Here is a 144179-nt window from a genome sequence, read left to right as displayed (position 1 = left end):
GAGAGAGAGAGAGAGAGAGAGTGTGTGTGTTTGCTCTTGTCGTGACTGCGAGGCCGTTGCTAAGGAATCGGCTTATCTCCAAACCGTATCCATTTCTTCCCCTCCCTCCCGTCTGCCCTCTTTCCGTTTTGTCTTCCGAATTCCTTCGTTTCTTGCCGGCCAAGTCCCATACGAGACACACACACACACACACACACACACCCACACACACACACACCTGCCCCAGCCAAACAGCTGTGGAGAACATAACATCGTTAGGCTGACTGATGGAGAACGAGTGGCCTGTTTTATGGGGAATAACATCACAGCTGTGATCCAGTGGCTGTAGATTATCACACCCATGATGTTATTAGTGATAACACACAACTTTGAGCGTTCTATTGCTTTAATACGCAAATTTTACAATGGAAATGCAAAAGTAAAGCAAAGAAAACCTTCAAACATCAGTTGAAATGATCTACTCAGGGGTTTAAATATAGACAACACTATCATCTGTTTAGCTAGCATGACAATTACTCTGATAACATAAATAAAGTAACAGGAAATGAGACACAACAATCAGTATTTATCAACATTTTCCTCTGATGGCTTGGTATATTACTAAGCTTAAGAACAAGAAGTATTAGCACGACTTGTACTTGTACATGTACTTTTACTTTTAGCATTACTTTTTCATCACTTTTAGCTTAATTTTGGATTGTAATGTAATGTTTTTGTTCCACAGTTGGGCTCTTGTTCACCCTCAAGAGTCTGCTAATTATGCTAATTATATCTTTGATACTAGATTAAAAAGGGCAACAACAGGTTAAGAATTTGGCCAATAAGGCCCCCTATCTTTCAAAGATAAAAAGACCTCACTATAAAGTTTCACTTCTGGCATCCATATCAGATTATTAGGTGTTAGCAAATAGATTATTTTCAACTTTTGCTAAACCAGCACCAATGGACCTAGAAAGAATGTAGAAAATTGTATAAAGAAATGAGGCTTAAAGTGTGTGTGTTTGCCTCACATTATTCTTACTATGCCATCAAGACCTCATTGTAAAGCTTGATACAGATGACAGCTAAGGCCAAAAGTTTACATACACCTAGGCTAAAAACATTCAAACTTTTTCAATTCAAATCAAATCAAAGTTTTAACAACTCCACACATTTCATGTTATTATACCTATACTTTATCTCCTGTGTTATGTCAGTTAAGGCATCTACTTCATTTAGATGATAATGATGATTTATTCCATGGCTGATGTCTTGAGGTTTTGCTTCAGCATTTCTACATAATCCTCCTTCCTCAGGATGCCATCTATTTTCTGAAGTGCACCAGTCCATTTTCCAGCAAAACCCCCCCACAACATGATGCTGCCATCCTCATGCTTCGCCATTTCGAATATATAGATCATTATGGCCAAACACTTCGATTTTTGTTTCATCTGGCCACAGAACACTCAGCATTTTGTATGCTGTTTTTGGAGTAGGTGGTTGGACTCTCTTAATGGTGGATATATATATTTGGTATCTGAAGCCTCCAACTCATTTACCAGGTCCTTCATTATTGTTTGGAGTTCAGTTGATCTTTTTGGACCAAAGTTTGTTCATCCCCGGGTGTTCATTTGTGTCACCTTCCTGACCCATGCAGGTGTGTGGTCTGTGGGGTCCCAAGATGTTTTTTTTGTTTTTATTTATTTATTATTTTTTAAAATTTATTTTTATTTTTATTATTATTTTTTTAAATTTGCATTAAATTGCTTGTACAGATGCTTGTGGTACCTTCAGTTGTTTGGAAATTGCTGCCAAATTGGAAATTGTTTGGTATCAAGGGCAAAAAGGCACTGTCTCTAAAGTTAGGCCTTTTTACAGCCGTATAAGCACTCCCATTTAACTCCTAATTATGTCATTAGTCAATCCGAAGCTTCTAAAATTCATTCTATCAATTTCTGGAATCTTTCCTAAGATAAGAGACAGTAATCAGTTTACAGTGTATGCAAACTTTTAACCCACTGGAATTCCAATGTAGTGAATCAAAGCTGAAATAAAGCTGTCTTTAATCGAGTGTTTTAAAATGTCTTCTTATGTGAACAACTGACTCGCCAAAAGAAATGTATGTATGGTAACAGGAAATGTGTGGAGTTGTGAAAAAGTGAAATTGAATATCCTTAGCCTGGGTGAATGTAAACTTTTGACCTCAACTGCATACATTTGATGTTCTTGTACCGGTCAAACTAAAAGTATCAGTTAGCTAGTAGCAGCAGCAAAGAATACATAGTGTCTGTTGCTGTTACTGTACTGTCTGCTGATTGAGGTATAACTGTTCTAAAAAGGACATGCTGTTACACAAGGGTCAGAAATGTCAATCACAATCAATGAGTAAAACCTTTGTTGTTGTTGTTGTTTTTTTTACATTTCAACCAGTAAGACTTTGTGTACTGGATCTGCTCTGTAGCTCAATCACTCATTCACACATCCAGTATTGCGGAATTCATCTGTTGAAGAATTTCATCCTTGTCACCAAGGGCCGACAGCTCATTTCCTAATAGCTCCAGTTTCCAGAAATTTCTCCCATACTACTTTTTCATTGACTTCAGGCTTTTCCTTCTATTGTCAGCTATGCTAAAATGTGTCAGCACATTAGAGGATCAGTGCCTGTTTCCTGGCGAAGTACTGCTTTATGTTTACACGTCTGGTCTCTATACGTCAGCCTCGGTGGGATTTGAGTGAACCCCCTCCTGATTAATTACCACTGAGACTTCCGTCTTAAACAGCATAATAATGTAAAAACAATTAAAACTCTCGTTGGAGAAAGCCAGCCTGGTGATAGTATGTCACAAACTCTTATGTCAAACAGCACAAGAATAATTTTCAGCGTGTTGAGCAGTAAAGACAAACTTCGGAAAAAATGTCAACGTGGCCTAAAGTTGTAAAACGAAAAATAACGAGGAGTGTTGACTGATGATGAGCTGGAACTATGGCTTAAGGTTACACTTGAATACAAAGTGTAAGTAAAATAAAAAATTTTGCAATCACAAATACGTGATTCACTTATATTTGTAAACATACTCATCCGTCTGCCATATTTGTGTTATAGAAGCCTGGCCTGGTGAATAGAATTAAAGAATTGTCTACATTGCAAGGGATGCTTGGCATATATTTGGCCCTCGAATGTGCTCGAAATAATCAACTCAATTACTTTTGAATGTAAAGGAAGCCCATAAATGCTGCCTACACAGCCTTTAGATTTGAACACAGCCGGTGTTCTACTGCCCCTGAAGTGTTCTGTGGTATTAATATTGTCCTGATTGGTAATTGGAAGCTATAGTGCAGTATGAGATGTGTATGAACACGACTGGACACATCTGAGCTATAGCACTCTCTATATCTGTCTGTCTCTCTGTCACTCCATCTTTCTCCAACTTCAGCTATCCGTCTCGCTCTCTCATGATCTGTCGCTCCAGTCCAACTCTTTCATTCTTCACGTCTCTCCTCAACTTGACTCTTACTCTATTTCTCACTTTCTCCATCTGCTTTCCAATCTCTCTCTCTCTCTCTCTCTCTCTCTCTCTCTCTCTCTCTCTCTCTCCCTCTCTCTCAGGATTAGTAGTAACTGGATCTGTTTGGCACAGCTGGAGGAATTTTCATTACAATGATCCTGGGTGTGGTACAGCAGGAATGTGGCCCGAAACACACACCGGGAGCATGGACACACGCACACACACACACACACACACACACACACACACACACACAATCTTCCCAAATGCCTTGACTATACGTACTGTACACTTACTTACACACATGCTTGACATTAACACACACACACACACACACACACACACACACACACACACACACACTATTGCACACAGTGTGGTGTCATGTTCCTCTACTTCTTTCTTTCTTTCTTTCTTTCTCAATGCCTCATCCCATGTTCCTGCTCTTGTCATGTGCTTGGGTATGAATCTGTGTGCAGGTGGAAGAAGAATAGGGTGTGGCGTGTCCATCTTTCCCGTGCTCAGGTTGCCATGGTTACGGTCATGGGGTGGAGTTAAAAGAAGAAACAAGTTTCACTGGAGCAGCTCTTCTGTTGTTTAGTCTGTAACTTGCACTGTAGTGCAACACAGAAGAGTAACACATGCACACACCAACACACACACACACACACACACACACACACACACACACACACACACACACAGGCATTTTATCCCCTTTCGTTAATGTGTTGATGGCAACAGCTGGATGTGAAAGGTTTGATCTTTGGCAACAACTGGACAGACAAAGTTTAGACTACAGCTTGTGTGTGTGTGTGTGTGTGTGTGTGTGTGTGTGTGTGTGTGCAGCAAAGAGTGTTTCACCAATCATAATGCACACTATTATACTAATATTATATTATACTAACACATTTCTTTGTAGAAAGTTTAGACAGAAATGTCTGAGATATGTTGCATGTGTCACTGTCAGCCATGTTGGATTGAGAGGAGAAAGAAGTAAATATAACACTGGATTGGTTTGGAAGTGATTAACAAATTTGTCAAAACAACCTTAAAATACCAGTATATGAGTGTGAACACCATTCAGGAAAGGGTTAGATTATATGTTGAATTTCATGAAAACTGCAGAATATTTATTGTGCGTCATTTTCTTTTTCTTCGTAGTAAACATTTGTGCACTTATCTCTCTACTAAAGTTTCTCGACCATGACCTCTTCTCTGCTTTAGAAAGACTGTACTTCATATAGTCATTAATCAAGGCTCAAACCGAGAGACAGAGAGAGAAAAGAAAGAGAGAAACAGAGAGGATGCAACCTTGAGCTTTATTCTTTCACTATGCCAATAGTAAAGCGTAACCCCTCCAGCACTCTCTCATCCCTGCTAATATCTCTGGCTCCCTCTTGCTCATTATTCTGTCTTTAATCTGTAGATTAGGAGTGTACGGATCCCATCAGTCACGGGCATGAACTTCAAGGCCGAGCTGACGGCTGGAATGTGGGAAACGAGGGAATCACACTTCCGAGTCAGCGTAGCAAAAAGATAAAGCTTGCTCTAATAACACACACTTTAGAGAGAGCGCGAGAGAGATGAAATAACTCAAATCAAGCAAATCAAACTACTACCAGTTCTTATGTAACCGTTAAACACATTCAGGTTAGAAAGATTTGAATAAATTTTAGAAGAAGCTTCACTTTGGAGATAAATATATAAGGATAGTAAGGAAGTATAGAAAAATAAAGATGGTCTGCACTTATATAGCACTTTTTTAACCTTAGCGGTTCTACAAAGTACTTCACACTGTTTCTCATTCAGCCATTCACACACACACACACTCACACCAACAGCAGAAGAGTTGCCATGTAAGGTGCTAACCTGCCATCGGGAGCAACTTTGGGTTCAGTGTCTTGCCCAAGGACACGTCGGCATGTGGGCCAGGAATCAAACTGCCAATCCTGCGATTGGTGGACAACCTGCTCTACCACCTGAGCCACAGCTGCCCCAAAGAGAGAAGGTATACACTGTATGTCCAAAAGTCATATTGACTATATAATGCAGTATAGACGTTGGTCAACAGGTTACTGCTGTTGGTTGGTGTCCCAATGATGTATCCTTGCAGGATGTAGGGAATAGGGCACAGGGACTCTGGGAGAAGTATGGAAGGAAGGAGAATGAGCTCTCTCTCTCTCCATGTTGGATTTATTGAAATTGTCAAAATTGAACAAATTCAGTTCTGGAAGTCTATTAATATGAAAAGATAATATAATCAGCACAATATTAGAAGCAGAAGTTTCTGTCTGTCTGTCTTGTGTCTGTCTCTCTCTGTCTCTCTCTCTCTCCAGCTGTCCCAGATTTTCTGCAGATTCCTCTCGGCTTCAGCAGACATTCCTATGCCATTACACAGAATTATATTACTGCATTGACTACCCCCTCACAGCTTCAACTACCCCTTCCCTGCCTCTACTACCTCCTTACTGCCCTGGTACCTCAGTACTTTTACCCAGACCTTCACTTCCTCTACTAGTTCCTCCCTACCTTGACTACCTCAATACTGCAAATTGTACTACCCCATCACTGCCCCTCAGGACCATAACCAGACATTCACTACCTCTATTACTGCCTCATTGCCCCTACTACCGCAGTACTTCCACTTGTACTAACACATCACTGCCCCTCAGTACCATTACCAGACCTTCACTGCCTCTACTACCCCTTTGCTGTTTCTATTACCCCAGCACTGCCCCCTCAGTGCCATAACCAGACATTCATTGCCTCTACTAGTACCTCTATTGCCCCTTCAGAACACAGTCAATGCCTTTACTATAGCTTCACTGCTTCTTCTACCCCATCACTGCCCGTCAGCACCTTCACCAGACCCTCATTGCCTCTCCTACCCCCTCAGTGCACACTGTACCTTCAAACCCTCTCTGCCTCTACTATGAGACTGCCTCTTCCCTGGCTCTACTACGCTATTATTCTCCCCAATCCCTTTTCCAAACCTTGTTGGAAGGTTGTGAGGTCAAATCCCAGCACTGCCAAGCTGCAACTGTTGGGCCCTTGAACAAGGCCCTTAACCCTCATCTGTTAAGTTGTATAAATGAGTTAAATGTAGGTGGCTCTGGATAAAGGTGTCTGTCAAATGCTGCAAATGTAAATGTTGTCAACTATGAGAAAGCCTTTACCTAAGGCCTCATCACTCCATTTTCACCCCTTTACCATTTCTATTACCATATTACTGCCTGTACTACCCCATTACAGCCTCTATTGCCCTCCCATTTAGCATCTCTACTATCACATCTCTACATCAATTGTCCTGTTCAATCTATGCCATACAGTCACTGCTTTAACTGCCCTGTCATCTTCTTTACTGACTCTATTGCCTCATTGCTTGCTATATTGTGCCCTTACTGCTGTTACTACCCCTTTACTGACACTAATTCTCCAATTGCACCATTGCTGCTTGTACTAACCCCTCACACTTCATTACTGCATCTATTGCTCCATTACCACCCCTACTACAATATCACAAAGCTCTTGATTTCTACATGGAACCCTAGAGGGACAAGCCAAAGAATCCTTAATGGTTCTTTTCCCGAACACACACACACACACACACACACACACACACACACACACACACATAGATACACACAAGTTTTCTATTGATTAAATGCACACAACTAATCTGCAGACACATGTGGTGTGTGTGTGTGTGTGTGTGTGTGTGTGTGTGTGTGTGAATACTGAGTGAGGCAGTGTGTCAGAGGAACGGCATGTCTACTCAAGGTCACACACAGCTGTTGAGAGAGAAAGGGAAAGAGCACAAGGACACATAAACAGGATGCCTCAAGTGTGTGATTACACAAGTGTGCGAAAATGAGCTGCAGTGGGGAAAATATGCACACACACACACACACACACACTTAAAACCTTCTCAAGTTTCTAGTGTCTATTCCATGCCTTAATTCAATTTCATACTTTAAACATTTGATACTTCATGTACTAAATTGTTGTTAGCTTAACAAATGGCTAATTCTCTTTTGCTACTCATTTTAAACTGAGATCGCAATGAAAGTCTCAAAGTTTCTATGGTTGATGTGTGTGTATATATATATATATATATATATATATATATATATATATATATATATATATATATATATATATATATGTGTGTGTGTGTGTGTGTGTGTGTGTGTGTGTGTGTGTGTGTAGGAATCATAATTATAACAACCGTGTGCCAAACCATACACCCAATTCACTGTATAAGGGTCCCAAATCACATTACACTGGCCACATACACTTCAAGCAAAGAGAACTTACTTCCGGATGAATAAATGTCATTCGAAACTTGTTTTATATTGTATATAATGATTTAATGAAAAGTTCGTTTAGCAAGGCATACAATTTTATTTACCAAATCTATGCCATAAGAGACACACGGTACTCATTTGCGCGTTATCCCAAGCTGGAACCAATTCCCTGTTCCACAGGCCGTAGTCATGCAAAAACGTTCACAGAAATCAGCACACGCACACACTGCAAAAAGAACCTTGAGCTTAATGTTCTGTCCCAGTGTTAGAATTCATTTCAATTTAGTGTTCATAACGTAACATCAGCCATTTCTAGCTCCATTCCAAATGCCTACCTTCTAAGTGTTATTTTATTTAATAGTGTTTATACAATGCACTTCTCCGTGACCAACTGTCTATTAGCCATCATGTCTCAAATACTAACTATTACACTGCAGAAAAAAATGTCTTAGCAAGTCAAAATATCTTGAATATAGTCACATTCATCTAGTACTTCCTTTTATAAGATCACAATATACAGTCAAATTTACAGTCCCTTCTGAACACATTAGAACAGCAAGGCCAATTCTTTTGTTTTTGCTATACACTGAAGATATTTGGGTTTGTGATCAAAAGATTAATATGAAACAATAGCTCAGCATTTCATCTTCCATTCCCTAATATTTACATCTAGATGTGTTAAACAACTTAAAACAACTTAGTCACCTTTGTTTGAACCTTCCCACTTTTTTAAGTGATACAAATATTGGAACAGGTGACTGATAGGTATTTCTTGTTGCCCAGGTGTGCCCTGTTAGATTGATTGTTTAAAGAATTAATAGCTCTGAATGTCTACTCTTGGTTTGAGACCTGATTTCACCTGTGAAGACTGCGTTTGTTGTTAAAAAAGATAAACCAACATGAAGACTATAGAGCTATCTATGGGAGAAAAGCAAGCCCATTTGAAGCTGAGAAAAGAGGGAAAATCGATTAGAGCTATTGCACAAGCATTGGCCATAGCCAATACAACAATTTGGAATGTCCTGAAAAATAAAGAAACCTCTGGTGTAGGAACAACCAGACAATGAACTAGTCGGTCATTGAAAACAACAGCAGTTGATGACAGAAACATTGTGAGAGCTGTGAAGAAAAACCCAAAAAACAACAGTCAGTGACATCACCAACAACCTCCATAGGGCAAGCTGGAAGGTATCGCAATCCAGTAACAAAAATAAACTTTGTTACAATACAGCACTGTTGAATACTCCATTCTGATTGGTCAGAAGGAGGTTGATTGATTTTCTATACCATCAGCTCTGACAGTAGTGCTTGCTGAAAGTTTTATTTTAATGTTCTGATTCTAATATATTATGTTTCTATATTAACAACTTACAGTTACAACTTTGGGTCTCATATAAAGTAAATGACATAATATGATATTGTTAGTGTTGAAAAATTGCTGTGATATAAAAACACTTCCCGGTGTAAAGTTAAGGGAAAATAATGAACTATTCCTTACATTTCTTTTCTCCAAATGTATTTGATTGGCCAAGATATGTTTATTAGTCCCCCTTATTTGTTAGCAACGTTTGTGTTGTAGATCCAGTACAAAAGTAAAAAAAAATTGGTCTGACTGATTTGAACTGAATTGAAATAGGGTTAAAATTTGGGTTGGTTGATATAGATAGTCAGGGTAAAAGGGGGTTTGACGGAGTCTCTCTCTCTAAATGAGTGAGTTCATTGTCATTCCTCTCCTTCACTCTTTCCATGAGAGTTTGAGCCGGAATGGCAGTGTGTGTATCGCCCAGTTTCCTGCTTTAAAATGACTCGAGTGCCCGGGAAATGCCCGCATCACTGTGCTGGTCTGTCTTTCTCCATCTGACTCAGCTATGCTAGTGCGAAACACCCTGTGAGAAAAAACAAAACAAACAGAGTAGCACATTTTTTAGTGGGTTCCCCTCCAAACGAGTGCACTGTGATTCATTGGCTCTGAGTAAGCTAGCTCATTGGACTCAAAATAACACAGCAAAAGAAAAGAGCAGAAATATGCCAGCTCACCATTAAACATTTCCAGTTGCGGTCTGTTTGGAATGGCTCACTTCAATGACTTCAGCTGCCTGAATAGCACACTAATCTGGGGAACAGGATGAGTGATGTTCATGAGCACACATTTTGGGATTTTGGTCATGATGCGGTTTATTCATCATTCCATCACATAAACACCATCACACACGTCTCAACATCATCAGTCATGCATGGACGTGTCCTGAAATTACAGGCCACCAATGCAAATATCGCTCCAGTCCACTTTGGACATGTCCCAATTTTAGTTAGGCCACCATGACTAATATCTTACTGCATTACTAATATCAAGTCATTTTGGAAGTGGCCCAAATCGAACATCATCTTACAGTATATGTAGTCCAAATGCTGTCATCAGATAACATATAGGTTATCTGTACTCACTCTGATGAATTGCACTGTGGGATTGGATGGACTTTGGGACCTTGAAAATTTGTCTTGGACAGTCTTCTAAAATACTGCAGTATGTATTGAATAGAGAATGTGCACGATAATTATAATTATAATGATCTGTTTTCCCTCAAGAATGATCATATATATGGCCTCCTCAATACAACGGCTACACCGTACACAACAAAACCAGGGAAGGACTGTGCATGGTGTAGGGTCCTAAATGATGGACATTTGGAACACACCCAAACAAACTGCTATTCTACTATCACACAAGTCTGTTGGCTGGTGACATGGCCACACAGTAAGACGGTAACTAAGTAAACACACATACATACATCCTTCTCTTTTGTTTGTTTACACGTTATTCTGGTTGTCTTTTAGTGTTTCATGATTAAGCATGTGTTGCAGATCAAGCCACATATTTCATAATAATGAGAGATACAGATTTGGTTAGTTTTCACAGTTTTATTTCCAATTTGTATTTTCATACCACATTTGACTAGTTTTGGTGCATACTTCCTAGTTATTAGTTGTATGTTTTGTTAATATTTATTTCTTTTGAGTTTAAGTTACCCACGGGAGGAGAGTGGAGGTTCGGCGCTGTCTGGGGCACAGTGCTGTGTTTCGGTGGAGGTCCATTCCAATAAAGGACCAGCTGGCTTCCGTTGCCGTCATTTGGTTCCGCTGGATTAATCCAGAAAGCTGGGGCGAGTAGGATTGTTTGTTTATTCATTTACTTTTGCTTACCATAATTATTTTATGTGTATATTATTCATTTTTTTAGTAATTTAATTGATAACTGTAATTGGTTTGCATTTAATAAATTATTTTTGTTTGGATTTCCTTGGCCTTGACTGCTTGGTACTTCACACGCAGACACATAAGTACAAAGGTAATATTTTTACCCAATATTCTTATGTTGCTCAAAGGTCATGCAGTAAAAATATTTATACTACTTCACTGTTGAATTCTCAATTCTAATTGTTATAAAATGTTGATGCTAATGTTAGAGTTAGAGAAGAATAAAGCACGTTGGGACATGCTATTACTGGAAAATAATAAACTTTGGGTGGGTAACAATAACTCCACTTCATGCCAGGCCACGTCACACCACACTGTTGTGTTTTATTTCTTACATACTATACTATAACATTAAATATTTGGTAATCCTTTGCTAAAGTAAACCATCTTTACAATGACTGCCATTACTATGCATTGGCTAAACATACGTTTCAGGATGTTCGTTCCAGTACTCGGATCACTCAAGCATCCAGGCTGACTACAGGTCAAGCATCTGGGCTAGTCAAGTATGTTAAAAAAATATTTTTCTAAACACAAACCTACAAGTACATTACAAAATAACACAAAACAGCAGTAATTATAATCTGAGAATCCTAAAATGGCTGCATGATCAGGCTGGTCAGCTGGGCACACGATTTGGTGAATGAATCATTTTATTGAACTCACTCAAATGACTCATCACTGAAATGACTCATAAATTTGAACTCTAATAGCCAACCGACTCAAGAATTTGCTTTGTATTAGGTTCTCAAGAACCCTTTTAAGAATTATATTGATACTCCTGACAGTGTAACTTAGGCACATTCGATTGAAATCATTATTTAAATTGCATACACTGATCAGCCCCGATGATCAGCACAGATCAGTGTGCTGCCAAATCAACTCTGACCCGTTGAGACATGGACTCCACAAGACCTCTGAAGATGTGCTGTGGTATCTGGCACAAAGATGTTAACAGCAGGTCCTTTAAGTCCTGTATGTTGTGAGGTGGGGCCTCCATGGACCGGACTTTTTTGTCCAGCTTATCCCACAGATGCTCGATGGGATTGAGATCTGAGGAATTTGGAGGCCAAGTCCATCCACACCTTCAACTCTTTGTCATGTTCCTCAAACCATTCCTGAACAATTTTTTGCAGTGTGGCAGGGCGCATGGGCACTCTGACCGGTCTGTGGCTATGCAGCCCCATATGCAACAAACTGTGTGTTCTGACAGCTTTCTATCATAGCCAGCATTAACTTTTTCAGCAATTTGTGCTACAGTAGCTTTTCTGTGGCATCGACCCAATGTGCTAGCCTTCGCTCCCCACGTGCATCAATGAGCCTTGGGTGCCCATGATCCTATCACCCGTTGTCCTTCCTTGGACCACTTTTGGTAGATACTAACAACTGCATACCGAGAACACCCCACAAAACCTACGTTTTGGAGATGCTCTGACGCAGTCGTCTAGCCATCACAATGTGGCTCTCGTCAAAGTCGCTCAGATCCTCACACTTGCCAATTTTTCCTGCTTCCAACAAATCAATTTTGAGAACTGACTGTTCTCTTGCTGCCTAATATATCCCACCCCTTAACAGGTGCCACTGTAACGAAATAATCAATGTTTTAATTCATTGGTTTTAATGTTATGCCTGATTGGGGTAAATCGAGATACAACGGTTTAAAAAAAAAGAAATAATGGTAAGTGAGCAGGATATTCAGATAGATTTCTTGTCCATGCAAGTCCAACCAGATCCAGCTGAATAAGCTCAAAAATGAAAGGAAAAATTCACAATCAGGTGAGATTTGTTTAAAATGGAGCAGGGCCGACAGCCCAATGATACAGCTGTTGCTCTTTTTTTTATTAACATTATGACGTGTGTGTCCTCAATGTTTGATGAAAATACTCACACACCTGCTGGGAAGGTGTGATCGTTTATGTTAGCGGTTCAGATTTCGGGAATTTTGGGACAGCAGGTCAACCACTCGGCTAAATATTTGAAAAACACACGCTACAGATTTATTCTTAGCCAGGTAGGTAAGCTCACACACACACACACACACACACACACACACACACACACACACCCACCAAGTAAGTGTAGAAGAGTGTTTTAGTCTTTCTTTCCTGCTGCTGGTGTGTACTAATCTAATCTGTAGAGCTGATTAGCACAATTCATGCAGTGTGTATTAGCTAAGTTCATGTAGGTGTGTTATAGCTTGCTTCATGTGGTGTGTGTTAGCATTAGCTTATTTTATACACTGTCTTAGCTTGCTTTTTTGTGGCATGTATTAGCATGCTTCCTGTGGTGTATGTTGTTGCATGTTAGCTTGCTTTGTTTCACATGTGTAGTGTATGTTGTCTCACATTATGTTTCATTTCATATCAGCTTGCTTTATTTAATAACAGTGTATGTGTGTTCTGAGTGTGTTTATCTGCCTTGTGATGTATATTAGCACCAGTTTGAAAAGATGCCTTGGCTTCACATATTAGCCTTCACTAATAACATCACTGAACATTAACAGCAAACAGAACTTATCTGCTCTGTCTCTCTGTCTGGCTGGTTCTCCTTGTCTTGCTCTGTTTCTTTTTCTCTTGCTATCGGATTTAAGCATTTGCTTTATTAGCAGTGCAAACAAAATGACTGGCTTCTATACAAATATGCCATTATATGTTAAATAACAGTAATAATTCATGTACAATAAATAGGAACACTATATATTACGGGTCATCAACTGGTGGAGATCAACAGTCCAGATGTGAACCCAGCATAGTTTTTCAGAAGACCGTACTGAATACTGGAAAAAATACTGACGACGAGATGATGTACATATGAAAGGTTTTCTAAACATGAACCATTGCGGCTTCTGTGTTTTGTATGCTGGCGTGAGAGAAGAAATGTGTATGTGTGTGTGTTGATATAACTCACTGTAATTGGTTGAAATGTGTTCGTTTTTGCTGTTCTCCTTTTTTGGCTAACAGAGATTGTTGGTTTATATTAGCGCAAGCAAGCAAGGAAGGAATGCACTTCCGTTGAGGTGATTTAAAGGCCCTCAGTGACGCATGTCCATGTCTGGAATTCCTGGGCATTCCTTAAGCGCGATGACGCAGCACACACAGTTACACACATATTGTCAGTAATCCCTCAAATCCTGTAAGCTAACTGATGGGCAGAAATATATACACAAAATTCATATAACTCCATCATTCTTCACAAATTTTACACCAACACTGTCACTGTGTAAGAAGCAGAAGCCAGTTCCCTACATAGGGCACATTATAGGCCTGATTTGTGCACTCCCGAAATATAACGGCTGAACCATTTTGGAAGGCAGCTGCCCTCTGAAGTTCCTGTTTTGGAGCAAATTTCAGGGCAGAATCTTATGTATTTTCCTAACTTTCTATTCACAAATTTCCATGAAAGTTCTGAAAAACATTTTATGATGGCCACCACTGTGGTAATTGCTGCCCAATTAAGAGTATTTTTACAAATGTTGATGAATTGCCTTTCCAGTCAAATTTGTGTTCATAGATTGCTTTAACATGGCATGGAGGACAGAATAAGAGAGAAGCATGGCAAACGATGGAGGAAAGATAGATGAAATGTAGAGTGGAGGTAAGGATGGAAGAGCAAAGCATCAAGGTAGGTAAACTGTCAGATTGAAGATGACATGGAAGGGATGAAGAGACCCTTACTAAAGAGAAAGGAAACAATAGACCCTACGTAGAAGTGTGGATGCTCTGTCTGTTTCCTCTTCGAAAGGAATTAAGTTTGGCTCATCTGCTGCCCCGTCCACTACCTTGCTGTGCCACCTGACCCAGATAAACAGTTTCTGGAAAGTTTGCTGCCTAGCATGAAGATGATGGATGATGAGCTTGTGGATTTTCCTGTTGAAACAACACTATAGACTGATCCTTCTGGATATAACAACAACTTAATTCATTCTTAAAGGTAACCTTCCATTGGATGATCTCTCCAATTGGAATACCAGACCGCTTTCTCAGATACATTCAGTTCTTTATACACATCTAAAAAGAAGGTTATATCTAGCAACCTTCGGCTTGCCATTCAGGGATGTTTTAAAGAGTCTATGTAGAACCCTACAATAGAGGGTTTTCTCCATCAGAAAGGGTTCCAAATGGCAAAGAACCCTTGAGGAACCCTTTTTAAGCCTCCCTGGCAGCATTGTCGGGCCAGGTGATGCTGTGCAGGTTGCTGCCACTGGTACTAAGATGTTTGTATTTGCACTTCTCTAAAAAACTCTATCATAAACATAGGTACAACCTTTTCTTGTCGCTGGAGTGGTAGCCTCTAGGGCACACTTTTTTGTACCATTAGTATGTATCTTTACTTGGTGCATGTACTGTACCTTTAAAGCATTACTCAAAAAATTTATTACGGTCCATTTATGCTCATTAAAGGTACACAATATCCAAAGAAATAAAAGATACAAATTAAAGGTACAAAAGATGTACCATTGAGGGTAACACCCCAGCAACATGGAAAATTACAGTTTAGGTCTTATTTTTCTGAGAATGAAGATTCTTGAGGACACAAGTTGGCTTTAAAAAGACTTCCACATCCTGAGGCTGCCATACATCTTGAACCATAAAGCCAGAATGCATAAGGGATTATTTTGACCACCAACCTAACCCCGAATAGACGGTAGTTGGAAATGAATTATCTTGGCATTTTTTTCGCATAAGGTGAGAGCACAGAGGCATAGGTTTCACTCCCTAGAAATGTGCAAGGAAGACATTCTGAGTTCTGATTCTGAATATCCTGGCATCAAGAGATTGGCCTCAGAATTCCACCACTGCTTCCTCGGCAAGACACAGTGCCATCAATCACCCTGAAGCATTAGTTGGGATAAATGACTGCAAACAGAAAGATGGATAATGTTCACTTGTAATTGTGGGATAGTGCTACACATCAGTGGGCCTCAAACAATTATGGAAGTTCCACCACACTCAGAATTGCTTGGGAATAGTCTCCCAGTGTTCCTGTTTTTGTATTGGCATGTACTATTGAACCAAGCGCTCCCAGAAAGCTTTCACCACCTCAGGGACAACAGTGGAAATGGTATGTTGTATGAGTCTGAAAAGATATACTGGATGTATTTTATTCAGATTAAATGTAAATTAGACATCAAACCATAATAAAAACATGCCAGTAAAAAGATATTCTACATAAATAGCTGCTTTTGGTTTTAATGTTTAAATAGACAGAGCCTTTTCTTGGTCTAACTGGTCTAGGTAGTCGCTTAGGGCCCCTGAGCCACCAGGGGGCCCCATAAGAATGCAACAGGGGGCCCTCTGTGTCTGCAACTTGGGATGGGAAGGCATAAGTAGGATGTCGTTTGGGGCCCCCAAAGGTGAATAGATAGTCCTACACTCCTAGAAATAGGGTTCCTCAAAGGATATTTGCACTGAGTGCCAGTCCCAAGCCCAGATAAAATGGGAGGGTTGTGACAGGAAGGACAGCTGGTGTAAAACCTGTGCCAAATAAAATATGCAGACCAATGAACCTCTGTGGCAACCCCGAACGGGAGCATCCGAAAGAACAACAAACAAACTCTTTGGACCCTTTCATGTTCACACAGAGGGTCAAAATATAGAGAACTTCAGTATGCTAGATGAAACCTTTTTTCTAAGAGTGTAGTTGACATTCGCTTCAGTTTCTTAGTATCTGATTTCCACTGTTCAAGAATCTTTGCATGTCATTTTACCTAAGACAAAGACACGCCCTCAGCCAGGTTGATGGATTCTTCATATGTAGAGTCCTTCCGGTCAATTTATGGGCCGATGATGTGGACAGTTATTTAAAACTGGGCCCCTGTGAGGCCACAACATATCCATGGTTCATCATCCAGCTGGTGATACACTTCAAGATGCTTCCACAGCTGGGGTAAGAATCTCTTCACACAAGAGAACATTTTACACACTTGTTTTTTGCAGCTCTAGTACAGGAACACTATAGTAACACATTTGCTATTTGCCATATCACCATGATGAATGAATTAAAGAATAGCAATCCCTGAAAACATTAGCTTTAGCATTGCTGCCTTATAGTTCTAGGGTCCCTGGTTTGATCTGGAGCTTGGGTGGTTTACTGCCTATGTGAACTTTCACATGGTCTTTCCTCCCAACTCCTGAAAACATGGTGGTATATGGACTAGCTATGTTAAACTGCCACTAGGTGTGAATGCATATATGTATGGTGCCCTGTGCCCCACTTCCAGGGTGTATTCCCACCTTGTGTCCACTGTTCCTAGGATAAGCTCCAGATCCATTCTTACTGAAGATGAATGAATGAATAAATGTAGGCTACATACCTATAGGATTGGGAAAAAATACAAAAGAGTCTTTCAGCTCATATTTTCTTACTGTAAATATTTCTTATATGTAAATGTAATTAGATAGCTACCTATGGAAAACCTAGGCTACATGAGTTTCTAGCTCACTAACAACAGTGGAGTTGTATCTTAGCTTCTCAACACCAAATCCATTGGAATTAATGTTGCAAAAACATTCTACTAATACTACTTGACTAATAATATCTGTTACTACAATATAAATATGAGGATTTCAAATACAAAAGGATTGTTGATAACTCCTACTCATATTACGCATCTTGTCAAGTGCATAAATCTCATTTTGAATTTTGCTTAGATAGATAGCTGATTTAATAATAGCAGTTCATGCCCTTAGATTTTCAGACACTACAACACACTCTATACTTTCGTCTCTTCTCTCCTCTAACTGTGTGATTTAATTATCTTCCAGTGTTGTGTAGCTCTAGTTCACAGACGTTCTGTGGATTAGCCATGCTGGAAATTCGATGCTGGATAAATAACACACTCCCAACACCCACACCCTCACACTGGCTAATCGATTCTTCATAGATTGACTCCTTGTTTCAGTTTTAAAAAATAGGTATGTAGTCATGCTAACTTAATAAATGTATATACACATTTAATACAGTACTCTTATTGGATATATAATTTTTGAGAGCCAAATGCAAAACTGTTCCCCTTTATATATTATGTGGTGCACTATTTAGGGTCTAGGATACATCTTGTACTACATATGCAGTGCTATTACAGAGGGTAGCATAGAGTCTATTAATCTATAGCCTGTATATTGTGTTTATACAGTATATGAAGTGAAAAACTGAATCCTTGATGCTCCGTCTCAGACAAAGTGCACCAAATAGCTCCATACAGGATAATGGGTGCACTAGACAGGGTGTAGTAGCATTTTATACTCTATACAGAGCAAATAGTTAAATGTATAGTAAATGTATAGTACCATATATTGAGTCTAGAATCCATTATTTGCTTATACAGCATATGAACTACAAATCTGAATCCCAAATGATTCCAGTTTTTGGACATGTAGTGCACTCTATGTAGGGTGCTTGCATTCAGAGGCAAGATATTAATCCCAGATGGTTCCCTATTGGGTATGTAGTCCACTGTATAGGGTCTAAAATCCACTGTGTCTGTGTTTGCGTCTAAACAATGAGAGTATATACTCTAAGTACATACTAGTGCACTTCATGTGCGCTCTGACCCTTGTTCAAGGGTTAGTGGACTAAAGTTGGAGCACGGTCAATTGAGAAAGGGCGGCTTTCTTTGACCTCCACTCAAACGGTCCGTGTGTGTGAAATGTTCTAGCTTTAAATCAAAAGCTTCTGTAGGCTTGAACTACAAAGTGATGTAAGATTTACAGGCTTTGTAAGTGTCAAAAGTGTGTGTGTGTGTGTGTGTTTATAAGTGTCGCAAGCGTTAATAGCTGCTTTTGGTGTGGTTTACATCTAACACTTAAATGAAACACGCTTCAAGAGATGAATTCATCGTTAAGGCTGCAAAGACAAAGCATAGCGCGACACTTTTGCATTTGCAGTCAAGATGTTAGTAGTTTAGCAGTAGATCACACACACTCATGCACACATCAAAAAGATTGTTTGCAGGTTTTATTAATACAAACCTGTACCAAATCACATTCGATTTTCCTGATATAGGCCAAATGAACGTTTATTCAATTTCTATGATCAATCCATTCTGGACGTGTCCTAAACCACCCAACCTATTCATTATATACTGTAGGTCACATGACAATTAGAACATTATCACAAACGTCTTATTATCATCAGCCCACTGTGGTGTTATCCCAAACCCAGTCCCATTCCACTACATACTGTAGGTTGCAAATGTTTTACCATAATTAGTCCACTGTGGACATGTCCTACACTACATCGCATGCCCTATTCATTATAAATTAGATGATCAGACTGTGGATGTGTTCCAAACTACACACCCTGTTCACTATAAAGGCCACATATACACCAGCATGAATGCAATGTGGACGTGTCCCAAACCACACACTATTCGCTGTATAGTTCACATAAACATTGGACATATATTTCAAATATTCACATCCAAAACATAATTTTTTCCCCCTCTATATGCTACAATGTCACAAATACCATTATGGGTCCACTGTGGACATATCCCAAACCACATTCCCTGTTCACTATATATGTACTATAAATGCACAAACACCATCACAAATACTTGAAATCATCAGTCCGCAGTAGTCATGTCCCAAATCTAGACCCTATTCACTACATAGGTCACATGAGCATCAGTTCACTGTGGATGTGTCCCAAACTACATGGTTTACTATATATGTCACATAAACAGCGAACATATTCCAAAGCATTTTTCCCTCTATATGTCACAAGTGCTTGTCACAAATGCTTCAGCATTAAGGGTCCACTGTGGTCGTGTCCCAAATCACATACCCTATTCATTATATAGGCCACCATCACAAACTTCTTACTATCATCAGCCCACTGTGGTCGTATCCCAAACCTAGACCCATTCCACTACATAGGTCACATACAGACCAGCACAAACGTTTCACATTATTAGTCCACTGTGGACATATCCTAAACCACATATCCTAATCCTTATATAGACCACACATTCACCATGACAAATGTTTTACTGCAGTCAGTCCAGCATGGTTGTGTCCCAAACAACACCATATTCACCATATAGGCTAATAATAGACCCTAACCAATCGCAATGCATTGTGGGATTGCATGTGGGTACAAGCTATTTTCTAGTTGAAAAACAAAATGGCAGACTGCCAAAATAGTTCACTGTGTAGTGTACAGGATTTTAGCACGGAAAAAAACACAATGTACAATTTGTCTAATTATATATCTCCACACCGATAAAACCGAATGGTGCATTCCAGCAGGGCTAAAGAATGCATGCAGGGAAGTGTGTCTGTATGTGTGTGTGTGTGTGTGTGTGTGTGTGTGTGTGGCCTGTGATCAAACATGCTTTGATTGCGCTTACTGAAACCTTAACGAGCGTGCCATATGCTTTTAAAAGGGGCATTTACAGGAAGAATGCCAAACTTTCAGCAGTTAGATGGTAAAGCTGCATCCGTGATGAAGTTATATGCTCGCGGGTGACACACACACACAGACACACGTATGGAATGGGATCAAAAGAAGTGCCGAAATGTGTGTATGTGTTTGTGTGTGTGTGTGTGAAAAAGAGAGAGAGACAGAGAGAGATGATGCAGGGCTTGGATTTTCCCCGTGTCTATGTGTCGATGTCTGGTAAAGATGAGAGGTTGTTTCAGCTCTGTGATGATCAAAGACGTGCTGCCCCTCTGATATAAAAATGTGGCTTCTGGCGGTACATATAGCTAATATAGCTAACAAGTAATGGACCAGAAGCAAGCATCAGACATTAAACATTTTAAGTTTGAGGAACTGGGGGGGTGGGTCGGGTATGGCATGCTGGCTTAGTGGTTAGCACATTTGAATCTCACCTCTGGGGTTGTGGGTTCGATTCCTCCCACTGCCCTGTGCTTTGCATGTTCTCCCTGTGCTTCAGGGGTCTTCTCTGGGTACTCTGGTTTCCTCCTCCAGTCCAAAGACATGCGTTGTAGGCTGATTGGCAGCTCTAAATTGTCTGTAGTGTGTGTAAGTGTGTGTGATTGTGCCCTGCGATGGATTGGCACCCTGTCCACGGTGTCCCCTACCTTGTGCCCCGAGTCCCCTGGGATAGGCTCCAGGCTCTCCCATGATCCTGTGTAGAAGATGGATGGAACATTGTGGTCATATTGGGCCGAGCTATTGCTTTAAAATTGTAAGCACCAGTGAGCAGGTTTACAAATGTGGATAAATATACTGTCCACTACACAGTTACAATTATAATTTGTTACAAAAGTAAGTGTACTTACAACCAATTGCCCAGATGAAGAGTAAAGTACCACACGGAACCAGAGAGTGAGGAAAAGCAAAGGTCAAAGTTTATTGTTCCACCACACGAGATCCACACAGTTTGAGACGTCCCAAAAAATGATCTAAAAAACCAGAGCTGAAGCTCTCCTAAACTCAGTTTTTCAAATATGTCAATTAATATAAAATGCTGTAGAAAAGACCATAGCTAGAGAACAGTAAGCCCATGGCTTCAAGCAGTCGTCTATTTGCATATACAGCCTGACAAATAATTAACTGCACTTGAAGCATTCGTAAAAATAAAAAATAAAAACACCCAAAACTGTATACGGTACCATAACGAAGACGGACTGTATGTTGATACATGAAATTCTGGAGGGACGTCGGATGGCGTGGCGCGGTGATGTAATGATGTGTGCCGTTAATTGCTCTATGTTCTATAGCATGTAAAATGGGAACAGGAATATTCTAAAAGCAACTCATGTAAACACCTTAATCACAATATTGTCTTATTCAGAATAAGGTCAATAATTAGATTACTGCTGTCCATGTAAACGTAGTCAGTGACATACTTCACCATCACCAGCCAATCAGAAACACGATCTGACATAAACAAGAAATACTACATCCACAATTGAGAAGTAAGGAAGTGGTTAGTGTCAATCGTATTTTCAGTGAAATATATTTACTTCAAGTTAGTTTATACAAGACACACCACCTTATTAGGAACAGCTGTACACCCGCTCAAACCATGGCAGCAAGGCAATATATACATTAACACCATGCAGATACAGGTCAAGAGCTTTTATTAATGTTCACATCATGCATCAGAATGGGAAGAAAAGACTTTAACCATGACATGGTTGTTGGTATGCTCTCAGGCAGGCTGCTTTGAGTATTTAAGAATAAGAGAGGTCACAGGAGAGTGGCCAGAGTGGTTCAAGCTGACAGGAAGGCTATGGTAAGTCAAATAACCACTCTTTACAGCCGTGGTGATCAGAAAAGCATCTCAGAACAACAACACGTCAAACCTTGAGAAGAGCACAACAGGGTCCATTCCTGTCAGCCAGCCAAAGCTGGAAAGTTGAAGATTTAAGACTTTTTCCATTTCAGAAAATTCACTAAATTATATTATAAACCGCTGACACTGGAGACTCCTTCCCAAAATGCAAAATAAACAACTGACAGGAAATTGTCAACAAAATAACAATTACACTCAGTTTAAAATAAAAAATCTGTTTATGTGGATCGTTTGCCATACAATTTCCTGTGCTACTTGTTACTATAGAAATGACATATTTGAATGAGCGCATTAATATAAAGCTGTGAGAGTCAGAGCTTCTGTTATAGAACATTCTTGAACAACTCCTTAGAAGTTGTTCTGAATCGAGAATTCAACAGCACTGTGGTCTGACACAGCTCACACTGTGTGCTAAATGTCTACGTTCGTTCCGAAACAAAGATAAATCGATTGCTTAGCACTGATCAGTGTTGGGTTAGTTACTCAAAAAAAAAAAAAAAAAAATCCACAACAGATTACTAATTACTACTTTAAAATTGTAATCTGATTACATTACTGATTACTGCATGTAAAAAGTAATCAGATTACTAATTACTTTACTTTTAAAACCTACAAAAATACACTACAAAGTGGAACTCATAGTTCTTTCAGTATTTTTAGCATGCGTCAATGTATGACATGATGAGAAAAAGTTGGATTTATCATAAAACCTGCCTTGGGTGTTGTCACTGTTTGTAGGACTACCAGACCGATAAAAATATAAAACTTTTCTAACTAGGCTAGTTTGGTGTGACTAGTCAAGGGGAGGTACAACTAAGCAATCACTGTATGGGTTTAGCTGCTACAGTGCCACGCAAAGTACATTATCTTTCCTTATGCTCTGCTCAGCATCAGAGGATGTTACTGTTTCAGTTTCAACCCTTGTACTGGTTTTAAAATAAATAAATAAATAAAATTTTCCCCACACTGACTATGTGAGCTAGTGTTTGGCAGAATTGAGAGCTGTCAGCCAATAAGACACGGGTATTTCCAGGTATTTTCCTGTGAACCCTGTCTGATTGGTCTCACATTCGTTCACTGAAGATATAAAATTACAACACCGACGTTCAGTTACGTAGTGACAAAGCGCTCCAAGTGGAGAATTATTCGGGGCTAAAGAAAAAATCTTCGAGGCAAAACGTGATTTATTTAAAAAAATTAATTTCACTTAATGTTTTCTTAACAATACATTTGTAACACAAGTAACAATTTTATTCACATCAGTAAGTGTAATCAAATTACATACATTTAAAATGTGATGCGTTACATTACTGCGTTATCAGAAAAATTCATTAGATTACAGTAATGCGTTACTTTACAACTTTGTAATGCATCAGTTATAAATCTTGTATGGTAGCACTACTTGTATTGTTCTCCGCTTGATATATCACTTATTTCCTCATTTGTAAATCGCTTTGGATAAAACCGTCCGCTAAATGAATAAATGTCAAATGTAAATGTAAATGTTATACCCAGCTCTGTTAATGACCAGTACAGAAATGGCAATGGAGGGGAGTTTCTCTTGTTTCTCCAGATTCATTTGACACCAAACATATTTTACACACCCTATACACCACCTGTGTTTCTGTGTGTGTGTGTGTGTGTCAGTCATTAACCCCTCGCACAGGTGTTGGATTACATCACCCTAATCAAGCTGAGTTATGCGTTTTCCCTCAGAGGTTAAAGGTCTGAGGTCGTTGCCAGGGGAGGCAAATGCAAGGAGGTCAAAGGTCACAATGGTGTAATGATGGTTCTAGGAAGAGCAGGTTTTAAAAGATGAAAAAAGTCACATTCATTTTTAAGGGTTTATTAATATTATATCATACACACTACCATCACACTACTTTTAGCCCTTGTTGTTGCTATTTTGCACATGCAGATCAGTTCAAGACCGGAGACTGGTCAGAGTGCCCATGCTGACCCCTGTCCATCCCCGAAAGCACCTACAAAGGGCACATGAGCATCAGAACTGGACCATGGAGCAATGGAAGAAGGTGGCCTGGTCTGATGAATCATGTTTTCTTTTACATGATGTGGACAGCTGGGTGCGTTTGTGTCGCTTAACTGAGGAAGAGATGGCACCAAGATGCCCCATGGGAAGAAGGCAAGCCGGCGGTAGCAGTGTGATGTTCTGCTGGGAAACATTGGGTCCTGACATTCATGTGGATGTTACTTTGACACGTATCACCTACCTAAACATTGCTCCATACCAAGTACACGCCTTCATGGTAACAGTATTCCCTAATGGCAGTGGCCACTTTCAACAGGATAATGCTCCCTGCCACACAAAAAAAATTTCAGGAATAATTTGAGGAATATGGTGTTGATTTGGCCTCCAAATTCCTCTGATCTTAATCTGATCGAGCATCTGTGGGACATGCTGGACAAATGCGTCCGATCCATGAAGGCCCCATCTCGCAATTAACAGGACTTTAAGGATCTGCTGCTAATGTCTTGGTGCCAAATACCACAGCACACCTTCAGAGGTCTTGTGGAGTCCATGTCTTGATGGGTAATGAGCTGTTTTGGCGGCAAAAGGGAGACCTACACAATATTATAAGGTGGTTTTAATGTTATAGCTGATTGTTAAAATGTGATTAGACAGACTGTATAGTGCTATCTAATGCTAAAATGCATCCAGCTTACTTCACATTTACAAATATTAAAGATAAAAACTTGTTTTAAAAGAACACATTAGCTGTGTCTATATCTGGATATGAGAGAAAAAAAAGAAAATGTCTTTGTGACCGCCATTCCTGTCCCTCTTCTCCTTAATTAGGAGATCAACTTGTCTCCGTAACCTGTGTTAACTTGCTCTGCATTATAACATTCATCTCAGTGTGTGTGCGATTTAAGATGGAACCCGAGTTGCATTATTCAGGGCGTTATAAACACACTGGGTTTGTGTTTATTTATGTCTTCTGGGTGCTTTATTGGGAGGTGCAGGCAGTTGTGTCCTTGACAGCCGCTCCGTGTTGTATTCTGATCTTATTTTTAGCGTGCCTTAGCGTGACAGCAGCTCGGCGTTGACTTACAGTCACAGAAAAGGATAAATAAACTGCAGGAAATCCTCACATTTAATCCTCCTCGGCTATTGTTCACGTTGAAAAACACACACCCTTTGGGGAGGCTTCAGAATGCACGAAACGTCTCTTTGTCCCAGCTTTAAATGCTCAGAAGTGTGTGTGTGTGTGGACAGAGTATTAACAGAGGTCTTATACAACACAGTAACTGATTAACCATACTGTGAGAACAGACCTTTACTCTCCCTCTCTCTATGAGAAAGAAAGAAAGAGAAAAAAAAAAAAGAATTAGAGCAAGGAGACAACATATTAGTCTGTAATGCCTTTACATTGGTGTGTGTGTGTAGGTGTGGGTACATTTTGCATTGTTTGTGCAAGTGTGTGTGTGGTGTGGTGTGGTGTGTTAAATTCAGGGCCTTTCTTGCTGATTTGATTATTTCCTCTATCGCACCTGTAATGTTTAACTACCTAAAGCAAAAACACTGTGTGTGTGTGTGCACACTAGGAGGAGATAACGCCGAGTTGTACATTAAAAGCAGTTGAATAGGCGACTTCCTTCCTCATGTTGACCTGTCGCTCACACTCACATTTACTTCCGATCCCGCCACCTTTGATCCCGCCAGCCCGGAAAAAGCGTGCGAGCTGATTGGCTGCTTTGCCGAGCGCCCATGGATGTTTGCTCTGGCTTTGTAGAATCTGGCAAGCATTTCTCTCTTTCAGTGGAATGGATTGACAGGTTTGACAAAATTACATTTGAACATGCTGAGAAAGAGAGAGAGAGAGAGAGAGAGAGAAGGGGGGTATTCATAAAATAACAGAAATAACAAATTTAGTCTGTTATGTAGTATCATGTAAGCTAATGAAAATTTTTTTTTAAATGAATAAAAGTAGTTGAGATTGTTTCTCTTGGCAACTTTTCAGTGCTCAAATATTAATTATGACTGCAAAAACCTGCCTCCTGAGCAGTGATGGCTGGCCATGATATTAGATTGGATGCAAAATCTATTTCTTATCTATGTATCATCGATGGCATAAGTATCTGTAAAAAACATTTTATTTATTTATTTATTTATTTATTTATTTATTTATTTATTATTATTATTTTTTTATTATTATTTATTTTTATTTTTTTACATTTTTTTTTACAATTCACTGGTGTATTTATTGCACAGAGTTACCTGATATATTATTAGCATTAGCAGTTTCTTTGCAGAGGTTAGCTAGCAACATTAGTTTGCTAAATTGTGCTAGTTAAAAGGAAAAAAAAAAAGTGCAAAAGCTCTGTGAATGTTCAAGAAATGAAATTAGTCTTTTTATGTAATTGCTTTTTAGTATCACTTTTGCTGAACAAGTGGCTCATTTGACCTGATCCTTGATTACATTATCACTTAAAACAGCGGAAGGACATATTTTGATCACTTGTTTTTTTTTTTTTTTTGACAAAAAACAATTTGACAGTCATGCATCATGGACTGTATTCAGAAATGTTGACTTAAGTGCAAAGTTACGTCAATATGTGCACAGGGAAAGTTGTGCATATTCAGAGTCGGGTTCCGCACCTGCTTAATTTGAATTACCTCTGTGTAGGTTGCCAGATTTTTTTTCTTGAGTAGAGGTGTCTGGGACAAGGTTTTTCAGCAGTGTCTAGACTACACACACTTACTTTTTAGCAGAATCAGGGTTATGAGGACTGAAAAAGGAAATTATGTGATGAAATGAATGAAAAGGTGATAAGCATTGAAATAAACATCTCATAGCAGTCAAGTATATTGTCAATGTACTGTAGTGCTGCATGAATAGTCCTTGTTGTAATTATCACATTAATTACAGCAAAATTCTTTTTTTTTGCAACAAAATGGCTGACACCCTCGTTATTCGGAAGTAAAGAATAAAATAGCACTTGATCCAGCGCATTGTATTATTTTTCCTTTTGCTTTTTATATTGTGTGCAGACACTCACTTGTGTGAGTGAAGCTCTTTGACAGATTTGACAAAAAGTGGCCCAATTTACCTGACTCCGCCCAATCCGTCATCTGTAGCAAATCCAATCCCATCCAAGGTTCAGCTACATACAGTGTTCTAATAATGTGACTGGCTTCAAGATCTTGCCTTCCTACAGTGACACGCATACTTCTTGCATATTTGCAATTACTTTCTTAAATAATTGACAGACAAATTACTTGTTACTACAGAAACAAAAACACATTCAAATGAGATATATATAATTATAGAGCGAAATGTGGAGGGAATTAAAACTTTCTTCACGTTCTTGGTGTCTGTGTTCTCGTTCCCTCTCTCTCTTTCTCTCGCTTGCTTGCTCGCTCTCTCTGAGTGGCAGGTCAGTGTGAGGCTTGTCAGTGCTTGTATTATCGGTGTGAGAGATCCTGCGGTACATGCTAATAGAGTTATTCAGCACAGCGGAAACACACACTGAGCGAGGCATAGAGATGCAAATCAGCCATTAAATGCTGGCACAGAGAGGAGGAAGTGAAGGGGGGGTGGTGACCCCAAATGAATTATCAGACACGTTTACCCATGGGGCATTGGATATTCTGAATTCGTGGGACAACGGCAAGTTTTTTGTCACCCACATGCAAATGGTCCTCCAGAAGCAGATGGAACTGGTGACCCCAGATTTGACCGAACTTTCAAAACTGCTAAGATGGAGTTAGCAATTAGGAACAGTTACATTTTGTTCCGCTTCAGTGGTTAAGTCTTGAGATGCTACAAGGTCATGCTAATGTTTAGCTTTAGCAAATGGGTTCCAGCATTTGGTTAGGTTAGGTTATAATACATATTAGTGCTCTAACAAGGCACCTTAGCAAGTGGTTCGAGTCAAATACACAGTAAACTGATGATGATCTTTGTGTGGCATACAGTAGATATAAAAAGTCTACACACCCCAGTCAAAATTGCAGGTTTTTGCTGTAACCCTTTTATAATGGGGCATGTGACTGTGCTCAGAATTAACCAATCACATTCAAACTCATGTTCAAAAGTAATAATCATACGCCTGTCATCAGCGAAATGATTCTGACTGACCCCTGATAAAGATCAGATGTTTCTGTAGGATTCTGTTGACATCCTCTGCTGAAGTCCTGGTTGGTAAAGAGCTTACAAATCATGTACGGGATCTCATTGTCGAAAGAAATTGATCAGGAGAGGGGTAGAAAAGAATTTTCAAAACATTAGATGTACCATGGAACACCGTGAAGGCCATCATCGATAAGTGGAGAGAATGGGGGCACTACAGTGACATCACCAAGAACAGGAAGTCCCTCAAAACCTGATAAAAGTACAAGACAAAAACTGACCAGGGAGGCTGCAAAGAGACCTACAGCAACATTAAAGGAGCTACAGGAACATCTGGAAAGTACTGGTCACTCTCTGCATTTGACAAGAATCTCATATTCTTCACACATTTGGGCTATGGAGTAGATGGAAGCACTTTCTCATGAAAAAAACAAACAAACAAAAAAAAACAATACAAATGCCTAAATCACCCCAAACCATGTGGAAACATGTGTTATGGTCTAATGAAACCAAGATCTCATTTTGGGCATAATGTTTTTGTTTGACTCAAAAACAAGACAGCTTATCACCAAAAGAACACCATACCCACGGTAAAGCATGGTGATGTGAGCATAATGATATGTTGATGCTTCTCTTTAGCTAGGACTGGGGCTCTAGTCAAGATAGAGGAAATCGTGGATAAATTATTGTCGAACAAATCTACAAGCTTGAGGCTTGTCAGTGCTTGTATTATTGGTGTGAGAGATGCTACAGTACATGCTAATAAAGTTATTCAGACCTGCACAAGACACGGTGAAGCATGGTTGTGGGAGCACCATGCTATGTTGTTGCTTCTCTTCAGCTGGGACTGGGGCTCTAGTCAAGATAGAAAGAATCATGGATTACTTATTGTCTAACAAACCTTCTGTTAGACAGCTGAAGATGAAGAAAACAAATAATCTTCCAGCAAAATAACAATTGAAAATCAACAAAGGAATTATTCAACTAGGTCTTTTTTTCTTCTTAACGTTTTCCTCTGCAATTTTAACAGGGATGTGGCCTTTTAATATCCACTGTACATAATAAACATATGTGGTTTGAGACACATCTACAGTGAATTGATGATGGCAGGACTCTTGGGTTGATAATACATTGAATAAGGTATGTCCACAGTGGATTGACGATATACTGGATAGGGTGTGTTGTTTGGGACATATCCACAATTGACTGACTATGTTGAGGTTCTCGCAAGGATGACCTAGTATGCAGTGAATACTGTGTGTGGTTTGAGACACATTCTCAGTGGACTCCTGATATAGTGAATAGGATGTGTGGCTTGGGACACATCCATGGAGGACTGATGATGGTGAAGCTCTCACGAATATGACCTATATAGTGAATAGTGTGTGTGGTTTGGGGCACGTCCACAATGGAAACAGAATATAAGGCTAGTCATGTATTTAAGAAAGAATTCGGTGTTTGAGCCTGTTGTGTGTGTGTGTGTCTTAAAAGACAGCTGTGTGTGTTTTTTCATACCTTTCTCTTCCTCTCTGCAGGTAACATGTTACCTTGCTCCAGGTTCAATCTGTCATCAAGCGGGGTGTGTGTGTGTGTGTGTGTGTGTGTGTGTGTGTGTATGCGCGCTCCAATAAAAGGGTTCAAGTAGAGATCTGTCATGCACACGCACACACGTGCACAATCACACACACACACACACACACACACTCACACACACACAGACAGAAGGCTGCCAGCTGTCAGGTTTGTTAAAGCACATTCCGTTTAACGTCCTGCAGCTCTCTTTCTCTCTCACTTTCTCACTTTCTCTCTCTCTCTCTCTCTCTCTCTCTCTCTCTTCCTCTCCCTTGGCGTCTCTTGCCCTCTCTATAGAATCAGCGTGTTATTGAAATGCATCCAAATGCAGCATGTTGGGCCTTGCACAGAGGAAAGGCGTTGCTGTTGTGTTTTCAAACTGCAGGTTACATTTAAAAGGGTGCTAAAAAGCAGCCACACAACACAGACACACACACACACACACACACACACACACGTGCACACACACACCCACACACACACACACACACACACACACACACACACTCTCTCTCTCTCACACACACACATCCCGCAGGCTGATTGATCATCTGTCATGGTAATGAAACGTTATACACAGTAGATTGCTCAACCAACAGTGACGTTGGAGCGCGATCGGGCATCAGAGTCATTCAGAGGCCAAACATACACAAACACACATTTCTCTCTCTTTCTCACACACACACACACACACACACACACACACACACACACAACTAGTGTGCCTCTAATACAAGTTTCAATAAGGTGAGTACACACAATTCACATTTTCAGTCCACTATAGACATGTCCCAAACCATACACCCTTTTCAGTATACTGTATATAGCCCATCTCATGACTATCATTGAGAGTGGACACGTCCCAAACCACATACCCTATTCACTAGTGCATTATGGGTACTCTGTCATACAGAACTTGATGATTTGGCTATTTCATTGTAGATTCCATATGTCCATCCATGTTTTTCTAATATTGTAGTGGCCAAGTGAGAAGAAAATTAAATATTGAGGTTGGAACACACACTATGGATATGACAAGAAAGTGCCTTCCAAAATAGTGCACTTTGTAGTGAACCAAATGAGGTCGGGACGGGGTGAGAGTAGTTGGTAGCATCAGTCAGCATCTGATCATTAGGACTGGAATGAGAGAACTTCAAAAGTCAAACGTTCTCCAATGGCTCAGACTTTATGAGTTGTGACTCAATGTTGACATTTCTCAAAATGGCGGAATCCACTGCAAATGGGTTTGTGGTTGATGCTAGGTATAATTAGAGTGTAATTTTAGTCGTATCAAGTTTTTCTTGGTAGTTTACCAAAACATCTCTGGAAGATGTTTATTTTACCAACATTTTTTTTTGTTTCTTTTCCACTGTCAAATTTCCTTTACACATTTATAAAGGCTATCTGCTAGCTAACTAAAATGTTACTCTCATTTCAAGAAAAACTGAGGAGTTTTTCAACATTCATATTCCCTAGCAAAATGTTCTTGCAGCTTCAATCACGTGAGCAGCCAGCCTCTTGTGTGTTGCAGACGTTAAAGAAAGTTACTGACTGCTGGATGCTTTCAGACATGATAACAAAATAGCCGACGTGTAAATTAGTGCACTCCTAAATAAAACTCCATAAACTGCAAAGCTGACAGAGCTGAAAATGATGACTAAAGGGCACTTCCTAAGCATTTTAAGTGTTAAATCTTCCAATAATGAAGATCCCCCATTTTTCCTCCTTTCATTTTTCGCCATTGTTTTTTTTGTAATTACATAGCTAATCTTATTTTTCTTCATTCATTGGTTTGCTTTGGATTGCTTTCTTTCTTTAATATGAAATGACAACATTTTCATTACGAATAAGCTACTATAACATGACATCATTACCTGTGTATAAAATTCATCAGCTACACGATCTGAAGCTGATCAATCAAGGTTCACGTTAGTGAGTTTCCTCAGCAGCTTTGGATTTCTTGTGTAAATGCTCCTGCAAACAATTTACAGATAAATTTATTCATTATTCATGTCCAGCTTAATAAATGTTTCCATATAAGGCAAAAACGATGGAAACATTTGCGTTAATACCAAAATATAGAGTAAAAATATATGAAAATTGCAACAGTGTTGTATAAAAACACAATTAGAACACGTGAATAACTTTTTAAACATTTTTTAAACTAACTTTTTTTAGTTTTTAACACATAAACAACTTGAAGTACTTTATAAAGTAAATGTTAAAACAGTTACTAGTAACCTTAAATTCTTCGCTAAGTCTTATTTATTGGTTCTTTCTCATCTGATTTTGGGTCATCTTTCCATTTTTTCCTTATGTTTATTAAAAAAATAAAGAGGACAGAAGCAATAATTTTCCTCTAGAATTGAGCCAAAACATTAAAGTAGTGGTTTTACATCCTATATTAGTACCCATTCCCTGCCCTTCACATTTTGTCACAGACTGAGCGACAGAGACAAGGAATGTGTTTTGTTTTGCTTGAAGCTTCTTGCTTGATCGGTGATGATGACGTTTCATCAGTTAATTGCGGTTTCGGATTTCCTGTAGCTGAACTTGTTTTAACCCTGGTTGCGGTTATTCAACATGTTAAAACTTAAAAGGGCAGAATTTCGCAACATGATAAACACAACCAAATTTGAATAAAAAAAAGTGTAAAGAGATTTGTGTTTTCAAGGCCAAACCACACATGTTATCCACTAAATATCTCAGTTAATGATTTAGTCTTCCAACAAAATGGCATGAAATGGATAAATAGAGTCCAGATAACCTGAATATGAAATAGTGATAAGACAGGGGAAGAACTGATTATAGATGATCTACTTAACATCAAGAGCCATTAACCAGACCATCTGAATAAGGTCACAACATATACAGTAGATTATCCAGTAGATATCAATAACCATAAACCATATTGTTTAGAATTCACAGGTGACCATCACCTGACAGGTTGTTGAGCAGCTAAAGTGTAAAAGTGAGATGCTACTTCCTTGGATAGCCTTAGGATAGGCATTTCCTAGTTTTGTACTCAAGTCTCCATCATTGCGCAGTTGATAACTTCAACAAAATAGACTTTAAAGTCTATAAGCTAGTGTGCTCCAAAGCAATGACAAAATTTGCATTTAGAAGATATATGCATTCAAAATTCAAAAAGTCTCTTTCTACCACCAATACGGATCAACAATTTTGATGACATCATTCTGCACTTCAGCTTCTCATCAGATTTTCTGTCCAATCAAGTGCTCTCTAGAATCTGAAGTGTCCCGCCCCCAACATTATAAAAATCCACGGTATCTGTCAAGTACGGCTTTGCCCAGGCTGTGAAGTAAGCGAACCGCTATTGGCTATTTAAAAAGGGGCAGGAGCCATTCGATATGTCCCGCCCTGACTTCCTATTTCAGTGGAAATTACGTCAACACATCGAACAGAGCCGTGTGCTTCAAGGCACTTCATGAGGACTTTACGTTAAAACTATAATGAATTCAGAAATGACTCGAATGCTCATACTGCTAAGTTGCTCATAAGCTCATAAGTTCCTGTTTACACAATTGCACTTCTTGACTATATAGTATACAGTTATAAAAGGGAAATACAAGGGAAATGCAACAAATACATATTTAAAGCTAAATCCTTAAACTTCTAATTTTAAACAGCATGCTCTTTTTAAGTAAGTAATGATTTTAATTAATTCAAAGTCGCAGCAATAGTATTCACAGACTAATGAGAAGACCAGATTTAAAAAATTTGGGAGGGGGTGGGTACAAGGCCATTATTGTTGTGCCCAAAAATGTTAATGTTCCTGCAAATTGATGAAGTAATGAATATGAATAGTCTTTTTTGTGGTCAATATGAAAATATGACGACTTAATAATGGGACACTTAGCTATTTGAATAAGAGGTCAAGAATACTACCAGGTGCAAAATAAATACAATTGACTATCAATCAGCAGATTATCATTTGCATATTTGCAGGGAAGAAACAAAGAAACCATCAATGCTATTTAGTGTAAAAAGCAACACTGAAATAATTAAATGGATCACTTAGAATCACTCATCAACATTCTTGTAGTTGCTATGGTGTTTATCATAAAGCTCTCGGTGTTCAGACACCAAAGACAGCAGCCCAACATTCATCTTGCTACTTACTTGCATCTTCTTCTTTGTTTTTTTTTTTGTTTTTGTTGGTTTCTTCTTCAGTTTTGTACTTAAAGTCGTACTTTTATGTAACTTCAGTGGCTCCAGGCATGTGAACAAAAGCGCAAATCTCATTGGTCGGCCAGTTTTTGAAAAAAACTGACAAAATTAAAAACCCTCAACGTTAAACAAATTTGATGCTTTGACGCCATGCATTTGTGTGAACACTCCCGTTAACAGCCATCGGGGCATTAAACGGACCAGGTGTGAACAGACCTGGACTTTCAGGGAGTTTTTCCTTGCTACTATCACCTCTGGCTTGCTCATTAGGGATATATTTATAAATTTATAATTCATATCTGGAATTGATATATTTCTATAAAGCTGCTTTGTGACAATATCCTTTGTTAAAAACACTGTACAAATAAAACTAAATTGAATTGAGTTAGCAAGCAACCAAATCATTGCCAATTTGCTTGATGTGACCTATGTCAACTTTTGTTCGTTAATTGTTTCATTCTTGAATTGGATTGGTCAAAAGTTGATGATTAATTTTCTTTAACATCTGCTCTGACAGTTGTTCAAGTCACATGTTTATGTTAACGAACTTCTCAGGGAGCACTCTATGTAATCTAAGCCTAGTAGTAAATTAATTAATACTTGTTACTTAACAAATAAAAAGTGTCTAATGATCGATATGGTAAGGGTTTCTGTAAGGAGATGTTTATTTACCATTTTTGGAAGGAGTCTCCGGTGTCAGTGCTTTGTAATAGTGGTAGTGGTAAATAGTGGTAAAGCTGCTCCTTTATGTATTCAGAGGAAGGAAAAACCTTCAGGAGGACTTTTTGCGAGCTGGTTAGCTGGTTAGTTAGATACCTAGCTACCTTTGCAAAGCATCAGCAGTAACCAGCTAGTTTTTGTATCAGCTAAATATTGTAGCAGAAATCAGCTACACATTCTGGGTGAGTGCTCTTGAAGTTTACAGTGAGTTGGCTTGATCAAACACATCAAACACACTTCACTCCAGCTGATGAAGTACAATGGTGGCAGGGATTCAACCTAGGATGAATAAGGAAGTCTAGGAACGGTACTGGAACGGGATCGTGGAAAGACTGGAACACATGCTTATAATTTTATTTCCATCCACCTTTTTTTTCTCTCCACATTTTCTATTTATCCAAACCAGCTTTTACACTTTAGACACTTAAAAAAAAAAAAAAAATAAAAAAAAAAAAATGGCAAACATAACATTCATGCAAAAACAGGTGGATGGAAACCACACCTCTGTTGTTCCACTTAGCTGGAACAAGAACAAAGAAGAAAGGATAAGAAACATTTGTGTCTGTTCAGCGTAAAGACTTTCCGAAGCGACTACACAAGCAAAGAAAAGAAAAATATGCTTTAAATGATGCCATGAGTAACACTCCTGCTATCCGGTGCTATCTCAGAACAGTAAGAGCTCCACCAACACCATATCTGGTTATTAACCTCCACAACTGGTTAGCGTTATTGTAGCATTTTGTTTTTGACGACGAGGCACTCTTTTTCTCCTTCCGTCAAAGGTTTTAGTCCCTTAAATGCGTCGTGACTTTGGCAATGAATGTTGTCCATCCTATAAGCTAAGTCTAGCAAGACTATGCAGTAAATGTGCATTATCATTTTTGGCAGGTTGGAAAGATATACAGTAGTTTTCTCAGGTATCTATGAGTAAAGATAGATATTTATTAACCATGCAACTATTTCTGATTGCTTTATCACAATGCACCGTCATTTTAACACATCATCACTCCCCTGAAGGAACTTTTCCTGTCCCACAAGCTTGTGAGTAAAATATTTCCCAGGTGTGTGATGATGTCTCTTCCTGTCTCTCCACCGGAGACACACACTCTGGAAAACCCCGGTGGTTAAACTCACACCTGATTTTTAATGACAGAGTGTGGGTTCCTCCTCCTCATGAGGTTTAGACATTTCATGAGTTGTGTGTAAGTGTGTGTATGTGCGCGCACAAAATCACCAGCTATTTGGATTTTGCCAGGACATGGCACTGAACTTACTGAGTATTACCACTTAACATCCTACAAGGGTGCAAACTTAAGCCTAAAGTTTCATTTTTACACAAACAGTTTCAACTCACAATGGAAATAGGTGTCACATTATCAGAGGGGAGACAGAGAAGAAAGAAGAGAGGGAAGAAAATGAACACAAAGTGTTTTTTTTAAAATATAGTTTTACAGCTAAACAATATTTTCTAATGGAATAATCAAACTACTGCCATCACCCTGCAGTGTTATGTACGTTAATTTTGTCCTGTTTGATCATGGAAAGCTATAGTATAGGACGTTTAAAATTCAGCCACTGAAACAGACTTGATTTACATCATTGATCTGTGCTATATGTTAATGTGTTTTGAGTATTCTGGTCTCCATTGTTTTGTTTTTTTTTTAACTTAATTTTTTAAAAAGTTATATTAGTGTATGTTCATAAACAGTTCTGCAATTCGGAATCTAGTCACTGTTTGTTGTTGGCAGCCTGCTACTACTGTCACGATCTCGCCGGCAGATGGCGCTGCGGCGATGATGTGCACGATCAGCTGGAGAGCGCGTGCACGAGCTTGAAGTGTGCATGGACGATAAGACTTTGTTTACAATGGACATGTGCATTTGTTTTGGTTCCTGTTCTGTCCTCACCCGGTTCAGTTACTGGCGGAGGTGCGAGGGTGTGTTGTGAAGTGTTGCCAGCTGTCAGCAATTAAGATAATGGTGACTGGTTATTTAAACCCCTTGCGTTGCTGCGCACAGCGTGCGGTATTAGAGTAGAGACTAATAGAGAAAAGACAGTAATGTTACCATGCTCTGTCTATTTTCCTGTTCCTTAGTTAAATGAGTGTTCATGCCAAGGTTTAATGAGTGTTCATGCCATAGTTAAAGGAGTGTTCATGCCATAGTTAAAGGAGTGTTTCATGCCATAGTTAAAGGAGTGTTTCATGCCATAGTTAAAGGAGTGTTCATGCCTTAGTTAAACGAGTGTTTCATGCCTTAGTTAAACGAGTGTTTCATGCCTTAGTTAAATGAGTGTTTCATGCCTTAGTTAAACGAGTGTTTCATGCCTGAGTTAAATGAGTGTTTCAAGTCATAGTCTTATTCTAAGTTTTGTGCTTCATGCCTCATTTCTAGTTAAAGGATAAATGTTTAAGTTAGTTAAATGTGGTAGAGTGTCCGCACCCTGTTTAAGTTCATGTTCTTTGCTTCAGTTCTAGTTTTATGTTTAGACCTTGTTTCCCGCCTCCTTGTGCGTTGACTTAAGTGGTAAATAAAGACTATACTCCTGCGCTTACTTCCTGTCCAAGTCTCGTTTCGTAATAGAATACCGCGCCCAACACCATGGAAGTAGCAGGAGAGTGCCTTATTGGGAGACGCTCGGATTACTCGCCGCATTTCCAGTCCGTGCAGTTCCCACAAAGGTTCACCGAACTCCCACCGGCGACAGCGGGATTGGGGAGCTACCCTCTGGAATTCCTCTGCAGCTGCCAGGTTTATTTCTGCAGCCTGGCACATCCCAAGCCTACTAAGAGCCAGTGGATTGGGTTTTTGGTGGCCCAGTTTTGCAGCCCGGCCAGGGACTGGGCAGAGCAACTGGTGAGTACTGGGTCCCCCGCTCTCCATGATGTCACCCAGTTCGCGGAACTTTTTGTTGAGGAGTTCTACCAAACAGGACATCTTCGTGGTCTGGATCTATTGGGGTGGCGGGTCAATGGAAAGCCCCAGCCTGACCCGCCCTTCCACCTTTTCTACAAGTGGATGGACATGCTAGACTCCGCAGCTCCTAAGTGGGTGAACATCCTCGAATCCTCAGCTTCGCTTCAGGTCCCAGTTGATGTGGTGGAGAGGACATCGAGATGCATGTCTGAGGGCTGCAGGAGGGAGACTCAGCTACTGCCCCGCCGAGGAAGCTGTTCCGCTGTCCAGTCCCGTCGAGGAAGCTGTCCCGCTGTCCTGTCCCGCCGAGGAAGCTGTTCCGAGCTCCAGCCCCGCAGAGTATGTCCCTCCGAGCTCCAGCCCCACAGAGGATGTCCCTCCGAGCTCCAGTCTCACTGAGGATGTCCCTCTGAGCTCCAGTCCCGCTGAGGACGTCGCCCAGCGTTCCAGTCCCGCTGAGGATGTTGCCCAATGCCCCAGCCCCGCTGGGGGCGGTGCTCCGCCTGTCTGCTGCCCGGCGGAGGCCATCCTGTTTCCTGATACATCAAAGGACAGACTACACAGGGGCCCAGGACAGCCGTTGGAGGGGGGTGCTTTTTGGCAGTCCGGGAGTGGCGCCTTTGGAGGGGGGTTCTGTCACTATCTCGCTGGCAGATGGCGCTGCGGTGACGATGCGCACGATCAGCTGGAGAGCACATGCACATGCTTCAATTGCACATGGACGATAAGACTTTGTTTACAATGGACATGTGCACTTGTTTTGGGTCCTGTTCTGTCCTCGCCCGATTCAGTTATCAGCTGTCAGCAATTAAGATAATGGTGACTGGTTATTTAAACCCCTCGCATTGCTGCGTGCAGTATTAGAGTAGAGACTAATAGAGAAAAGACGGAATGAATAATGGTGTCAGGCGGTAATGTTACCATGCTCTGTCTATTTTCCTGTTCCTTAGTTAAATGAGTGTTCATGCCATAGTTAAATGAGTGTTCATGCCATAGTTAAAGGAGTGTTTCATGCCTTAGTTAAAGGAGTGTTTCATGCCTTAGTTAAAGGATTGTTTCAGGCTAGAGTTAAACAAGTGTTTCCTGCCATAATTAAATGAGTGTTTCATGCCTTAGTTAAACGAGTGTTTCATGCCATAGTAAAACGAGTGTTTCATGCCTGAGGTAAACGAGTGTTTCAAGTCATAGTCTTGGTCTAAGTTTTGTGCTTCATGCCTCATTTCTAGTTAAAGGATAAATGTTTAAGTTAGTTAAATGTGGTAGAGTGTCCACACCCTGTTTAAGTTCATGTTCTTTGCTTCAGTTCTAGTTTTATATTTAGACCTTGTTTCCCGCCTCCTTGTGCGTTGACTTAAGTGGTAAATAAAGACTTTACTCCTGCGCTTACTTCCTGTCCAAGTCTCGTTTCGTAACAACTACAGTACATTTTACAGATTACATATCAAGTAAAGTTAAAATTAAATTTATATGTAAAATATGAACAAAACCTCTACAGTAAAAATGGAGAACAACATTTTTGCCTGCCCCAGCCCACTATAACTCCACTTTGCCTTGAAATATCATCATTAAAGTCATATTATTTTTGCATTAATGTCTGAATCCATTAAACATCTCATGCTTGAAACATGAGTCGTCTATTACAGATGATAAATGTACATTTTAGTGGCTCACTACATTCACTCAGCCCTGTTTACTTGAACACATTCACCGGAAGTCGCATTGTTCAAATTTCCTTAATATTGCAAAGGGAAGAAAAGTAAGTTTATTTATTCTTTATTTTCAACTACAACATGAGATGACTGAAGATGTCTGTTTCAAAGTACAAATTATAGATTTGTAAATTGTTCATTTAACAAAGAATATTTGAAGTAGATCAATCAGATGTCCTTAAAGTTCTCATAATATTCGTATGAATGACTGTTAATCACATTTTGTGTATTTATTTGTATAATTCTCTGCTACAAAAAAAGATTCAACTTTGTCACTCATTTAAGGGCAAAATACAGCCATTTTCTGGAAATACAGTAATTTTCTGATATTTTTGCCTGAGATAGATTATAATGTCAAATGGCTAAATGCATAGTTTCTAGATTCAATGTTGAATAATGATTTTTTTTTATTTTATTTTTTTTAAAGGTTAATAATGTATAAAACACTATCACTCTCTCAGACCACTGCTGATTAATGAAGTTAAGCTTGGACTTTATGGGCTCCCATAGTCCTACTATGTACAGTTGTTAGTTAATATACTGTGTACAATTGTTATTATTTTGTTTAAATATCTTTTTTTTTCCATTTTGTACTGCGCTTCACAAGCTACATAAGATATTTACATGTTTCCCAGCAGACAAATTAATAACAATTTACACTGATTAGCCTGTTCAAAAGTTTACACCCCCTGGCTCTTAGTGTATCGTGTTGCCTTCTTGAGCATCAGTGAATGTTTGCACCTTTTGTAATAGTTGTGTATGAGTCCCTCAGTTGTCCTCAGTGTGAAATGATGGATCTTGAAATCATATAGCCGCTGTTGGAAAGGGGTCAAATATGCAGAAAATGTTGGAAAAGCGAAGAATGTGCAGGTCCTGAAGGATTTTTCTGAAGAACAGTGGGCAGTTTAACTGCTCAGGACAAACAAGGGACTCATGAAGAACTATCACATTTAGAATCAAGCGTATGTAAACTTTTGAACTGGTTCATTTGTGTAAATTCAGTTATTATTGTGCCTTGTGGACTATATATAAACATATGTTATGTAAAATACCTTATTCAGGGCAGCTCTAAATAAAAAACAAAATGCAATTTTTATTATCCTCATTATTATTATTATTAATTTTTTTAATTATAAAAATTCTTTGTAAACTGTAAATTGGCACCCTGTCCAGGGTGTACCCCGCCTTGTGCCCGATGCTCCCTGGGATAGGCTCCATGTTCCCCGTGACCCTGAAAAGGATAAGCAGTATAGAAGATGGATGGATGGATGGATGGATGTAAACTGTAATTCTTTGGTGTGAACTAGTAGCTAAAACTAAAGTTAATCGAAAAACATATTTAGGGCAAATTTGAAAATGTGAAAATGTCTTTTATTTTGGTGACAAATCCTGTGTCACCAAATAGTGATATTGTGGTCTTTATTTGCAGATTTTCATTCTGGGCTTCAAATAATAACAAAATTTACTTAAAGTATGAAAGTAAAACTGAGAAAGATCCCGATTAAAAAAAATGAAGTTATTGATGGTAAATTAGAGCCTCTTTCACCAAGGAATGTGGGAAATCACTAGCGAAGGCTATCTAACAACAGCTTTATTCCTAATATCTCAAATGATGTCGGAAACAATCTGAATGCTAATAACTAGCCATCATAATACAAATACAAAGTGTACGTAATAGCAGATAGATTATAGTGATAGGTATTTAGCTCTCATGCTCCCTGTCACCAGTTTAGTTGCCTTATGACTTTGCAAAGATATGACTATAGAGATGTGTATAGAATGGTGTTTGAAAAACATGGTGAGTAGAAAGTAGAGATTCTTCTTTTTAGATGATAAAAAGATGATGCATAGTGCAAGTAGCTGATTCTCCATGTGCCACAATTTTTTGTTGCAATTTTTTATTTTTTAATTGAAAGCGTGGGGTTTGTGACAATGGGGGAGAGGATATTTGGGGGGTGGGGGGTGGGGGGAGGGGGGTGTTGAGTTAGGGGTATAATTAGTATTTTCATCAAAGTGAGGACTTGGAGGATGACTACATGGTTTGGGGTGGCGTTTGGGAAATCAGAGGTTAACTTTGGGTTGTGATGATTCTCATAGTCGTGAACATATCCCAGAACCCCTTTTGTCTCTTTGTGATCATTAGCTGGATAAACACGTAAATATTTGTCAATGCAGGGTGTGCGATGGCGCCATTTAAAGAGAAAGATGAGAATCTATTCTTTGGCCTGTCAGCGTGGCCGTATGCTACCGAGTGTGTTTGCTCAGTTTTAGAGGACGCATACACAATAGTTGCGGAGAGTGCTGCGTGTCATCGCGCCGTTTATTAAAGCCGGGCTGCGTGCTCAGTGGCGCGGCGTTGACGTCCCTATACTGAGTGGGTGCTGAAAGACCAGATGGACAAACATCACCATGATGATATTTCTGTTTATTTAATTTTTTTTTTTTGCTTTATGCAGAGCAGTGTGTTTGGCTGATCAGTGTGACATTGCTGTAGGTTCATCGAGGTCAAGACCTACAAAATATTTGGTTATTATAGTTTTAAGTTAGTGGTATTAATTACTACAGTCAAATTGATCATTGTTTAAAGTTAAAGTATGTCATTTTAGTATTAGTTGAGGTGTTGTGTTTTTTCTTCTCAGTGTGTTAAATGGTTATTGTTCATAACGTTGGGCTTTTATGTTATAAAAGTGTGATGAGTCTCTGCAATTAGAGTGTAAGAAACTTCCTAGTTATATGTAGCAATTTTTAAAGTTTTTTTTTTTTTTAAAGTATGATGCTAGTATTATTAGTGTATAATGTGTTTATCAATTTGTATGTACACTTGTAATATTTTACATATAATCTTATGTATCCAAAATACAGTATATGCAAAAAAATTGGATGTCACACTAAAACACTACCATACAGTTATCAAAGAATAAAAGCGAAAATTAACCACATTATTAACATTAGCAACATTAATAATAACATATACGATCATTTAATCAGTAATACTCAAAAACACAAATGTAACACATTCAGTCGCAATAGCTATCATCAAGTATAAATGCTAATGTACCATACCATACTATACTGTACCACAGCACAAACATTCAAAAAGGTTACACACAGACCTAAACACTAATTTAGTTTTAAATAACAAATAACTGTAATGTAACACTGTTAAAAAAAAATCAACCACACTGATAATCATAGGTTATCATAAGTGTTAAAGTGTAAAAGCTAATATACTAATGTAATTATGTAATTAAAATTGTTTTATATATGTTTTATGTACAACAAACTTGAAATTTCAATTATATTTGTTGTTGTTTGGAATTGTTACTAGTACCATTTGTTAGTATAGTTAGAGCTGCTAGTTTTTCAGTAAGTAAGTGTGTTTAGTTTGTCATTTGTAGTGTTGTTAGTCAGTCTGGCTTTTAAATTCTATCTTAAATTATTCAGTCCTAAATGAAAGTGTTTTAATAGTAAAAAAATAAAAATAGAAATTTGTGTTATGCTAGGGCATAGTGATTTAACGCAGTAACTAAAGAACTATTAGTTATTAAAATAAGTGTTTGTGTTACTTTAGTACTTGGAGTGTGTACGCTCTTGTGTTATTGTTTGCCAGTGGGTATAGATATCATGATAAATGACAGATGATAGATTAATGAGTTCTTGTGCTCATTCATTCAGTGTTGTAGTGATATGACCATGGTGTGACGTGGTGTGTGTAGTCAGTGTGGCATGTTTATTGTGTTGAGTTAATCTCACTGTTGACTACTGCTGTGTTAATGTGTGTAAGCATGGTTAGCATGGCCTTGAATACGCCCCCCCAACGTGCACACACACACACACACACACACACACACACACACCCATCCCTAGCCTAGGCCATAGTTTGGTTTGGGCCAACAGAAAAGCACTGAGGTGGAAATTATGGAACATTCCGGAAAAGCCCAGCTGTCCCGCACTAACACACACAGCTGTAGGAGCTCAGCAATCTCTCTCGCTCTCTTTCCACACACACATACACACACACACACACACACACACACACACACACATATATATATATATATATATATATATATATATATATATATATATATATATGTATGGTTGCTAAGGTGAGAAATACACACAATTTACACTGCTTTATAATTCACAATGGAAACTGACTACTGCTCATCACAGGTGAGTCTCCCATGGTGGCTTCCCCTGTGTGTGTGCGTGTGTGTGTGGAATCTGTACATTATGGAGAGCCATGAGCCTGTGACTGCCTATGTTCCACTTTTAACATCAGACCCCGCCCCCCCCCCCAACACACACACACACACACACAGGCTGATTGATTGAACTGTGTGTGTGTGTGTGTGTGTGTGAGTGAGTGACTGTGTTCGTGAGTGTGTGTGTGTGTTCATGAGTATGTGTGCGTGCGTGCGTGCGTGTGTTTGTGTGTGTGTGTGTGTGTGTGTGTGTGTGTGTGTGTGTGAAAAACTCAGTGCTGATCAAAAGCAGCATTAGCAGTGACTTCTTCCTCTATAAGCCGAACACACAATGAGGATTTTTTTCTTTCTAATTAAAGAGTCTCCCCTCCATCCTCCTTCGCCTTCATCTTCCTCCTCCTCCTTTCATCCCCTTCATCCCTTCATTCTTTCAGAAGTTTGCGTGAAGTGTGTACGGAAGATATTATGCCTCTGACATCAAACAGCCGACACACACACTCTCATAATAACCATAACAGCCGACTGAGGGGGGAGAGGGGAACCCTATGGAGGGACACACACACACACATACACACACACACACACACACACACAATACATTGAGACACGCATGAAAAAACATATGATATGCAGTGAGACACACATGCATACACACAGATATACTGAAACACACAGTAAAGCAGAAGCATAAAAATATAGACAAACACCTTAAACACACAAATACACACACGTGTGTGTGTTCTTTTGTAGATCTTTGTTTAAAGTTCGGCTTGGTTCGTTTCTTTGAACTCCTGCTATAAGACTCGAACCTCCCTCTATAAAGAGGCTTATCCCTCATCCTGGTGTGTGTGTGTGTGTGTGCGTGTGTGTGTGTGTGTATGTGTGTGTTGTGTTTTGTCCTTATACCAGCAAGGCCCACAGCTGTTCCCCTCAGTCACTGTGATCTGAAAACACACATACACACACACACACACACACACACACACACATACACACAACAGTGTGTCTCAAGATCAAAGATGATGAGGAACTTCGTTTTAATTAAACTTCTTTAATTATATTACTAACTTTCTCTGATTGTATGTGTTAGCTATAATTAATTAATCAATTATTTAATTCATTAATTGTTTAATTAATGTCCCTGCATATTGGTTGGCTGGCTTTCTATCCATTTGTGTATTTCAGTTCAACAAGTACAACTAAGATAAAAAAAAAATTAATCATAATAATGTGTAATTGTTTCTATATGTGTCTCGAATGTCTTTTTTCAACAACAAATTCATTATTTAGTAAATAAAGTCAAAATTTTGTATATATTGTTTTATATAAACTTTTATAACTTTTTATTTACATACATAAAAGTAAGTATATTTAAGTAAGTTTTTTGTTTTCATATACATTTTTAATGTACATATATTAGTTTACCATTTGTAAAGAGTATAAAATATTAGCAAATACTAATTAGTAAAGCAATAACATAATACTACTAAGATTTATTGACCACTTACGTAATGATAGTAGATAATTCAAGGTTGAATATACAGTTTGAATAGCATTAACCTTAAAATATACTCAATACTAATTATTTGTATATTACACTAAAGAATTTCATTACTATTAACTTTAAATATACTTAATACTCATTGTTAATATGTGGTAGTCATTTCATTAGTATTAATCTTAAATGTAGTTAATACTTAATCACTTATTAGTACTTTATAGTAAAGTAATAACTAAGTAATGTTATAAAGTTGTATGTTGAACAGTTGAACAGTAAAGAAATTAATCCAAAATATTACGAAAGGCAGGAGGATTAGAATTAAGAACCAGGAACCCAAGTTTTTTTTATGAATATAGTAAAATATACAGCTCTTTTTTTGTCTGATTAGGTGATTACTGCACACTACATGATTTTAGCCCTGAGACTAATGCTGCAAACTTGCAAATCTCCGCCTGCTACCACAAGAAAACACTAAAAACATGCTCTCAGCTTGAAATCTCAACTCATCAACTTGGGGTAGTACAGTACCAGTTCCTTCCCTGTTTAGAGAGTGACATCAGATCAACATGGCCGCTTACACTGTGAACAAAGTCCCCCTTCTATACTTTTAGATTAGTTTATAGCAGTATTGGCTTTAAATACAGATACAGTAGTTGGATACATCTGTAATTGACCATACTAATCACTGTTTGGAGAAAGATATCACTAATGTTGATGCAATTTTAGTCCTGCAATATTGCATGAATGTTTGAAGTTCACTATAGTAGAACAGTACCAGTAGCCACTCAGGCCTGTAACTGTAAAAGTACAGTTAAATAAGCTTTTTATGAGCTCTGACAGAGCAAAGAAAAGAAAAATCCCACATTCTGCATGTCGAACATCTCTAGGTGGGAAACTACCGGTTACAAGACATCATGAACGCAGCATAATTTGGGGCTCGGTGACCAATTCCACCTGCCACCCCCACCCCATCAGTTTGGTGACTATTCACATAGTTTCAGCAGCTTGATTTTCTCAGTCTACAAGTGATCACTGCAACATTTTCAAGCATGTTTGCAATTCAAGCAGCGATTAATTGTGTATTGTGAACCCCTCTGTGTCATGCGGATCACATCTCTGAATCCAGTTTATCGTCCATCTATTTGTGTGGGAGGGCAAGTGTAAATCGATCCATCCATCTTCTGTACTGCACACAGGTGGGAATTAATCTTTCAACTCTGGAGGTGCGAGGCAAACGTGCCAACCACTACACCACCATGCCCCCCACAAATGTAAATGTAATAATAATAATAATAATAATAATGCTTCTAAAAAAATTACTTGGGATGTCATACCCAAATGTTTGTTAAGAACAGAAGAAATAAAAACAAACACAACATTATTTGTGATGCCACACAATATGAAATTAGCTACTTGTTTCTCTGTACCTCCATTTCTCTTTGCAGAACAGTGAATTCCCACTGCTTGCATCTCCCCAAGCAATATTTTCTCTTATTTTTCTTTCTTCTTCTTCTTAAACAAAATAGAATTTGAAAGTCATATAGTGTGCAGGTGGCTGAGGGTAGTATACCTGTATCTCATGTACTACACACAAATAATAACTGTTAATACTAGTCATTTACTTAATACTAATCATTAGTATTGTATACTAAAGTTATTTATTAAGTACATAGTGTTATAGAAGTTGACTTGATAAGTATACATAACTGTTGTATTAGCATACTAATTTCATTTATTCATTATTTTAATAAAATAGGTGTAATACGTGTGAGTGTATGTGTGTAATGAGAAATCCAGACACTTGCTGCTGGCTAAAATATGCTTTGCTTTAGTCACACTAAGTGTGTGTTATCTTCAACACACCTGAATCAGCGCAGCTAAGGCCCAGATAAACACTTCATAAGTCAAAGCAAGTAGTTAAAGCACACAAATGTGTCTGGACGCAAGATCTGCGGCTCAACATAATTGCATCACGGGGTGTGAATTGAGGTCACATGTATCTGTGCTTGAATCCATTGAGGTTCATGGCGTCCACCTGTGGAACTCAGACACACACGGATTTCAGAGGCCAAGACTTCACACACGATTACACAGATAGCAGATAAAGTACCTGTATGACAGGTCAGGAACACCTGCAAAGCTGCCTTCACACACATGTTATCAAAGGGACAGATCTTCATACAGGGTGGACACACACACACTCATGCACACACTATCAGAGAGGCAAATCAGCAGTACCTGCTGGTAGGCAACATCACAGGTTCAGCACAGATGTTCTGCAATTCAAGTTCAACCTGAAGCTGGAGTGTCACGCACCCCGGCACGCTACAAAGATAATGGCTAATTATTGACTAGCATGGCCTCCAAAAACTGTAGCACAAAGATTTTTTTAAACAAATTTTTATTACAAATCTACACACTTTTGTGATAGTTAAAATTGGCACTTGTAGTATTTAATCTAACATTAGCTAGCATTGACATATAACTATGTATATTCACATTAAACTAGAAGTTGGACTTTGAGGCACATTTCTTTTCTTCATATAGACAAATGCTTCACTTCTGCAGTTCTTTAGCTAAATTATGTTTCTGTCAAAAAGCTCCCACAATTCTGTTTCAGAGGTTGAACTGAATGTTGACATTGAATAGCAAAAATAATTACAGTTACCACACTGAAGTTGATAATTTTCCAATAACAACATGTCCAGAAGTGTTTTATTTCTCTTAAATCACAGCAATTTGCCAACAATCAATTGTTTTATTAATTAATAAAACAATTAAAAAGATAAAGTATTAGAAACAGCACAGGAGAAACAACACCACAGCTCTGTTCATAACACTGTTAATTTGTGAAACACCCAACTGAACAATGTACTTCCATATTTGGATAAAATCTACAGTATTCACACATTCCAACTGTACACCTGTACCAACATGATAGATCAGGTTGGTTCTTCAGATCTGACCCTCGAGGTCCACTGTCCTGCAGAGTTTACCTCCAAGCTCAAGCTGAATATTTTTACAGCAGAATGCTACTATAGAGGACTTATTTCTGTGAAAATTTCAGGTTTGTATCTGGTCCCCAACCAGAGATATTCAACCTGAAAGTGAGGGAATTTTTAATTGTACTTTCTCACCCCAATAAAAAAAGAAAAGTTTCAAAACCTGAAATGTTCTGCATGCACACTGTACTTACCTAGGTACCCCCTAAAAAATTAAGACTTAGACTCGAACCCTCACTAATCACTCAAAACAAAATGAGAAAAATTTAAAATAGTCAAGCAACCAACTTTACAATTATTAGACCCCTTAAGCTGGAATGACCCTATATTTATTATTCAATTGTAATATAAGCTAGTGTACAGTACTACTCATCCTACTTGTGCTTTTGTGTGCTTTTGAGTGTGTATAAATTTACACATGAGAAGATTAACTAATGTAAATCTCAACTTGATCGACTTCAAGTAATCAAATTTGTATGGATTACTGCACTTATATATGTGGAATATACTGTCAAGTTTAAATAGCTTATTATTATTATTACATTGACATCATTTAGCAGAAGCCTTATTCAGAGCTACTTAAAGAAGTGCTTTGGAGTCTCTATCAAAAGCACATCCTCATGCTGGTTCCCTAGGTCATGGACTAAGAATATAATTGAGAACATTTTGTGAAATCTAGTCAATGTATATTATTGGCATAAATGAAATAATATAAAAAATAAAGTAAGCAGTTCAACACAAACCCAGAAATTAAGAACTCTAACACAAATAAAACTAATAATTCAATTATGACAAAAGAAATAGCACCGTATAAACGGAGGACGGGCCTGTCAGTCTGCGCTTATCCATAAGCCATAAACAAATGCCTCAGCTGATGGAAGATTTAGTGCTCATTTATTATTAATAATACAGTGAGGGAAAAAAGTATTTGATCCCCTGCTGATTTTGTACGTTTGCCCACTGACAAAGAAATGATCATTCTATAATTTTAATGGTAGATTTATTTGAACAGTGAGAGACAGAATAACAACAACAAAAAAATCAAAAACGCATGTCAAAAATGTTATAAATTGATTTGCATTTTAATGAGGGAAATATGTGTTTGACCCCTCTGCAAAACATGACTTAGTACTTGGTGGCAAAACCCTTGTTGGCAATCACAGAGGTCAGACGTTTCTTGTAGTTGGCCACCAGGTTTGCACACATCTCAGGAGGGATTTTGTCCCACTCCTCTTTGCAGATCTTCTCCAAGTCATTAAGGTTTCGAGGCTGACGTTTGGCAACGCGAACCTTCAGCTCTCTCCACAGATTTTCTATGGGATTAAGGTCTGGAGACTGGCTAGGCCACTCCAGGACCTTAATGTGCTTCTTCTTGAGCCACTCCTTTGTTGCCTTGGCCGTGTGTTTTGGGTCATTGTCATGCTGGAATACCCATCCACGACCCATTTTCAATGCCCTGGCTGAGGGAAGGAGGTTCTCACCCAAGATTTGACAGTACATGGCCCCGTCCATCGTCCCTTTGATGCGGTGAAGTTGTCCTGTCCCCTTAGCAGAAAAACACCCCCAAAGCATAATGTTTCCACCTCCATGTTTGACGGTGGGGATGGTGTTCTTGGGGTCATAGGCAGCATTCCTCCTCCTCCAAACACGGCGAGTTGAGTTGATGCCAAAGAGCTCCATTTTGGTCTCATCTGACCACAACACTTTCACCCAGTTGTCCTCTGAATCATTCAAATGTTCATTGGCAAACTTCAGACGGGCATGTATATGTGCTTTCTTGAGCAGGGGGACCTTGTGGGTGCTGCAAGATTTCAGTCCTTCACGGCGTAGTGTGTTACCAATTGTTTTCTTGGTGACTATGGTCCCAGCTGCCTTGAGATCATTGACAAGATCCTCCCGTGTAGTTCTGGGTTGATTCCTCACTGTTCTCATGATCATTGCAACTCCACAAGGTGAGATCTTGCATGGAGCCCCAGGCCGAGGGAGACTGACAGTTCTTTTGTGTTTCTTCCATTTGCGAATAATCACACCAACTATTGTCACCTTCTCACCAAGCTGCTTGGCAATGGTCTTGTAGCCCATTCCAGACTTGTGTAGGTCTACAATCTTGTCCCTGACATCCTTGGAGAGCTCTTTGGTCTTGCCCATGGTGGAGAGTTTGGAATCTGATTGATTGATTGCTTCTGTGGACAGGTGTCTTTTATACAGGTAACAAGCTGAGATTAGGAGCACTCCCTTTAAGAGTGTGTTCCTAATCTCAGCTCGTTACCTGTATAAAAGACACCTGGGAGCCAGAAATCTTTCTGATTGAGAGGGGGTCAAATACTTATTTCCCTCATTAAAATGCAAATCAATTTATAACATTTTTGACTTGAGTTTTTCTGGATTTTCTTGTTGTTATTCTGTCTCTCACTGTTCACATAAATCTACCATTAAAATTATAGACTGATCATTTCTTTGTCAGAGGGCAAACGTACAAAATCAGCAGGGGATCAAATACTTTTTTCCCTCACTGTATATACATTATTAAATAGTTTTTATTGGCAGAAAAGTGAGTCAAAATAATTGGCACTTTTGTTTTTTAGGCCTTACCCTGATTATTCATTTCGTGCTCACAGCTGTCTGTGGATCGTTGACCCTCATTATACCCTCATGCCATTACATCCTTCTTCTACAACTTCCCTCTTTCTCTCTCTCGCTCTTTCTCTCTCTTTCAATAACAGGTGTGTCCCTTCATCAGAGCTGGTTGTTCATACTGTACATGACTGGCTGTGTTCCAAAACAAAACTTTTACCTTAATTTACCAGGGTTTTGGATGTATTCATCTTCGTGTGTGTGTGTAAGAGTGTGTGTATATAAAGGTACATAGCTGTTAAGGAATTGTGGGTGTTAAGGAATTGTAGGTGTTAATTGTGGGAGGTGTTACTTGAGGCTATTAGTGTGTAAGTTCACAAAATTAATTTGGAAAAAAAAAAGCAAAAAGAAAAATTCAGACAGTTTGACAGTTGATATTAAAGGTCATTCAAGGCCATTCTTTCAGTCTGGGATTCATTCAACTATTCTTCATTAATAATACCAATATCTACAATATACCTTATACAGTACATACAGTACTCTGTATAAACATGTAAATCCACTGTTATAATATTAAATGAATAATAAAATAAATAAATAAATAAATAAAATGAAGCATTGAAATCCACCGCTACTAAATACAAACCACACATTAATAAGTCAATCCACTGCTACAAAAATAAACATACATTTAAATAAATGTTAATAAATAACTGAGTAAATTCTACCACAAATGAACATAAAACTAAATACATTGGAATAATATGTGCTATAATGTATACTGGAGTAAATGTATGCACTACATTATATATTGTAAGTAAAATGTGTGTGTGTGTGTGTGTGTGTGTGTGTGTGTGTGTGTATGTGTGTGGGTGAGTTTTGTAAAAATCATAGCAAGCTTTGGTAATATTTGTAAAAGTATGCATGACAGAGTTCCTGGTAAATGATATGAAGATAGAAGCACATCTGGATGTTCAATTGATTAGTCAATGGTGTGTGTGTGTGTGTGTGTGTGTGTGTGTGTGTGTGTGTATGTTATGTGTGTGGGTATTATGCGAATTTCCTGCCAGCTAAAGCTCTGCAGTTCCAGGAATGCACTGAAATCTCTCTGTGAGAATCATTTCCTGCCTGGAGGAAACACACAGATAAGACTGGCAAAGACTCAAACAAACACACACTCTCTCTCTCTCTCTCTCTCTCTCTCTCTCTCTCTCTCTCTCTCACACACACACACACACACACACACAGTTCTGTTCTTTTTCAAAACAATGCACAATCATCCAGTATAAGAAGAGCTTATGCATAGCCACACCCATCTGTATATACTGTATAGCAGTGGTTCTCAAACTGGGCCCCCTTGGGGGGCCACCAGATGGCACCAGGGGGGTCTCATAGAAATTCTAGAACATTATTTAAAAAAAAAAATATTTTACCTCTATGTAAGTTGGGATTGTCAACTTTTGAACTATGATGTACATAAAAATGAGAATTATTAATAAATGAAATCAATTATACACAGCACACTAAGACACACATACTACTGAGACATCAGTTGATATACTAGTGTACAGTACTGTTAGCCACATGCTGATTAAACCTAAGATCTCCATTAACATGGATAAGTTTTTAGATGGAGGACATAGTCTCTTAGCTGAGACGGTTAATACAGAAGAGTGTAGTGTGAAAAAAAACTAAATTGCGAAAATTTTAGGACTCTAGGGGGCCACAAAGGGATGCACCCTACACAAGGGGGGGGCTCACACTGAAAAAGTTTGAGAACCACTACTGTATACTAACAGAGTCACATACACACACACACACACACACACACACACACACACACACACACAGATGAACATATATAAGCAGTGTATGCATAAAACTTAAGTGCAAATAAGTGTTTGTGTGTATTGGGGTGCACATGTCTTTACACATCTGTCATTTGAATTTCTATTTGAATGTGTGTGTATATATATATATATATATATATATATATATATATATATATATATATATATATATATATATATATATATACACACACACATATATGTGTATGTATTTGTGTGTGTGTCTGTCTACCTGTCTGTCTCAGATATTTCATCCATGATTAGTTGTGTGTATATATGATTAGTGTGCAAGTGTATCTACTGCACCTGTGTGTGCATGTGTGTGTGTAGTGTGGTGTTGTGCATTTCTCCCTCCTGTATATGTAGGAATGTGTATAAGTGCAGGTGTGTGTATGTGTGTGTGTGTGTGTGTGTGTGTGTGTGTGTGTGTGGTGCATTTCTCCCTCCTGTATGTGTAGGTATGTGTATAAGTGCAGGTGTGTGTCTATGTGTGTGCATCTCAGATATTTCATCCATGATTAATCGTGTGTATGAGTGCTTTGTATGTAAGTCTATCTAATGCATCTGTGACTGTCTGTCTGTCTGTGTGTGTGTGTGTGTGTGTATGTGTGTGTGGTGTGTGGTGCATTTGTCTCTCCTGTATATGTAGGTATGTGTGTAAGTGCAGGTGTGTGTGTGTGTGTGTGTGTGTGTAAGAATGTGTGGAATTTGGTTGTTCCTCCTGGACAGCCAGGCACAGATAATACACACTCACACACCCATTCATTCACTCTCACCCTCTTAGCAGAATCTCTATCTCCTATACTTAATATCCTGTATCTGAATTTGATCGAGGCATGGAGAGTTTAAAAAAAAAATCCTATTAATACCACAGGACAGAGGTTTTTTACATTATGTCAATATTTATCCATTGAAATGTGTGCTCATTTAGGGGGTTTACCACCTTAAAACACAAGCACCTGTCTTTAAACCTGAAAATAGGATCGAAGGGAAAATGCAGACTGAAGAAGGAAATTGTGTTTTTTTGTTGTTGTTGCTGTCAGATAATGTAACTATATATATATATATATATATATATATATATATATATATATATATATATATATATATATAATATGATGTAACAAGAAAAATAAATAAGACTACTAGCATGATACTGTATATGACTGCGAAGTTGACATTAATTGAAATAAATCTAATGGGATTCTAGTATATTGCTGATTGTCACATCAGTCTTGGGCAATTCTCCACCACACCACCAGAGGGCAATGTCCCACAGGTCCTAGAGATGCTTACTCCTTTCCATTTCCTGTCTGTATGGTATATAAAATGCATGGACATGTAGTGAGAACGTGAAGTCTTGCCAACAGTTGGATCCTTGCCTTTTGGATTACCCTTGTCTAGTTTGGGAGTTTATATTCTGTGAACTGATCTCTGCCTGTGACCTTGACCTTGCCTATAATAATAATAATAATAATAATAATAACAACAACAACAACAACAAACAGTCCTAATTGTCACATTAATCACTGCATTTAACCATTTTTTAACTTACACTCTCATTAATTGGCAGCTTATACAGTAAAATAGCACTTGATCCAGTGCATCCTATTATTTGACTTTTTTTTTGTCACATTTTCACAATCGATACAATATACTAAATTGAGGTCATGAGATCATAATGTGTGAATGGGATTATAGGTTATTTATCACACTGTTTTGCTTTGTCCAATTAATTAAAAATAATGTGTGAATGATGTGAATATTCTGCACTCTCTTTAAGAGTGGTTTGAAGGATAAGCTGACCAAGGACATATCAGCATACAGGACTTAGAGCTCACTTTAAGTTAGTTCATAACTTTATCCATTAAAAATTGGTAAGCAACATGACACTGTTAATTAATACTATAAATCAATGAATAGTGATTTATTTAAGTTCTGTGTTTTCCCTCCTTAGTGGTGGAGCATTGGGTTTGCGCATAGTTGGTATGTTCTGCAATATTTGCACTGTGAGTGTTTTTTGTTTTCATTTTGAGTTTTCTATATCCAATACTTAATATCCTGTATCTAAATTTGATCGAGGCATGGAGAGTTTAAAAAATATTTTTTTAGACTTTGCCTTGCCTAGCCTAGTTAAACACAATTACTCTAAACTACTTTTCATTTTTATTAATTGTTTTGCTTAAATTACATCTTTTCAAATAGGTTTTTCCCCAGATTTCTACTAGCCCTAGCTTTGTAACAAGTGGAATTTCAAACTCAACATTTGTACAGCAGAATGCTACTATAGAGGACTTATTTCTGTGAAACTTTCAGGGTTGTATCTGGTCCCTCACCAGAGATATTCAACCTGAAAATGAGGGGATTTTTTAAAAATTGTACTTTCTCATCCCCATAAAAAAGTAAGAGAAGTCTCAAACCTGAAATGTTCTGCATGCACATTATACTTACCCAGATACCCCCTAAAAAATTAAGACTGAGACTCAAACCCTTCCCATTATAAATTGACCCTAAACGTGGAACTGTGAGCAATCTTGAGCAGTACATTTGGACTTAAGTTCACTTAAGTTGGACTGAATGTTTATATTTGCTCATGCACCTTGTAATGTGCTCTAGAGATCAAGGAGCTAGGACCATCCTTAGCAGAGATATTGAGGTTTCCATACATAGCTGTAAAATTTGTTGTGTGCCATGACACAAAGATGGCCATCAAAGTTAAACCAAGTAAAATAAATAAATAGATTAAAAAAAGAACCTGGTGGTTATGCAATGCCAATACATAGAGGTAATCACAAAAAAAAAAAAAAAATGGTCAAGCAACCAATTTAGCAATTATTGGATGACTTGACCAATAACTGAGTGTTTCAAAAGTGTTGCAACACAGAGAACTGCATAGCATACTAGCATATTGACTAATAATCAAGCCTATTTTAATATGAATGATAAACCGAACATGTCCATTTATGGTAAACTGGAATATCTGGGATGAAATGTTATTGGGGATGTAGACATCTCTCTCTCTTTATTATTCAACTGTAGGCTGTCTCTCTTTCTTACTCACTGTCTGTCTCACCCTTTCTTATTTTGATCTTTGTGTCGTTCCCCGTCTATTTTTCCATCTCTACTTTTCTGACTGTCTCCTGTTCTTCATCAAAACCATATTGCTTCTCTCCTCACCATCTCTCTTTCTCTCTCACTCTGTCTCCTGTGTCTCCTGTTCTTCGTCAAATTCATGTTGGAGAGAACGAAAGTAAGATAACAGGAGGAGAAGAAAGCCAAATCAAAAAAAAAAAAATCTGTTTTTCCATGCTGTTCCTTCGCAATGTTCATACAGAATTCCATTTAGAGTTGAAAAGTCATATTGATTCATTGCCTCATGAGGACGCAGGCTGTTTTCGAAGAGCAAGGAAAGTTTTTCCTTATTTAAGCATTTAATCAGTCAGTGTCTTAAAGCTTAAATATTATATATTGCTAATGTAAAGTGATAAATAATGATATTTAATTATGTATAATAAATAATGATGAAAGTGCACATTGTTCTCATCATGGACGGCTCAGAATATTCACTCGTTCTGCATTTCAGTTATATAACGGCTCATAGAAATCTGTTCACTGTTGATTAACCTGAATTAGATGCTGACAAGGTTAAGTTGTGATAAATAATACCCTAAATCATAAGAAAACATTAGACAATTATTGTGATGTAAAAAAATTGTATCTTATACAGATAATGTAGTGATGCCATTATCTGTATAAGGAATACAGCATACAGAATACAGCACCTGTAACAGTGCACTCTGAAGTGTTGTATTCCTCTTATACCACAGCGAATTACCAATACTTTTATTTGTATTTAAATGAAAGAACAAAAAGTCTACACATCCCTGTCAAAATGGCATGTTTTTGTGATTAAAAAAATGAATCCAAGATAAATCATGCCAGAACAGAAGTGAAAAGCAATCAGAAACATTTTAGGGACAAATGAAAAACGTTCAACAACCTGGCTGCATAAGTATGCATACCCTTTTATAACTGGAGATGTGGCTGTGTTCAGAAAGAACCAATCACATTCAATCTCATGTTCAAAAGTAATTATCATACAGCTGTCATCAATTAAATTATTTTGATAAACTCCAAATAAAGATCAGCTGCTTCTACAGGATTTTCTTGACATCTTCTTGGTTTCATTTGACTGCTGAATCCATGGTCCACAAAGAGCTTACAAAGCCTGTACAGGGTCTCACTCTCGAATAGAATCGATCAGGAAAGGAGTATAAAAGAATTTCCAAAACATTAGATGTAACATGGAACACTGTGAAGGCCATCATCAACAAGTGGAGAAAATGGAGCACCACTGTGATGTCACCAAGAACAGGACGTCCCTCTGAAATTCATAAAAGGAAAAGAACTTACCCGGGAGGCTGCCAAGAGACTTACGGCATCATTAAAGCAGCTGCAGGAATATCTGACAAGTACTGATTACTCTCTGCATGTGACAACAATCTCTTGTATTTTTCACATGTCTGGGCTATGGGGTAGGGTGGCTAGACAGAAGCCCTTTCTCACAAAAACATCCCAAATAAATCACCCAAACAATTTGGCAAAATGTGTTATGGTCTGATGCGACCAATTCCATAAGGTGTAATAATTCCATAATTCCAAAACGTATGTTTGGTGCAAAAAAAAAAACAACATAACACCACCTCCAAAAGAACACCATACCCAGCATGGTGAAGCATGGTGGTGGCAGCATCATGCTTTAGGGCTGCTTCTTTTCAGCCAGAACTGAGGCTTTTATCAAGGTATTTGATTATCTACAAATACCACTCGATTATAGTGCAACATCTTCATGTGTCTGCTAGGAATTTCACCATTCAGCATGACAATGACCCAAAGCATACATTGAAATCAACAAAGGAATGGCTTATCCAAAAGAAGATCAATGTTTTTTGAATGGCCTAGCCAGATCCCAGACCTGAATCCAACTAAAACTCTATGGGGTGACCTGAAGGGGGCTGTGCACAGGAGATGTCCTTGCAATTTTGGTGGATCTTGAACGTTTTTGCAATGAAGAACGTAATGGCACAGTGCTGACACTGGAGACTCCTTCCATAAGTGTTTCCTTACAGAATACTTGACCACATCAATGATATGGTCTTTTAAAAATGGTTTATTATTAGCCTTATGTGCATCATTAAACATACAAGTCCCTGTGAATTAGCTGTTACTCTATAAACATAATTCAAATAAACACTCTTTACAACCGTGATGAGCAGAAAAGTATCTCACAATGCACAACATATCAAACCTTTGAGGCAGATGAGCTTCGACAGCAGAACAGGCAATATTTTTCCAATATTCCAACTGTCCAGTTTGGGTGAATTGTAGCCTCAGTTTCATGTTCTATTCCAAAATTTTATTCCAAAGTTCTATTCGTAAAATATTTTTAACAGTCACAAGAAAGGACAACCTTTGCAAGGTGTTGAGTGATAAACATTGTGAGATGTATGGACATTTGGTGGCCACTCCCCCTTTTATGAAATATAAATAGTATTTAAAATTCTGATTGTTTCAACCTCCATGGGATATCTATATTATTATTATTATTATTATTATTATTATTATTATTATTATTGTCACTAACAGTGCAGTTGTACAGATGACCACACGTGGGTGTTATAAGATCTTGGCTTCACTGAATTGTGTGTGTGTGTGTGTGTGTGTGTGTGTTACAGATTCCAGCACATGAAAGGTCTCTGGGTTGCCAGTGTGTGATTTATACTCTGTGTGTGTTTCATATAAATCATAAAGAGAACAGAAACAGGGTAGTGTGTGTGTGTGTGTGTGTGTGTGTGTGTGTGTGTGTGTGTGTGAGTCTCCTCCTTTGATCTGCAAGTTTAAAGAAGGAATAAAAGGGAAAGGTAGAGTCTTTATTGTGGTTGGACCTTTTGACTACTAAAACATCCCTCCTTCCTTCCTTCTCTTATTTATTTAAAGGCTTTGTGTGTGTGTGTTTTCCATATGTTATTAAGTAAAGCAATGTATGCACAAAGTGGTGTTCCCTTTAATATGCCATATTGCATTCCAACATACTTCAGTTGGATAAATGTAAATAAACATATAATCACACCCAGTTGCTTGACACACAGGCCAGAAACAGAGTGTATGTGTATGTGTATATGTATATGTGTGTGGACAGAGCGAGAGTGAGATACATATATGATAACAACAGATTTCTCTTATTATAATGCATATTTTGCATCTGAGCTTTACACTTGTATGCTGTAAATAATATCGATAAAACTCTGGCTAATGGCTTCATCACTCCAGTCACCTTGCTTGCTTGATTAAGTTAAATAAATATATAAATGTAATTTCACAAGCTGGCTAGCTGTCTTAGCTAGCATAGCCACTGTTGTCACAAATGCAAGAGATCTGATTCATAAACAAAATCAGAAATCATACCTATAAACAAAAATGTATGATGTTTAACCCTGGTTTGTATTCATGTATGTAAAACAAACTGTCGTGGTTATGCCAAAATCAGCACTGAACTACATTACCCATCAGCCCCAGCAAGTCACATGACCATGACACATGTCCCACTGATCACTCACACCTGTTCTGTGTTACTCCTAATAAACACCCTTATATATTTCTGGTTTCATTGGCAAGCTTCTGTTGTTGTCATGTTTGTGTGGTGTTGTGTGTGTCACAGTCCCGATTATTGCCTGGCTGTTTTTGCTTAGTATTTCTGATTCTGGTTCTTGTTTTCACGGTTTTGGTTATCTGGTTGCACTTTATTTAAATAAAATCTGCACTTGCATTCCCCTCCTTTACAATTCCCTGACACAAACAAAAAATTAAGCCTGTTATTGAGGTTGCAACAGTTTTAGCAACATTTAGTCATGATTGAGATATATATATATATATATATATATATATATATATATATATATATATGTGTGTGTGTATATATATATATATATATATATATACACACACACACACATATATATATATATATATATATATATATATATATATATATATATATATAATGTATATGTATGAATATATATATATATATATATATGTGTATATGTATGTATATAAAATTAATAAAAAACCTTTTTTTGCCTATCCCACACCACTATAACTACACTTTACCTTGCAGTGCAATCATTTGCATTTAAAATCTCACGCTTGGAATCTTCCACAAATCACATGATCAACAGGAAGTTGCATTGTGGGAGTTATGTGAAGATCATGGGAAGAAAAAATGTGGGTTTTTTTTCTTTTTTTTAACAATATAGTGATATTGACTGATGGTTATTTGAAAGTATGACCCTGTTACCCAAATTATAGATTGAATGTAAAGTATTAATGGGAAAAAAACATTTAAGTAAATGTAGCATGTATTTAAGGTACTAATGCCATTGGTATGGATGTGAGTCGACCACATTTTGTGTAATTTCTTTGTTATAATTATATGCTAAGTAGTGATGTGTCATTCATGAACGATTCGCTTATTTTGAATGAATCTTTAATATGACATCTCAGAGAGTGATTTGTTAGTTTTTTACCACACACGCGCTGCAACATCCCCATAGGTTCTGTACAGGAAACAGAAATGATTAGTTCACCTCTCGAGTCTTCGGGTTCGAGTTGTTCGTTCATCACGTCACAGCTCCACTGCATTCAGCCTATGGGGCGATCACGGGATGAACGAACGACTCGAACCTGAAGACTCGAGAGGTGAACTAATCATTTCTGTTTCTGGGGAACAGACGTGACAAATGTGACGTGACAAAAGAATGACTCGGACCAGGAGGTGAGGTGAACTAACAGAATCTATAGCCTGAAGACCAGCTAAGCTATTAATTAATCATTTCTGTTTCTCATAAATTGCCCTCGGCTGCATTAGCCTGTAGTTTATTTTTTATTCCAAATGTGATTGTGTTGCCTGAGATTTTTTTAAATTAAGTTACATGCAAACTTTTTTACATTCAATGGTAAAAAGAATTTTTTTAAAAACCCCAGAAAATCTTTGTCTATGTGGGTTTCATCTGAGTTCTCTGGTTTCTTCCCACCTCCAAAAAACCCCCTCAAACAAACATGCCTGTAGATATATTGGTTTATATCTGTCTTACAAAGCATATAAATAATAAAGACTATGATAATGATGTTCAGTAACTTTATCCATGTAGATAAAGGCAACTTAAAAAAAAAAAAAACCTGAAGTGTATTAGTGATTGATTATTTTGTTATTTATTATTTTTATTTTGTCTTATGATATTTTGAATATTGCTGAACAAATCATTACACAATACAGTAGACCAACTTCAAAGATACTTTTACTTTGGAAACTGAATAACTAAGACTTTTACACAGATGTGCTACTGTGTAACACGTGCGAGTGGAATCACTCAGCCTAAATCCATCAGCACTCAGCTCACAATGTGGACGTGACATTTTGCCTGCCCAAATTTCTGTCCTTCTCTTTTCTCCGCTCTGAGAAATCGCTGAAAACATCTCAGGAATTTCTCCAGGGGCTGCTTTGGCACCTTAGAGACCCCACCATGTGCATGTGTGTGTGTGTATACACGTGTGTAAGAGAGAGACACTATTTTATACATGTGCACATACCTATATATGCCTACGTGCACGTCTTGTTTGAAACAATATGGACATGCCGCCCTGTTCTGTATTGGTATTTATCTCTGTGCATATGTAGCATATCCCTGTTCTCTCACATCACAGCTTTATATATATATATATATATATATATATATATATATATATATATATATATATATATAATGTATATGTGCGTGTGTGTATACAGTGCATCCGGAAAGTATTCACAGCGCTTCACTTTTCCCACATTTAGTTATGTTACAGCCTTATTCCAAAATGGATTAAATTCATTATTTTCCTCAAAATTCTACAAACAATACCCCATAATGACACCATGAAAGAAGTTTGTTTGAAATCTTTGCAAATTTATTAAAAATAAAAAACAAAAAAAGCACATTTACATAAGTATTCACAGCCTTTGCTCAATACTTTGTTGAAGCACATTTGGCACCCATTACAGCCTCAAGTCTTTTTGAGAATGATGCTACAAGCTTGGCACACCTATTTTTGGGCAGTTTCTCTCATTCTTCTTTGCAGGACCTCTCAAGCTCCATCAGGTTGGATGGGGAGCGTCAGTGCACAGCCATTTTCAGATCTCTCCAGAGATGTTCAATCGGGTTCAAGTCTGGGCTCTGGCTGGGCCACTCAAGGACAATCACAGAGTTGTCCTGTAGCCACTCCTTTGTTATCTTGGCTGTGTGCTTAGGATTGTTGTCCTGTTGGAAGATGAATCTTCGCCCCAGTCTGAGGTCCAGAGCACTCTGGAGCAGGTTTTCATCAAGGATGTCTCTGTACATTGCTGTATTCATCTTTCCCTCGATCCTGACTAGTCTCCCAGTTCCTGCCGCTGAAAAACATCCCCACAGCATGATGTTGCCACCACCATGCTTCACTGTCGGGATGGTATTGGCCAGGTGATGAGTGGTGCCTGGTTTCCTCCAGACATGACGCTTGCCATTCAGGCCAAAGAGTTCAATCTTTGTTCAATCTTTGGTCTGAGAGTCCTTCAGGTGCCTTTTGGCAAACTCCAGACGGGCTGTCATGTGCCTTTTACTGAAGAGTGGCTTCCGTCTGGCCACTGTACCATACAGGCCTGATTGATGGAGTTCTGCAGAGATGGTTGTTCTTCTGGAAGGTTCTCCTCTCTCCACAGAGACACGCTGGAGCTCTGTTAGAGTGACCATCGGGTTTTTGGTCACCTCCCTGACTAAGGCCCTTCTCCCCCGATCGCTCAGTTTGGCCGGGCGGCCAGCTCTAGTAAGAGTCCTGCTGGTTCCAGACTTCTTCCATTTACGGATGATGGAGGCCACTGTGCTCATTGGGACCTTCAATGCTGCAGAAATGTTTCTGTACCCTTCCCCAGATCTGTTCCTCGATACAATCCTGTCTCGGAGGTCTACAGACGATTCCTTGGACTTCATGGCTTGGTTTGTGCTCTGACATGCATTGTTAACTATAGGACCTTATATAGACAGGTGTGTGCCTTTCCAAATCTTGTATAATCAACTAAATTTACCACAGGTGGACTCCAATCAAGTTGTAGAAACATCTCAAGGATGATCAGTGGAAACAGGATGCACCTGAGCTCAATTTTGAGTGTCATGGCAAAGGCTGTGAATACTTATGTATATGTACTTTTTTTGTTTTTTATTTTGAATAAATTTGCAAAGATTTCAAACAAACTTCTTTCATGTTATCATTATGGGGTATTATTTATTTATTTATTTATTTTTGAGGAAAATAATGAATTTAATCCATTTTGGAATAAGGCTGTAACATAACAAAATGTGGGAAAAGTGAAGCGCTGTGAATACTTTCCGGATGCACTGTATATATATGTATATACACTTACATACACAGTATGCCCATATTTCTGATGTTCACATGACCGACAAGGTTAGAGGGTGATCATCCATCTTGTTTTGAGTTCAATCAGGAATTATAATGCAGCAGCTGGAAAACTGCTGCTAAACCTATAAAGCTATAAACTATAAAGCTATAATATTAATAAGCTATAACTATAATAAGCTATAAACTATAATAAGCTATAAATTATAAAGCTATAAGCTGCTAAACCTATAAAAATACATATATAATTACTCATCATCTATATGTACACGTACTATAGACCTTTCAGTTTTAAAACATTGCTGCCATCTAGTGGAGAATCAGGAAACAAAAAGATGCCATCTGACTTGTGTTTTATGTCTGGGAGCAGGTCGCTTCTAATGAAACAGTGGCCAGTATGTATATCCTGCAGCCCTTTTATTTAAAATGTATTTACGTTTAACTGACTGACATAGGCTTCATACTAGCTTTGTTGGCAGATTATCCAAACAAACTAACTGTACTATCTATGTACACTCACCAGCAGCACCAATGATCTTTGTTACTAGTTTGTCTGTTTTTTTTTCTTCTTCTTTTTTCGTAATGTTTCTATACACATTTAATGAGAGGTTGTATTAGACAGGATAATATGAAACTTGCTCTGGGTAGCAGAAAGGAGGCACATGAGGAGCTTGGGGCTCAGGTTGAACCTCAAGAAAAGTGTGCCTCTCCAGTGCAGAGGACAACATTTCTAGGGGTTATATGGGATTCTACTACGATGAGGGTGTTTCTATCCCCAACACGTGTAGGGTCAATCCTATCAACATTGAGAAAGATAAAGCTGGGTCTGGGCATCCCCTCCAGTCTCTGAGAGACTGTTGGGGCTTATGGCAGCAGCAGCCAACGTCATACCATTTGGCCTATTGCACAGTAGACCATTTCAGTGGTAGCTGAAAAGCCAGGGTTTCATCAGAGGACGAAACCTCCTAAGGTTAATCGGTGACACATGGCGATGCCTATGTGCTCTGAGAATTTGGAGGTGTCCCCGGTTTCTAGCCTCGGGTCACACTCTCGGGGCATCATCTTATCGCAAGACAGTAATGACGGACGCCTCCCTCACAGTCTTTGGAGCGGCCCTCATCTGGAGTGGCATATAAATTGCCTACAAATGCAAGCTGTATTTCTAGCACTGAAATTCTTTCTTCGTCAATTAAGAGGTCACCATGTGTTGGTTGTGACAGACAACACAGCGGTGGTCTCATATATCAACCACCAGAGAGGGTTACATTTGTGCCCCCTGTTCAGGCAGGCACAAATAGTTCTTCTCTCTGGGTGGAGGGAAAGTTCTTGTCAGTGAATGCATTGTACATTCCGGGCAACCGGAATGTGTGGGCAGACATCCTGTCGAGGCTGAGGCCAAGGGATTGAATCCATCCACAAGTGGTGGAATCCATATGGCGGAGGTTCGGCCAAGCGGAAGTGGATGTGTTCGCCTCCGAGGAGACAACACATTGCCCGCTGGGTTTCGTCCTCACTCCTCCTGCACCTATAGGGCTGGATGCCGTGGTGCACTCGTGGCCACGGTCATATATATATACGTTCTGGAGTTCTTACAAGGATGTTTCTCAGCAGGGTTGGCTCCTTCTACAATCAGGGTCTACATGGCCACCATTTCGGCCAGCCACACCCCTACTGATGGAGCCTCTGTGGGGCAACATCCTCTAACATTGAGGTTTATGCATGCCATCAGGCTGCTGAGACCCATCTACAGACCACGCATACCTTCCTGGGACCTTTCTGTGGTCCTGGAAGGCCTGTCAGGTGCCCCATTTGAACCCTTAGTGTCGGTCTCAGAGAAGCTTCTGACTTTAAAGGTAGCTCTTCTGCTGGCCCTGACATCTCTCAAGCGAGTAGGAGATCTACAAACTCTTTCTGTTGCTCCTTCCTACCTTGACTTTGCCCCTGGATTAGCTGAGGCCTTCCTATATCCTAGGCCGGATTATATACCTAAAGTGCCTATGTCTGCTGCCCAGTGTTGCAGGCTTTCTGCCTTCCTCCGTTCCTCACACTGGAACAAGAGAACTGCACCTACTATGTCCAGTAAGGGCTCGCTGTAATTACGTCCACCACTAAGGCCAGCGGCATAAGTCGGAGCAGCTGCTGGTCTGCTTTAGCAGTGACAGTAAAGATGATGCTGTGTCGAAGCAGCGCATCTCCAATTGGATAGTGGAAGCAATCTCTATCGTTAACATACTCCACTAACTACCTAATTTACTATAAAGGTTAATGCTAGTTAGCTAGTTTTAATGAACAGTTTTTCTTTTTGGGTTTCAAGGCAAACATATGCTAACCCTTGACCTTAATGTAAGCCAACATAGTTTATCATGTGGAAGAGCCAAACAAATAGTAGCTAGTCAATACCACTGTGTGGTATAAAAAAATTTTTAAAAAAATAATAAAAAATTTTAAACTCCCCTGGAAGACATCCTCATCTGGCTGATACTGGCAGAGAGAGAGAGAGAGATATTTTAGTTATCAAACACTGTCTGACAATGACTAATAAAACAGTGGAGGCTACAAGTACAACTCCTAATCGCACACACACCTCTTATACTCTGAATGCAAGCATTAGTTTAAATTCACTGATATGGTGGCAGGCCAAAAAGATTTATTAAAACCATTAACATTTCAATAATTATTAGTGACATTAGGCTACATTTAGCTGACAGGACACGTGCTGAATGGCAATGAATGGTGACCCATTAGGAGGTAGTTTATAACATTGCAATGCGTTCGTGTCGTTAACAAATAAATGGCTATCGCAAACATTACATGGAGCATAACGTTAGCTGTTTTCATGACCACTCATGAGCAGTAAGAATCAGAAAGCCAGATTGGAATTCACAAAGAAATACAGAGATGAGCCACAAAAGTTCTGGAACCAAGATTAACCTTTACCAAAGTGATGGAAAGGCCAAAGTGTGGCGAAAGAAAGAATCTGATCATGATCCAAACATACAATCTCATCTGTTAAATATGGTGGATGTAGTGTCATGGCTTGAGCTTGCATGGCTGCTTCTGGAAAAAACTCACTAATCTTTATTGATGATGTAACTCATGATGGTAACAGCAGAATGATTTTGAAAGACTACAGGAACATTTTATCATGGAACAGGAACTGTATCATGCAGCAAGACAATGATCCAAAACACACTGCCAACTCAAGAAAGGACTTTATTGGGGAAAAGTGGAAGGTTTTAAGCTGGTCCAAGTCAATCACTCGACCTTAACCCAATTGAGCAGCATTTCACCTCCTGAAACGAACAACAACTCAAAGAATCTGCGGTAAAGCCTGGAAAAGCATCACCAAAAAAGAAACCAACAATTTGGTGATATCATGAATTGCAGGCTTGATGCAGTTACTGCAAACAAGGGATTAGCAACCAAATGACTTTACTTCACATCTTATGTTCTTATACTTTTGCTCACACAGAAATTGGGTGGTCTGATACAAAATGTACCATGTTTAACGTACCACTATGTAAATGTAGATTTAAAAAAAAAATCTATTTAAATTTATGCAAAAACGTTGTAATTGGATAGAATTGCAACCTCAGCACTGTTGTCGTCCAGCAGAGGTCAGTGTTGCTTCAAATTGTTCAGAGGGCAGCTTCCTGTGAGCTCAGCTCTTACCAGTGGAATCAATTACTGATGAAGTGCACATGGAAAAGTGTAGTCAGGCTGAAATCATAGACACTCCTGCACTTCCTTCCTGTCTACATCAACAAAATAAAACTTCGGAAATGAACAGTTTTCAGTGTGCTCTTGTTGGCTCTTCCTCCCCTTGGATTAATCCCAGTTGTCATCTTTCATTCACAGAGTGAAGATAAACATAGTGATAAACTACACTTTTGCTTTTTGAGTCTCACTTCCTGTTTGCCCTGTACATTCATTAAAGATATAATTGAGCCACATTGAGCTATTTTTTTTTTTTTAAGACAGAGATCAGAGATTAGCATAAAGAAGATGGCTGAAAAATTTAGTATAAAGACAACGGCCTCTTATTTTGGCAGACATTTTGAATTAGCATTTTGGATGTACATGGCTATGTTGAAATAGGTTGGATGAGAACTATGCTGAGTAATGCTTTGGCATTCAAGATGGAGTCTCTCACATTGAAAAAAAAGTTTTAAACATACTATAAAAGTTTTGCTCAGATCTGCCAAAAATAATAATAATGATAATAATATGCCAAGTCCATTCAAGTATAAGTTCAACCAAGCATACGAATGTATATTTAAAGATATGTACAGTTTACTTTGGATGTCCTATCATGTGTAAAAATCTATGTTTGTCTGCCTGGGAAACCCCTTGCCATGGTGAATTTTTGAAATTTTCTTCTATTTATAGTTCTGGAAGCTACAGTGCTTCTCTTGTATGTATCTTAAACACAAGTAAAATTCTAGTGTTTTAACTTTAGCCCTGAATATTAAAAGGGTCACATTTAAAGATTCCCTGCAGACGTTTTAGCAGCTGACATCTGATAACAAACTGAATTGGTTATGCTTATGTTTATTTTGCTTTGACAACAACTGGCTATCCAACAACGTGATAATATATATATATACTTATGCTTATAGTTATAGTTGATAGTTATGATTTCTTAAAATTGAGGTGTAAGTGTATGTTTACCTGAATTCAGCCACAGTGATGTCCAACAAATTTTCCCAGGCCACCATATACATTTCAGTAGGAGATCTGCTAGATATGCTATAAGTAGTTGAAGCAAAGGTCACTATTAAATTTTGATGCTAGCATTTTTACTTATAAACTTGTATTTTATTTAAAAGAAAATATAAGTTAAAAAAAGTGTGTTAAATACAGTGCTCTGCTTACCTTAATGTCCACATAATGTTTTTATGTGGGCGAGTTTTAACCTAGTAAAGCAATATGTTAAAAATATTTTGGTGAAAAGATTTTAATCAAAAATAGTTTTAAGTTACTGTGTAGTACTTTAGCTAACATTTAAAAGGTTTCAGGGAAAACCAATGAACAGACATAACATGTTTTTTTGTTTTTTTTTTTAGTATAATTTTATAAACCCTGGCAGCAAACTGATGTAAGGTGAGTTTCAGCCATTCCAGTTGGGTCAAGGTTGGCTGCCAATGCCAATTTTGTCTGTTGGGCCACAGTTGTGTCACCAGGTCTCACTGATTTTCAGTCACATTTAAATCCACTTTGCCAATGTTGGGCCAACGTTGGCCATTTTGGTGGAGTAAAGGTTGGGTGCCATTGTTGGGACAATGTCAGTTTTTCTGTTGGGTGAACACTGGGCCAGCAGGGTCAACAGAACTTCAGCCACCTTTAAAATGACCAAGTCACTGTTGGCTTAAACTCCGCCATTCTCTTGAACCAACATTGGGCCAATCAACTTTCAGCCACTTTTAAGTCCACTTAAGACATAAGACCAAAATGTGATCAGTTAAAATTTGGTTAAAATTTTGTAATATAGTAAGCTTAATATGAAACCTGGCTTACGTGACAGAACTAACTTGTCCCGCAGACATTCCAAAAAAAAAAAAATCTAACTATAAACTTTTAAATCTTACTATAAACTTTTAAAATTTTTGTTGTGTTTTTTTTTTTCTCTCCAATTTTTGTTCATTAATAATTAATAAATTCAACATTGCAATCATTGATAAATTTCTGTGGTATAAGTGGAAACAATATAAAAATATACATAACACTCTACCCTGGTGTGGATTATTATTGTGTAACCGCACAGTTTGACATGATATTCCAACATAATTTGTTTCAAAATCATGCATGAAGTTTTTTGTAATGACTTCCTGTTACAGGATTTCTTTAATCAGTTTTTCATTTCAATTGTGTTACTAACAATTGTCCATTATTTTTATTTGACCTTAAACTAAATTTTCATTTTAGGCCATTATTCAAAGTGTGTTTTGTGATCACAGAAATTATGGAGTTTGCTTGATTTCATATTAATGTTTACAGGAGCTCGCAATTTTTCAGAATTACTGCAGATTTTCCCCGGATGTCATGTGACATCATCACAACGTGCATTCAGTCAAAGCTAAAAGGTCTCATTTACCAACAAAAATCACTGTGAAAGACAATTTTGTGCAATTACAATTTCGCATTTCGCAAAATCAAGCATTTTTGGATGCAACAATCACAAACAAGCGCTACACAATCCTGTACGGACTGGCAAATGATAAGAGAGGAAACACAAAAGAAAGTAAGAAAAAAAGACATAAAAACAAGAACATTTTACAAAAGGGAGAAAAAAGGAAAAACGTCTATGGATTCACACTGAGTTGTAGTGAGCTAAGTTAGGGAGACACTTCTCAGAAATATTTGGAATTGTGTATTGAAGGTGTATAGATTGAAAGAGAATGAGCAAAATAATCTTTAATTTGGTCAGAATCTTTGGTGATTTTGCCAACTGGGTATGCAGATTGACTTTGATATTGACTTTGATATTACTTTGAGATTGATATTCTGCTTTCTTATTTACAATATAACAAAGTTGGGCCAGGGTTGCTCATGAAAAGCCTTGCCAACATTGCGCTAACCTTGGGTCAGAAAAGGTTTGCCAAGGTTAGGCCAGTGTTGAGTCAACGCAGAGCCAGGGCTGTTTATGAAAAGTGCACCAATGTTGGCCCAACAATGGGCCAGAGTTGGTTATAAAATGTGCCGCCAACATAGCCACTCAAAACAGACTTTGGGCCAACGTGAGTTTGGAAACTTGGACATTCCTGCACTTTTCCATGACCAAGAGGTCAGTTGTTTGAATTCTGCTATGCAACACTTTATTTTTCTTAGTAGAAATGGCTTTATAGCTAAAGTAAACATACAGTAATTGAGGATCATTGTTAAGTCTTTTAAGACATCAAAAGAGAAAGCTTTGAGCATAAATAATGTCCTCTGCGAACAAAAGCAAGTAATTTCAAGTAATGCTAACAGTTAAGAAGACATTTTCTTTGGGTGTTAGCACTGCCTGTTACCATATAGCAAGGAAAATGAAATTGCACCACAAGTGTAGAAGCACCAAGCAGAAGTAGAGCATCAGGAGGAATCAAGTCTGGAGGGTGAGAGAAGCCACTGTATTAGAAGCCAGATGTCAGGATCAGGCACCAGGCTATATGACAAGCTCTTTATTGTCTATTTTTTTGATGAATTGAAGACATCTTCATAAACTTGAAAGATTGATATTTAAACCGAACCTGCATTTTGCTGTTTTGAGCAATTTAATGAGTCAGTACGGGGGAGGAGTTGTATATCTGGCTGTGTCTCATTACCCTAATGCATTGTTCTTCCTGACTCAGCACCTTCTCTTCCTCAGCTGTATTTATGTTATCCCTGGTTCTGTCGATCAGATGTAAACCAAAGCGTTGCTTGATGCAGCAGCGTGATTCAGCAGATTACATACATGATGATGTACTGTAATTGAAAAATACAGTAACTACATGTAGCCTGAATTATTATGCAAATACAGCTTTTGGATGGAGCTAGTGTAAAAGCATAAAGTGTAGTGCAGGCTGTTTTATTTTAAATGGAACATTTGTGTTAAAGGTGTAATAGTTGTGAGGCTCTAACTTAACGATGAGCGAATAAAGTAGCTACATACTATTTACACTCTATTAGTTCTGTCAATTTATGCATTCATAAGTTCATATAGAAAAATGTGGGGGTGTCATTTAATCCAGATATGGAAATTTGAGCAGCTACTGTATGAGTGCAGTAGATAGAAATCTGGACGTCTCTGAAAGTTCATATATCAAACTGTTCGGGTCATCGAAATTCACAAATTTATTTGCTAGCTTATTTATTTGTCTGCTAGCTAGCATGTGCTAACTTGTCCGGATTCCTGAAAGGATTTTTAAGCCATGTTCAAAAAAATTCATAATCATTACTGCTAATGCTAGCTAGCTGGCTAACTTGACAGGATATCTGAGGAAACTTTATTGTTTTGAGTCTAATCGCTAGTGTAAGCTCATTTTGATAACCAGATGCCTACTCAGAAACAGTCTGAGAACCCTTTTTTTTTATTTTTTTTATAAAGTTTGCTGGCAGACCCTTATTATTGATTTTGATCAGTACTAATGTGCAGGACGATATGATGCGCATACCAGTAGGATGTAAGAAAGATAATACTACGTGCTTCTCCTTTACCATTAAATGCAATACAATTACAGTAAATGTAATACCATGCGATTGACCTTTACCAGGACTCTCAGGTATAGAGGCCACGCCTCCTTTTCTGGGAATGACAGGTACAGAGGCCACTCTTCCTTTAATGGTATTGCTAAAAACATAAACAGAGGCCACGCCTCCTTTGCTTGGAAGCTGAGAAACAAAGAAAAGACACTGTGCTCCACCAGTGTCTAACCTGCAGCTAGTGTGTGTGTGTGTGTGTGTGTGTGTGTGTGTGTGTGAGACAGAGAGAGAGAGAGAGAGAGAGAGAGAGAGCGAGGGGAGGGGTCATGAAAGGTCTGAATAAGGAGTGACGGTACGAAGCTTGACAGCGGGGGATGTGCAGAAATCAATTCCAACCTGACATACAGGGCAACATCAAACCTTCACCATTATTAAGCTTATATTAGTCCTTCAGGCTTCAGGAATATGTGTGTGTGTGTGTGTGTGTGTGTGTGTGTGTGTGTGTGTGTGTGTGTGTGTGTGTGCGCGTGCGTATGTGCGTGCACAAAAAATTATTAGGCTATGTCTGTAAGTCCTACTGAATACACGTGTTATACAGAAATATAATGAATACAGTTTCTCTATCGTATGCATGATTAACATGCTAAAATGAGTGATTGAAATGAATTGAATCATTGACACTGGAAACATGAGTAATGAGTTGGAGTTTTTTTTTTTTTTAATTTTTTTAAATTTACTTTAAATTACTCAATCAACAAAACACAAACTCAATTAATAAAAAGTTCTAAAATAAAATAAATTACACAACATGAAAACAATGAATCTTTCAGATGATTGACCTTCAGCAAAAAAGTTCTGATGATCTAAAGTCTGATGTCTGATCTTGCTGTATGAAAAATAGCTTCCTATGGAGTGCACACACACACACGCACACACACATATGCGCAACAAAGGCAGGGACAATAGTTCCTCTGTGTGTGTGTGTGTGTGTGTGTGTGTGTGTGTGTGTGTGTGTGAAGAGAAAGTGTGGGTTTCATGTTGCCAGGGCCGTTTTTGGCCATTTTGGCGCCCTAGGCGAAATTCCTTTTGGTCACAGGTACTCTCTTTCTTGTGGGTGGGTGAGTCGAGTGGGGGCAGGGGCGTTAGGATGCTCATCGGTGCCTCTAAGCTGGTGGCGCCCTAGGTGACCACCTAGTTTGCCTATGCCTAGAAATGGCCCTGCATGTTGCCATGTATGTATGCGCATATATGAGTGTGTGTGCGCGTGTGTATGCTCATGTGAACTGGATAATAATGTCAGCAGGTCATAAATACTGATAGTTTTCAGTTAGAGGCCAGTGTGGGGGAGGTTCAGTAGAGGCACGCCTTCTCAAATAAAGGTGTGTGTGTCTGTGTCTTAACTGAAGCCTTGCAAAGTGAATGGGGTAGGTGATGGGTTCTAAAGAAGAGACTATAAAGCAGGGATTTTATTTATGCCTCTTTTCTCCCCTACTAGCAATGCTGCTGCTTTAATGCAAGTATAATTACACGCTGTTGTATATCGCACATAACTGTAACTATATAGATTCAAAATGTAATGCCGATGGTATATATGGAGAGATAAGAATGGAATAGAATGACACACATACACACACACACACACCACACTGACACCAGACTACCCCGATGGAGGCAGATTGTTAAGTGCTTAAGAGATAGTAATGTATTTTACTTAGTAATTTTGTAGTTTTTAAATAGGTACGTGAACATCGGTCTGCCTCAGAGCGTAGTCTGTGTGCGTGTTGTTCTACTAAGGAAATCATTTATTCGATATTTCCATTTCTCTTCCCACTTCCAACACACACACACACATTTCCTGGCAGGTGTCTCAGGTCTCTGGGCAGCAGATTTGAATAATCACCTTATTTTAAAGCAGATGTACATATGTATGTATGTATGTATATATTTAACCCAGTAATATCACACATGCAAAGGCTGTTAATTAGAAACAACATAGATTGGCTCTTTTACACACGCACACATGCACACACACACACACACACACACACACACACACACTCCAGAACATGTGCTTATGTGACTGTGTTTGGAAGAAAGACCTGCACTGAACTACATGATCACTGAGGCTCCAAGTTTGACACACAGACTGGTTCAGCCCAGTAAGCAGATAGACTGACCCACATTTCTGTGTGTTGCGTGTGTGTGTGTGTGTGTGTGTGTGTGTGTGTGTGTGTGTGTGTGAGAGAGAGAGAGAGAGAGAGAGAGAGAGAGAGAGAGAGAGAGAGAGAGAATGTGTGTATTCTCAGCTCAGCAAGAGAGAGATCTTTTAACAGGCTCATGTGGCTTTAATTAGTATTCTGGAAAGACAGCATGAGCAAAGGAATGAGAGAGAGAATTTGACATTAAAACCCTATAATATGGGCTTTTTAAAAGCTTCAATATTCTGAAAGGGAATGATGCCATGATATCATCAAAAGAGCAACAGCCAATCACACACCGAATTGGCGAGACTATAATGCACACTTTGCTACATCATTGTTTATTCCAAATTACAAGTACAGTTTTTACATCCATCACATCTATCCACACCACAACAACCAGACAGTCATCTAAAATCCAAACAAATCAAAGCTGTAGTCCCACATGGGTTCATACTATTTAACAAGTATTATATGTATGCTTTTCAGGCCTGGAATGGAGCTGACCTATATATGTGCCATCAAGTTCATTCCCTGAGAAAGAATTTGCTGTAAAAGCAGATTTGATCCAGAGGAGTGACCTTTGACCTCAGAAGACACAGTTAGTGTTTTCCTGGATTTGTGCTTCGCTGTGGGTGTGAGTTTACAGCGCTTAGCGTGGGTTCGTGATCTCTTGTTTCCTCTTGCAGAAATCCCCACTCTCAGCTTAAAGGGGTGGGCAAGGGAAACATCTGGATTTTACATCCTTCATTGTCTACAACAACTGAGGGAGGGTCAGAAAAGGGCTGATCAGAGTGGATGGGAGCATATAGGGATAGGCTGGCTACATGCAGGGACAGATGGGATGAATAGGATATCTTGGGTACATGGGATGGATGAGGTAGATACAGGGCCTAGATGGGGTCGATGGTGATAGGTGGGGGTTGATCAATGTGGGAGTACACTGGAGTAGATCCATATATATTATGTATTTGGGGTACAGATGATGGATTAAAACAGTCATAGGATTGCTCAGGGCAGATAGGATGGAGGGGATGGTGGGGTAAATGGGATGAACATGGTAGGTGATTAGATCAGATAGGTTGGAATATATGGGGTGGAATTGGGGAGCAACAACTATTTAGTATGGCATATAATTAAGCAAAGAATCCTAATGCAGGCACTGTTGCCTTTCACAACTCACTACAGCTCAAATTTACAGAGCCTGCTGATGATAAAACTCATTACGATTATACTGGGCCTCCTCACGCAGCTCCATCCCAATGTGCATATGAGGCTCATGCAAAGCAGCTGTATTTTTTTATGTTTTATTGCAATTTTTAGTAGTATGTACGTATGATAGAAAATTAGGGTTAGCTCCTACATTTCAGACAGATTATACAACCAGCAATAGCTCTGTCCTAAGCCCATAGGGGGGCCATAGACAGGGCCTCCTTGGGCAGCTTCATCACAAAACACAAAAGCATGTAAAAATACATACAGGAAGGCTCACAGGAAAGCAAATACAGGCCATCCTCAAGCAATTTTCCCCCAGAACTATTAGGTTAACATAAATGTAATAAATGTATATGGCCTCCTCATTCAGCTCCATCCCAGTGCTCATAGTTATCCATATACAAACCACAGATAAGCAGCTCCATCCTGTGTATCTTAGATGAGCATATACAAGCCTTCTTACAGACCACTATCCCAGGGCTGAGGTGTGCACATACAGAGGCTCCTTAAGCAGATTGATCCCAGAGATCACTGGAGGACATATACAGGGTGTCCTCAAGCAGCTCCAATCCATGACTCAAAGGTCATCAGACACAGGGTCTTCTTGACAAGAACCATGAATAGCTCTGGCCATGGGGGTATAATTGAGCATAATTATAACGTGTCTCCTAAAGGAGCTCCATCCCAGGGCTCAGAAGTCAGTGAATACAGTGGGTTCTTGAGTAGCCCCATTCGAGGAGGGACTATATAGGGCTTCCTCTTGTCACCATATTGCTCTTCTTCTTGGACCTCTATGAGGCATGTAAATGCAGGGACTTCTTGGGTACTTAAGCAGCTCAAAGCCTCTGAGTCTTGGATCGGAGCTCCTTAAGCACAGCCTGCCAGCATATACAGGGACTTCTTGAACAGATCTACAACCAGTTTTATCCCTGGTGTTATAGGGTACCATAATTATAAAGGGCTCCTCAACAGAGCCCCATACAAGGGCTCATAGGTGAACATATACAGGGCCTCTTAATGCAGCTCCATCCCAAAGCTCATAGATGATAGTATATCCAAGCTTTCTAGCACCTCTAAGAGGCATGTAAATACAAGGCCTTCTTGAGCACAGTGATCCCACAGATGACCAGAGGACATACACATGATGTATTCAAGCAGCTCCAGTCTAGGACTCAAAGGACAGTATAAACAAGGGAAGTAATTTTAAAGGGCCTCCTCAAGCAGCTCCACCCCAGGGCTAATAGGATGGTCTATACAGGGCCTATACAAGCAATTTAGTCTTGGGGATCATGGGTGAGCATATACAGGGCCCTTTAAGTTGATCAGTTCTTGAGGGCTTACCTTAAGTATCTTGGAGTAATTTGGTAGATCTTTCAAAGATCCATGAACTGGCTCCCAGAGGTCTGACTTTAGCAAAATAAACAAATGAAACATCCTACGATTACAGTATTGCTTTACCCAATGTCTTTTTGAGCATTTGGATTTGATTACTTTGGGATAACCTCATCATGTATCTAATATTCCTTTAAAACTTTGCACAGCTTTACTATATTAGTGTTAAGAGCTTGTGTGTGTGTGTGTGTGTGTGTGTGTGTGTGTGTGTGCTGTATCATGAACACAAATGAAGCATTATTCTGCTGGAACTCTAGGAATCTTAAACGCTTTCACTTCCTACAGCAAGTCAACAAGATTTAATTTAATTTTACACACACACACACACACACACACACACACACACACACACAATCTGTGCATAGGGCAATGTGTATTTCCTGGACTCCTGTGGTGAGTACATGTGTGCGTGTTTGTTTGTGAGTTTGAAGGTCAGGATGTCCATTAGCAGTTTAATGGTCTCAGAAGCCTTTATAGCCACTTTAACTCATACTGCCCGCAAGGCTTTCACATTATACTGACAGAAAGAAAGGGAGACAGGGAGTGTGTGTGTATATGAGAAAGAGTGAGTTTTAGAATGTAAAAGAAATGGGGGGAAGATTAAGGCTCTGTCCCAAATGTTAGAATTCACATCTGGTTACTGTTCGCATTAGAAAGTAAGCCATTTTTAAGAACAAGATTTTAACCAGATTTTTTGATAGATTTGATTTCACTTGTGTGAAATGTTGAATTTTGGTCACAACGTGTTGATTAATTATCTATAACAGCACCTCTGACAGTAGGTCTCACTACAAGGAAAATCACAGCTTGATATTAATGTGCTCGTTCTAATACGTTATTGTTCCTATAGTAGCACCTCATTCACTGGGACTTGTATGGTGGCCGCGTCATATAAGCTAAGACTAATAATAATAATAATAATAATAATAATAATAATAATAATAAACAAACGTATAATCCTTGTTACGGTGGAGTTTTCAGCAAGGAGATGTTTAACATTTATGGAAGGAGTCTTCAGTGTCAACGCTTTGCAGCTGTCAGTTACGTGTTTTCCGACACAGTAACAAGCTACATTACCTGTCTTATTAACATCGAGAGAAAGTGAGTGAATAAATGTTTATAGCTGCTATAACTTAAGTGATAACAGGAACTATCTTTATTTAGAAAAGTAATATAGTGAGTTAAATACTACACAGTGAGTGTATTTTGTGTTAGAAGTCATGTATTTTTAGGAGCCATGAGTTCTGAACAAAAATGCTTCGTCTATGTCAAAGTAACATTAAAACTTTATTGTTTTGGCACCGTTATTTATTTATTTATTTATTTATTTATTTATTTATTTAAAAAATGGAAAAGAGCTAAAATTCCTTTAGTGTTAGACATCTGCACAGGAAAAAAGCAATGGAAAGAAACTAAAGTAAAATAAAAGAAAGATGTTTTTTCAGAGAAGAATCCACCCAAACCACCTACTCTTGTGCTATTAATTTTCTGACAGCTCCAAGATCACGGGTCATGCTGTAAAGTAACTACAGTATATAATTTTAGTCGAACAAACTTGTTTCTTAGTAACTTACCAACACATCTGAGAAAGATGTGTTGATTTATCATTTGTTTTGGCTTGTTTTCAAAGTCACAGTTGCTCTGTACGAGCTAGCCGTCGAAAAAGTCTGACAATCTAATCTAAAAGCATTTAAGGTTCATGCATATAAGGTTTATACAAATGGAAGATCCACACATCAGTTGCTGAAATTATCTCCAAAATGAAGTTTTAATGGAATTTGTACATAATGTGCTTCAGGCTGAGGTAATGACAGAAAGAAATTACAGTACTGTGCTCTCTGCGCGCACACATACACACACAAATCAAATGGATTTACAGCAAGGATCACTGGAATAACTGAGCTGCTGCTCACTGGGGTATTATTGTACAGATCAGGTTTTTGGAGGCGTGCCATGAAGCACATTAGACAGCATTTACATTAGATATTAGTCAGAGAGACAAATGAGTTATAAAAACCAGCAGAACATGATATGTCCATTCATAATACAAATGTTCTAAATAAGCAGTCCTTAAAAACCTTCCTGAAGACAATTTCTATAAAGAGTTGTAATGACTTAGAGGTTGGACATACTTATGCCATTCCATTATAAAGCGTTACACATTACATTACAGTAGATATAAAACACATCCCTGTTAAAAGTTTTTGTGATATAAAAAAAAATTAAACCAAGATACAAATCATGTCAGAACTTTTTCCACCCTCAATGTGAAATTACAAATTAAGTGAAAAACAATCAGAAACCTTTTAGGGAAAATAAATAAAAATAACCTTGCCTCAGACTTTACAGTAGGTGTGCACAGCGTTTTATAATTGTGATGTGGCTGTGTTCAGAATGAACCATCACATTCAATCTCGTGTTCAAATGTAATTATCAAACAGCTGTCATCAATAAAATTGTTCCTATTAACGCTCAATAAAGATCAGCTGTTTCTGTAAGATTTTCTGTAGGTTCATCTTGGTTTCATCTGACTGCTGATGCCATGCTCCACAAAGAGCTGACAACTCCTTGTCGAAAGGAATTGATCAGGAGAGGGGTACAAATTTTTTCCTAAATATTAGAACACTGTGAATGCCATCATCAACAAGTGGAGAAAATGGAGCACCACAGTGACTTCACCAAGAACAGGACGTCCTACAAAATTTACAAAAGGCAAGACAAAATCTTACCACGGAGGCTGCCAAGAGTACTGATTACTCTCTGCATGTGATAACAATCTCGTATTCTTCACATGTCTGGGCTATGAAGTAGGGTGGCTAGATGGAAGCCCTTTCTCACAAAAAAAATTCAGGTCCACTTAAATCACCCCAAACAACGTGGCAAAATGTGTAATGGTCTGATGAGAACAATTCCAAAAGGTATCATAATAATTCCATAATTCCAAAAGGTATGTTTGGTGCAAAAAAAACCCAACAAAACTCATCACCAAAGGTCACCATACCCACAATGAAGCATGGTGGTGGCAGCATCATGCTTTAGGGCTGCTTTTCTTCAGCCAGAACTGGGGCTTTTATCAAGGTGGAGGGAATCATGAATAGCTACAAGTATCCGTCAGTTTTAGTTCAAAACCTTCAGGTGTCTGCTAGTAATCTGAAGATGAAAAGGAATTTCACTTTTCAGCATAGCAGTGACCCAAAGCATACATTCAAATCAACAAAGGAATGGCTTATGCAAAATAAGATAAATGTTTTTCACTTTTATTTGTATACTTTGCAAAAGTGGGAAAATTTTAATTTGTGTTAGTCTTTTACTTCACACTAACCTGCCAACAGGGGTGTAGACTTTTTATATCCCTTCTAGGCCCCATATAGGACATTGTACACAGTCCTAAATAATCAATATATGAGCCCTAGTGTGACCTGAACATATTAAAGTCACAAATAGTTGTAAAAGACCATCAAATGAAGTGGGCGAAGTCTGTACTTTAACATAACGCTTGTTAACTATAATGACCACTGACTGAGCACAATAAAACCATTCATCCAGAAAAAAAAACACTTGGGGTATGCTGTTACAGGAAAATAATCAACGGTGGGGTGATGTGATGCAGCCTGATGCAAAGAGTTACTGTAAACACCCCAAAGTTGATTATTTTCCAATAACAGCACGACTTGAAACTGGTTCATTCCTCTTCCAGCACAGCAATTTGCCAACAACCATTTTTATACATTAAAGAACAATACCTTGCACTTTATATCCATTTATAGCTACATTTAATGTTGCGGAATGTCCACAAAAGAAGTTAGCTCCTATTATTGTTATTTTTGTTTATTGTTTATATATTGTTTAGCTGCATATAAACAGTCATTCCCTCAAAAGCCTTGTTATGTTACAGGAAGCCCTCAATCCTGAGGATGTTCCTGTGGTGGAAAATTTAAAGCTGGAGCTTTATCTCTGATTTACAAAGCAATGACACTGGTGATTCCTTCCAAAAATGTTAAATAAGCAACTCCTCAGAGAAAACGTATCCATATGAACATTTCACATGTTTCGTAAGTCTGCGTGTACGTTGTTACTATAGAAACAATAATTAATATAGTATAACTATTAATATAAACCTGTAATTTTCCTTGCAGTTGAAAATACCACTAGAGCTGCCGTTACAGAAAATGAATCAACATCATCTAACCAATCAGAATCAAGAATTCAATGTGTAACGCAATGCCATTTTCTGTATCTGTTTTGGGCTGTAAAATTTGAATCTGCTTCAGTATTCAGATTTAAACTGGAAGTGGGCGTGGTCTGTAACAGATTTTTGTTATGCCCTAGAAATACTGGAAAACATTGAAAAACAGGGCTTCTGGAAGATAAACTGTATTTTTTTTTTTCATTCACAAATTATAACAACAGCAATTTTCCCAAATTTCTCCATCTGGGGATTAATAAAGTATTATCTTATCTTATCTTAATTGCAGAACATAGCGTTATTCAACTCCTGAAACAAAAAAAAAACAAAAACAAAACAAACCAAAAAAGAATACTTCACATACTGTCCATATCTGTATTTGTATTTGTTTAGAACACATTATCTGTTCAATACAAATAAAGTATTTGTATTTGCATGCCTCACATACACACACACACACACACACACACACACACACACACACACACACACACACACACACACCAAATGAACCACAACAGATACTATTGTGCTCGGCTAAGTGTGGAAGAAATGCCTGCAGGAATTCATGTTTTTCTCCATATACAGCACACACACACACACACACACACACACACACCAAGGAGTAACAGACCCCCCACTGAGGAAACTCATCACCCACTAAGCTCATTTACGACAGATGCTAACAGGCTAAATCTTCCTTTCACACAGAGAGAGGAGGAAAATGGGGGGGGGGGGGGGGATGGAAAGCAGGGGTGGAAAAGGAGGAACGCAAGAGAAGGAGGGGAGAGGAGGTTTGTGATGGTTGTGTTATATAGATCTATTTTTTTTATTAATATACCTTTAGAAGAGAATTTAATATGGACATTTTATCACATTATCATTTAAATAAATTGAAAGCTTTAGGGACAAGAGAACACAAAATAAAGATAGAGGGGGGGGGGGGGGGTGAGAAACATCCACCTTTTCACTCCAACTGAGGGTTATGAAAAATGTATGATATTATGTGTGTGTGTGTGTGTGTGTGTGTGTGTGTGTGTGTGTGTGTGTGTGTATATGCGTGTGTATATGCGTGCTCACATCAGCATGGGGCCATGTCCCAAATTGATGCGAATGCTTTCCTGTAGCGAGAAGGTGATTAGGCTGCACCTGTTCACCTTTTACACTCCATTGACACACACACACATACACACACACACACAATTTTCATAGCCCTCATTTGGAGTAAGAAGGCATTGGATGTTTCTCACCCTAATCACTCGCTCTTTCTCTCTTTCAATACTTTTCTTCCCCTGAGACTTATACACTGACACAAATGATTAACTGGTGACAGTGAGTACATTTAAAAAAAATTTTTTGAAGAAAATTAAGTTTTTAATCATTGTTATTGAATAGATGCATTCATTATTAAGCTTCAAAGACATCCTGGTAAAAATCAATTATCAAAGTTCTGACTTTTTATACATTTATTTTTATTATTATACATTTATTTATTTTCTAATAAAATTTCATATAAGTTGTTTGTGTGTAAATACACACACAATATAAAATATATAAAGGTGTATGGTTATCTAAATATAGTATATACAACCTGTAAATAATAAATTAAAATGAATGTAAAAATAATTTCTATAAATAAAATAATGAAATAATAATAATAATTAATTTTAATTAATAATATGTTTTATTATTATTGTTGTTGTTATTATTATTATTATTATTATTATTATTATTATTATTATTATTTCAGAACCATGATTACCGAGACACCAATTTATTAATGTGGTTCAATGTTTCTATATAAATTTGCTTTAATTTGTATGTGTGTGTTGTGTTGATTTAGGTAAATACACGTTTAAATAATTAAAATGATTTTTTACCTGACGATAATGACGTTTTTATTAATTATTATTATTAATTAACACATTAAAACTATAAAAGGCTGAGAGTAATCTTTACCATTAATCTTTACATAAATAATCAGACAGCTGCGACACACATAGCTTAGCAACATGAATACATAGAGTAATTTAGACACAAATCAGACACACACACAAACAAGAGCAATTTTCTGAAATGTCTCTTAGGCTTAACCCTCCTATTATGTTATGGGTCAATTTGACCCATTTCCACATTTGAAATGTCTGAAAAACTGCTTAATCTCCCTTTTTCTCTTTGAAATTTTTCGACTTTCCTCATTTAGGGTCATGAACTTGTATGTAAATATTTCTTATGTCTTGTCTCAGAAAAGCCATAATATAGGTTTACTGTTTCAAGCTGTTCTTTGCTGTTTTTGTGGGTATTTAAACTGTGGGGAGTCATTTTGACCCACAACATAATGGGTGTAATGTTTTTTTCCCAACATAATAGAAGGTTTAAAAGCATGATTAATGTACAGTGCTGGAACAGCTAGAATAATTAGGTAATACTACATTAACCTGTGGGAATTATGGTAATTATGAGGCGACATATCACCTCTGACTTGGAAATTAATCATTTCTGTGGCAGCAGTACAGCTATGGTAGCTAGTGGTTAGCTCAATCTTATTTTAAAACCGCTGTCTGGTTTCAGAAAGCTAAATGCTACAAGTGAAAAAGTTACATCACACTATACTGTCATTACGTCCCCTCTGTTAGAAAGCAACAGCCACCACTGCCTTGTAGGAACATTACTGTCAAAATGGTTTAAACAAATGTGTTATGTGTGTTTGTTGGAGGAGTGTGTCTATTTTTTTCATGTGTGTCTGGACATGAATTTATCATCAGAAGTCCCTTGACTATATGACCATTTTGACCAGGTGGAGACATTTATCCAGCCGAAAGTATAAAATAAAAAGAGTGAACAGATCCCCATTTGGTTACTGAGGTTAGGATTGTGTAGGCATAGCATTATTTAGCTACACTAACAAACAAGTCAATGAAAGTACCTCACATAGCTTTGTATAGATGTATGTGCGTGTATAAGTGGGTGCTTGTGTAATGTAAGTTTGTACCTAAAGGACAAAAGACAGAAGGATGAATAGAAGAGAGACATTTGATCAGCCGTTTCCGCACTGTGACATTCAGAAAAGCCTTGTAATTATACACTTACACACACACTTTCTTCCGGATGCATCTTTTCTTGTCTCACCTGTGCTTGACTTGCTTCCTGTTGGTATTGGGTCTCTCAAACAGAAACTCACACTGAATGAGCTTTAAACGATCATGCTATGAGATAATCTAAAGCTCAGACATGAATGCAGGTGTGTTTGTGTGTGTATTAGGGGTATTTTTCTGAGTCCATAGAATTCCTGCTTTAGTGGAATTGTGAGAGGGCAGGTACAGCAGCCACGCCTCCATTAGTGTGACTGACAGGATAAGTGCAGAAGCCACACCTCATTTAGCATGACTTACAGGTAACTCCTGCTTTAGTAGAACTGAGGAGGTCTACATCAGTGGTCACCAACCCTCTTCCTTGAAATCTACCTTCCTGCATGGCTCATCTCCAACCAAAAGCTAACACACATGTTTTAGTTTATCAAGAACTTTTTAAGGCTTCTAAAGATCAGATGGTCATGTGGGCATGATAGTCTTCAGGAAGATAGATCTCCAGGAACGGGGTTTGTGACCATTGGTCTACATTTACGGCATCTAGCAGACACCCTTATCCACAGCGACATGAAGAAATGCTTTGTAGTCTGTATCAAAAACACATCCTCATGCTAGCTCACTAGGTCAGGCACTAAAATTGTCAGTCTAAAAACCCTGCTGGGGAGGAGTAGAATATGAAGAGAAAACACAACTCAAGGATATAGTTATTTATTAATTTTAGATAAATGTGTCATTAGATTTGGGGGGCACGGTGGCTTAGTGGCTAACATGTTTGCCTCGCACCTCTGGGTTAGGAGTTTCGAATCCTGCCTCTGCCCTGTGTGCATGGAGTTTGCATCTTCTCCCAGTGCTTCAGGCATTTCCTTCAGGTACTCCAGTTTCCTCCCCCAGTCCAATGACATGCGTTGTAGGCTGACTGGCATTTCCAAATTGTCCGTAGTGTGTGAACGTGTGTGCGAATGCTTGTGCGACTGTACTCCAGCCTCCCTGAGACCCTGTGTAGGATAAGTGTATGGATGGATGGATGGATGGATATTATTAGATTAACAAAATGCAGATAGGCCACACCTCCTTTCTAGCCTTAGGCCATGCCTCCTTTCATAAGACAAACAAGACAAGTGCAGAGGCCATACCTGCTTTAGTGGTACTCCTTTCATGAGACTGACAGGACAAGCACAGAAGACACATCTCCTGTACTGGGATGGTTGGGACAAGCACAGAGGACATGCCTCCTTTAATGGGATTAACAGGACACACATAAAAGGCATGCCTCCTTTAGTGGGACTGACATGAGTACAGAGACCACACCTCCTTTCAATGAGGCTTGTAGGACAACCAGTTGCCATGCCTTCTTAGTTTGACTGACAGGACATGCACAGCGGTTATGTCTGCATTAGTGGCACTGAAAAGATGGGCCACACCACCTTTTGTGAGACACACAGGCACCATGCATGATAGATAAAATTGTCAATGAGTGTTGCTACAGGAGTATAGTGGAGTAAATGGCCAAAAGCAGAAAGAACATTGCTCGGAAACTGAGTATGTTGAGCATAAGCTATCTTTTTATTTACCCTTGTGCCTGGGTCATGGTGATGAAAAATAATATAAAACTATTCAAGACCGATACATTTGGCAGCTTTCCTAGCTTGCTCATTACTTTCAGCTCTGCTCCTCTCTTGGCCACATTGACACATATTCAGCTCTTTCCTGGGCCAGGAGATAATTCTCATAATAAGTGGCCCAGTGTGTGGAGTTTTGTTCGCAGGTCCAGGATATACTGTACTAAACTTCATTTTTACTGAACTTGATCAGCTGGGATCTCTTTCAGGATCACAACCCTGGAGATTACTTGAAACAGTGCCTTGGCCATGCTCTTCCCTGAGATCATCCACAGTGCCACTGCTTTGATATGTCACATTGTGTAGTTCACAAGGACTAACATGAAATCTGAACCAATTCTTTTGAAGGGGATCTCAATAAGGAAGAGAGGGAGCAGTGGTGTATTTGGGGAGGCTGGTGAATTCACCAGCTGATATTCGTGGCAAGATTCACATCATTCACATACATCACGTAAATGATGGGAGCAACAACTGGGTCACAGTTTCCCCTGTTAGAATGTCCAAACCCACTTTGAACAGCTTAATATTAATAATTGTAGTATAATCTTTTTTTAAGTGGGGGAAGGCTAGTGCAGCCCCATCTCAAACACTTTGATTGTCCATCACTGTGACCAGCTCAAAAACATTCATCCATGCATTGTCATGTGGCCCCACCCAATCACAATTATGTGACATACTCAGAAGTGCATCTGCTGTTAAGGCAATGCAAACACACCATTTTACTAGTCCTAGTCCTAAATCAGCAGCTAGCTAACTAAATCCCAGTCAATTTGGTTCCCAAAATTACTGGGTAGGAAAGATGGCAGTGACCACTATGCGTTTGGCTATTGTATTCAATTCTGAGATGCCACATCTCTTCAGAGTCTTATCTGAAATCAGGCTTCAGTGGATTAGGGTCTGTGTGCAGCCTGAATTCACAAAAGCCTAATGTATACCCCCTTGAGTACTAAGCATTACTCCGTATTTCACCTCCAAGTTGGGGGAGGACCTCAGCGATCAGGCACACCTGACCTGCTTCCATATGAATCAATTTGCCTGGAAATGGGGTCTCTGAAGCTCAAACAGACCAGCTTGGGCCCCAATTTGTTGAACAATGGCCTGCCCAAACATCAGGGTTGCAAGTCCAGGGTGTACCATGAACTCCAGCAGTTTTTTGAGATGTGACTAGGAGGTAGGTGGAATTCTCGGGGTGGTGAAAATGGCACAGCATGTTTCAGGGTCCACAAACATGTTCCTGGATCCATGTGGTCCTTGGCCAGCCAGATAGCACCAGTCAGATGCTGGATTGGTGACACTGGACCCAAGGCAGTAGCTAAAAGACAGGTGGCGAACTGACCCTCTAAGGTGAACATGAATGGTAGTTCCACTTCTTCAATTCCATTGAGCAGAACTGCCAGTGGTCCTCTGAGGACAGCCTGACCTACTCGAGCATGACTCTTCTAATTGCCAAATAATCCAGCTGATCCTGCCAGTTCAACCTCTCCAGTCAGAAGAGCCTGGATACAGAGCCCCCCACTTACTCTTTGGCCAGCTACATACTGTATGCCAAGGTGGTACCCTTGAACATATCCAGGTATGGCTTGGTATCACTAGCTCATTGGTGGTGTAGCAAGAGAGGAGGAAAGGGTTATGGGGCTTTTTAGAACTGCTTGATCCACAGCATGCTCATCTTGGATTCTAGCTGATCCTTACCTGCCTGCATTACAGGGTAAGACCACACATTAACTTATGAGCTTGGCAGCCTTCCAGCTTGTTAATCAATGTTCCGGGAAAAAGAGAAAAAAAAAACATCACATTAGTACCCTGGGAAAACAGGACTCTCGTGTGCCATGCCAATCATTACACCTGCAGCTCATCCCCAAAACACCACCGTCCTGCTGCAAACTTGTACTAAACCATGTCCCCACCTGATACACACTGACTGAGTCAATATCAGGTGTTGGTTGTTAGCACAGAGTGAAATACTCTTGTACAGTGTCAGAACTTTATGTGAAACATTAGTCCTTTGGCAAGTGTTTCTCAGCCTCATAGTTCTTTGCAGACATGTTCAGACACACACCCGCCAGTGACACATCACACAGCTTTGAACCTATATACTGTACAATAAGCACAAAACCACAAGGACACTGTGTGTTTGTGTTACAATTGTGTGGGGGTGTTGATCTGCAATGTAGCACATTGGAGACTGTCTTTAGTCATTGTTTCTGTCCTTTAATCATGACTTGATGGATAATAATTACACACACACACACACACACACACACACACACATACACACACACACACACACACACACACACACAATGGGAAAATGTAAAGGAACAGTTATGGAGAAAATCAAATGTACACAATGTTCCCATGTATTAACCAAAACAACTTTGGTGTCCAGTATTTATGTATAGTTTTACACTGGCACGCTAATGTAGCTAACAAGTAATAGAAGACTAGAAGACTCACCCAAAATGCTTTCTGTCGGTAGATGATAAAGCTAATTTTTTTTTTTTGTAGATGTGTGCCAAACATGAGTAAAAATAACAGTGAGGCAAAGAACCGTTTTGACTGCTACATAATAATAATAATATCCTATATTTATTTATTTATTTATTTACCAACCACCCAAAGAAACCATAGCCTGGCCTTCTTGTTTTCTATCAGCTCAAAAAACCACAGCTCATGAAATCACAGGTCAGTGTTTATCTACATAAAATCAGTACAAAGTAAAAGTAAATGCTAGCAGAAGCAAAGACGTGTATTCCACAATCATTATCCATAGCGAGGGTGTGAATTGTTATGCTGTCGAGATCGGAAATGCTATGGCTAAAATCGCCATATTGTATTGACACCTCATTAAAGGCACCAACTTTTTTTTTTTTTTTTTTTTCAAAATATTCAGATTAAAGCTGTCAGGTAGATATTTATTGAAAATTCCATTACTTTTCTTTATTTGCTGCAAGATCCAGTACAAAACGAAAGAAGCAAACACTGAACAAGTCTCGGCAGAGCAAGTCCTTTTGTCTAAAGGGGACATTTTACCCCTGAAATGTTCCTTGAAATAAACACAACCACAGTCTATTGGAAAGCATTAGATAAGACATAGATAGCACACGCATTTATTTCCTCAGATAGCCATTGCCTGAGATGACCCTATTTTGTCAAAAGACAAATACAACCCCCATCCCCCTAAAAAACACCTCTTAGATGTTTTGTCCAGCTTGTGTGACAGTGACAGCAGATCTGTGTTGCACTCTCTCTCTCTCTCTCTCCCTCTCACTCTCTTTCATACACAATGATTAAACACAAATACTAACTAGTGATCTATCTATCCATTATATCTCAAATAAATTCTGTTTATTCCCTTTTGGTTCTGTCTCTTTTTCATGATTTATATGGAGTTTGTGATTCTGTATGCTTTAGTGCAGAAGGGTGAATTGTACTGCATGTTAATGGGGGAAGACCTGCTGTGTAAGACTGTGTGTGTGTTTGTGTGTGTGCATGCTCTGACTGAGCTGAATAGGTTGTCGACATGAGGGTCACAGAGGTTAGAGGTCACTCACACATGGTTCAGGAGGTGATTTGAACCAAAATTAATGTGCGCGCACACACACACACACACACACACACACACACACACACACACACACACACACAGAAAGAGAGAGAGCGAGAGCATTTAGCATTGATAAATCACAGGAATTGTTCTGAACAAGGGATAGATGGAATCCAAACATGGTCATTCTCAGCTCCGCCCTTTCTTTCACTTGTGACATCACGCTTTGGTTGACACAGTAACTGGAAGAACAGAGGCTTGTCCTTAGCTGAACTGCAACACACACACACACACACAAAACAGGGTGATGCCAAGGCATTCCTAAAAGTCATTCCCTTGATAACACTCACTTTCTCTCACACACACATACACACGTGCACACACGCACACCATACACACACACACACACACACACACACAAATGTGCAGTGGTCTATGAAGAACATACACAGTTTCCATGGACACAAACAGGGAAACAGAGAAAGAGATGAATATGATCAGAACCAGCTGCTGGCTGGTTGATACAAAATGTGTGTGTGTGTGTGTGTGTGTGTGTGTGTGTGTGTGTGTGTGTGTATGTGTGTGTGTAGGAGATAGAGAAAGAGTGTGGAAAAGTGCTGAAAGCTGCTTACTGTGCTCTTGGCTAAGCTTCCTCTGCAAACATATTACTGTTTAAAAAATAGAGCGCACACACACAAACTTCACTCATGTTATGAAGTATTAATATTTGCACACACACACACTGATTTATATGACTGTGTGGTGAGTGGCACAGTTAAACGGAGCAGGTGATTTTGAGTATGCAGACAAGTGTGTGTGTGTGTGTGTGTGTGTGTGTGTGATCTCATGGTCAAAACCATGAGGTTATGTGCCAAGTAATAGGAGATTATGTGTGTTACAAAGATGTAAAAACTGCCAACAGATGGAAACGTGTGCATGTGCACACACACACACACACACACACACACAAATAATTTACATTGTGTACTGTAGAGTATATGTAAAGGCACACCTACATTAGGAGCCTCTCTATAGTCATCTATCTACAATATTAGAGAGTTAAACTCTTATAACTCCATCTCTCTCTGTCTGTCGCTCTCCCACTTTCTCTCTCTTTCTCTCTCTCTGCCACGTGCACTTCAGTGCAGAGGAATATAATTATGGCTGCTGCCACAAAATGGGAGAGAGCGAGAGAGAGAGAAGAAAAAAAGGGAAGAAAAAGCTGTATTTGATTTGGAAATATATAGTCAACGGAGTTGATTTCATTAATTGTGTTTTCCTGTCCTCAAAAATTTAACTTCAACACCTCTTTCTTCTTCTTCTTCTTCTTCTTCACTATTTCATTACTTTTACGATACAAATCTACATACGAACAAATATATTCATAAAATTGTTCATGCGAACATTTACACAAATAATGCAATATTCGTGAAAGTCCAGTTAGTTCACAAAAAAATGTTTGTATTTCACGAGTGCTCGTGAATTTGTTGCAATCCAGAAACAAAATCCATAAATGAAGCCAAATAACACTAGCCATTCAATTAGGGCAAAAGTAACAGCACCCTATAACAGGAGGAATGATTTAGTGTGTGTCCATGTTAGCTGATGTGCTGCAGTGGCTGAGCTGTATTACAGGAAGACAACCATTTAGTTGTCGTTTTATTGTTTTCGGCTCTATCTAAGCATCCCCTTATATGGAGTTCCCTTTCAAAGGGGACTCAATGTTGCGTGAGCTCCACACTGTGGGAAGCGCCCTCACGCGTGACCAGTATCTGAAGCTTGTTTAACATCCTGCCTATGTATGGCATGGTATAAAACAGCACCTGTTAACCATGCCATCAGCCTTATCTGATGGGGGGGGGGGGGGGTTACACTTTCTGTGTGAAGTGTCTAGGGACGGAGCATGCCACATCAGCCATCAAGAAGTCTCACTGTGTGCATTGCGAACGCCTTACAATCAGGCAGCTCCATTCGCGGCTCGCTCTCTTCTCGGCCAAAGTGAGTTGAGTTTCAGAGCCTCGCTGATCTGGGCCGGCCACTGTTGAGGCAACCAGACGGCTTAGGTCCTGGGGATCTGGTATGGTGGGCAAAGCCTATGCGGCAGTGGCTCTCGCTTGTGAGTCACTGCATACAATGACAGTATTGCAGGCCTACCAAGCAGACCTGCTGAGTGAGCTCATCATTGGGGAGGGACTTGGGCCTGAGGCAGTGGCGTAGCTTTGCTGCACAACGGATTTGTCTGTCTGGGCAACCATGCAAATGGCCCATCATATCGGTTGTTCAATAGTTAGCTTGATTGTGGCAGAGAGGTACCCATGGCTCAACCTCTCAGGAATGGGGGACAAGGATAAGGTCTCCCTGCTGGATGCTCCTGTTGAACCTTCTGGCCTGTCTGATGGCACGATTAATGCCACCACTGATAGGTTTCGTGAGGCGAAACAGCAAACGGCAGCGTTCAGTCAGTTCTTTCCCTGTTGTGTCACGTTCGCACTTCCCCAGTGCTAGTGTGAGAGAGGCACAGAAGGTGAGTGTGGCGGCCTACCTCACCCTGTGGAGAGCCAGGAGGACCGGGTTGCCACAGTCGGAGCCTGCTAATAGACCTGATCTAAGAAAGATCATAAAGGCCAAGCAGAGAAAGAAGGAGCAGTCCTTATGGGATGCGGAGGGACGTATCGGGGGAAGTGAGGTTGTTAGGGCAGTTAGCGTAGGAAGTAAGAGTCCTCTTGGACAAAGGTGCCATAGAACATGTACCCCGTTCCTTGAGGGAGGGAGGTTTTTACAGCCACTATTTCCTGGTCCACAAAAAAGATGAAAGTATGCGGCCAATTTTAGATCTACGTCATCTGAACCATAGTCTTCGGACATAAAGTTTCAAGATGCTGGCGCTCAAACTTATCGATTCAGTTCAAGGACTGGATTGTGAAGATAGATCTAAAATAGGCATATTTCCACAAATATCCAGAAATATTGCCCAGTCCCGGGAAGTTCCTTAGGTTTGCGTTTGGAGGCAACACGTACCAATATTGGGTTCTTCACTTCGGACTAGCTTCATCCCCTCGCACCTTCACAAAGTGTATGGATGCTGCTCTGGCTCCCTTGAGACTCCAGGACATCTGTGTACTACACTACCTGGATGACTGGTTAATCCTAGCATGATCCAGGGAACTGGCAATTCAACATCGAGATGTTGTTATTGCCCACATGAGGAGCTTGGGGCTCAGGTTGAACCTCGATAAACGTATGCTTTCTCCAGTACAGAGGACAACTTTTCTAGGGTTTATATGGGATTTTACTATGATGAGGGCATTTCTATCCCCAACACATGAAGAGTCAATCCTATCAACACTGAACAAGATAAAGCCGGGTCTGGGCATCCCCTCCAGTCTCTATGAGAGTCTGTTGGGGCTTATGGCAGCAGCAGCCAATGTTGTACCATTGGGCCTATTGCACATGAGACTGTTTCAGTGATGACTGCAAAGTTCTGGGTTTCGTTCAAGGATGAAACCTCAGAGTAATCAGTGTCATGTGGCGATGCCTACGTGCTCTGAGAATTTGGAGGTGTCCCTGGTTTCTAGCCTCGGGTCACACTCTAGGGGCATCTCCTTATTTCAAGATGGTAATGACAGATGGCTCCCTCATGGGCTGGGGTGCAGTCTTAGATGGCTGTCCAGCTCACAGTCTCTTTAACGACCCTTATCTGGTGTGGCATATAAATCGTCTAGAAATGCGGGACGTATTTCTAGCATTGAAATTCTTTCTTCCTCAAATGAGAGGTCAGCATGTGTTAGTTGTGACCGACAACACAGTGGTGGTCTCACATACACCAGGGAGGGTTACGTTCAAGCCCCCTGTTCAGGCAGGCACAACTAATTCTTCTCTGGGCAGAGGGAAAATTTTTTGTCAGTGAGTGCAATGTACATTACGGGCAACTGGATGAGGCCTGGGGAATGGAGGCTCCATCCACAAGTGGTGGAGTCCATATGGCGGAGGTTCGGCCAAGCAGAAATGGATCTGTTCACCTCAGAGGAGACAACACACTGCCTGCTGTGGTTCACTACCACTCCTCCTGCACCATTGGGGCGGGACGCCATGGTGCACACATGGCTGAGGTCACATCTGTACGTTTCTTCCCCGATCGCTCTGCTCCCACAAGTTCTAGCGAGAGTTCGCCAAGACTGTCTACGTCTGCTGCTAGTAAACCTTATTGGCCAGCTTAAATATGGTTCTCAGAGATAATATCTCTGCTAGATGGCACTCCTTGGGAGATTCCTGTCCACAGGGATCTACTGTCTCCAGCTGGAGGGCTGATTTATCACCCTCTGCCAGAAATATTGAAACTGCGGGTCTGGCCCCTGAGGGGAACCAGTTCATAGTTTCTGGTCTCTTAACTGAGGTTGTAAAGACCATGTTGAATGCTAGAACACAATCCATGAGAAAATTGTATGCGGTCATGTGGCGACTTTTTGTCTTGTGGTGTGAGGAATGTCAGCTAGACCCAGAAAACTGCACAATATCTACTGTCCTGGAGTTCTTAAATGGGCGTTTCTCAGCAGGGTTGACTCCTTCTATAATCAGGGTGTACATGGCCGCCATTTCGGCCAGCCACGCCCCTATTGATGGAGCCTCTGTGGCGCAACATCCTCTAACATCGAGGTTTATGCGTGTCAGGTGTCAGGTGGCTGAGGCCCATCTACAGACCACACATACCTTCCTGGGTCATGTCTGTGGTCCTGGAAGGCCTGTCAGGTGCCCCATTTGAGCCCTTAGAGTCAGCCTCAGAGAAGCTTCAGACTCTATAGGTAGCTCTTCTGCTGGCCCTGACATCTCTCAAGCAAGTAGGAGATCTACAAGCTCTCTCTGTTGCTCCTTCCTGCCTTGACTTTTCCCCTGGATTAGCCAAGGCCTTCCTATATCCTAGGCCGGATTATACTCCTAAAGTGCCTACGTCTGCTGCCCAGCTGGTAGTGTTGCAGACTTTCTGCCCTCCTCCGTTCCTTCATTCCGGAACAAGAGAAATTGTACCTACTGTGTCCAGTAAGGGCTCTCTTTACTTACGTCCACTGCTCAGGCCAGTGGCGCAAATGGAAGTTTGCTGGTCTGATTTGGTGGTGACAGTAGAAGTGATGCTGTGTCGAAACAGCGCATCTCTAATTGGACAGTGGAAGCAATCTCTATCACTTGTGAGGTGCACGGTCTCATTACATCTCTGGGCATTAGGACTCATTCCACTAGGGGGTTGCCTCCTTGAAGGCTTTGTCCAAAGGGGTACCCTTACAGGATGTGTGTGCTGCACCAGGCTGGTCTACGCCGCACACATTCATTCGATATTACAGCCTGGACATACATTCCACCCCAGGCTGAAGTGTCTTGCAGTGACCCTTGGGTTCTGATCTTTTGAACAGGCCATACCCTTAGTATGACGGAGAGGTTATTCTTGTTCGCACAGCATGGACCTTTGAAAGGGAACATCTGGTTTACGCATGTAACCCTGTTGAGATGTTGTGAAGCTTTGTCATACTGGAGCATACCTGCGAATTGCATCTTCGCTTCAGATAATAGAGGCTGACCGTGTGGTTCACAGGTGCTGTTTTATATCACGCGACACGCTTAATTGCCTACTCACCTGATCACAGCATGCCTATAATTAGGCATGATGTTACACAAGCTTCAGATGTTGGTCATGTGTGAGGGTGCTTCCCATAGCGTGAAGCTGAGGCAACGTATCGTTCCCTTCTCAGGGAACAAGGTTAACTGCATAACCCAGACGTTTTTTGATCATAAATAAAAGGAACTCAGCTGTGCCGTGAAGGTCCTCGGGTGACTGGATTTTATCAACGTACTCTCATGAATATGAAGAAATATAACTCTATATACAGTATAACTTATTTAAAGGTAAGAACTACTACTTTGTTCAGTCTGTACAGGATTTCGTGGTGTTTTTCTGTGATGGTTGCAGTCAAAATTCTTCAAAGTTTGTGATGCAATTTGCTGTTTTTTGTGCTTTTTTGCAGAAAACTACTTGATTTGACGAAATTGCAATTGCACAAAATTATTTTTCATGGACTTTCGCAGTGATGTTTGTTGGTAAATGAGACCTTTTAGCTGTTCTCATGTTTGCCACATGTGAATTGAAGAGGGCTTTGGCTGAATGCACATTGTGATGACATCACATGATGTATCTGGTCCAAATCTGCAGAAAATCTGCGATAATTTTGCAACATTGCAAGATCCTGTGAATATTGCAGAGTTTCCTTGATTTTGTGTTAATTTCTTTGATCGCAAACTCGCAAAATCCTGGAGGGACTGACTTTGGGTTTGAGACCACCATGGGTTTATGAGTAGAAATCAAACTGCGTTTTATTATTATTGAACATGTCCATATTTAGACTTCTGAAGCTGAAAAACTAATCTATGCATTAATCTCCAGCAGATTAGATTGTACTGACCTTCATGAACACACACACAAAATCAATAAGAAAGCTTTTGCTTCCAAACGTATTTACTCAAACAAGAAAAAAAAAGAACAACCTCATAACTGCTATATATAAATCACTTCATTGGCTCCTGATCGTCTACAGAATTGATTTTAAAGTACCTTTACTTGATTACAAAGCTCTTAATGCAGCTTCCAAATACAATTCAGACTTGCTCAATGTGTAAAGAGTGAACAAAGCTCTAAGGTTAAAGAAGACTTAAAAACAGTGAACGATACATGAAAGAGATATGAGTTATGGTCCAACTGGATGAAAAATTCTACCTTACAATGTCTTCATTTAAAATAAAGCTTAATTAATTTGTACGCCTTTAGCCATCTATGTAAATACAAACCAAGTGTCTTTGTAATGCTGTTGAGTAACCTGACATCTTGTCCTTGTAAACCATATATAGCAGTTCTCTCTCTCTCTCTCTCTCTCTCTCTCTCTCTCTCTCTCTCTCTCACACACACACACACACACACACACACACAGTAAATCCACTTGGCCTCCCACTATAAACAACATACAATTCATCATACAGATAAATCCTAGGTGAATCAATGGTTGCTAGGTGCACAGATGTGTGTGTGTGTGTGTGTGTGTGTGTGTGTGTGCGCGTGTTGGGGGGATGGAGTTGGGGGTGGGGGGTATGGTCCAGTTCAGAGAGACAGACAGAAAGAAGGAGAGGAACAATGAAGTACCACCAGAATCAGGGTAGGGAGACAGAGACAGATAGAAGTATAGGGAAAGGACAGTGAGTGGAAAAAAGAGAAAGAAAAAGACACAAGAAGAAACACAGAACATGGAAAGGAAAGAGACACAAAGAGAGAGAGATCTAGAAAGAGAAAGGCTGAAAAATGTGAACAGAGTGAGTCAGACAAAAGGAGTAAGAGAGAAAATTCCCCATGTGCAGTTACTGAAGATATCTGCAGATCCTTTTCAACACGCGCGTGTGTGTGCGTGTGTGTGCGTGTGTGTGTTTTTGCAGGGGATTGAAGTTCAGAAGGTGAATATGCTGTCACTGTGCAGCGTGTTATCGCATCAGCATCACACTCTTGTTACACACTATCCTGTTTGTTTTTCTGCACACACACGCGCGCGCGCACACACACACACACACACACACATCTTTTATCAAACACACATCTCTTACATTTTCACCTTGTCCTAACAAGTCACAGGAGTGTTTGACTCCTTTTATTACACACACACACACACACACACACAACATTTTATGAATGGTACCTTCATAAACCCTAGATAACCCATTCACCCATTCATAAGCATTGTATTATTTATGTATTTATTTTACAAAGCAATGCTTGAGAACTTATTAAAAGACTTAAGTCAAAACTTGTTCAGTGACATTTAGAGGCTTTACGTGACTGTCTCTTCATGATACAGAGAAGAAAAAAATCCCCGACTGATCATTGTGTCAACAAATGAAGTACCGGATATATTAAAAAAAAAAACAAACAAAAAAAAACACATACTGTGTTAAAAATACCATTAAACAGAATTAGGGCAATAAAACGCTACACAGGTCCGAAACTGTTGTGAAATTTACCAAAAGGAAGGCAAAAGAACCCAGGATCAGAACTGTGGAATTTAGCTGGTGGCTGTGCCATTTCAAAATCAACCATTAAATGCCACTTGCATACTGGAACAACAAACTGTTTTGAAGCATTGCGAGAAGAAGCCCTTCCTAAGAGTATCTCACTAAATACAGCTCAGGATAGGATGATAGCCCACTGTAAAATATGTCAGTGGATCATTGATGGTTTAGAGATGTTTTGTGGCTGGTAGTTCAGGGGTTCTTGTCAAGATAGATGGAATCTTGAATTCAGCCCAAAATCTGGCTGCCCCTGCCAGGAGAAGATGCTGAGCCAAACATACACTATATGGCCAAATGTTTGTGGACACCTGACCATCACACCCGTATGTACTTGTTGAACATCCCATTCCAGATTTAGTCCCTCTTTTCTGTTATAATAACCTCCACTCCTTCGATGGGTTGGCACCCAGTCCTGCCTTGTGCCCCGAGTCCCCTGGGATAGCCTCCAGGCTCCCCGCGACCCTGTGTAGGATAAACGGTACAGAAAATGGATGGATAACCTCTACTCTTCCAGGAAGGCTTTCCACTAGATGGAGTGTATCTGTGATTTGTGCTCATTCATCCACAAGAGTATTAGTGAGGTTAGGTACTGGTGTTGGATGAGGAGGCCTAGGGCTCAGTCAGTGTTCCAGTTCATCTGATAAGTGTTCAGTGGAGTTGAGGGCAGGGCTCTGTACAGGTTACTTGAGTTCCTTGGTAAATTATGTCTTCACAGCCCTCGCTTTGTGCGCAGGAGCATTGTCATGCTGGAAGATGTTTGTGCCCTTTACCTCCAGTGAAGGCAAATTGTAATGCTACAGGATACAGAGACATCCTATACAATTTTGTGCTTTGTGGTGACAGTTTGGGGAAAAACTGCATATGGATTTGATGGTCAGGTGTCCAGATACTTTTGGCCACACTTTATAGTGTACTTCCAAGTCAACAGTCATATTTTGCTAAGGCTATCTATCTCAGGCAATGGATTTGTACCCAACTGAAAACCTCTGTATGCGATCTGAATTGAGTATTCCACATGCACAAACCTGAGAAAATAAATAAGCTTAAAATGTTCTGTATTGAGTAGTGGACCACAGTACCAATCTTGCTCAACATTATGAGAAGAGAGCTGGGGCTGTTGTGACATCTGCCATGGAGACAACAAAATATTAATGTAAGAGTTTTGTAGAAAAAAAAACAAAACAGCCCTATTGCATATTGCACTATTAAAAAAAAATGTTTTGAAAAAACGTTTGATTAAAATTATACAACATTCCTCTAGGGTGGCACAGTAGGTAGTGTTGCTGCATTACATCTCCAGGCTCTCTGGTTTGATCCTGAACTTGGGTTACTGTCTGTAAGGAGTTTGACATGTTCTCCCCTTGTCTGCATGGGTTTCCTCTGGGTTCAGTGGTTTCCTCCCACCTCTCAAAAACACTGATGGGTGGATTGGCTATGCTGAAATGTCCTACTATGTGTTTGCATGGTGCCCTGTGATGGACTGGTGCCCTATCCAGGTTCACCATCTTTGACTCAGCATTCCTGGGATAGCCTACCCTGATACAGTGTGATCCTGATCAGGATATAGCAGCAACCAAATCTTTCTGTAAGTATCCATCCATCCATTTTCTGTACCGCTTATCCTACACATGGTTGCAAGGAGCCTGCAGTCTATCCAAGGGGACTCAGGGCACAAGGTGGGGGACACCCTGGAAGGGGTGCTAACCCACTGCAGGGCACAATCGCACACACATTCACACACTGGTAGAACATGGCAAACTCCATGCACACAGAGTGGAGGAAGGATTCGAACCCTCAACCTCAGAGGTGCGAGGCATTAGTTAAGTCTTCTCATGCATAAATTTACACACACTCAGGAGCATGAGTAGGATACGAACATTTTTTTCCGAATTCATGGGATTTCAGAAATTTCTTGCGTTTTTTGCAGAGGCGAGGGAAACATACCCCTTCTCCCTGTATGTATAAGCTCAAAATATTACTTATAGTATGTGTTACTCTTTTTATATTTTAATTTTCTTCAAAAGTGCCAATAATTCTGTGCGTACACACTCCTGTCGTCAAAGACAAAACTGAATCAAGGAAAACAAACAGCTTCAGCGGTAAAGCAAATATGTTTATTAAGCACTTTAATATACGTCCGGGGAAAAAAAAATCATATAATACAAGAAAAAAAAAGTTAAGTTTAAATGTACATGGTCAAGCTATTTACAATCTCCAGTCTCACACTTCTTTCATCGAACCCCGAAGTTGAGATATTACACAGGACAGACAGACATGCATGGTGGAGGAACAGAAAAAGAAAATGAAGCAACACTGCAGGTCAACAGATGGCTTAACATTTCTGAATACTGTCCAGAATTCCTTTCTCTCTCTCTACCTTCGAATGAAAGGCTCTTGTTCAGACATACCGAGCTTTCAATTGTCTTTGTTAGTCTTTTATTATTATTTTTATTTTGTTGCTATCACCCTTCTTTTATTCTTCAGCTCTCACTGCCAGCAGCGTAAAACGAAGCGCTACACACCCTCAACTCATAGATTCACTCACTCTCCCGTTACTGTTTCGACTTTGGCATGACGGAAACACGTTTCAGATGATGCCCTGAAACCAAAATATGAATTACTTTAAAATGTTAACAGAGGAGAACATTTCCAGCCTCTTTGTCATGTTGTTTTCTTCTGGTTCATATTTTGATAAAGAGAAAATGTTTCTGTATAGGAATTCCCATTGAAAATATAATTCAGGACAAGAATAGGCTTACCGTATTTTTCATACTATAAGACACATTTATATCAGAAAATAAAATATGTCGCTTAATTCAGAAGTCACATTTACGGAATAATGCGGTGAACAATAAATTAGCGTAAAGATATTCAATCAGCGTCTGGTGTACATGTTTATTTGTTTAGGTTTGCATCTTAACTATGAGACTAATGTAGCTAAATATGCAAGGTTGATCTATCACACCCAAATATTTTTCATAAATATCTTTAAACCTCATCCAGTTCTTCACACAGACTTTAGCAATGTAGTTTAGGTCATAGTACGACAGTGAACAAAACTTAATTATCAATATTAACATTCTTGTTTAAGTCTTGACTCTCTTATGGGAAAGTAAAACTGAGTACATTTCAGTATAGCAGGCATTTAGATTTTATGTAATCATGTCAATCATCAACTATGGACAAGTAGGTTTAACAACTAGAGAAAGAAAAAAACCAACACATTGGAGATTTTCCTTGCCTGACAGGCTAGATAAAAATTTCCTGATTTGTCCACCCATGATGAACCAGGTGGCTGAGTCAAATAAAGTTGAATAATGGCTTCAAAACAAGACACAAAAATTGGTCATTTGTGCTTGCCATGATGACGGGTAAATTCACTTCATTTATTGGTTGGATTCTGTATAACATATGTTACGTGGTTGTACAGATCACAGTACGTTCTCAAAAAAAAAAAAAAAAAAAAGGTGTCTTATAGTGTGGAAAATGATCAGGGAAAAATTGAACCTACAGTCAATTTTTGATTATAGAAAATCGTTTTGTATATAGCACCAAATTCTATTCATGTTTAAATATGACTGTAAATAATTCAACATTATAATAAATGGTTAAAAAAAAAAAAAAAAAAAAGTCCCACAGGGACTAAATAAAAGTGCGAGGCAAGGTCAAATAAACCCCACCCCTCAGGGCATCGGTAATACTACAATAAACATGATATAAAGTTAATAAAAGACAATGTAGGTGACAAAGTTGAAAAATAATCATACTAGCAAATAAAAACTGCACACAGCACCATGAAATAGTATGACAACTAAAAGTGGCTTTTTTTCCCAAAATAAATATGATTGACTACACGGATGGGGAGTAATTTGTATCTGCCGTTACTATTAAATGCATACTGACTGACTGACTGAATTTGTGATATAACAACAAGATTAGGATAGAGATACGGTGTGTTTTTTTCCAGAGGCGATTATTGATATTCTTGATATTCTTGATATCCTCCTCAGTTGATACACTGCTGTCCATTTTGCTTGTTTTATACAGGTAGAAAAGTGATAAACAAGCAAAAACACTGAACCGATTTCTTTTGATTAAAAACAAATAATAAAAAAAACAAGCACCATAAAAATCATAAAAATGAAGGAGAAAACAAACAAACAAACAAAAAAGTATAAGTGATTTAGATTTTTTTTTTCTCATTGCAGAAAAATTAAAAGTGCATACATGGCTTATTAAATAGCAATACATTAAATTAAAATGATGGTGTGCATGAATATGAGTAGGCTGTAACATCGGTAGGCACATAGATATTCAGTTCAAATTATTTGCCATATGCTGCAATCAGGATACTTCCCTTGGGTTTCCACATCCCCCCCATCTCCCCCCCCCCTTGTTTTTTTATTCTAGCTGGGGTGTTTCACTGAGGGCTGAGTAGCAATGGTTTCTGGGAGCATATGTATACATTTCAGGAGTTAAGTGCAGATCTGGGACCAGTTCCTTTCTGATAATTTCATGTAGTATTCAACTTTATTCACATAAAATCTGATTCTAGATCAAGCACTTTTGAGCTGACTAGCTGACCTCTGATACATTTTTTTCCCCGATGAAAACAGCTGCTTTGGCACATTCTCCATAACATCTGGATGAGGGTTTCAGTTTAAGATGCCTGAAACAAAATCATTTGAGTCAGTATTCGGTTGGAAAATGATTTCCTGGCACAACATGAAAATTTTTACAATAAAAAAAAATACATGCATAATTCTATTACAGTTACTTCTATGGCTGCATAGTTGACTAAAGACCAATTACCCTGTAAAGTCACAATGACTCAGAGCCATATAGTATCCAAACACCAAATCTAAGTATTTCTTTAATGTGTTTAACATTTGCACTGCATTATGCAGTGTGGACAGGACTAACATCTTAAATAAAATGGAGTTTAGGTCAAGTACTTCCACTTACCAGTTATAATGGCGTCTCTTTCTTGTAGTTGAACCCAGGGTCTGATCCTTCAATCTGCAGTTTCAGAGCTTGTTTAAGGCTTAATTCAGACTCCCCTAATGGGTAGTTGTCAAGAACTTCCTGATGTCCCCTACTGTGCAGAGTTCTGGATACTGAGACTCTCCCTAAATAGACTTGATTTCCCTGTAGGTGATAGTTAGGGTTGGTCATAATCCCATTTCTCTTCTTTTCAGCGCAGCTCTGCTGTTGGATATAATATGGCTCCTGCGATTGGCCAGAGTCCAGAGTGTTGGAGCCTCCCAGCACAATCTTGCAATGAGGATCCTTTACTGCAAAGTTGGATACTGGCTTGTTGAGAGCAACTCTTTTATCAAATTGGGTCATCTCATATTCCAAAACTTGACCATGTGGAAGGGCACTGCTATTTTTAGATTTCTTCTTGTCTCCAGATCCTTCCTTTCTCATGCAATAGTTTGTCCCATTCCCACTCTTTCCTCCTTTAGAGGATTTCAGACCTGGTTTCACTTGACTCCAGTCAAATTCACTGGTAGGAGATCCCGGCTGTGGGCCGATGGACTTTGTGGTCGAAGAAGGGGAAACTATAGACTGCCTGCTGCGACTTCGAGGCAGAGAGTGTTGCTGGATTTGCTCTGTGAAACTAAGTCCATGGAAACTATCTATGGGCACTGTCTGGGCTGTTGAGGTGGATGATGTGGTCCTCAGCGATGAGTTCTTTGAGCTTTTTAAGGAATTATTGGAGAGGGAGGACTTCTGTCTGTCCACTGTGGAGTCTGGAGATTCAGAAGGGGAGCTGAAAGCATGAACAGGTCCGTTAGATAAACCTCGACCTGATGGTTGAACATCTCCAGCTCCTGTGCTGCCAGAACTACTGGATTTGATAGTAAGTGATTGCATCTTTCCTGTAACTGACAGTGGGGTTTTCTGCTCCATAGTATGTATAGGTGAGGGATTGCAGCCATTCAGACTAGTGGCACCATATTTCTCTAAAAGTTTGATGATCATTGAGTGGCCTCCTTTGGCTGCCACCCTCATGGCTGTACGACCAAACTGGTCTGCATGGTTTGGATCTGCGCCATGCTCAAGAAGAATCCGTACTACATCAATGTGACCCTCTTGTGCAGCAATGCCAAGTGCTGTGGCTCCCTGATTGCAAGTGTGATCAACATGAGTGCCACTGTCAATCAAAAATTGGACAACTTTTGTGTGACCTTGCCAAGCAGCGGACTGAAGAGCAGATCGCTTTTCATTGTCACAAGAATTCACATCTGCATGGTAGCTGATCAGCAACCTTACCATTTCCACATGGCCTTGCCAACAGGAAACATGAAGAGCTGTCCTGCCCTCAGAATCACTCGCCTCTACATTTGCTGCATTCTCTAAAAAATACTCAGCCATGCCTAGCTGATTCTCAAGTGCCAGTATATATAAGGTCGGGCGGCCATCAGCGTCTTTGTAGTCTATGTCAGCTCCATGACTTAACAAAAGCTCAACAATATCTCTGTGTCCTTCCATAGCTGCAACCCTGAGGGAGTTTCTTCCATCATACCCTCTCTGATCAATGCAGGACTTATTCTCAAGAAGGATGTGCACACAGTCATAATGTCCCTCCTGAGCAGCCAGGATCAAGGGTATACGTCCATCATTGTCCACCTCTGAGCATCGAGCACCTTGTTCAATGAGGGCATCACACACCTGCCTATGTCCCTCAAATGCTGCCATGTGTAAAGGTGTCCAACCAGCATCATCTCTGTGATTTTCATCGAGGCCTCTGTCCAGCAGAGTTCGGACCACTTCCACATTCCCTTGAGCAGATGCAATGCTGAGCACAGTCCTTCCTTCACTATCAATACTGTCCACGGCTGCACCCCAAAAGAGCAATGTATTGACAACAGAAGCATGTCCCATGGATGCTGCAGCAAGCAAAGGTGTTCTTCCATTATTGTCTGTGTGGTCAACATCTGCTCCTCCTTCTAGAAGCAAATCCACTACGTCCACGTGCCCTTCATAGGCAGCAACCAGAAGAGGAGTCATGCAGTCTTTATCACAGTGGTCCACTTCTGCACCACGGTCAATCAGAAGACTAACCACCGAGGCATGGCCTTTGCTAGCAGGGACACAGAGGGCTGCAACAGACAAAGCTGTCCGTCCATCAACATCCTCATGGTTTACCTCAGCACCATGGTCCAGCAGGTGCTCGACAATCTCTCTGTGTCCCATGTAGGCTGCTGCAATGAGTGCAGTCCGTCCTTCATTATCAGCCTTGTTGACTTCTGCTCCATGCTGTAGAAGGTTAAGGACAATATCCTCATGACCTCCCCATGCTGCAGCTCTCAGGGCCGTTCTACTGTCTGCATCTGCACAGTCAACCTTAGCACCTGCATACAGGAGTGCCGAGACCACTTCTGAGTGACCACCCCAAGCTGCAGACCTCAAAGCCGTCCACCCATCATGATCCGTGTGGTTGATGTTGGCATCACAGCCGATCAGGCAGTTAACTACCTTGGTGTGTCCTTGTCTGGCAGCAAGTGTGAGTGGTGTCTGTCCGTGGTTGTCCTCAAGCTCCATATTGGCATCTCTGGAAACGAGCAGATTCACCACATCCAAGTTGCCACTGTACGCTGCATTAGCCAATAGAGTTCGTCCGCTGGAGTCACTTTGGTTTACTGAGGCACCATTATCAAGCAAAGTGCGGATGGAATCCTCTCGTTCCAGTGCTTGTTGAACAATGCATGAAGCATGATCATCCTCATTGCTGATGTGAGCTCCGGCTTTGACCAGAAGCTGCAAGACCTCCTGCTCTTTGGGAATGGATGTAGAAAGAGAGTCTTTTGCAGGTGTGCCATTCCACACCATCCATAGAGCCAGGTTAAAAGGTTCGATCTGCAGGTTGGAGTTGATCAAGTGAAAAGCAAACTCCTGCACCTCCAGAGGTTGGAGCTGCTTGGCTCTACACGTATAGCTCATAGCCATCATCCGGTGACCCTCAGCAGCATTGCAAAGATATTTCTGAGTGCAGTGCTTAACATCAAGAAGCCATTCAGCAAAACTGTAATGAAAAAGAATCTTGGTACCTTCGAGTCCATCCACTAGCAATTTGGATAGAATGTCCATCTTTTTCTGAAACTCCTCCATGGTGAGGGTCATGTTTTTAGTCCAGACAGCATGGTACAACTCCTTCACTGTCAAAGGCCTGCATGCAGCCAGAATGACGTTCAGGATGGGTTGCACTTTGGCAAATTGCTTTCTGACAAAAAGTCTTTGGCAGAGCCATAGGTAGAGTCCATTTAGTGTTCCTGGGATGTCGCGGATCTCACGGAGCATGATGAAGTTGTCAACCACGCCATCTAGCACACGCTCCAGATACAAGAAACAGCCACTGCTCTTAATGTGGAGCTGGTTAAGCATTTCTGCTGTCTCCTTGGTCAGGTGTTGCCGTAGTGCCTCTTCCTGGTCTAGCCTGTGCAGAATGTATTGCTGAACATCCTTAACAATGTAAGCTTTACGTAGGTCATCCAGACTGATTTTGCGGAAACCTGTAAGTGAGGAGAGAGAAATAAATTGAGTCTTTTTCTAAGTCAGGGTAAGTAACCATGGCACAGTTTAACACAGAGGTTTTTCAACTGATGCAGTGTATTAAACAAGATGTTCATCTACAAGAGACAAGAATGTAAAAATCTACTAGAATAAAACATAGTAATCATGTTTGGAAACACCCTAACAAGTTCATTCATTTAACAGCACTGACCTATATTTTATACTGAACATCACATTTTAACTTGAACACACCCCATGACCCCTCTGACTAGCTGGATTATAACAGTTCCCAGATGTGTACCCATAATAGTACAACAAATTAGGGCACGTACACACACAAACACACAAATATGTTCAAACATTACAGCACTGATAAAAGCAGTCCTTCCAGGACAGACAATATGGTCATGCACAATATACAAAGCATGGTTCCAGTTCACCCTTAAAAGATGAAAGGTCTATTTATATAGCAGAGGTAAATGGAATTTTTCTTCTCACATAAAATAAACAGCTAAAGAGCCGCAGCAGTTCCTGTAACAGAACCGTGAAACATAAAGTCTGAAATGTTCTTAGAGTTACTATACACACTAAAAATGCATTTAGGAATGAAAGGCAATCACTATAAACCCTGACATTTATTAATCACCATTTGCAGCAACAGAATTGCCATGCTAAGGCAGCTTGTTCTTGATAAGTGCAAATTCCATACTTTTATCTCTGGCCAGGCGAAAGGGTAGAACAGTTTCCCCGTGGAAGCACATCTCAGCACGTCTGGAAGCCTGAGGGCAATTGAGGCATTTACTCATGGATTTTATTTACTGTTCCCATGGACATACACTAGCTCAGGCTGGGGGGAAAAAGCCATGCATGCAAACTCCTACAAAACTGTTAGCATATTTCTCAGCCTTCGTCCAGATTGTGCTGCTGGGAAAGCAATGAAAGGAATTCTTTGTTTTTAATTAATTGCGTGTGTGTGATAAAGTATCAGAATTGTTATATTCTCTGCCAGGAAGCCAGATCTTAAGCTAAGCATTTTAGCCTTAGATCTGGTTAACTGTGACCTTTTAAATGTGATAAAGGGAGCACAAACTTAAACCCAAGTATCTTGACTTAAATATGTCAAAGCTCTCATAAATCCAAAAAAAAAAAAAAAAAAAAAGAGAAGCATTATCCAAGCATGCAGTGGCAGTTGCTTAACATTAAATTGATTGAAATTTAATATATGATGGTGCCATGAGTTTTGCAGAGTAGTTCTTTTTCATCTCTTAATAACTGCCTTAGCAATATCTCATAACCTACTATTTGAAAAGCGAAGAAAATAAGTGAAAAAATGGCTGCAAATTATGCATAGGCTTTTTTTCTAAGCTAGTCTTTGCTGCCATATTACTAAAACTAAAATACTTGGAATGAACAAAAATATGCTGCTGTTGTTTTTTTTTTTTAAATAATGTTGAAATGCTTCTTAACTAGAGAAAAGGATAGTCCATGTTTAATCTCTTGCTAGCAGTTGTTTTTGCCATTAGATGGGTATTTTCCATGACACGTCCCATTGGACTGCATCCATTTCCAGTCTCACTGACCTAGACCTCCACCTTAACCCGAATATACACACTCACCATTGGTGGGAGAGAGTGTCTGTGTGTTTGTCTGTCTCCAGGAAGAGGAAGAGGCCTTCTAGGGGTAAGAAAAGGAGGTGATGGTTGATGGCTGACCCATACTCTTTGCGTTGGCCAGCGGGCTTGTTTGTAACAATTTCCTTGTCTGTTTGAAGATGCTGTCTGAATGTTTGCTTTGGAAGTCAGCCATTAGTTATAAGGTTCATAGAGTTTAAGGGAGGACTGCAAACTTAGTGTGGCTTTCTAGTAAATATTCAAAGCCTTTGAGACAATACAGTATATATGACCAAACATAATATGAACTAGCAGCAATCTTATGAGACAACAATGTCTCGAGTTTCAATCCGAGATACATCCAAGGCACAGACACTGTGTGTTATGTTCTTAGTGGGATACCATAAACCAAAGATGCTGACCTACAATTTCCACTTGAGTCATCCAGTGCACCACGCTAACTCATGGATTACAGGAGGCGTCTGAATTGCATTTAAAGCAGTCTGATGCTCGTCACATCTACACTGAACATGTCCGGTCTTTTTCCACTCTATGCCGTCAAAAATCTTAAAACCACTGAGGAATTTAATGACATTAGACAGAATAAAACCAGTTGTAGGATTTTGTTTGTTAGTCATCTGCTAGCAGCTTTCACCGTGTGTAATTTGAGGTGATTTTTTTTTTCTTCTAGAACACGGATCGGTAAGATATTTTAGTGCTGGTGCTGTTAATGAGCATGTTCTTTGGTTCTTTAAAGGAGAGCCTGCCTACAATGAGGTTTCCAAATGAACCTTTCAGCATGAGAGCGTGACTTTCAAATAAAAAGGTTTTTATTTCTGTTACTTAGCTGCCTTGATGGGCGAAGTAACAAACAGTAGACAGGTTATTTTAATCTTTTAATGTACTCCAGCTGCTACTTGCTGTTAAATCATCAAGAGCACAGAGATTGGGAAACCTTCAGCCATATGACCTTTACAATCATGCAGATTGGAGTCATATGGCAAAATGCAGCATCATTTGCAATCAGAAAACAGCATGTTATCAGTGCTATGTGACTGAAATCCAGTTCAACTTTATTCCGCCAAGCCAAGAAACAGGTTCTGGACAATCCTTTGGCCATTCTTTTTGGGAATCGCCAATGAACATGAATGGGTCTGCAATACATATGCAACGTATATACCTTAAGAGACTTATTTCGAGTCTGCAGTTCATTAACACACACTTCATGATAATGAAATAAGCGTGTTAGTCTGATAAACTGTTTTAAATTGTGTATACTAGAGACTGCTGGACTTTTAGTGTTATTGTTAGTGGACTGTTAGTGTTAGTGTGTCTTTTCTATACAGTTTAGCGTGTTCCCAGTCCTCAACTCATTAACACACCCTTTGGGTGCTTAAATGGGTGTGTTCAAGCTTAAAAAAAAAAAAAAAGTGTAAAGACAGGGATACTGAGCTCTAACCCTAACACTCCATAACACACACATTCAAAACTCATGAAGGGTGTGTTCATGAACTGAGGAGTGGAAACACACGAACATCACAGTGCTGCTGAATTCTCGCATTGGATTGGTCAGAAGGTGTTTATTAATTTCCTATAACAGCACCTCTAACAGTAGTTCCGTAATGCACTCGTTCTAATATAATCTAATAGTTTCTAAAGTAATCGCTGATTTACTAGGACCTGCGTGGCAATCTAAGGCTAATAATAAACATATTTTAAAAACATGTTATTTAACAAAGAAAAATCCATAACTGTTGATATGGTGAAATTTTCTGTAAGGAGACCATTATGTAGCATTTATGGAAAGACGGAAGGAGTCTCCAGTTTCAGCACTTTTTCCACCAAGAGAACGTCTAAAGGCATAAAATTCCATTTCCAGAAAGTGCGTTTCCAGTTTCTTGGTGTCAAGCTGCATTTTCTTAGTCGTATCAAATTCAAAAATTTATTTAAAATTAAATCCACAAACTGAGTGTTACAAATATAAACTTCAGACTAAAACTTTACACTACTGTTTGTCCAATTATATAAGACTGAAAAGAACCCAATACACACACACACACACATCAGAATACATATTATTAATTTAGGACCGTAGTTTAATTCAGTGCCATAAACAAATGCATAAATACTTGTGTTATATATATATATATATATATATATATATATATATATATATATATATATTAGAATAGAATATATGCATTACTTTTTATGGATGCACAAAAAGTACTGAATTAAACTACAGTCTTAAATTAATAATAAAAACTCTTTCACTGCAACTTGTGGTTTCTGTTACTCCCTGCCTTTAGACATATTATTTTACTTGTGTTTACTTTTGATCATAATGATTTAGACATTACAGATCTTACTCGCGCTACACTCTGTATCACCGCATCTGCATTGCACGTGAGGAGCAACACTGCCTCGTTACTAATACATCACTTCCGTTATAATCAAGAACATAAGTTACACTGATACAGCATATAATGACAATAAACTTAAATTAAACTAAACCTTTTAAGCAACTCGCGACCACATCACTGTCATGCATTTTCTTCCTCAGTCATGTCATGATTACTTCTCCGTCTGATGGTCATTGAGAGAAAAGAAAGTCATGTACGGTGACTCTGGGTATTAGGCTAAAGCTAGCGCCGTCGCATAGCGTGCGTATGACGTCATGTAGGAAGCGGCATACACTTATGGCTAGTAAAAAAAACCCGCTAGTGTTCTATTTGAGATGACATCACCTTTCTAAAATCCACACACTAGACGGTAGTGCAGAGTGCATAGTGTAACTGTACAGTATTTCATTTGGGACACAACTTTAGTATTTACTCTTCGAAGCGTGTTTTCGGATCAGAAGTAACATAATGAGTAAATCTCCCCCGTGCCGCACGCAGACCAACTAATCGATAATGAGATTCGTTGACAACGATTTTCATAATCGATTATTATCGATTTTGTTTTGAAGTTTTTATTCCTTACATAATACGTAAAAACCTTCGTCTTGGAGCTAAGAAGTAATACAAGTTAATACCTGACTAGTACAACAACCTACCTGACTATCTAAAATGCTTTAACACACAGTTTATCCTCATGAAAGGTATGTTTATGAGCGGAATCAAGTTTATTAAAGCGAGAGAGCTCAAGGACTCTAATACCATCGACAGCACGAACAGTGTGTTAATGACCTGATAAACTGGAAACTTACTATAATACGAAGTCCAGATGTGCACACCACACGGCCCTTGTAAAATGAAGTCCACTAAATCTGCATTAAACCCGGCTATAAATATGGTGCGTAATGAAAGGATCACGTTGTTTTCGCGCACCTGAGGACACAGCTGACTAACACACTCATACAGGTGCATCCAAATCACCGTGTCTGACTCACATGGTCAGAGACGGGGAGGACAAAGCGCGACTCGTACTACCGTGTTCATCCTCCTCACACGCTCACCACCATACTACTGAATCATCAAACACCACCCACAATGAGCCGACGGTGCGATACTGTAATTATACTCGACCCGCTGCGGGCTTTACATGACATCAGCTTACATGTGGTGTGGTCCATTCTGAAGAGATGAAGCCCACACCGGGGATGATGAAAGGGGAACGCCCACGGCAGCCATCTGTACGGTTGCTCCAATCTGGTGTTGAAAAGCAACTGTATCAAAGGGCCCTTCTGAATGGGAGATTACTGAAGGGACCAAACGATGGACACTTTGTGTCATTCATTCTTTCATTCTTTCATTCATTCTTTTTTAATGGTGGTGTTGACTGATAAATAAGGACTTTGGTGTAGGTTGAAATAAAGTCCATCCATCCATCAATTCATCTTCTACCGCTTACTCCTTTTCAGGGTCACAGGGAACCTGGAGCCTATCCCAGGGAGTGTTGGGCACAAGGCGGGGTACACCCTGGACAGGGTGCCAGTCCATCGCAGGGCACAATCACATACACACTCACACACCCATTCATACACTACAGACACTTTAGACATGCCAATCAGCCTACCATGCATGTCTTTGGACTGGGGGAGGAAACCGGAGTACCCGGAGGATTACCCTGGAGGTGTGAGGCAAACGTGCTAACCACTAAGCCACCGTGCCCCCTGGTTGAAATAAAGTAAAAATCATAATTAGTTCACATTTAGTCATAATAAATCTAGCCTACACTTTGGCATCTTCATATTTGAGGAGTCTCCAGTGTCAGCACTTTGTAACAGTCAGAGGAAAAGCTATAACTTTTCAGACACAGGAAAGTCTTCAGGACTGAGGACCTCACAGCTTACTGTTTCTCAGGAACATGACAGTTTCTTGTCTTATTAAGACAGAAAAGAAGATGCATGCAAAGGGAATGACTATATGTATAGCTGCTGTAACATAAGCAATAACAGAACTTGCTTAAGAGAACCAGATAACAGAACCAGAGGCCAAAAACTGGAATTTGTGTCTGTTTTGGAAGTGCCCGTGTTTAGCATTGAATCTATTTGTGATGTAATACTCTACAGTAATGGTTAATGGCTCAGGGCTTTAAGAACGAGCAGTTTTTCATAAGTCAATATATATTTTTTTAACCTAGCCTACTAGATTTAAATATTATCATTTCACTGTGGCAGTTGTATACAGTGTTTTACTATCCAAAAAGCTTTAGTTGTGCTGAGTGTTTTATTTCTGTACCAATGCTATTGTGGAGAGGTGTAAATGGTTTGCCCAGCAAGGGGCTCACACCCCTCCTCTTTCCCATCACCCTGCTCACCAACAGCTAAACACAGAGTCCTGATACTCTACACACAGAAACCTAACAGTGTCCTGACTAATCTTATAACAGACTCATGGGGATGAAATAATTCGGTTATTTATACTGATTGAAAATGTCCGATAAGTTGAATGCCAGTGTACTTCTAGAAAGGGTTACTAAAAACTGATCGAAAGTCCTTTAATTAATACAAAAATGAGCAATGGCAAATTGCTGTGGTGTAAGAGTGATGAAGCATTTTGTGGCATGCTGTTGTAGTAAAATAATCAACTTCAGGGTGGTAATAGTATTCATGCCAAGCCATCGTTTCCCGTGTTTTATTCCTTACTCATAACACAAGTCAGGTATTAGCTGATATCCAGCTATACAATCGGTAACACAGTTGGGCAACAATTAACCTTTTTTTTACAGCGAAAAACCAACAATTTGTTCTAACAACATTACTTCTATATTGTCAAAATGTTACACACACCACTGGACCAATGGACGGATTCACACACAGTTATGAAAAGGTTATGAAAACCAGCTCAATAGCTGTCTTCTACTCTTAGTAATGTAATCAGCCAATATTTTTAGGCAAAATTTAATATGAATATTTAAAATAATTTCATTTGGACTGCACCGTAGGCGTAGACCTTACTCTGACCTTAATGAAAAAAAAGTATCTTGGCTCTTTTACACACACACACACACACACACACACACACACACACACACACACACACCACTAGCAGCAGCTGCTGTGCTGATTAGAATGAGAGATGGAGCTGTGTGTTCAGACACACCTGCTGCTGTTTAGGCAAATGGATCCTGAGATCCTGTGCTACACACAGGCACTGTTCAACCCTCACAGTGATCAGATGACAAACTATGGACAGACGGTGTGTGTGTGTGTCTCAGCCATAAGGCAACTCGGTCTTGGATGTCAGGGGCGCATTTGGAAGCGGCAGCATCCCAAATGGACCATGTTTTTCTCAACAAGCCATCTCAAGGCCATCAGAGCCAGAATGAAAACAGAAACATTATCTCTCTTTCTCTCTCACTGTGTTCCTCCCTCCTCCATTCTGGCATATGTTACACTTAGATATGTGGACAGAAGAAAAAGTCCAAGTCCACTAACTGCATTTATTTTATCAGTTACCAAAATTTTGGCTAGTCATACTGCTCTAATAAGACTCATCCAAAAGCGTGTTCTGATTGGCTGAAAGCAGTAGGAATGATAACAAACACCACTACAGGCAATATCGGGTAATTGCCAATAAGACCACAACATTTAACACCACATCACTGTTGAATTCTTTATTCTGACTGGTCAGAAGGCGTTGATTAATTTTATACTCTGACAGTAGTTAATATTAATATTAATGCGCTCATTATAATACCTCATTCTAATACATTCTATACCACATACTTGGAGACTAATAATAACGGATCAGTGGTTAGCACGTTTGCCTCGCACCTCTATGGTTGGGGGTTCGATTCCCAGCTCTGCCCTATGTGCGGTGAGTTTGCATGTTCTCCCTGTGCTTCGGGGGCTTTCTCCGGGTACTCCGGTTTCCTCCCCTGTCCAAAATCATGCATTGTAGACTGACTGCCATCTCTAAATTGTCCATAGTGTATGAATGTGTGTGCGACTGTGCCTTGTGATGGATTAGCGGTGGACGGATGGATGAAGTGTTCCGTTAGGAGACGTTTATTTAACAGTCATGGAAGGAGTCTCCAGTGTCAGCGCTTTGTACCGGTAAGCTGTAATGTTAAATTTTCCGCAATGAGAAAGCCTTCAGCACACAGGGCTTTATTCCTTATATATCCGTTCTAAATCAATCCTCACACTGCGACCATGGCAACAACTATAATAATAATAAAAAAGATTTAGATCATTTAGCTTTGTTATCGCAATGAAACCAACCAACAGTATGCAGAAAATGCAAAGTAGTTGAAGGTGATAATTTTAGATAACGAGCTGATTTAAGTCAACAGCACTCAGGTTTGAACATGTCTTTGAATAATAAAGAGAGAGAGCTAGAGAGAGAGAGAGAGAATCTAATATGATAGAAGTAGAGAAACAAAGATTGATTGAGACTTATGAAGAGAGAAAAAACAGATAGAGACAGATAGACAAAGAGAGATTGAGGGAAAGACAGAAAGACTTTAACGATGACAAGGATAGAGAAAGAAATAGATTGAAAGAGACGGTGATGAGAAGAAAGACAGACAGAGGGGCTTGAAAGACAGAGAGAGAGAGAACGAGAGAGAGAGAGAGAGACTCATTGTACAGTATATTGAGAGGTTTCTTTTTTTTTACTCTTGCTGATGCAAGCGCAGTGAAACGGGACAGATTTGCTCACATAACCACAAATTCTGTCAGAAATTCTGTTCCAGAGCAATTTTTCACAGCCTCTCTCTCTCTCTCACTCTCTCTCTCTCTCTCTCTCTCTCTCTCTCACACACACACACACACACACACAGACATACACTTCTCTTTCAATGTCAACATGTTACATTAATTCCATATTCTAGATTTTCTCATGTATTTATTTCCTTGCAATGCCATATCCCTGGTCAGTTTTATTCAAGCTGTCAATCTCCTCAGGATTTGACGGGATCAGCTATTGTCACTGGGTTGTCTATGAGTAAGACCGCAGTAATTCCTCTATGGCCACAATGTCTCAGCACATAGTGTGTGTCTCACTGCCATAGAACCGAAGTCAGTCAGTCATTTAAGAAGCCTATGTGCAGAAAAGTCAGCTGGCTAACATTCAGTAATATAGCTAGTTAATCTGATGTAGTGCCTCTATTGTCTTAGTTTACTCTTTATAGTTTACTCCTGGATGCAATGGTTTCCATTTTGCTCCATTTTTTTTTACCAACAGTTCCGCCTACTTATTATTTATTGGCTCGTGAATTCACACGTCAAAGTAATTGAAAGTAATTGCTACAATAAGCGAATGCACGCCCCGTGTCCTTTCCCCTTTGGTGAATTGCCTTTATCTGCTGGGAAAATTATATTTGCATTTGGTCTAACCCACGGGTTGCGTAAACCGCAATTCTCCTGTGATTTCCCTGAATTTTAAAAGTATTCTGTAGGCCGTCTGTCATTTTGACGGATACAAAATAAGTCATTCAATCTAGGCATGCACGGTAAGTCAAGTCATGTCAAGTGGGTTTTTAGTGTCATTCCTCTATATAGCTTGTATACATTGGAACGAAATGGTGTTTCTTCAGGACCGTGGTGCAACACGGAAGACTACATAAAGTGCAGAGATTTTTTTGTGGAGTTGCTTTTTTACTTCACTGGCAAAATTGCAATTGCATGAAATTGTTTAGCACGGCCTTTGCAGTGATGTTTGTTGGTAAATGAGCCCTTTTAGCTGTACTCATGTTCAACGCATGTGAATTGAATAGGGCTTTGACTGAATGTGTGTTGTGATGGTGTCACATGATGCGTCTTGGCTCAAATCTCTGGAAAATCTGCAGTAATTTAATATATATATATATATATATATATATATATATATATATATATATAGCGTATCTCACAAAAGTGAGTACACCCCTCACATTTTTGTAAATATTTGATTATATCGTTTCATGTGACAACACTGAAGAAAAGACACTTTGCGACAATGTAAAGTAGTGAGTGTACAGCTTGTGTAACAGTGTAAATTTGCTGTTCCCTCAAAATAACTCAACACACAGCCATTAATGTCTAAACCGCTGGCAACAAAAGTAAGTACACCCCTAGGTGAAAATGTCCAAATTGGGCCCAAAGTGTCAATATTTTGTGTGGCCACCATTATTTTCCAGCACTGCCTTAACCCTCTTGGGCACCAGAGCTTCACAGGTTGCCACTGGAGTCCTCTTCCACTCCTCCATGACATCACAGAGCTGGTGGATGTTAGAGACCTTGTGCTCCTCCACCTTCCATTTGAGGATGCCCCACAGATGCTCAATAGGGTTTAGTCCATCACCTTCACCCTCAGCTTCTTTAGCAAGGCAGTGGTCATTTTGGAGGTGTGTTTGGGGTCGTTATCATGCTGGAATACTGCCCTGCGGCCCAGTCTCCGAAGGGAGGGGATCATGCTCTGCTTCAGTATGTCACAGTACATGTTGGCATTCATGGTTCCCTCAATGAACTGTAGCTCCCCAGTGCCGGCAGCACTCATGCAGCCCCAGACCGTGACACTCCCACCACCATGCTTGACTGTAGGCAAGACACACTTGTCTTTGTACTCCTCACCTGGTTGCCGCCACACACGCTTGACACCATCTAAACCAAAGTTTATCTTGGTCTCATCAGACCACAGGACATGGTTCCAGTAATACATGCCCTTAGTCTGCTTGTCTTCAGCAAACTGTTTGTGGCCTTTCTTGTGCATCATCTTTAGAAGAGGCTTCCTTCTGGGACGACAGCCATGCAGACCAATTTGATGCAGTGTGCGGCGTATGGTCTGAGCACTGACAGGCTGACCCCCCACCCCTTCAACCTCTGCAGCAATGCTGGCAGCACTCATACGTCTATTTCCCAAAGACAACCTCTGGATATGACGCTGAGTACGTGCACTCAACTTCTTTGGTCGACCATGGCGAGGCCTGTTCTGAGTGGAACCTGTCCTGGTAAACCGCTGTATGGTCTTGGCCACCGTGCTGCAGCTCAGTGTCAGGGTCTTGGCAATCTTCTTATAGCCTAGGCCATCTTTATGTAGAGCAAGAATTCTTTTTTTCAGATCCTCAGAGAGTTCTTTGCCATGAGGTGCCATGCTGAACTTCCAGTGTCCAGTATGAGGGAGTATGAGAGCGATGACACCAAATTTAACACACCCGCTCCCCATTCACACCTGAGACCTTGTAACACTAACAAGTCACATGACACCGGGGAGGGAGAATGGCTAATTGGGCCCAATTTGAACATTTTCAGTTAGGGGTGTACTCACTTTTGTTGTCAGTGGTTTAGACATTAATGGCTGTGTGTTGTTATTTTGAGGGGAATACATTTCTCGAATACATTTCTTCTTTGAGGGGAATACATTTCTCGAATACATTTCTGGAAATTCTAGGCAAAAAGGGTGTCTATTTTGAAGATGCTAAAATACTAAATTAGTTTGATTTATTTTGGATTTTTTATCACAACATAATTCCCAAAGTTCCATTTGTGTTATTCCAGATATTTGATTTTATTATTATTATAAAATGTGGACAGAAAAAAAAAATAAAAATAAAGAATGAGTGTATCTAAACTTTTGATGGGTATTGTACATTAAAATGTTATAAAATGACTTTCATCACATAACTAGTTTATTGGTGTTGTGTTCATTAGCAATTGCGGGTTAAATGAACTAGCTAGCTAGTGTGAATAATATAGCTAGCTATTTACTGCTTTCCTTAATAAACTGTTAATAGATGGTTTGGACTCCCTGACACTCACACATTTCAGTACCTTAACAATGTTCAAAGTGGTAACAGGAACACCACTAGAGCTGCAACAACTAATCGATAATAATCGATTATGAAAATTGTTGTCAACGATTCTTATTATTGATTAGTCGGTCTGCGTGAGGCACGTCGTGTGTTTACTCACTACATTACTGTAGTGTTCCGAAAACACGCCTCGGAGAGTAAATACTAAAGTTGTGTCCCAAATGACATACTCTACACTTACACTATGCACTGTATACTCTACCGTCTAGTGTATGAATTTTATATGAAGGTAATATCGTCTCAAATGGAACACTAGCAGGTTTTTTTTTACTAACTGGAAGTATAAGCCGCTTCCTAGTCGACGGTGCATGACACCATACGCACGTAATGCAACGCCGCTAACTTTAGCAGATACCCAGAGTCACCGACAATGACTTTCTTCAGTTTACTGTTTGTCACCGTTACCTTTTATAAAAAGTAATGCATAAATACTATTGTGTTATATAAACTTATATATAATATAATCTAATATATAAGTATTTATGTATTGTTTTTATGGATGCACAAAAAGCACTGAATGAAACTACGGTCCTGAATGAATGATATATATTCTGGTGTGTGTGTGTGTGTGTATTGGGTTCTTTTCAGTCTTATATAATTAGACAAACAGTTATGTAAAAGTTTTAGTCTGAAGTTTATATTTGTAATACTCAGTTTGTGGATTTTATTTTAAATAAACGAAAAAATGGTACTGAAAGTTTGCCCCCCCCTGGTTAATCGATTAATCAAAAGAAATAAAATAATCGGCAAACTAATAGATTATGAAAATAATTGTTAGTTGCAGCCTTACACACCACTATTCATTACTGGATATGGCCAGAAATGGTTCAATTGGCAGTTTAAAAATAATATGACTGACAAAGGTAGACTTTGTATAATGATTTGCTGTAACGCAACTCTGTTCTCTTAGCTGAGAAAGCAGTTAAAGTGTAGTTTCTGTCTGTCTCCCGTATTGCTGTCAAAAATGCTATGGCTGAACCTTAAATATTGGCATCTCTGGGAATGTTCTACTTTAAGAAATCATGTTTACACCATTGCTCTTGCACATAAAAGTTACTGAAAGATGGTGTGTTTACTTCTCTCTCTCTCTCTCTCTCTCTCAACAAGATTGCATCATTTGAAATTTTGTCTCATGCCATAACCAGCATGTGTGCTTAATCTCTTCAAACTGTAGCACATACTAATTGTAAACCTGGCAGTGTGTGGGATTTGCTTAGCAGTCCGAGACAAACACTTTTCTTAATCGCTTGTTTTTCCATAGGTTTTGTGCCTGGCTTAGATGCCAAATCCCTTTAATAGAACCCCTTTGTGTGCGTGTGTGTGTGTGTGTGTGTGTGTGTGTGTGTATGTGCAAAATGAACTCTATTTCAGTTCAACAAATCATGTCAAAATAGTTTTATCTGCATGACCATATGGAGTTTCAGATTTGCCAAAGCACATAAATCAGTCTGTATCATCATCAATCATGTGTGTGTGGATAATACAGTAATCGTGTTCTCTGCTGTTTCCATTTATGCTCAAATTCAACTGGTATCTGGATAGCAGGCTGTGTGTGTTTGCGTGCGCGTGAGTGTGTGCCAGCAATACGACTGCAGCTTAAGGTTAACATACACCTGCAAATTTATTCACCTCATGTGAGATCGCAAGGTAGCTTAAAACATCACTGTCTCATTGACACACTGGTGTGCTTAATCTCACGCCAATACACTTTTATTCCATGCCAGTCACAACTAAAGCATATTTGATAACCTGCTATTAAAGACGGGTTCTGGCACGCCTGACATAAGACCACAGGCTCGTAGTCAACGATTACTGCAACATTACTGAGGCAACACCTCATGTATGTATATAGTCTAATGACATCAAGGCTCAATGCTGAAAATATGTACTACTAGAAACTACTAGAAGGAACATTTTAGCTTCTTTTAGATTTTGAACTATTTTCCTTAGTAGAAACTTTAAAATAAATAAATAAATAAACAAACAAAAACCCACACATTCCATACTGCTCAGACTGTCTGTCTCCACAAAGCCTTTCTTAAAAAATATACTCCCTTTGTGTCAAATAAGTATAGAATCTGAGTTACCGGAGTTACCACCTGGAAGTTAATTATTTCTCATTAACGGCATTGTGCATCAAGTGTTTAACAATTTATGAAGTTTTTTTAGTAAATTACAAATTCAAGAACATCCTTGTTTTAAAATGTTATATACTTTTAATGTTGTGGGACATCTATGAAACCGGTTACTTCCTGCTATCGCTTACGTTATAGCAGTTACTGTATAAACAGCTGTCTATTCACCAACCTCTTTTTTTTTTTAATAAGACAAAATATTGCAGCTTTACCTCTGACTGACACTGGAGACTCCTTCCATAAATGCTAAATAAACAATAAACAAAATAAATAATCTTCTCACAGAAAACCACACCGTATAAACAATTGCACGCATTTATGTGCAGCTTGTCATGTTACAGAGGAACAAAGCACTGACACTGGAGACACCTTCCATGAAATCTTTGTATCAACAATCATACATTTGAAAAAAGATTTTCTCCATAAATTACTCTTGTATAATTCCCACTAGGTCTCCCCTATCACACGACAGATACAAATCTGGGAGGTTGAAGGCTATCACGCGCTTCCTCCGAGACACGGTCATGGTGTGGTGTAAAACACTCAGAGGAATTGACAAAGAAGAGAGAGTATGACACGGGATTCTAACTTGTGACCTTGAACGCTTTTCTGGTTAAATAATTTTTTTTAGTCAAGTCATTATTAGGCTTGGATTATGTGGAGCTTTCACCATATACAGTAAGTCCCTATGTAAGTTGTTACTATAGAAACAACGCATTAAAGTGAGTACATTAATATAAACCTGTGACAAATTTAACATTTTTTAAAATACTTCTGTATCTTAGCAACTATAAGGATTTGTTGCGAAACCTTGAATGATCGTGTGGTTTGGGAAGGTGTACACTGATACTGTGCTACAAAGAAGAGTCACTAGACCATCACTTATTAACCTACCATACGTTTGCAGTGCATCATGGGTAATCTACACGGTGTTGCGGACACCGAGAAGAACATAATCATATTTAATACTTAAACATTTAAAATGTGTGTGTATGTATCTGTAATTTACCTGGTCATTAGGCGACTCATTTTAAATAACAGTATTTAGGAATTAGTCTTACACACAAAGCCATGTAGACATGCACATAGGCAAGCACAGACATACACACACACACACACAAATGGATGGCGTCTGTCATCACAGATCCATTACAGGGTACAAATGCATGATGGGATATGAGGGTTGTAATATTACCTATCACATATCACTCACTCACACACACACACACACACACACACATAAAGAACCAAAAAAGACAATAATTAAGGAATGAAAAGTAAAGCCCTGTCGTACTCAGACAGAACCGTTTATGTGAGAGAGTAAGATGCACAGAGAAAAACAAAAAGGGGGGGAAGAATAAAAGAATTAATAAGACGGAATAGATGGAAGAAAGACCATAAAAGGAAAAAGACAGAATAGAGAAAAAGAGATAAGAACAAAGCAAGGTAAAAAAGAAAGGATGTATGGATGGTTGGAAGGGAAAAAACAAGTATGTATGTAAGTAAATAAATAAATACTCAAATGAGTAAGATACAGTTGCAATCAAAATTATTCAACCCCCATTGCAAATCATGTTTACTGTCAAAATTTACAGTCTTTCAGCTGTTTGCAATTAACAAATCAAACAAAAGCAATTGAATTAGTTCAACACAACGAATGCTTCAAGTGGTTTCCCCAAATTCAACTGAAAATGCAACTTATAATGATTTCTCCCATCTCAAAATTATTCAACACCTGAATAGAATCTCTCACAACAGCACAAATATGCAAACCAAGTGTTGTCTCAAGCACACCTGATATAATTAATCAAGGGCTTCATTAATTGCACCAGGTGTGCATGAGCTGGAACACATGAAATACCTGAACTGGCTAGGGGCAGAAAATTGGTGAAATACCTGGACGGGGCAGAACAAGGAAGCTATCAATGGCTGCAACCAGATTTCTGAGAAGGCAGCTTGTGAAAAATTCTCAAGTGACTGCAAAAGACCTGCGGCAAGACTTTGTGGTGACAGGCACTGAGATTTCAGTGAGCAGAGTAAGGTGCGTACTAAATGCAGAAGATTTCCATGCCAGAACTCCAAGACGTACACCACTACTGACCCAAAAGCACAAGAAAAGTCGGTTCACGATCATATAAATAAGCCACAGAAGTTTTGGGATTCTGTTCTGTGAAGCGATGAAACAAAACTGGAGCTTTTTGGCATGATGGATCAGCGGTATGTCTGTAGGAAGAAGAATGAAGAAAGAACACTCTGTCCACAGTCAAGCATGGTGGTGGCTCGGTGATGCTCTGGGGCTGCTTTGCATCCTCTGGCACTGGAAACCTGCAGCGTGTGGAAGGCAAGATGGATTATCAGCAAATCCTAGGAGAAAACTTCATGCCGTCTGTGAGGAAGTTGAAACTTGGGCGTCATTGGACCTTCCAACACAACAATGATCCCAAGCATACCTCAAACTCCACCAAGGCTTGGTTGCAGAAGAAGCTCTGGAAGATTGTACAGGGCCATCACATTCACCTGACTTCAACCCCATAGAAAATCTCTGGTGGGATTTGAAGAAAACGGTTGCAGCACGCAAACCCAAGAATATTACTGAACTGGAGGCCATCAGGAATGTGATAAGATTCCTCAGGAACGCTGCCAGAAGCTGGTGTCTGGCTATGCATCTTGCAGCAGGTCATAACAGCAAAAGGGTGCTCTATTAAGTACTTATATACTTATATTTATTATAAGTACTTAAGTAAATAAATAATTAAGTACTTAAATAGGTAAATAAGTAGGTGAGTAAATATGATAGTAAGAATAAGAGAGTACATAAATAAGTAAACAAATAAGTAAGTAAATAAAAAAGTAAGTAAGAATATAGGTAAGTAATAATAAATAGATAAGTAAATAAGTCAGAAGGTAGATAAATAAGTGAGTAAATATGAAAGTAAATAAAAAATATGAGAGTAAATAAGGAATTTAACAATAAATAATTAAGTAAGTAAGTGTGTCAGTAAGTAAGCGTCTGATTGGTCAGCTCCTGTAGCGCCCGATTTGACATCATCAAATGGCAGCTGGAATTCAAATTCAAGTCCCAAACACTCCTTTTAGACATTAATCAAAAATATAACAAGTGCAAAGAAATCCACTGTGCACTACTTACTGTAATTATTCACCAAACAATGACTGAACGGTGCTAAGAGAAGAAGGATGAGGAGTAACAGTACACCTGATTTCTGACTGCATCTGTTCAAATACACACATACAGTATACTGTACACAGTAATACACACATACACACAGTTACATTATCTGTGACCCTTATGCCTTTAGACAGGTTAACAGTTATACCCACACACACACATATACACTCGCGGTGTGAGAAGAGACACTGTAATTATGTATGAAGTGTTTGAGCTGTGGGCTGCAGTGTTCTCGTAAACACTAATTGCTGCAGGGGAATCACACTTGAGTCACTTCTCCACACACTGACACACACACACAGACACACACACAGACATACACACACACACAGAATTTAATAATTGGACATGTTCAGGTGAATGCTAATATAGTGAAATAAGTTTTCTGTGGCTCTGTGTGTGCGCCCCGACTAACGTTAGGCTTCAGGAGCCTTGACTGATCCTGCAGATCCTGTAGCTTAGCGCGCAAATACACATACACACACATATATATTACAGGCCTGAGGCATCTGCTATGGAGACCATAGTGTGTCTGAGCCTCTTACCATCTATTAGACTGATAACAAGGAGAAAGAGAGAGAGAGAGAGAGAAAGAGAGAGAGAGATCGAGCATGGATAGCAATCCAAATGCATCCCACAACCTGAAACCTAATAAACCTGTAATGCTTTTTGGTTACGGCTTAAACATAACCATCCTCGTCAGGACGCCTTGCTCCGAAATAAAAACAGACGTTAAACAGAACGTGTAAAGAATTATGTGTAACAGAAAAACGATTAGTGTTGTTTCTCACACACACACGCACACACACACAGCATGATGTCTGGACTATAGCAAGTTTTAATGCACACATAAAACAGACACACAAGATTTATTTAAAGTTATACACTGTTGTTTTTGGCATAAGCAACTTATAACACACTCACAAACACACAAACACACTCACAGAAACTGAACTGTGTGTGCATGGTCACATACTTCTTTGACAACCACATCAATTACAACACACACACACAAAACTGCATGATATATGTGAGTCCATATGTCTGACAACCAAATAAATTACAGCTAAGGCATTTAACACACACACACACACACACACACACGTATTTTTAGGCCAGTTTGACCTCATTTCCTCCTCCGTTCACAGTGCATAATCAGCGCATTGAGTGTGTGTGGAGAATCAGTGTTAATTTGAAAGCAGATAGAACCCGATCAATAAGCACACGCACACACACATACTGCGTGGTTCCTCCTCAGTCCCAGTAAAGGGGGCGTGGCCTCTTTGCCTGTCTGTTTTTTTTTTTTATTTAGGTACCTGTCTGTGTGATTATTCAGATGTGTGCTAGGAAGTTTACCTGTAAAAAGCTTGGTGATATTTTTGTTCTGGCGGCGGGCCGAGCAGATGAGGAGGAGCCATGGTGGGAGGAGTTCGTGGTGGGAAGACAGAAGCTCGCCGATGCTGCGTGGGTTCAAGGGGCCAGAGCTTGACTCCGTCCCACCCGCTTTCATTCCCTCATCTATGGAGTCGACGAGCAAAAACAAGGCCTGAGGAGGAGGAGTGCAGCTCAAAAGCGGAAGCAGTACACACCTGAGAGAGAGAGAGAGAGCGAGAGAGAGAGAGATTGAGATTGAGTCTGAACCACGAAGTCCCTAAGAAAACGAATGCTTCTATCTATCTATCTATCTATCTATCGATCTACAGTGCCCTCCACTAATATTGGCACCCTTGGTAAGTATGAGTAAAGAAGGCTGTTGAAAACTGTTGTTATTGTTTAACCTTTTGATCTTCGGTTAAAGAAATTTACAAAAATACTCTGCTCTCATGGATATCAAACAATTGCAAACAAAACACAGGTTTATCAAAAAACTATGTCTTTGTTAAATATAGGTGTGCAGCAATTATTGGCACCCTTGAAGTCAATACTTTGTGCTACCTCCCTTTGCCAAGATAACAGCTCTGAGTCTTCTCCTATAATGCTTGGTGACGTTGGAGAATTCATGGTAAGGGATCTGAGACCATTCCTCCATACAGAATCTCTCCAGATCCTTCAAATTTCAAGGTCCACGCTGGTGGACTCTCCTCTTCAGTTCACCCCGCAGGTTTTCTATTGGTTTCTAGTCAGGGGACTGGGATGGCTATGGCAGGACCTTGATTTTGTGTTCAGTAAACCATTTCTGTGTTGATTTTGATGTATATTTTGGATCACTGTCCTGCTGGAAGATCCAACCATGACCCATTTTAAGCTTTCTGGCAGAGGCAGATATTTGATAGAGTCCAAGATGCCATGTATCCTAACAAAATGTCCAGGTCCTTTGGCAGAAAAACAGCCCAAAACATTAAAGAGCCACCACCATATTTAACCGTGGACATGAGGTACTCTTCCATATGACTACCTCTCTATGTGCACCAAAACCACCTGGTGTTTATTACCAAAAAGCTCTATTTCGGTTTCATCTGACCACAGAACCCTTTCCCATTGGAAGTTCAAGGTAATTTGAAAATAATTTTCTATAAAAGCTGTAGTTCCGGCTAGAGATGTCACGAGAACCGATACTTCAGTACCAAGTCAGTACCAACATTCTTAAAAGGTGAATGTACTTGTTTTTCTGCAGTAGCGTGGTTACCGTTGGTAATGACAGTACAGATGTTGCAATTCTTCCGGAACTGAAGGGGGTAGCAAATACGCGTACGCGTTTTAGTTGGTTCACAAGTGGTAAAGAAGAAGAACGTCTACAAGCACACGGGAAAAACAACAAAAATGGCGACAAGTTTAGCTCCGCCCCGACTCGTTGAGAAGCAAAGAGAGGAAAGATCATTGAGAGGAAAGGGATCGTTCATTTCAAACAAAGCGAGGAAACACCTGGAATTTGGCGAAGCACCTGAAAGACGGTCAGGCAGCTGGCATTGTAGCCGTGAAACCAGCTAACGTTATGCTGCATGTAATGTTAGCGATAGCCAGTTATTTGTTAATGACACTAATGCAACGTATGTTATAAACTACCTCCTTATGGGCCACCATGCATCGCCATTCAGCCCGTGTCCTGTCAGCTAAATGTAGCCTAATGTCACTAATAATTATTCACATGTTCATCCATCCATCCATCCATCTTCTACCACTTACTCCTTTTCAGGGTCACAAGGAACCTGGAGCCTATCCCCAGGAGCATCAGGCACAAGGCGGGGTACACCCTGGACAGGGTGCCAGTCCATCGCAGGGCACACAATCACACACACATTCACACACTACAGACACTTTAGACACGCCAATCAGCCTACCTGGAGGAAACCCCCACAGCACGGGGGGAACATGCAAACTCCGCACACACAGAGCCGCAGGAATCAAACCCCGGCCCTGGCAGTGTGAGGCGAACGTGCTAACCACTAAGCCCCTCACATGTTCATGCTTTTATTAAATCTTTTTGATCAAAAATGTTGAAAATCCTAAAATCCTGCCACCATATCAGTAAATTTAAATTAATGCTTGCATTCAGAGTATAAGGTGTGTGTGTGTGTGCGCGCGCGCTAATAAAACAGTGGAGGCTACAAGTGCTAAGGTGCACTCCTGAACGCACACACGCGCGTGCACACTTGTAGCCTCCACTGTTTTATTAGTCATTGTCAGACAGTGTTTGATAACTAAAATACCCCCCCCCCTCTCTCTCTCTCTCTCTCTGCCAGTATCAGTCAGAGGAGGATGTCCTCCAGGAGAGTTTTTAATTTATTTATTTTATTTTTGTACTACACCATGGTATCGACTTTGGTATCAAGTATCGTGTACTTTTGGTGGTATCGGTACCGACTACAAGGTTTTTGGTATCGTGACATCCCTAGTTCCGGCTGTAGAGCAGGTGAAATGTGCCCGTTCTGATGCGTTATCATTTCTATCATAACTTACATGGGGACTTTTATGGTAGACGCTCCATGTAAATTCATAGAATCATTGAGATGGTCAGATCTGCTGTAGGGAGATGTTTATTTAGCATTTTTGGAAGGAGTCTCCAGTGTCAGTAACTTTGAGTTTTCTGACACGAGCTAACAAATGCTGTTTTTGGAAAACGATTAACGCTGGATGGTAACAGTAACCCCATTTCATCACACCATCCTGTCGATGATTATTTTCGTATAACAGCATGTCTCATCCTGTTTTGTTCTTTACACATCGTATAATTCGTTTCATTGAGTTATAAAGCAGACAAACCAGTAGCTCTGACTGATGAACATGCTTAAACTTCTCTTCTCTCTCTCTCTCTCTCTCTCTCTTAATCTTCTTGTCCTTACATTGATGAGCGCTGACTCAGCAGTGCATGTGGGACAGGAAGTAATTAGTAACTCACACTCCTTCTATCCTGAGGGACAGCAAGAGATGGCTAAGCAGAACATCAGTTAGTAAAAATGTTCAGAGCACATGTAGGTGCTCTGTCCTAGTTTTGCTGATTTACACTTCTTGTGTGTGTGTGTGTGTGTGTGTGTGTGTGTGTGTGGCTTGAAATCTTTCCAACTGTACCAGTACAGCGGTACCAGTCAACAGTCAATCAGAATAATTGAACCAAAACTATCTTGAGTTCATAGACTACATTGAAATCTTCAGGTATGTGTGTATGTGTGTGTGCATGTGTGTGTGTCTATGTTTGTGTGTGTGTATGTGGGTGTGCGAATAAAACCTTTTGCAAATTTAAAATCAATTTCCGAAAAGTTCCAAAAGAAAACAGAAAAAAAAGAGTGAATCTGTGTTTCCGTGACTACAGTCATGTAGTAAAAGTGATTAGGGACACAACTCTACAATACCCAAAGTGCACAGCCTGTTTATAAAAAGAAAGATAAAAGATATGTTTGGCCAAAAAAAAGAGAACAATACAGCTTATCACCCAAATAACATCATACCCATAGTGAAGCATGGTGGTGGAAGCGTCATTCTATGTGGCCGCTGGTCTTCAGCTGGGACTGGGGCTTTAGTCAAGATAGAGGGAATTGTGAACAACTCCAAATACCAATTTATTTTTGGCAAAAAAAAGAAAATTACCTCTGTTAGATAGCTGATAAGGATTTTTTTTTTTTTACCTTGCATGATAATGAGCCAGATCGAAATCCTAAATATTTCTATTTGGTTTTCAATTGAATTATGTTGCTTACTAAATATGCACTGTGTATCAAGAAATAGTGTTGAAACATCTGACTTACATCACAGTTTATTTTTAAAAAATTCCAGCACTAATTCACTGTTACCATCTCAGCCATGTGTAAAACTTTTTTTTGCCTAATAGGTTGAGGATGTCTTAATTTAGCATTTTCTTTTAGTCTCTGTCTCTCTTCATGTCTATCAACCCCATCTATCTCTCATTCATAAATAAACAATGTAACTGCTGAGAACTGAGTCTCTCTGGCAACCGAGGAACATTTTTTTCCACTCTCTCTGTGTCTCCCTTTAATCTTTCAAATAAGCAACAAGTCACTTTGAGAGGTTTATCCTGACATGCACGCACACCCACACACACACACACACACACACACACTGAGTCAACTCAACCCTCAGAGAGACAAACACAGAAATACAATGAGTGTTGGTATTGTCAGCATTGTCTTGTTTACATGTTTTTGTTTGCACATTTGCTACTGTTCCATCACCTTATGGCTGCTACGGCAATGGTGTGAAGAAAATAGATGGTCACTGAGAACGAGTGAGAAAGATAGTTACACATAAGTAAGGAGTGGGATGAAAATAGGATAGAGTGAAACAGAGAGTGGAAGAGAACTAAAGGAGGGAGAGAGAGAGAGACGGAGAAAGACAAGGCGATACAAGTTGGGGAACTGAAGGAGGATGAGTGTGAGCAGGAAGAAAGAATGGCAGAGCAAGACAGTGAGACCTTCCTGCATCCTTTCATCCCTCCTTAGCCCCATAGCACATGCCTCTCTTGCTTTCGTTCTCTCATCATCATTTCTCTTTTCAGCCTCTCCCTCATTTTCCCTCACCACCAGCACTAAATGACAGACTGCAGTGTAACGCTGAGGCTGTTCTAATGCTTGCTCTCTCTCTCTCTCTCTCTCTCGCTCTCTCTCATATTCCTCCTACTCAGTGGAAAAAGCTTCAAAGGCATCGATTACACTTGATCCCGTTCAACTACGTGGCATGCAGAAGCAAGCACGCCACACGGATATAATACACACACATACACACACACACTTACTGGTTTACACACCTACCTAGGTCATACAAGAACATTACACAACAAATTCAGCACTGGTGGTGGCACTTGGGAACGATACGAGTCAGCAGTTATTGTTTCCAGTGCTGAACTGTTTTAATCGTCATGCCAGGGTACCGCGAGTACCAAACACAAGACATTTAAGTGAATTTTTCAAATGCCACCGTCATAGAAGTGTCACAAGTCATTTATAATCCCTTTTCTATTGAATAGGCAGTCTTCAACAGTGCCATGATAACATTCTCATCGAGTATATCGGAAAACCCGGAAAGTTCTTTGTGGTCGGCTGCCTCGTCTCTTCACATAAAACCAAATGTCAAGTAAAAGCTCAATCAGTCCTCAAGGTTTTTCTGCTGTGGGTTCTCCTTTTTTTATGTTAAGAGCAATTAGAAACATAAAAGTCAACATTAGTAAGTAAGAAAAGAAGTAAGCAAACAGGCAATAACAATATTAAACAGTTGTTTTTTTTATTGGTAAAAAAAATTGCAATCTTGATAAACAATATTGTTTCAATTAGGATTTTGGGTAAGTAATGTTTCACATGAAAGATGAATCATTTAAAACGGGCGCATGTATAGGGGCGACTAGTGAAAAAGTGTTTAGTGTTCTCGTACCACCAGAGCAATTTGACGATGATTACGAATATTTCTTTAATACAGAACATCATATGTTTTAATCCGTTTATAATTACGTTTAATGGTGTACAAGTAAGGGATAATCCACGGCTAGGAGAGCACTAAAATCATGTAATGCACACCTAGCCGTGGATTATCCCGCTTATACCATGGTCACTTGCAAACACTGACAAGTTAAAGTGGTCATTGAGGTTTTTGACTGAAAGGATAAAAATCCCAGTTAACTTTTGTTCATTGTTCGTTGAATTCTGCTCTTAATCACACACAGAGATAAAGTAGTGCTATAAGATTACATTTATTTGAATGGAGTATAGTACATAGTTATTCGAGAGAGAGCGAGATTGTGTGTGTGTGTGTGTGTTTGTGAATTACCTGTGTCTGTGCCGAGTCTCTACTACTCATCAAGCTGTGAGTTTAACTACTGAAACGGCAACTGTATGTTAATATGGTTACAGTTGTTTATAGGCAGCACATTAATTTAGAACGGTGATTAAACTGACTGGAACTACCTATGCATAATATGGTTTTAACGCACACCTTCCAGCCAATCAGCATCGAGTATTCAGACAGACCATGGTATAAAATCAGTCCCTCACCAGCCTCTCTCAACGCTCTGCCTTACCTCATACTGTTGCACAGTGCTGACACTGGAGACTCCTTCCACAAAAGTGACATAAACCTCAACACATTTTTAATCTGTTTATGTGGTGTGTCCATTATATAAGTCCCCACGTATGTTGTTACCATAGAAACAATAACATTTTACAACAACGCATGAATAGAAACCTGTGATTTGTGTTTAGAAACAGTGTCTTGGCATAACGGGAAAAACGTCATCACCCCACCATCTCCTGAGAACTTCTGCTGTTATGCAGTGTCAAAAGGACAGAGGTTCTCATCTGATACAAGGACAAGCACTATATCATTAATGCACACAATGGATTAATGCACACATATAAAACCGTTAATGCACACATATAAATAGAGATGTCAACAGAGTTTAGGGTGAAAAAATAAACAAGTCTGTTGGAACCTGCGATTAGAATGAGTTCATTCGGACTGATGAAAAATCCTTGCGTGTGAACACGGCCCGCTGAGGGAAGTCAACCATGATGGCCGCCATATTTGGACAGAAACACACATTTGCTGCACAGATGCTTAGAAAATGCTTCCAAGCTTTAACAGTGAAAGACCTGGTAATTAGTAAGATCCAGTCATGTCAGTACAACACAACCTAGATCTCTGTAGTGTGTGTATGTGTGTGAGAGAGAGTGAGAGTGTTTGCGTGAAACAACAGTCAATGCAGTCAAGTTGTGAAGCCAAACATTAACACAGCAGACTAAACACTTTGCGACAGCTCATGAAATGAACCAAAACAAAAGCCTGCCGCTGTTTTAAAAACACGGCCGAAAATTTGTACGAGCGCTTATTTGTTCGTTCGCTTCTAAGCTAACACACATGCAGAAAGTGCAAATAAAACATTTAAAGCCTACGCAGTGGACTTTGAAGATGCTCACAGCCGGTGTTTATAGCGTCCCTTCATACTGAGCTGTTGACAGACAGTTACTTCTAAAGGGGTCGACTGTTAGACACATTTCTCTCACGGTACATGTTAGCGCTTGTTAATTACGAATCATATTCACATCGATTTAGTCGTAGTTAAAAAGTGAGTGGAAAAGTGAAGTGCGTCGACTGATGTGATGCGTTGATATTAAAATGTTAGAATAGTTCATAACATGTAAGCGCTAATGCCCGAACACAAACATTAGGTTTTGCTTTCTCATAACTGTGAGAAAAGTACTAATTATCATTCTTTAATTTAATATTTGACTAGCTAAAGCTGATTTTGTTTTCTTACTAATCGTATGTATGAGCTGAAAAAAAATCCTCAAGAGAAAAGTATTACATGGCTGAGAAAACCCCATTGGAAAACTGTGCTATGGTCCGTAATACATGTTTGTGTTTACATGGCTATCCTGTCAGTCATTTTATAGACATGGCAACAGACACACTCCTTCACTGCACACCATGCTAGCATGCTAATACCGCCTATTACAAAGAAAATAGGACAGCGGTGCACTTGTGGCCATTCTCATAAATCATTATGAGCCGGATTTTGCGTGTTTAAAGTGTTATATGGTGCGCTTGAGAGTGATGTCATGACAGTCCTTGCTAATGCTAACTCTAGTTGAACCACCGCTTTGTGTTCATGGGTGGGGTGAAAAAGAGGGTGGGCTCAAAGAGTTCATTCAAATCTTATCCAATTTATTTGTTTGTGCTATACACTAAAGACATTTGGGTTTGAGATCAAAAAGTGGATATGAGAAGACAGTTTAGGATTTCAGCTTTTATTTCCTGGTATTTACATCTAGATGTGTTAAAAAAAACATAGAACCTTTTGGATCAGACCACCCAATTTTTAGGTAAGCAAAAGTATAGGAAAAGATAAGTCTTGAAGTAAATTAAAGCAAATAACACTTAATACTTGATTGCATATCCCTTGCTTGCAATAACTGCATCAAGCCTGTGACTCATTGACATCGCCAAATTGTTAGTTTCTTCTTTTGTGATGCTTTTCCAAGCTTTTACTGCAGCTTCTTTCAGTTGTTGTTTGTTTCAGGTGGTTTCTCCCTTCAGTCTCCTTTTCAAGAGGTAAAATGCTGCTCAGTTGGGTTAAGGTCTGGTGAGTGATTTGGCCAGTCTAAAACTTTCCACCCCCCATAAAGTCCCATTGTAGAGTTGGAAGTGTGTTTTGGATCATTGTCTTGCTGCATGATAAAGTTCCTCCTGATTAATTTGGATGCATTTCTCTGTAACTTGACAGACAAAATGTTCCTGTAAACTTAAAGTAAAGTTATTCTGCTGCTAGCATCATGAGTTACATCATCAATAAAGATTAGTGAGTTTGTTCCAGAAGCAGCCATGTGAGCCCAAGCCATGACACTACCTCCACCATGTTTCACAGATGAGCTTCTATGTATTAATTCTTTAAACTATCAGTTTAACAGGGCACACCTGGGCGGCAATCAACACCTGTCAGTCTTATGTTTCGATATTTCTGATCACTTGAAAAAATGGGTGGGTTCAAACAAAAGGGGCCATGTTCTAAATTGTATCTAGATGTAAATATGAGGAAATGAAACCTGAACTTCCGATCTGTCGCCTCAGATTCATCTTTTGAGCTCAAACCTAAATGTCTTCAATGTATAGCAGAAACAATAAAACTGGCCTTGATGTTCTGAGGAATTTTACCTAATGCACCTTTAACTAGTGATGGAATTTTGGCCACCGAAAATTTTCAGCCCATAATGGCATTTTCGATTTTTGACCGAAAGTTAAAAAAGGCCGAAAATATATGCTGCCACACCCCGCCCATCAGTGTTCGGTGCTCAGATTTCACTCTCAATCTAGCCGACGGTTATCGTTGCATTGCACCATTACTACAGTAGATCCGTGATTTAAAGAACATTACCAAGGGTGTAACCATGGTATGGACATTGGGGGGTCCAACGAACTTGGCGGGAGGATATGCAAGTGAATGTAACGTTAATGGTCAAAAACTGGAACTAACGTTAGCCTAGCCTACTTCGTGGGTGTGCAAATACCAAAAGTTAATTGATGTTCTTAAGAACAAACCAAGCCATGGTATGATGCATTCTATACTAAGCTAAGGTTACCTACTATTTAGGTATCTAGTTACTTACTGTCTGAAAAAAAGCTTGTATGCTCTGCTGCACTTTTCTACACATGGCTGCTGTCTCCATTTCTTACAGACTGAGCTGCTAAAATATATCAGCGAACTTGCGTTGAGTATGGGCGCAACCAAGTGTACAATTGGAGGGGGGGCACACACCTATTTTCCTTATCAAACGGAAATACATTAAAAAGGAACAGACATAAATAAATAGAATAGATGAAGAAAAGACAGATCAGTTGGCATGGTACATTAAATGGGGACATATAGAAAATATTTTGTACTGTATATTGGGGAGGACAGACTGGTATTTCCTCAACATTGGGGGGGACGACCCCCCAAAGAATGCGTGGTTACGCTGATGAACATTACTATGACGTGGAGAAAAAGCAGCGTGCACGGGAAGTGATACAGGCAGAGGTGGATGTGATGAATACATCTACCGAAGGAGCAACGCGCAGCACAGAGCAGAGAAATGTGCCAGAGAAACGGGTGCATACAAGTGATGAGGTGCAAACTTCCTCACTTTCTGACATGTTTGACGAGATTCTACAGAAAAGTGCCTGATCCACAGCAGTGCCACAACAAGCGCAGTTACGCTTTCCACTGTGTGCACGAATTGGTATTTATCTCCCCCAAGCACCAGCACAGAGAGTGAGAGACTATTCACTGCAGCATCTCATGTATCTTGATGAGAAGAGGAACCGTCTCTCCCGCCAGAAAGCTGAGCAACTTTTGTTCTTGAAGAGAAACCTGCCACTTTTGCTTAAATAGAAAACAGTCAATTTGCTATGTGTGTAGCAATTACATTAAAATTCGCGTAGCCCTACGAAACTTTGTTCTTGAGTTGAGGCTACATCTGTTGTTTACAGTTTGAGGTTGGTTTTAGTTCTATTGCTGCTGTTTAGCACAATAATCTTTAATTAATGTGGAAATACGTTTACATAAACAGAATAGAAGACATTACTTGACTGCTGTTTAACATATCATAGTAGTTTTCTAGAACTTTACATTATTTGGATAATTGGATTAGAAAAAATCTGTTAAATTTGTTTATTACAGAACTGAATGACGAATAATATATTTAATATTGTTTTTGTTTTGGTGTGTTAATTTCAATAAAAGTGTGGTCATTCTATTAGTTCTTAGTTTTAAATTCTGATTCTGATATTAATAATAAAAGTCTAATATTAATACAATTACAAAATAACTTTTTTAAAATGGGTTTAAAAAAAAATTCCTTTTCAGTTTCGGTTTTCGGCCAAGTGCGTCCAGAATTTTCAATTTCGGCCCAGAATTGTCCTTTCTGTGTATCACTACCTTTAACTAAAGTTTTGTTCTTATGTGTTATGTATCAGAAGCCTCAATTTAAAAAATAACGCTAGTTTTACACCTTCAACCAACAAAAAACAAGCATTTTCCATAGCTGTTGTGTAATTACTGTGGTTTATTTATTTATTTAATGTTTTGGACATAAAATGCTTAGGCTGGTGTTAAGAGGTGTATTTTTAGCCATTCTGAATTGTACCAAAATTCAATCAATGCCCCAAATAGTGCTGTGCAATATGAAGATAAATTATCAATATCCTGATAAATTATTCCACAATATAATTTTCTGTGATATCGTAAGTATTGTATTTATTTATTTAAAATAACATTTACAGACTCTGAATGGAGGGAGCTGATTTTATGTTAAAAAGCTGAAATGTATTCTTATACATTCTTATAATTAATAATTTATTTGTTAAGACTTTAAATTAAATTATTTTTTTATTATTTTCACAAATTTTATCTTTTTTTTTTCCTTCAAAAAATAGATACTGTTTTGCTGGTAGTTTGTTAGCAAACCTATACATTATACAGGTTTTTATTTATTTATTTATTTTTATTTCTAAAATAACGGAGAATATCTTGCTTGTTTAAACAGAGTGAAGTGAACACTGTAGTAGTTTAGTAGTTCATGTTGGGATGAACTGTACCAGCTGGCAGATGGTTTTATCAGGAGCCTTTTGGTTCAAGGACAGAGGAGCAGACAGCACGTCTACCAAAACATACACACACACACACACACACACACACACACACACTCAGACCAAATACCAACAACCCCAATTACAAAAGGGTCAAAATCTCTGAGTGCACGACCAAGAATTAGTTTAACTTCAGCCGTTATAACACACTAATCTTATACTATATCTGAGCCTAGAAAAATCTGACAAGATTTCATTGACTGCGTTTAAATGGACAGCAGTAATCTAATTATTGACCTTATTCTGAATAAGACAATACTGTGATTAAGGTGTTTACATGAGTCGCTTTTAGACTATTCTTTTCATGTACCCATTTTACATGTTATAGAACACAGATTGATTAACAGCACACATCATTACGTCACCATGCCACGCTGTCCGACGTCCCGCCAGAATTTCATACAGTTCGTCTTCGTTATGGTACCGTATACAGTTTGGGGTGTTTAATTTTTAATTTTACGTAAGCTTCAAGTGCAGTTAATTATTTGTCATGTTATACGTGCAAATAGACGACTGCTTGAAGCTATGGGCTGCGTCCAAAACCGCGTACTTACCTAGTATATAGTAGCTGAGATGCGTGTATTTCGCCTATTATATAGTAGGTAAGTACACAGTTTTGGACGCAGCCGTGCTCTCTTGTTTGCCGTAAAACGGTTGAGCACTGCCGGTGAAAACTCCCACATGACGTTAATAGTGTGATTAAGGTGTGTACATGTCTATAATGCACATCGATAATGCGACTAAAATAGGAATACTCCACATGTCTTAATTTGATTTGTGTTTACTTCGAGTATGACTTTAGTCGTATTAAGGTCATCAATAATCGCTGTTTACATGCTAGTTTCTTAAGCTGAGTATCGTCTTAATCGGGTTAATATCGGATTATTGTTGTCCATGTAAATGTACTGATTGTCATAGGAGGATTTATCAAGTTAAACTATTTTATACATTTTTATAGACTGTTATAGCATTGTAATATTTCATTCATACGCTAGCAACTTTCTCAGAGTTTTTTTTATGACTGTTGCGGCAAAATTGCTTGATTTTGCTGCGACTTTTTAAAAAATTTGCGATGCAGTTTGCAGATGCAGACAACTACTTGAATTGGCAAAATTGCAACTGCATGAAATTTGTTCTTCACGGTATTTCACAGTGATGTTTGTTGGTAAATGAGACCTTTTAACTGTACTCATATTCGACGCACATGATTCGAAGAGCTGAATGCTCGTTGTGATGATGTCACATGACGCATCTTGTCCCAAATCTGCAGAGAATCTGCGGTAATTTTGAAAAGTTGCAAGATCCTCCGAATACTACGAAGTTTGCTTGATTTTGCATTCATTTCTATCAAATAAAATAAACAAAATTAAATTAAAATGAAGCATACATACATAAATACAATAAAGAATAAGGAAAGGAAACACGACCAAGAAAAAATAAATAATATTATACTATATACAGTACAAACAAAAATACACATCCATTATTTGCTTTTGTTTATTTTATTTTGTATTTAGTTCAGGACCATTTATTTATTAGTATGTTCAGTTTTCATTTCATTTCCAATCTGTTCCTCTGCATATATCGACTCGCTGATCTGTGCTGATAAAAACACACATTTGAGTCATTAGTGACCGTTAATAGAGCATAAAAAAGTAGTGCATTAACCTTTTTGACCTTTGCGTGTTATATAGATGGCATCAGATCTAATTTATGGGGGTCTAATAGAGGGGAAAAGACTACTGTTTAACACATGAATTACTAACTCACACACAAACACACACGTACACACACACACCTCCACATGTATTGGCTGTGAACAACACAATCCTAAACAGCTGGCGCATCCACCGTTATAACCGCTTGCACCAACCAATCACAAGCAAGCAGTGCGTACACGAGTCTGATTATAAAGCTAACAAACAGCGTTTGCTACTGAACTAGCACTAAAGACAAGACGCTGTGTTTCGAGTTAGATTCATAGCTAGCGATATCTACCCTGAAATCTGTTTTCTCACCTTTTTATGGCAAATTCTGATCTTATTCATTCCATTTAATACATTAGTAAGATAGTTCTCTTCACCGTGGACACTTGTACTGGTCCTTCATTTGATCAAAAATATGTAGAGCTGCACTTATGCTAGGATTTTACCTCAGGAATACAAGTGCTATTTAAAACATGTTGTCTCTTGGACAAATATGGAATAAAACACGACAAAATAAGAATTCAATGAGGGTATATGGTATAATATTATATAACTATAATATTATCAGCACAAACCAGTTCTTCCAAGTCTTTGGTTTAAACTGGAAGCAGGAAGAGTGACCATATTTTGGAAAAGTGCCTGATGAATCAATAACTCTGTTGACCATTTACTCTACTATCCCCTCCTGTGTAAGTGTGCGTGCATTAAGTGACACCAGATGCTCGGACAAAGGGGTGTGTGTGTGTGTGTGTGTGTGTGCATTCTGTAGCACATTCCAGTCTGAGGTACTCCAGCTGACCCAGTGCTCCAAAACAAGTCATGCAAACTCTTTCTCTCTCTCTGTCTGTGTCTGTTCAAATAGTCCAGACCAGGTCAGCTGACATAACCTTAGACTCCTGATCTAAGATCAGTGGTATATATATTTAGCTGATATGTTGCTAGCTCACTGGGGGTTTATTGTGTAATGAAATAAAGCATAACATTAGCTATATATAGCATGTAGCTACAGGTCATTCGAGTTTAGCGTCTCTGCGCCCTGCCAGGCTTGAGTGGGTTGAGTTATGTACAGAGGTATCTCATGTGCTACCTGTTAACTAACTAAGCTACCTAATGAACAGTCCGTGATATAGCAAGGTTACATTCCTTTTTCAGCAACTCTCTTTTGTGATCTTGCTAGCATGAGTTCTAATTCAAATGCTAGCCTTCCGGATACCGCTTGTGAACTGTGAGACGCTAGTTAGGTTTCCATCCACCTAACAGCTTATCTACACTGCCTGCATCATCTATTAGTATGTTATTAGACCAATGGTAGGCTCATGTTTGGACACTTTTCTGGCCACAAGCTTCAGCATCATTAAGGCTGCAATCTGTTGGATCACCGCGCTCCTAGCTGCCAGTTTCTGACCGAAAACAAACTTTTAAAAACAGTTTTGGAAGTTGACAAGACTAAATCCATTTTTTTCTGGACTTGCCTGGAGCTTATTAATTACATCATGTTACTCTTGTTGACTACCTTACAATTTCAAGGCAACACCTACCTCACATGGTTGTTTACAGCATAAGAAGAGTACAACAGAGTATAATGGGTAGTTTTATAATTATTCATACTACTCAAGCCATCCCGTTCAGATTTACCACGTGTGTAACCCCAACATCACATGACTGGTCACTTGCTGTACAAGAATAGGAAGGTACCATGTATGAAGGTATAATGAGCCATTGGCTAACTCACTTAATGTGACCAACATGTATTGAGACCTCAGCTTGTTGCTCCTTTTTAAAATATTTAACACAACATTTACTGAGTAATCATAGCGTGTGCATATTATGTTACTGACCTTTTAAACACCTCGCTCGGGTTCCTCTCACACTCTCCAGGCTTCAGCGCATTCTGGATGGCAGGGTCACGAATTTTCTCCTCATACTGCGGTACGAGTTTACTTCTGCAGATCTGTGTCACCAGGCCTCGTATGAATCCGCTCACGCACACCGTGTCAGAATCGTCGGCACGGCAGAAATGAAACGCCAGGCAGAATTGGCTTAAACCGCGATGATTGCCGTGCTGCGAGCTCGGCCACAGCAGCTCCGTGCAAAGTGCCGTTTTGCCGCTTCCGGGTCCTCCAACCAGCAAAACACCCCATGATCCTGATTTCCCTGCACCTGATGCAGCGCCACCCCCTGAGATGGGTGGACCTTCCCTTCCTGAGCCACAGGAAGTGCCAGTTTTCTCCTGAAGGCAGTGCTGGATCTTGTGGAAAACCCACTCACGGCAGTAGAAGCGCTTTCCCTGCAGTAAACTTGTCTGAGCCATGGTAACGGATTTATGGCTAGCTATGCACACACCAACCCATTGCGCCAGACATGCACGCTTCAAGGGCACATTGGGTTATTCAGTGATGGTGCTTTTTTTTCTTTTCTTTTCTTTTCAAAATCACACCAAAGGAATAGAAATGGCTCAAAACATGGCAGGTTGTTGCAGGTTCAGCCTACAATGCACATTTTCCAACTTTCCCATTCGTGTAGCATGTTAAAAAGTTTTCACATTTATTATGCCGTTATTATTGTGGTAGGTAGGTAGGTAGTTTTTAATATCCAGTTCCTGGAGGGTTCATAGTGTCCATCCCATGAGTCATTTCATTGTTGCCTTTCTCTCTGGAAAAAAAAAAAACATCAGAAAGCTGATTAACCAATACACCAACACTTCAACATAATGACACATTGGCATCAATACTACACCACAATAAAACTACAGATACTTTAATACACCAATACTTCAATATAATGAGATGATATTATAACACATGGATACTACACATTCTCTGCTACATCATACAGCAATACAATGACACTATGATACTAGTTTGAGTCACTAGTACTACAACATACTGATCCTACAGCCATTCTGATACATCAATACACCACTTCAACACGATACATCAATACTACACCTAGGCCTGGGCGACAAAACGGTATCGGTATTTATCGACGGTACACCTTTATTGGTAACGGTAGAAAAAATATTCGGTACAAAGCACGATAAAATGTAAACAGACATGAAGTTTGGCTGCATGAACAACCCTCAAGTGTGCGCCATCCCTGGATCATAAACAGCCTATCATATGCCTTGATAAAGGAGTGTGCTACGAGAGACAAGCAAACAGCCAATAACAAGTTGCATATCTGTGGGGTTCGGTTGCATCATCGCCACGTGACATCAGAACACACGAATACATGCGAGGCCTGGCGAGGAGATTGTGAATAAAAAAAGGACATCTCAGCTCACCAGTGTGGCAGTTTTTTTTGGTTTATTTTCGTCTGACCGACATCAGAACACCGTCGTGTGTAAGCTTTGCAAAAAAAAAAAACGTCCCGGCCAAGTACGGAGAAACAAGCTGTGAGATTTGTAATGCGCATACGCAGCGTTCCGCACATGTACAGTGCGTGTGACTCTGAACAGTGGGCAAGGAAGAAATGTGACATTTTGCTGCTTTTTGTTTTTTCTGTTAAAATGTCGGTTTCCTCAGAGCAGGAGCTCGACTTTTCAGACACGGCACAGTGTTGTCCGGAAGAAGTTGGGGGGGGGGGGCTGTGGTGGCTTGGGGGGTAGCAAGTGATGGCTTGGCGGCTAAGACTCTGGGTTACTGATCGGCAGGTCGGGGGGTTCAAGCCCCAGCACTGCCGGGCTCTGGGTTAATGATCGGAAGGTCGAGGGTTCAAGCCCCAGCAATGCCAAGCTGCCACTGTTGAGCTCTTGAGCAAGGCCCTTAACCCTCTCTGCTCCAGGGGCGCTGTAGCATGGCTGACCCTGTGCTCTGACCCCAGCTTCCTGACATGCTGGGGTTTGCGAAGAAAACAATTTCACTGTGCTGTAATGTATATGTGATCAATAAAGACTCATTATCATTAAGTAAGAATTAAAGTGGAAGTTTTATACGAGGCTAGGCTAACTATGCTAAGAGGCAGAGCACAAACAAGAGCACCAGGAGTCCCATTCTGTGCTATAATGTGATGTTGATCTCCCTTAAAGTTAGCCTTTAACATTGCACACATTTTGTAACATTTTATTTAATAAGTTCAAGAGTTTCTTTAACACTTATTTATTTAATCTTCATATAAGATGTAAGAGAATATATTTGTTTAAATTCTAAAATTAGAATTTAAACAAAGCTAAAATTATTTGTTGTCTGACTTAATCAAGTCGGTAAATAAAATAAAAAACTAACTTTTTTCTACTGTTCTTTGTTTAAAAAAAATTCAAATTTATCAATAATTATCAATACCGAATGATATGAAACATTATATAGTGATAATTTTTTTTTGCTGTATCGTCCAGCCCTAACTACACCACATTATTACTGATACTTTCATATACAACGATACTACAAGTACTCTGATACACCAATATTTTGATACAATGAGACAATATAATGACACATGGATACTACAGATACTCTGCTACATCATCGCACCAATACAATGATACTCTGATACACTGGATTGATTCACTAAAACTACAACACACCGATACTATAGACACTCTAATCAATCAATACACCAACCTTTCAACACAATGACACACTGATACACCAATCCTACCAGTACTCTGATACATCGATACAGTGATATTATGACACATGGATACTACAGATACCCCACTACATCATCACACCGATACAATGATACTCTGATATACTGGTTTGATTCACTAGTACTACAACTCACTGAAACTACGGATACTCTGCTACATCAATACACCAACACTTCAACTCTCATACTGGATCAATACATAAATACTACACCACACTAATACTACAGATCATTTGATATGCACAGACACTACAGATAATCTGATACACCGAAACAATACTATGGCGCATGGATACTACAAATACTCTGCTACTTCAACACACCAATACAATGATAATCTGACATACTGGTTTGATTCACTAGTACTACAACACACTGCTACTACGGGCATTCCGATACATCGATACACCAACACTTCAACACAATACAGCAATACTACACCACATTAATATTACTGATACTTTCATATACACCGATACTACAAGTACTCTGATACACTGATACGTCGATACAGTGATATGACACATGGATAATACAAATACTCTGCCACATCAACACACCGATACAATGATACTCTGCTATATTGGTTTGATTCACTAGTACTACAACACACCAATACTACAGATCCTTTGATATGCACAGATACTACAAATAATCTGATACACCGAAACAGTACTATGGTGCATGGATACTACAGATACTCTGCTACATCAACACATCGATACAATGATACTCTGATACACTGGTTTGATTCACTAGTACTACTACAGCACTACAGTGAAACACTACAGCTAGTTCACCACAACGTTCCTCTAATACTAGATCAGTATATCAACACTACACCGTGCTAATACTACAAATACTCTGATACACACATACTCCTACACAGTGATATACCCGCCCCACACACCAGTATAATGGCATGCCCCAAAATAAAGTGCACAAAGAGAAACGATATTCTGATAATCGGAAACACTTGTAGCTGTAATGAATGTGTAATGAACGTGTAATGAATGTGTAATAGACTAAGTGTCCTTCAAAATCGGGTTCATTTCCCTATTGATCACATAAATCGATACTTCGATAATCACGGCGACTTCTCACATCAAAATCCATTCCTTTCTCGACAGACTGGAGTTAACATCTATTATGTCAGGTTATCAGGCGCACAGGGAGATTTATGGATTTTGAGAAAGGACCAAAAATGAAAATAAAACTGTTTCTTTAAAAACCCTAAATCAGTTATCTAGAACAGTTCAAAAGAGTTCCAGCTCTTACTGTAACGTTAACAGACCCCGCATATGTGCAAAAGGTTTTTATAAACAACACAACAGAAGAAATGTTGCGCTTGCAGTGTTGCATGCCTCATTTTTTGTTATGATAATATGATACAATTCGCATAACACTGTAGTGTAACTTCAGCCTGATATGCACGCGCATTTTCTCCCCTGTTTTATTTATTTATTTATTTATTTAAATGTATTATTATTATTATTATTATTATTATTATTATTATTATTATTATTATGCTCGTGATGCATTTTTTTCTTTCTCAGCTCAAATGACCAACGCTTTTTCTTCTTCTTCTTCTTCTGCTCTCACCTCTCACTCAATCCGTGCTTCTCGTTAAAATCCAGACCCGATGATTTAAAAAAAAAAATCCGATTCCGGAAAAGATATCCGTCGTTGTTTGTTAGTGCAAAAAAAAAAACCCCAACAATAATACAGACTCTTATTTTTTTCATATCTCGCTTTTCGCCCCCGCTCGGTTTAGTTGCTCGGCTCTTTTCTTCCAGCGGGACTCCGGAGCGCTCGCGCATACAAAACAGACACGGCTGCTTGCGGTGTTGCCAAATCCAGGATTTTAGCACGGATTTTATCCTACTTTTAACCTGGATTGAACATGAGCATGTGTTCCTGTATGGAGGCATTATATTGCGTATCAGTGACTTGGTCTACTCATACACACCTATTCTTTATGACAATACACTTTCATTAAATGTATGTCCTAACCGTAGTATTATTTAAATTATATTTTGTAATTATGTTGGCATAGTGAACTTTTAAAGCAGCAGTGACATTTGTGTACATCCGTCTCGATTAAAGTGCCTGCCATTTAATTTAATATAATTTGAAAACGATATATTTTCTGTTATATTTTGATACATATTTCGGGGTTTGTATCATATTTTATTACGCCGTTTCGTTCCAAGGTACACAAGCTATATAGAGAAATGACAATAAAAACCCACTTGACTTGACTGGATTTGGCTGTCTTAAAATGTGAATTACAGACTTACCTGGCAACCCTGAAAACGTCACTGCTGGAGCCGGAAGTAAACTCCCAAATCGAAAAATAAATAAGCTTGCATGAATTCAAATTTGATTCACGAACCAGAACGCTCTTTGATAAGCAAAAAATATGTTTGCACACGCCAAATGTATTCTATATATAATGTATATATATATATATATATATATATATATATATATATATATATTTTTTTTTTTTTTCTTACTCTACTTTAAGAACTACATATCCATAGACAACTCAGATACTGTCGTCACATCCGGGTATTAACCAGATAACCAGATATACAAATGTAGTTATCTAATCGAATAAAATTTTTATATTTCATCTCTTTAATGCAGAAAATGTTGCCCAGGAACGCAGTGACCGGTAAACACAATGGATATGATTATAAGTTGTAGGTTGGTAGCAAATCACAAATGATTACACATACTTTTAAAGTGAGCTATAAACAAAACCTGTGACTGAGGTGAATGGGGGATTTCCCACACGAAGCAAAGGATGCTGGGATTTGGGGTTTTATAAAACATTACTAGGGAGTTATAGAATTAATCATCAAAAGCCCATCACACTCCCAAACACCTCTATAGAATATGAGTGAGTAGAATATTATTTACTATTTGGTCATATCCAATGTTTTGCTTTTCAGACCAGTTCTCTGAATTCAAAAATTCAA

General features: G+C 39.3%; 1 protein-coding gene across 2 annotated transcripts; it reads right to left on the bottom strand.

Annotated features, from left to right (window-relative positions):
- Positions 1-96123: 96123 nt before the first annotated feature.
- Positions 96124-142970, bottom strand: ankrd50 (ankyrin repeat domain 50). 2 transcript variants are annotated; one of them, XM_053649920.1, is made up of 5 exons: positions 142795-142970; positions 138444-139257; positions 123695-123927; positions 101610-105163; positions 96124-101313 (listed from the first exon to the last, which is right to left on the bottom strand). In XM_053649920.1, the coding sequence occupies exons 2-4, from the start codon at positions 138914-138916 to the stop codon at positions 101613-101615; spliced, it is 4257 nt and encodes a 1418-aa protein (XP_053505895.1). In that variant the 5' UTR covers positions 138917-139257; positions 142795-142970; the 3' UTR covers positions 96124-101313; positions 101610-101612. The 2 variants fall into 2 exon arrangements, with proteins under 2 accessions (XP_053505895.1, XP_053505898.1); XM_053649923.1 differs by lacking the exon at positions 142795-142970 and adding an exon at positions 139889-142238.
- Between the last annotated feature and the right edge of the window lie 1209 nt (positions 142971-144179).

This window comes from Ictalurus furcatus, chromosome 2 (genome assembly GCF_023375685.1).
Source record: "Ictalurus furcatus strain D&B chromosome 2, Billie_1.0, whole genome shotgun sequence".
Taxonomy (NCBI): Eukaryota; Metazoa; Chordata; class Actinopteri; order Siluriformes; family Ictaluridae; genus Ictalurus; species Ictalurus furcatus.
This window is presented reverse-complemented; position numbering and strand designations above follow the sequence as displayed.

Bases quoted from the DNA above. Each gene is read 5' to 3' on its own strand.
- ankrd50 (XM_053649920.1), bottom strand. From the start codon at position 138,916: ATGGCTCAGACAAGTTTACTGCAGGGAAAGCGCTTCTACTGCCGTGAG. The intron at 123,928-138,443 runs GTCAGTAACATA...TCTCTCTCTCAG, and splicing joins CCGAGCGAGGTGTTTAAAAG to GTGTGTACTGCTTCCGCTTT. The intron at 105,164-123,694 runs GTAAACTTCCTA...CCTCACTTACAG, and splicing joins TATCACCAAGCTTTTTACAG to GTTTCCGCAAAATCAGTCTG.